General features: G+C 37.4%; 1 protein-coding gene across 1 annotated transcript; it reads right to left on the bottom strand.

The window, feature by feature from the left end:
• Positions 1-32,104: 32,104 nt before the first annotated feature.
• COL21A1 (collagen type XXI alpha 1 chain) lies at positions 32,105-120,696 on the bottom strand. The gene is made up of 29 exons (XM_087882456.1): positions 120,169-120,696; positions 99,676-99,801; positions 97,933-98,484; positions 87,596-87,764; positions 87,235-87,451; positions 85,135-85,308; positions 83,747-83,824; positions 81,625-81,708; positions 80,333-80,395; positions 72,877-72,921; positions 72,593-72,646; positions 69,304-69,357; positions 68,190-68,243; positions 66,547-66,600; positions 66,398-66,451; positions 62,618-62,671; positions 55,530-55,574; positions 55,351-55,404; positions 52,371-52,424; positions 51,615-51,668; positions 49,345-49,416; positions 46,991-47,026; positions 46,058-46,102; positions 44,572-44,604; positions 41,654-41,800; positions 41,493-41,547; positions 40,182-40,382; positions 34,799-34,876; positions 32,105-33,413 (listed from the first exon to the last, which is right to left on the bottom strand). Exons 2-29 carry the CDS (start codon positions 99,761-99,763, stop codon positions 33,226-33,228), a joined length of 2,856 nt encoding a protein of 951 aa, XP_087738582.1. The 5' UTR covers positions 99,764-99,801; positions 120,169-120,696; the 3' UTR covers positions 32,105-33,225.
• Between the last annotated feature and the right edge of the window lie 1,200 nt (positions 120,697-121,896).

Here is a 121,896-nt window from a genome sequence, read left to right on the forward strand (position 1 = left end):
GCAGAGACCAGCCAACTATTGTGTGTGTGTGAAGTAGTAGTAATACTAGTAGTGCCATTACAATATAGATTATCTGAAATATTTAATCAACTTTAGGATTTTTTTAAAAAGGAACTGGTGAAGAGGGTAAAATTGATAATTGCAAAAGTGTCCATTCATAATTTAAAATATTCATTTACTTCAGATAACAATTGGATCAATCATTATTATGGTCATATACTAGCACTAAAATACCAATCAAGATTTCTCAATGGATGAAAAATTGTGAACCAGACTATAAAACCATGTAGGAGTAGACACAACATTGGGCAACCACTGACATTCCTGATGGGGCTGGTTTTCCTTCCCACCAATGGCTGATGGTAAAAATTGCTGGAAATTATAGTCTCCTTAGATCTGGACCAGTGGTGGGTTGCCCCCGGTTCAGACCGGTTCTATAGAACCGGTAGTAAAACCGGCAGGAGGCTCCGCCCACCAATCCCGACATCATCAGGAAGCTTCTGCGCAGGTGCAGTAGCGCATGCACATGGCCCCGTTGCGAACCAGTAGTAAAAGTAAGTAAAACCCACCCCTGATCTGGACCCCCAGAGTGCCTATGCCCAATACTGAAGAAGGAATCCGATGCCTAGTTCTTCAGATTGTGCCACTCTCAGATGTATTCTGGCTTTATTTTCACAAACTGTTATTTTATATATAGAGAACATTATTTGAAATATTGGCTGCTTTTAAGAGACAACATGTCAGTTACAGAAAGCATTTACAGCCATGCCATAAACAAAGGAAAACTTCATCAAAGTGTGGCTAATTCTAATGGCAATAGAGGGCAATGTTTGACATTAAGCATAAGGAAGACATCGTCAATAAAAGAACAATTTTCTTTTTTAAAAAAGAAGAAGCACTGGCCTGGAAAACCATACAGTTTAAGTGCAAATTATTGCCTGTATTTTCTATCTGATTGTTTATCTACTGTTTACAATTACCGGAAGGATTAATTTATTTAAACATAGGGCTTTAGTGAAAATGTTACTTAATTTTCAGATCAGCTGAAATTTTATTTAATTGTGGAATTTACTTTTACTTTAAATCTGGGGCAACACATGTTCTTTGTTACTGAATTAAGACCCAAAGCTCTCATCCAGGCAAACCGGAGAAGAAACTGGACTTGTTAGCACAATTGTATGGAACATCTTCTCTGAAAACCCATTGAAAGAAATATAAGGTTGTGTAACAAGATACTTCTGGCTGTAATCCACCTGGAAAGTCTCTGCTCTTTGAAATTAATTGGAGGCAGTCAGGCACCAGTTCAATTAATTTTGTTGTTGTTGTTTCTAGGAAAATGCCTGATGGTTTTTGCCAATTTTTGCTCTTTGTTCCTTTCCATTCGGGGGATATAACAAATTGTGGTTCAAGACAGGGACAGACAACATGGTGCCTTCCAGACATTAAGATGGACTACAACTCCCACAATGATTTCCTATTGATCATGCTGGTGGGGCTGCTGGTAATGTAGAGGCAAGCCATTTGGAGAGCACTGGGTGGCCTATATTTGTATTATGTGAACAAAAAGAAGCCTTTCGCAAACACCTGTTTCCTTTATCTTAATGTTCTTTCTTCTTTCGATTTAATGATTAATCAGCTCCTACTTTACTATCACACCTAAACACACTTTCCAACATTTTCTTCAAATCAGGATTGCAACACAGTTTAATCCTCCTTGATAATCTTGATCTTAAAAGTACAGTGGTACCTTAGTACTTGATGGATTTGAAACTTGTCAAATTTGGTACTCAGTGCATTTTGACGTGAACATTTTGTTTCAGTGCTCGTTTGTTTGATACTTGATGCACAAGCTAGAATTTGTCATCAATAACTAATACATTATTTCCTATGGGAGAAATGTGTTTGGTACTCGTCATTTTTGGTACTCATCGCACCTCCCAAAAACAATTAACAACGAGTACTGAGGTACCATTGTACAAACAAACTATAACTTTCCAGTTCACATATCACAGCTAACTAAGATTTCATCAACCCAGAATTTAATTCAATAACTTAGGCCAAATGCAGAAAAGAGAACAAAGGAAAAGAGAGGAATTCACAAGCACAAAACTAGTTCCTGTTATTATTATTTTCCTTTTTGACTGAGAAATGTTATGTCTGAACCTTGTCATTTGGAAAAAAGAAATCCATCTGTTTATTTATAAATGGACAGAGAGATAATAAAGTGATGGCAGGTAAGGAACTTTGATGGCAGATAAGCAATTGGTAATAGGAAAGAGCAAAGTAGGTGTAAATAAGTAAGGTGCAAAGAGATTTGTCATCTTTTTCTAATGAACTCCAGCAAGCAGAGATACATTATGGTTGCTATTTAATCATCCGCATTAGCAGTACCCTCAGACATAACATCTTGTAGGGCATTCTTTCAAGAGATTACATTATTAATTTTGATCCAGGGAGAAACAGAAACAAGGGAAGGCGGGGATAAACAGGAAAAAAAAAGATACAGCTATTTCAGTTGTACATTTTTATGCCAGCTGAAGCCCTATCAAATATTATTCTCTTAGGTGAGTTTTGAGGATGGTTTTGAATGCTGTAAACAGTAAGTTGGCAGACATATGCAAATGTATCTGGAGATAGAGAAATTACTGTATTTTTTGGAGTATAAGACACACTTTTCCCATCCCAAAAAGTGGGTGGAAAAGTCTGTGAGTCTTATACAGCGAATATTGCGGTGGGTGTGGTACCGATCAGCTGTTCTAGAATGGGCCACGGCGACAACAGTGAATGGGCTGCGCCAAACGCGCTACACCAGCAAATGGACCACAGAGGTGAACCGGCCATGATGGTGAACAGGCCATGGCAGTGAATGGGCCATGGCAGCAAATGGGCCACCACAGCAAAGGCAAACGGGCGGCGGTGAACGGGATGCAGCTAATGGGCCAGATGAATACCGGATGGATGCTGGGAGGCAGAGGCAGATTTTGTTTTCTTGTTTTCCTCCCCAAAAGCTAGGTGTGTCTTATAGTCCAGAGCATTTTATAGTCCGAAAAGTACAGTATACTCTCTCTTTTTTAAGATACACATCAACATCAATGCATGAACAGTGTGGCATCTGGGTATCATTCATTTTCATACAAATAACAATAATGATATTAATATTTGTTATGTTAATCAAGCTTTTGTAATCTTAGTATTGATGCACATATTTGTATTAAGATATAATCCTTCAATATTTAGTTGTTCAATGTTTCAGTATGCCATTCTAATGCCAATCACAATATTAGTTGAACATATATAGTAATACCATCTTTCAACCTCTGGTCTTCCCATCCTAGTTATTATTTTTATTCTATTATATAAAAAATGTGTATACTAATAGCCCACCTCTTTCTTGTTTCTAAGACAGTTCTTTTCTATCCATCATCTCTTCCCATTTTAATACTAAATACTTTAATATTTGCCTCTCATATTCCTCTCCTGGATCTTTATCTCTATCTAGTCTAAATATTTCTTCCATCTCTACCATCTTATGCTGCCAGTCTTCCAATGTATCAACCCAAGCCCCTACCTCCCTTTCAAAGGTATCTTCCTGCTTATCTGATTTCATTTTTAAATCTCTTAAGATAATTTTTTCCTTGATTTATTACATCAGTCATTATTATCTTTATTGTCCTCTCCTTCTTCTCTTCTTGTTTTATTTGCTAATTTATCTGTTCTATCTTTTCCTCCATTCTTTCTGTTGTCTTCTCCTTTCTCTGGACATTTTGATCTTTGTTCATTATCTCTTGTGAAACATTTTCTATTTTCCCATCTATACCATGTATTAAGTTCCTTATCTCCTTGTGGTTTTTTGTCATAGTACCATTAATATTCTGGAACATCAACACCATTTCTTGTAAAAGTCCACTCATTTCCCCCTGAAGGAGCATCTCGTTTTATTTTAACAAGTCCCACTCTTGCTCAATAGTCCATAAACCATATATTCAGTCCTAATTATACTCTTAAACTATACTCTTTTGAAAGAGCAGGAAATCAGTGTACTACTAAGGGTGTTGGAGAGAAGATCATCACCAACAGGGATATTTCAAGAGAACAATGAAGAATAAAGCAAGTATCTATTTTGTATTGTATATTCCACCTTTCCCAAAGTAGGTCAGAAAAAAAATTTCTGCTATTACATCTGTAACATATATCATGTACATTATCTCACCATGCAATCTATGTCACGGAGAAAATCTATGTGGTCTCTAAGAACTGACAATGACCTGATGACACATAATCAATTATTACTTCTTTCCCATTCTATTGCTAAAGAAAATTGTTTTGGGTAGCCATATCTGAATCCTAATGATTCAGTTGCCAGGTTGAGCCTTGAGGTTACAAAATTGCCAGCTGGTACACTACAACTTTCTTTAAATTAACCTTTGATGCAGGAAAGCTACCAAATCTTCAACAGCTATTTGCCTGCAACAATAGTGCAGTTGTGCTTGGCAACATTAATCACTGCGAAGAAGCCTATTTGCATATAGGAAGCATCTGCAAACTATACTTCATTAGAATTGTGAGAATACTGTAAAGATTAAATTGGTTTAGAATGTTGTTTTCTCATCAGCCACACACAGTAAGTAAAAGTGTTAAATCATCCTAAATATTAGAGAACAGCAGGTACAGTCCTAATTTTTTTTTAAGTACTTGAAACAAGTAATTAAACCTTGCAAACATGAGGTACTCCCTTTTTATGGATCAAAATGCAGTACTTAGTTAAACCATTTTATCCATCTCTTCCATGATATTCTATTTACTTTATTTTCCATTGTGGCACTCTTCTTCCATTTTTATTCATTGCTCATCCATTCATGGATATTAAACATCTATTATTTTCTGTAGATGCACTCAAGAATGCAGGAGATTTATTTATTTATTTATTTATTTATCTATTTATTTATTTATTTATTTATTTATTTATTTTATCAAATTGATATGCCGCCCTTCTCTCGTAGGACTCGGGGCAGCTCACAGAATAGAAACAACATAACAATAAAATAGTGCTAAAACAAGCCAATTTAAAATCCCCAGACAATTAAAACCTTGTGGCAGATCAGGGAATTTGCTGAAAAAGTCATGTCTTCAGGTCGGCGCGGAAAGTGCGGAGGTCGGGGGCCGTCCGGAGCCCGGTGGGTAACCCATTCCAGAAGGTCGGTGCGACCACAGAGAATGCCAGGAGATGCCAGAAATATACCTTTTAAAGATATGTACATATTATTATACTGTTGTCCATTTCCTAAAATAACAGAATTGTGGATCCTTAAAATATACCTCCTAGAAAAATAGGAATATAGAGTTTAATTATTTAAATTAGCATTATATCTTCTTCACAGTACAGATTTATCTAGGCAAACATTCCAATTCCATTCTACCTAAAATTCTGAAGTGAATCTCAAATTTTAGCCATAAATAGTACATTTTGATTTCCCTGAAATTATGGAACCCTTCACATATTAGTCTGATCTTCCAGGATGTACCCAAATGATGTCTATCATGAAAAGATATTTCTGTACCAGATACAGCTGATTAGAAATGGTTAATTGCAAGAAAACATCTCAATGTTTTCCTCAATGCAGGTAGTCCTTAAGAAATGACAGGCCATTTAACGACGTTCAAAACATTTAACGACCAACACCCAAAAAGTAAATACGAACCCATTTCAAAGTTATGACAGTTATGACACTCCCACCGTCATTTGCAGGCAATGCTGCAATGTCATCACCTGGCAGTCTAAATACACACCCCATTTCTGTGCTGCATTTAGGTCTCCTCCCATGCCTCCTGGGAGCAGCCAGCATTTTCAGCACCCCAACAATTCCTTGCTAAAATGGTGGTGGCTTGCAGACCTTTCTAACCCTAATAAGCTATCTTCCCATCAGTTGTTCATGGGGACCCTGCAAAGCTCTCCTGCCTCTCTAGGCTTTGAGAAAAAAGCCCTTGCACAAAAGGCAGCTTCAGATCAAGCTCCCCCAAACCTTTCCCTTCCTTCCCTCAGAAAGCCATATTTCTTCAATTAAAAAAATAAAAGCTGAGAGGGACAGACTTGTTGGTCTTTCCTCCCCCTGACCTAATTAGGTGCTAAATTTAAAATGACGCAGTGGCTCAGTGGCTAAGACACTGAACTTGTTGATCAAAAGGTCAGCAGTTCAGCGGTTTGAATCCTTAGTGCCACATAACGGGGTGAGCTCCTGTTACTTGTCCCAGCTTCTGCCAGTCTAGCAGTTTGAAAGCACGTAAACAATGCAAGTAGAAAAATAGGGACCACCTTTGGTGGGAAGGTAATAGTGTTCTGTGCACTTTTGGTGTTTAGTCATGTCGGCTACATGACCACGGAGATGTCTTTGGACAGTGCTGGCTCTTCGGCTTTGAAACGGAGATGAGCACCACCCTCTAGAGTCAGGAACGACTAGCACATAGATATGAGGATAACCTTTATCTTTACCTTTATGGCCTCCAACCAATACCCGTTTTAAAAACCTTACCAGGCTGAAGAGCAGAGGAACAAAGCGAGCAAGGAGATAAAGTCTTTCTGCATTTTCCCCCCTGAAATTAAAAATATAAATTCCTAAAAGTTGTGCCAGAAAATGGAGGACGCTGGGTTTTTGCAACCTTTAGCTGTCCACCTGACTGCCTATAGAAGGCAATCCACAGTCTAGCCTTTAAATCCTAGCTGGACTCCATAGGCAGTCAGACACCATTAGGGTCATAACTTTGAGGAGTACTTGGAAAATAAAAACGAATGTTCACTTCTGTATTCAAAAGTTATGTTATCTTTTCCTTTGCAGGTGTTGAGCAGTTTTACAATCTAAACTATATCCATTTGGATGCAAAATTGAGATGGTGTTTATAGTGCTTAGAGAGATAGATGAAAATAGGATAGCAATACATATTCTTGAAGTCCATGCATTCATATCATGTGCTTGAAATTGAAAAATGATTCTGAAGCCAGAATTCAAATTTTTAAAACTCTATCAGTTTCCAAGATTTTGTGGTTTTGCATGTTACACCAAAACCTCAGGAGCAAGGCTCTTGTGGTTCGATTACCACTTCTTTCTCCACAGCAAAGAATATTAACACTAAGCATTATTGTGCTTTCCTGTTTTATTGAGAACTTGATAGGGAATCACCATATACCATTATTCAAGCACGGAGCTTAACATTTCCTAAGAGTCAAGTCTGTAAATTACCTTTAATTTGCCACGTTATTTTCTTAGCTGCCGGTTGTAGCAACAATACAATCTAATTAACAGGTCTTATCTAATTGATGTCCAACCAACATTTACCTTGATATAAAGCCTAAGATTACAATAATGGCTTATTAGCAAAGAGGTTTCCATTTTTACTTTCTTTGTTTATAGCAGAAACTGTCATGTTTTAACATTAAGCAGAAAAGTCAGTTTCCAAAAGCAAGGCCCACAGCAACAAGATGCCTTTTATTAGCCAAGACATATGGTGCTTCTATCAGTACACAGGTTATCCTTCAAGATCAGCTGCATCCAGAAGTTGCTTCGCTTTGTTTCAGCTGCTAGTCTTTTATTTTCAGTTTCATCCTTAGTGCAAATAATTTGGCAACCTATGAGATGATTCCGGGAATTTAATATTCCTGGAACAATATGTATTAAAGCATCTTTTTATCAATATGTTTGAACAATTAGGAAGGAAAGAAACCACAGAGAAAGTTAATATGTCAAAATGAAATTGAAGAGGGATGAACCCATCCAAGAGAAGTTTGCAGACTATTCCACAGAGGCAATTTACCATGAAATTTGGAGGCCTATGGTCTGACTGAACTCCATGCGGTTGCACATCATGAACTTAAACTTGTCCAAAGTCTTCTTTCTGCCTGGCATATACCAATAACCTACTCAGTTAACAAGGTTCAGACCCTTGGCACTGAAGGAATTCCTGGTCAGGATTTGACAAGCCTTGATTGTCACTCATACAGGGTGGTTTACACTGGGAATCTGCAAGTAGACTCAGAGGCTCCAAATGCCCACACATATGCAAAGCATGAATCAATTGGGTTACATACCCTTATGTAGAGTCACAAAGCCAATGGAGAAAAAGAATCTCCCTTCTACCAAAAAGTACACAGTTAAGCAATGGTCTTTGGAAGCATGGTCTTGGTACAGTTTTAACAAAATAAAAAGGAATTCTTCCCATCAACGCACATTGTAGAGGTTTGTCACATATATGCTTCTAGTGTTCCTAAAATTAGACAATAGAGGAATGATTTAAATACTTTAAATTAAAGTATTCTTCAATTCTCCTAACAATCATTCTATTAACTAAATTAGGTTGTAGCTGGGTTCTGTTAAAATTGAATCCATTTTCACTGTGCCACAACTTTCCCCAATAGTAGAATAATAATTTTAGTGGCCTAGTTCTCTTGTTCCTTTTGAGATAAGTCATTGGTATCACTAAAAATCGCTGAATTAGATTAACATATCTTGGACCAAGTTACCTCAGTCATTTAACTTTATTCATGTATGGCTTTGAATTAGGTAGTCCTCAACTTAGGCCCACAATTGAACCTAAAATTTCCATGGCTAAGCAATATATTTCAGTGAGTTTTGCCCCATTTTATGACCTTTGCCACAGTTGTTAAATGAATCGCTGCAGTTGTGAAGTTACTGACACAGTTGTTAAGTGAACCTGGCTTCCTCATTGACTTTGCTTGTCAGGAAATTTCAAAAGGTGATCACATGACCCCAGGACACTACTATGATAACTATCATAAATAGGTGCCAGTTACCAAGCATCTGAATTTTGATCACATGACCACTGCAATGTTTGTAAATGTGAAAAATAGTTATAAGTCACTTTTTTCAGTGCCATTGTAACTTTGAACGGTCACTAAAGAATAGCTTTAAGTGAAGAACTACCTTTGGCATATTCAACATAATCCATAACCCTCTGCTATAAATGGTTGCTTCACCATAATGTATTGCCAATCAGGTGCAAAAAATCTGGAGTCCGGGCAATTCAAATGAATATACAGTAGAACCTCTGGTCACGACCATAATTCGTTCCATAACTTTGGTCGCGAACTGATTTGGTCGTGACCCGAACCTAATTTTGGAAATTTGGCGCTTATAAAAAAATGGAGTAGAAGGGGAAATCGGCCACAAAAAACAAATTGGGAACTTTTTGGTCGGACCCCAATTTGGTCATGGTCAGAAGCGCTCGTGACCAGAGATTCTACTGTAAAGATCATTGCATGTTAATGTTCTCTACAAGAATCTCAACTACTAATGGTCAAGGCAAATTGGTGGTAGATAAGAGTCAATGGAATTCAAGGTGAGTTTGACTTAGACCTCTTGTAGGTGTGAAAGGACTCAAGACGGATGATCTGCTTGACTCCACCCTCAGGCTCAGCCTGGTCGTCTCCTACATAACTACATGAAGAAGCAAAGCACAAAAACTTACTATCCCAACTCATTGTTGTACTTATGAACCTTGCTTTGGCTAGAATGATGAGATGATATCAGGTTCTACCTAAGCACCAGAATGCGCAGCCCAGCCTATAAGGACATAGGCCTATTTACTAGACTATTTCATGAGGTGTGCTGATAGCATTTTCACTACATTGTCAATCTAAGCTTGAATATCTTTTATCTACTTGATCTCAAACTATTTTGTGAATTGGTGTGAGGAATAGGATAGAAACATGATATTGTATATATTAATTCTACTTACATAATGACTATAAAATCATTACCACAAGTAAATAGAATATCCTGTGTGATAATGGTTAAAAATTTTAATGTAATATAATAATTATAAATATAAATATTTCTTAACCATTCAGAAGCTATTATATTTAATTGCGGTAATACATTTTTTTGGAATGTGCTGCTCAAAGCTGCCAAGTTTGTGCCCCTCTTTTTCTTTGTTTTCACAAGGATGATTACAATAGTTAACTAAAATATTTGCAATTTTATATTTTTTAAAAATTCAATTATAGTTAACATGATTTTTTTGGCCCCGATTAATACGAAAAGAAATTTAACAGTCTGGGCAAAGATATCTTCCAAAACCTAATTAGTTAAGCATAATTATGCATAAAAATTATGTTTCCAAAGAAATATTTATGTGTGTTGTCTAACAAGTTGTGGATTTTATTCACATTTAGTCAGAATTTGGAGACCTCTTTGTTAGCCTAAGATATATTTATTCAGTATAATTCAGAGTTTACTGTTTTTATAGTATCTCTTATCTATGGTCAGCCTCTCCTAAAGTGTCTAGAACAGTGATGGTTAACTTTTTTGCTATCGCATGCCAAAAGCGGGGGGAGCACAGGGGGGTTGCGTGCGCGCATGCCCACACCCATAATTCAATGCACCCCGCCGCCCGTGCATTTGTGTGCAACCCCCTCCCCGCGCTCCCCCCAGCATTGGTACACGATGGCATGGTGGGACCGGAAGGCCCATTTTTTTCACCCTCCCCAGGCTCCAGAGCCTTTCTAGGAGCCTGGGGAGGGCAAAAACTGCCTTCCCCAGCCACCCCCAGAGACCCTCCTGAGGCCAGAAATGGCCCATTTCCCAACTTCCAGTGGGACCGGAAGGCCCGTTTTTCACTCTCCCCAGGCTCCAGAGGCCTTCTAGGAGCCTGGGGAGGGCAAAAATGGCCTGCCCCCCCACCAGAGGCCAGAAACAGCCCGTTTCTCAATGTCCAGTGGGCCTGGAAAGCTGGAAAATCAGCACATGCCAGCACATGCATGCGTGCTGGAGCTGAGCTAGGGCAATGGCTCGCGTGCCCCAAGATATGACTCGTGGTTCGCCATCACGGGTATAGAAGACTCAAGAATCAGAATCAGAATAGAGTTGGAAGGGAACTTTGAGATCTTCTAGTCTAGCACCATTCTCAAGCAGGAGATCTTATACCATTTCAACCAAGTAACGTCTAGTCTCTTCTTAAAAACCTCCAGTGATGAACTTCTGAAGGCAAGCTGTTCCACTGGTTAATTGTTCTCACTGTTAGGAAGTTCCTCCTTAATTCCAGGTTGCTTCTCTCCTTGATTAGTTTCCACCCATTGTTTCTTGTCCTACCTTCTGGTGCTTTGGAAAATAAATTGACCGCCTCTTTTTTGTGGCAGCCTCTCAAATACTGGAATACTGCTATCATGTCCCCCCCAGTCCTTCTTTTCTCTAGACTAGCCAAACCCAAATCCACCTAACGTTCTTCATATGTTTTAGTCTCCAGGCCTTTAATAAGGTGACCAGACGTCCCGCTTTTGGCGGGACAGTCCCGCTTTTTAGCAATTTGTCCCGCGTCCCGCGGCGTTTCAAAAAAGTCCCGATTTTTCATTCTGCCTCCTCAGTCCCGCTGCCTCTTGAGCCCCAGCTGATGGCTAGAAGAAAAAAAAACTGTTTAAACTCTTGCCCGGGGCTTCAAAGGGCCGCCCTACAGGCAATCAGTGTAAAGAGTTTTTTTTCCCCTAGCTAAGCTGCAGAAACGAAACCGAAACCAGGGTCTTTGGTGGAACGTGACAAAATGAGGCAGAGAGAGATTTATTTTTATTTTTATTTTTCCTCCCCAAAAAAGGTAGGTGAAAAGATTTTCAAGATTTTCAAGATTTTCAAGATTTTAAAACACAAAAGAAAAAAAAGCTGTATTTAACTAGGGAATTGTAATAATTGAATTGAGATACTATTAATTGTATACTGTGTTGAAAGCAGAAATGTTTAAGTTGTGGTTCAGAGGAATATATGGGGGAAATTATTTGGTTTATTATTATTGGTAAATATAATTAATTGATTTGTAAGAAATTGGATTGCATGGAAATAATTGGAATATTCATGTTCATATTGATTAATATACAAAAAAGGTAGTTTTATAACTAATTGATTTATATTAAAATGTTGAATTTGTATTAAACAACTGTATTACATAATTACATAATTAAACAATGAGGATGGATATAAAAATAGATGACAATAGAAAGGGGTATAATATAGAATAGAAGGGAAAAATTGAATTTGATTAAGATTAGAGATGAGGATGAAGGGTAATATTGGTTTTTTAAAAAAAATAGATGAGGAATAAATATGGCAAAAAGGAAATATAGAAATTGTAAATTTAATTGAAGTGACTAAACACTGTTTAAATTTGTGAACCGGCCAAATACTCTGTTCAAAGAAAATAAATTGTATGTTTGTATGTGTGTTTCTAATTACTGCTATTTATTCATATTTGTTCTCTTTTATTCTTTAAAGTTTAACCATTCATTCTTTATCTTAATATCTTTATATTTGTTTGGGGTTGGCTTTCTTCCCTTTCATCTTTTTTATTGTACAGCAATCTTTCTCCTCAAACCTACCACCTCTCTCTTTTCTTTCCTTCTTACTTTCTCTTCCCCCCCTCTTCTTCTCCTCCCTACTTCCTCTTCCTTTCTCCTTCTCCTCTCTTCCTCCCCCTCTTACCTTCACTCCTACTCTAATTTCCCTTCCCTTCCTTCATCCCTCTCTATTGCTGTATCCTTTTATGCATATGGACTACTCAGAGGGCTGAAAAAGTTATTTTTGATTGATCCTCGCACTTTTGTCCAGTCCTCAAACTTACGACTGTCCTCACATTTTACATTTTTGCCCTATCTTGTCACCATGGTGAAGAGAAGCAGTTGTGAAATGAGTGACATGGCTGTTAAGAATACTGCACGGGCATAAATGTGAGGATGGTCATAAGTGTGAGGACCAGTCAAAAGTGCGAGGACCTGTCAGAAATGACTTTTTTCAGCCCTCTGGTTAGTCCTTTTGTGCATATGGACTACTCAGAGGGCTGAAAAAGTTATTTTTGACTGGTCCTCACACTTTTGACCAGTCCTCGAACTTACGACTGTCCTCACATTTTACATTTTTGCCCTATCTTGTCACCATGGTGAAGAGAAGCAGTTGTGAAATGAGTGACATGGTTGTTAAGAATACTGCACGGGCATAAATGTGAGGATGGTCATAAGTGTGAGGACCAGTCAAAAGTGCGAGGACCTGTCAGAAATGACTTTTTTCAGCCCTCTGGTTAGTCCTTTTGTGCATTGACTGGTCCTCACACTTTTGACCAGTCCTTGAACTTATGACTGTCCTCACATTTTACATTTTTGCCCTATCTTGTCATCATGGTGAAGAGAAGCAGTTGTGAAATGAGTGACATGGTTGTTAAGAATGCTGCATGGGCATAAATATGAGGATGGTCATAAGTGTGAGGACCAGTCAAAAGTGTGAGGACCTGTCAGAAATGACTTTTTTCAGCCCTCTGGTTAGTCCTTTTGTGCATATGGACTACTCAGAGGGCTGAAAAAGTTATTTTTGACTGGTCCTCACACTTTTGACCAGTCCTCGAACTTACGACTGTCCTCACATTTTACATTTTTGCCCTATCTTGTCACCATGGTGAAGAGAAGCAGTTGTGAGATGAGTGACATGGTTGTTAAGAATACTGCACGGGCATAAATGTGAGGATGGTCATAAGTGTGAGGACCAGTCAAAAGTGTGAGGACCTGTCAGAAATGACTTTTCAGCCCTCTGAGTAGTCCCTATACACATAGCCACGCCCACCCAGTCACATGACCAGCTAGCCACGCCCACCCAGTCACATGACCAGATATCCACGCCCACAAAATAAGCCACGCCCACAATGTCCCTCTTTACCAATGTTAAAATCTGGTCACCTTACCTTTAATCATCAACTTTAATCAGTTGTTTTTCTTTGCACTTTTCCCAAAGTCTCAACATCTTTTTTGTAATGTGGTGACCAAAACTAGATGCAGTATTCCAGGTGTGGTCTTACTAAAGTATTAGTACTTTATAAAACAGTACTAATACTTCACATGATTTTGATTCTATGCCTCTGTTTATAGTACCAAGGACTGTATTAGTTTTTTTGGCTGCCGCTGCACCCTACTCACTCAGGTTTAAGGTCCATCTCATAATTACTGTTTTTAAGCCAGGTTTCACCTAATTTGTACTTGTACCTTTGGTTTATCCTGCCCAGGTGAAAAACCTTGCTTTTCTCCACGTTCAATTTCATTTTGTTGGATAGGGCCCATTGTTCAGGTCTGTCAAGATTTTTAGTATCCTCTGCAAATTCGATCAGTTCCCTTTCTAAGTCATTTATAAAGATATTAAAGAGTACTGGACCTTGTGGTACCCAACTGCTTACTTCCCTCCATGTAGATCTAGTAACATTAAGGACTATTTGTACTTGAGTATGGTTTGTCAGCCAGTTAGAAATCCATCTTGTGGTGATGCTGTCTATCTCACATTTTTTTATCTTACCAGGAAGAAGGTTATGGTCTACTTTGTCAAATGCCTTGCTGAAGTCTAAATATACTATGTCCACAGCATTTTGCTAGTCTACTAATATAGTCACTTTGTCAAAGAACGAAATAAGATTGGTTTGGCATGATCTGTTTTTAACAAACCCATGCTGGCTACTAGCTATAACTTGATTTGTTTCTAGATGTTCACAGATCTGTTTTTTTATTATTTTTTCCAGTATCTTCCCAGGTATTGATGTTAGGCTGATTGGTCTGTAGTTTTCTGGGTCTGTTTCCCCCACCCTTTTTTTTTTGAAGATGGGAACCCCATCAGCTCTTTTTCAATCCTCTGGTAGTTCCCCAGTGCTCCAAGATTTTTTAAAGATATTATACAATGGATGGTTCTGAGATAACATCTGCCAGCTCCTTCAGAACACTGGAATGTAAACCATCAGATCCTGGTGATTTATATTTGTCAAGATTAGATAGGTGTTTTTTAACCATTTTCTTGCTTATTTTAATTTTTATTTCTAGTCTGTCTTTTACAGTTAGGTTTTTGGTAGGTTGGGCTATAGTTTCTTTTTGTGTGAATGCAAAAACTCATGCAAACACTGAGTTAAGTAACTCTGCTTTCTCTCTACTGCCTGCTACTTCCTTGCCATCTTCTCTTTTTAGTGGACTGATTGTTTCCTAGACTCTTTTCTTGTTATTTATATGTTGAAATAAACTTTTTTTATTACCTTTGACTTTTGTTGCAAGTCTTTGTTCATTCTAAGCCTTTGCTTTCCTGATTTCATCTTTGCAGATTCAGACTATGTGCTGATATTCTGCCTTAGTTATGTGTCCCTCTTTCCGTATTTTGTACTTACCCTTTTTGTCTTTCAGTTTATCAGAGAGATCATTGTGGAACCATGCTGATTTCTTGTTTTTCATTTTTGTGTTGGACTGGGCTTTTATGATCATATTTTTCAGTGTTTCCCATGCTTCTTGAGTTGTTTTCCCCCTTTAGGATTTTTATCCATGAAATTTTGCTTAGGCTTTCTCTGAGTTTGTTTGTTGACTTTTTTGCCCATTGAAACCCATTGAAAAGGCTAAAAATCAGTTAAAATGTGAATCATGTTCATGTGACTGTAGAATGCTGCAACTGGCTGAACTAATTTCTAAATATGTATGAGTTATAAAAAGGATCTACTTATGCACCATATTTATGGTTCAGTATGTTTGAGTCCTTTATATTTGTCTGATCCTTATATCTGAGCAAGAAATTGTACTCACCTACCCCCCAATTGGAAATTCCTTTTTCACTGTCTCCCTTTAAGAGAAAATTAGGGGGGAGGATTTGGTAACAATCACTAAATTATTCTCTGCAAATTGCTTGCATACTTGATGCTATTAGTACAGCTATAAATAATAAATAGTATAATTATGATAACATTTTCACTAACCTATTTAGATTCCTAAAGGAAGCATAATTAGCATGAATTAGTCCACATAGAGTTTGGAAATGAAAAAAATTAAATCTTTATGGTGAATCAGTTTTTGGTTTGCTTCTATAAAGATAGTTCACATTATTTATTCTTCCTTGAATAATAGTTGCACCTGACCAAAGAGTCATTTCCTTCACAGGACACGTTCCCAAGACACTTGGAAGTTTCTATATTCTGAATATTCTGTATTCTGCAATACAGAATCAAGCATAAAATTCAGCCATATCCTCCACCTTACTCTTTAAAATCCTGAAGATAACATCTTTAAGCAATATGTTTATTCCCCCCGCATCATTGCAGTAGATAAATCTTTTCTAGCCAAAGCCTTAAGTAGTCTAGGTGCTGAAGCCACTTCACATTTTAGGCCTAAAAATCAGGAGCCAAAGTCTTGTCTACTTGCATAGGCACATCAAAGGGCATCATAGCATAGCATAGCATAGCAAGAAGTATACCTTCTCTTTTTTTTTAAGTTATTTAGACAAATGCACATCCAGTTATGAATTCCAGCTGTAATCAGATATGGCTTATATGTCCAAGAAGAAAGCCTGATTTGTAAATCCTATATTAACAAAAGAGAAATTCCTTTGCTTGCTGCTTCCTGGTCTCATTTTCCTTTAAAAGTGCCTTGTTCATAAGCACCCGCAGGAGCAGAAAGAGACAGCAAGTGACATAATCTACGGGGCAACATTGCAACACAAATGTCTTTCCGTTATGTATTTCTATATAATGTCACAATGTAGGTGTCGGGAGAACATACTGTATGTCGCAACATCACAATCGTTGTGGAAACAAGCCAGTTTGGTCTAGTGGTTAAGGCATCAGACTAGACACTAGGAGACTATGAGTTCTAGTTCTGCCTTTGGCATGAAAGCCAGCAGGGTGACCTTGGGACAGTCACTGTCTCTCAGCCCAACCCACCTCACAGGATTCTTTGTGGGGAAATAGGAAGAAGAAAGAGTATTGGATATCTTTGCTTCCTTGAGTTGTTTATAAAAAAAATAGTAAAGGTAGAATATAAAATAAACAAATGAAGTAATCTCTCCCAAGAAAACATCAAGCACTCCAGCAAGGGTTAAGCTGATTTTATTTTAACAAAGATCATATTTCTTCACAAGAGAAAAGGGCACTTGAGAAAAGACATGGAGAGAACATGTATGACTCCTGTATACATATTCGTTTTATTTCATTTAAATTACTTTTCCTATATATAAATTATTTTTCCTATATATAAGTAACTAAGCCAGGTTGTATCATCAGAGGTGGGTTTCAGCAGGTTTTGACCAGTTCTGGAGAAGCGGTAGCGGAAAGTTTGAGTAGTTAGGAGAACCAGTAGTAAAAATTCTGACTGGCCCCGCCCCCATCTATTCTCTGCCTCCTGAGTCCCAGCTGATCGGGAGGAAATGGGGATTTTGCAATAACTTTCCCCTGGAGTGGGGTGGGAATGGAGATTTTACAGTATCCTTCCCATACCACGCCCACCAAGCCATACCCACCAAGCCATGCCATGCCCACCAAGCCACACCCACAGAACCGGTAGTAAAAAAAATTTGAAACCCACCACTGTGCATCATGTCATGCACACATTATGTAGGAAATGCACCTGCTAGCTGTATGAACATTTTGACATTGAAAGGATAAGGACCAATTTTCATCACCTTGGACAATGGTAGTCATGCCAACTCTCTTGGTTCAGCTGGAGTTAACTTCAGGAGATCTTTTCAAGGCCATCTCACCTAGCAATCTCCTGCTACTTCTGCAGAATTTGCTTTCTTCATATTTTCCCTTTTGAGCCAAACCCTCTCCACATGGCGCAAATGTCATCTGTGGAATTTTTAAGAGTTATAAGTGGAAATGCATTTTGCAAATTTCAAACTGTTGCATAAACATTTTTCCTGTTTTCATAAAAACACAGTGAGAAATGGGGGAAAGGCAGTAGCAGTAGTACTTTAAATTAAGTAGAGTCTGCTTCACAACACCCTAATCAATTCACAATTGAAAACATCTTGTCTTTCAGATATATTGAAACTAATGTGTAAAATGCCTTTTAATTTTTCAACACCTTCTGCCTCAAAGCCCCAAAGTAATTCTAATTTGTTCAAAAGTTTGCTTTAAGTATTTTTATGGAAGGACATTCCATTACACATTCAAAATTTGGAAAGGATTCAAATATTTCTTTTGGCAACCTTCTCATTTCAATATTTTTTTACCTGACATACTGGCAATACAGCTGGAAGTCATATTTTGCTATCCACCTGGAAGAAAAATTATATTGCAGCTTTACTGGCTGGAGTTTTGTATAAGGAAAGGCTTACTTCTTTTAGTGTCAGCTTAGTATCAAAGACACTTACCCAAAACTCTATAAAAAATAATCAAAGACATGTTGCTAAAAACATGAGGAGGCTCACTCCCATTCTGGACGTATGTGAAGTCTCGAAACATGGCCATCTCTTTTTAGAACTCATGTAACTAAGGATGTTTCATTATTTGTTGTCCTACCTGCTTTGCAAGATGCTTTGCCTTAATGAAATGTTTGAATAAGAAAGACAAGATTGCTAGTTACTAAAAGATTATAATCTCTTTTTCTGTGTAAGATCCTTAGTGTGAAAAGAGATTGGTTTGTTGTCAATCTGGGTAAGTTTTTCTTTTTTTTTCTTTTTTCATTCAATTAAATCCTCCTTAATGTGTGACTAAGAAAACCTGCATGAAAATGTACATGTAAACGTATACTGAAATATGCATTTGTAAACAACATAGCAATTAAAAATATAATAACGTACAGGTAGTCCTTGACTTATAACCACAACTGAATCTAACACTTTCGTTGCTAACCTAGGCAGTTGTTAAGTGAGTTGTGCCTCATTTTACAACCTTTTTTGCCACAGGTGTTAAGCGAATCATGTAGTCATTAATTGCATCTGGTTCTCTCATTGACTTTGCTTGTTGAAAGCCAGTTGGGAAGATCGCAAAAGATGATCACATGACCCCAAGACACAGCATCCATCATAAATATGAACCAGTTGCCAAGCATCCAGATTTCGATCACGTGGCGATGCTCCAATGGTCTTAAGAGTGAAAAATGTTCATAAGTCCCTTTTTTCAGTGCTGTTGTAACTTCAAAAGGTCACTAAATGAATGGTTGTAAGTCGAGAACTACCTGTAATCAGATTGACCAGTCAAAACAATCAAGTTGGCAACTCATACCATGCCATTGTGGTTTCATCTTCATATATGTGCATCTCCATCTTCATTCTTTTGCCTGCCACCTTATGAATGCCAGTAAATATAGCCAGCTACAATCCCTGATACTGAAGCATTAAAAGTATCACCTCACTACAATTTCCTAACTCCCTCCTGTCCTGTGGCTCCTAGATATATTTGGCTATTTTATACTTATGCAGAAATGCTCTCTTCAAATTATCCTGCTCCATCTGTCCTACTGGAAGACTGGTGAATGGTCTGATGGTTTTTCTAGGTGTCAGATGTGTCACCCATTCCCCTTTGAGTCACTTACCTGCCATTGCCATCCTCCCAACAACTATAAATAATGAGGGGTGGGACCCATGGGGGCTGATGTCCAACCTCTGCAGAGTCAGAGATTTCCCACCCCAAGTCAAGTTAAAAGCAATCACCATACCTTTAAAGAAATGGAATGCAACAATAGGTAGACTGGTTGCGGGTTTAGTATCCAGTTTTGTAGCGCTTGGCCTTCACCGTGTATTAGATTGCCCTTGTATAATGCTTTTTAGGGCTCAACTAGAATTGCTGCCTTTTCTTTTAACTAGGAGGGCAGTCTTCTTATGTGTCCTCTCAATCAGAGACTGCCACTTATAGAGGCCATGAATACCAGCCTTTTCTGTCCTCTGAAATTCAGTTAGTCTATCCCACCCACCGACCCACACTTCTAATAGCCAGGAAATCAGGGAAGACTTGCATGTTTAAACAAATCTTGGGAGGCAGGGCTGTTATAACAATCCCTCTCTGTCTGAGCAATTTTTTAATGGTGTTTCGGAGGATGTTTGATTCCCAGTGCATATTAGGTTTATACTGCAATTTTTGGTTTTAATTCTCAACTATTATGTATTTGCTTTACCAAAAAATACAGATATGGGGATTTGCATGCCATTCAGAATCAATAAATTCCAACAGGCTATATGCAGTCTGTATTTGGTGTCAGTAAGCAAATAAATGTACTGTTCTGCTAGTGTGGATTTATTGATAATTCTTTTATTGCTGCTAACCGGTGGTGAAATCTGAACCGGTTTACTATCAGTTCGCTGGCACGCACCAAATGCGAGGTGCACGCACGCAGTACATGCCAAAAGGAGGCATGCGGTAAGTAGAACAGCACGCGAGGGGAGGGTGATCAGCTGTGGCATGCAATCTTTTTTTTTTCTTTTAAAAGAATTACTTTTAAAAAATAAATAAAAAGCCGCTGACGATCACACTGCTCAGCTGTGATCGTCAGAGGCTCTTTTTTTACCTTTTACCTTTTAAAAGCATTCGGCCAAAGAGGTTGTAGAAAAAAATGCTTTTAAAAGTAAAAAAAAAAGCCTCTGATGATCACGCAGTTCAGCTGGGCATGGGCAGGGGGCAGCAGGGATTTTTGCTACCCAGTTCTCCAAACCACCCACCGCCATCACTACTGGATCAGGCCATCTGGTCCGAACCGGGAGCATTTCACCCCTGCTGCCAACCATTTATGACCGAAATATCCTACCCCTGCCATTCATACAAATGAGGAAGCACATAATATAGTATACATAGTTCATCAAGCAAGCATAACAGCTTTAAATGATCAAGCTATGAATGATCTGTTTGCAGATTGTCATGGAAGGAATTGCATTTTAATAATGTACATAACTGCCATTAGTATTAAAAATATCTTGAAATTAGGTCATTTAAATGTTTTCCCCAAAGCTCAAAAATAATAGGCATAAACAGAATGTTAAATTGTCTTGCATTTATTCTGATTTATTTAAAAATATTTTATAATTAAAGAACACACAGAGTTTATAGGATTAAACATTCTGTGCAGACTGAAATCTACCAGCAATGGCAAAATAATAATAACTTGATGAAGTACAAAATGGAAAAATTCATTTAAAAGAAAAAGAAATAGAAAAGCTGGCCTCTTTGCTTCCCCTCTCCCCAAATGTTCCATTATCTGTCCTCCTGTAGAAGAATCTTACACAACAGGCTCTCTGTCAGGTAAAACAACAAATACCACAATGCAAAATCCTAAATGTGAAACAATAAAAGACTTACGTACTGTAGATGTATATTATTTCACATCACACAAAACTTGGTTTCGGAATTCATAATTACAATTTATAAGGACTAGAAATAAAACAAATTACATAGCAAGCTTTGCAACTGAACTCTTCTTTGTTAATTCGATTGTTAAAAATAGTTTCAGTGTACTTTGTTTTCAGATGATTACAGTAATGGTGGTGATGGAAGTAGAATGCATTTTTCTATGATTCTTCCTCATACCACTTTCTGCTTTTTTGTGTTCTTTTTGTAAAGTAACTCTTGCAATTAGGCTACACTCTAGTGGCCATAATTAGCTCATTGTTTTCCCAAGACCTCTTTCAGAATATGATTACTGCTTCCAGCCTCCATGAGTTTTTCTCAGATAAAAAAAACTTTGCTGATTATGAAAAACTGTAATCTGCTTTGGCCATTTGTTACTGATAATGACAAAAGCTGCTAAAAGCCAAATAACACATTGCACCCATCAAGCCTTTTAAACACATCAGCTTCAGCTGCTGTCACTTGTAGTGAGTACAGAAGGGAAACAGCTGGAGAACTCCATTGACTAAAATGAACTCGGATCCAACTCAGGAGAAGCATTCTGACTTAAAAGAGCCAATTTCTGCAATTTTTTTTAAAAAAATATCCTGATACATTATTTAAATATGCAGTTTAAAAATGTTTCGCAGTCTATTAAGATTGTAAAATTATTCTATGTGTGGACAGCACTGCTTCTATATACAGTGTTTATTCTCAAATCTTGTGGTTTTATCCTGAAATCTCATTTCTCCAGTGGTTCATCCTTTCAAGTGAACATACCAGCCATTTGCAGCATAAAAGAAGCCAAATGCTGATTCAAGACTGTCAAGATTTCTAACACTTCTAATCCATCAACTTCTCTCTCAAGAAACAGCAGCCAAGGAACCTACATATTAGCAGATGATATTTTTCTATTTAACAGATAATCTAGACATAACACTTTTTGTCACTGCCAAGGCATGCATTTTTTTTTATTTCTTATGATTTTTAAAATTAAAGAATTGTTATCAATGTTTTCATCTTCTTGAGTCATCCTTGTACGGCATTAAGAGAAACCAAAAAAAAAAAAAAACCCTTGGCATTCCAGGATCTTGGCCTTTATGCCCTGAAAGATGTCATTCATTCCCAGTTTCTAAAGTAGATGCCAGTTTATTTTGGGGAATGGGAATGAGAGTCATAAGTAATAATATCCACTTTACATGCTTCCTCTACTTAGAGTGAAAGAGAGTGGACCTTGGCCCAAGGTCACCAAGCTGGCTGATGTCCAGACATTGGCTCTGCATGTTCTCTTGTTGTCCTCCACTGAAAACAGAGCAGCCAGTTTGGCCTAGTGGTTAAGGCATCAGCCTAGAAAGCTGGAGACCATGAGTTCTAGTCCTGCCTTAGCCATGAAAGCCAGCTGACTGACCATAGACCAGTCATTCTCTCTCAGCCCAGCTTACTTCACAGGTTTGTTGTTGTGGGAAATAGGAGGAGGAAGGTACTGTATGTAAGATATGTTTATAATAAAATAAAGGTAAATACAAATAAATAAATGATACAAATGTAAACTGTGAGGGAACCAGCTATATATTTTTTCTTGGCAACCCTTCCCAAGTAGACCCTTTGTTTTGTGTTCTTCTTACAGTTATCATATCCTGTAGCTTGTTCTGTTGATTTACCTCTTTTAAAAATTACCCCTATATTGGTAACTGAGGTCAAATAATAGTTATTAATTTGCCAAAGGATATTAAGATTTTGAAGGAAGAGAAAGAATTTGAACTGGATTCAAAGTACTTTTGATTGCTGCTCTCTATTACAAACTATTTGGCCACTATTATTAGAAATGTTATCTCCCTGACTTATTTTCAAATTAACAAGAATTTCAGCTTTTCCAATATGAAATACAAAAGATATTTAAAGTTCTTTGCAAAGATGCAAAATTTCTTGTCAAAGTTTAATTCAACCTTCTTCCAATCAGGGCCAATAGTGTACATTGGATTGCAATTCTCATAATTTCAGGCCAAAAATCCACTCACACAATAAAGGTAGTCTAAATTCTGCAATTTTAAGAGGAATTACATTTCTTTGCTCTCTTGCCAAGGCAGGACTGGCCATTGTCTGCCTACAGATGTCCACTGGATTGGTTTAATAGGAAGAACAATGTGGTATTGTATAATACTAATCTTGAGCTGGTGTAGTTCCCATATTGAGCTGATGTAGTTCCCATATTGAAAAAAGGAAAAAAAATAGATCCAGGAAACTACGGACCCATCAGCCTGACCTCAATACCAGGGAAGATTCTGGAAAAGATAATCAAACAATGAATCAGTGAACACCTAGAAACAAACAAAGTAATAACCAAAAGCCAACATGGGTTTCTCAAAAACAGTTCATACCAGACAAATCGTATTGCATTCTTTGACAAAGTGACAAATTGCATTCTTTGACAAAGTGACAAAACTAGTGGACCAGAACAATGCTGTCGATATAATTTACTTGGAGTTCAGTAAGGCATTTGACAAAGTAGACCATAACCTACTACTTGATAAAATAGAAAAATGTGGGTTAGACAGCATCACCACCAGATGGATTCATAACTGACTGACCAACCGTACTCAATGTATAGTCCTCAATGGAACGGCATCTATATGGAGGGAGGTATGCAGTGGGGTACCCCAGGGCTCTATTTTAGGCCCAGTACTCTTCAATATATTCATCAATGATTTGGACAAGGGGATACATGGGGAACTCATCAAATTTGGCTTAGGGCCCCATGGCTTAGGGCCGGGGTACTTACGAGACCGCCTTCTGCCACCAATAGCCTCCCACCGGCCAGTACGCTCACACAGAGTGGGCCTCCTCAGGGTGCCGTCCGCCAGACAATGTCGGCTGGCGACCCCCAGGGGGACAGCCTTCTCTGTAGTGGCGCCCACCCTCTGGAACAACCTCCCCCCAGAGTTACGTACAATAACAGACCTCCGGATTTTTCGTCGGGCCCTGAAAACCCATTTATTTCAACTAGCTGGGCTGGCTTGAGTCAAATTTTAAACTGATTTTAAATTGGAATTGTTTTAATTACAGCCAAAATATTTAATTATTTTAATCAGTTTTTAGATTTTGTATGTTTTGTATGTATGTCTTATTTTTACTTTGGCTGTTCACCGCCCTGAGTCCTATATTGGAGAAGGGCGGTATAGAAATTTAAACAAACAAATAAATAAATAAATAAATTTGCAGATGACACCAAGCTAGCAGGAATAGCCAACACTCTGGAAGATAGCTTAAGATACAGAAGGATCCTGACAGACTTGAACATTGGGTGCTATCTAACAAAATGAAATTCAATGGTGAAAATAGGAAGGTTCTACATTTAGGCAAGAAAAACAAAATGCACAGGTCCAGTATATTTGGTACCTCACTCAATAGTGGTCACTGTGAGAGGGATCTTGGAGTCCTAGTGGACAATCACTTAAATATGAGCCAGCAGTATGCTGCAGCTGCCAAAAAAGCCAACACAGTTTTAGGCTGCACAAACAGAGGAATAAAATCTAGATCACATAAAGTGTTAATACCACTTTATAATGCCTTGGTAAGGCCATACTTTGAATATTTCATCGAATTTTGGTTGCCACGATATAAAAAAGATGTGGAGACTCTAGAAAGAATGCAGAGAAGAGCAACCAAGATGATTAGGGGACTCAAGAATAAAACATATAAAGAACAGTTGCTGGAACTGGATATGTCTAGTCTTATGAAAAGAAGGACTAGGGGAGACATGATAGCAGTGTTCCAATATCTCAGGGGCTGCCAAAAAGAATGGGGAGTCAAGCTATTCTCAAAAGCACCTGAGGGTAGAACAAGAAGCAATGGGTGGAAATTAATCAAGGAGAGAAGCAACTTAGAACTAAGGAGAAATTTCCTGACAGTTAGAACAATTAATCAGTGGAACAACTTGCCTCCAGAAGTTGTAAATGCTCCAACACTGGAAGTTTTAAAGAAGAGATTAGATAACCATTTGTCTGAAGTGCTGTAGAGTTTCCTGCCTAAGCAGGGGGTTAGACTAGAAGACCTCCAAAGTCCCTTTCAACTCTGTTATTCTATTCTATTCATGGTTTTATCAGAACAGGCTCTTAACATTATCAATTGCTAAATGGAAGGATCATTTCATTTTGTTTTGTGAATATTTAAGTATATTTTATAATTTTTAAAATATATTTTATAAATCAGATACAGCAAGAGATGAAAGGGTTCCTTTTTTATTTTGTGCAAAGATTTCACACCTTTATTTTTATTAATGTATTGGTTGTTTAGGGCACCTCTACATATATGCTCATATTATTATTTATGCTTCATGGAAAAAAAGGAATTAAAGAAAATCTGGGAGAGAAAAATTACATATCAGTTTAGTATACACAAGATAGTCTACACAAAATTATAGACAACTTTTACACATGCTAGAGAAGAATTTGATTTCCTTCATGCACTAAAAACAGAATATTCAAGGTGTATAGAAAACAAAGATTCTGAGAATAAAATAAAAGATCTGGCAATTTATTTGCAACCACATTGAAGCAATTACAAACACAGTAGAGCTATTAAAGGGGCTCAGAGTGAAATTTACAATACTTTTTATCCAATAAATCAACATTTTAATGGTTTTTCTCAACAGTACACACAAAAAATTAATGTTTGTATAATACAGAACTTAAAAAAATTATGTATGAGCAAGCTATGCAATTAGCTTCATTTTCATGTGTCTCAAAAAAAAAAACTTAATTAAATCTATAAAAACAGGCAAAGTTTCCAGTTTTGATATCCAAAATGTGTATTTCATTTTTGTGTTCCTGTACTGCTAGAGGTTTATAAATAAACACGGTCTACACAACTGTAATTCTGAAGACAGATGAAAACCCATCCAACTGTTTAAATTTTCTTTTAAGCTTTGATGCAAAAATATTAATAGCAACCTTGACGCACAGGGAACATATAATTTTACTTTGAATCAACCATTCCACATTATAAAGTTTTATAAAAACAAAGGCATCACACTTCTGATAATGTTAGAGTATTAAATGATATTCTGGATATACATTTAAAAATCAAAACAAACAGTAGAGCTTTCAGTTAATGTGAAAAGGGACTCTTATAAGGTTGACTAGATATTTCCAAAAGAAGTTTAATGTAAATAATCAGTTTTTACCTTTTTATCAGTTGCATGCCTAAAATTACTAATATATGATAGGAACTCTGGAACGAAATGTTTCTTAGTTTAGTAATATTATTTTGTATCCTGCTTAGCCCTGAGACTCAATTAGAATACCCTGTATTGATAAAATAATGGTTAAGGGATTTAAAGGGTAATATATTAAGTTTGTGTTATGAATTTAAAATGAAATTAAGTCAACAAAATATTCTTCACACTATGCACCTGTTTTTTTTTAAAAAAATACAATTAATTTCAGTATGTTGAAAACAAAAAATGGATGAGAGGACTACATATAGATGTCTTATTATTGCATAGTTTTATTCTGATATCCATAAATTTTATTATTACTAGATTTTTTTAAAATCCTGCCCTATATTTGGTAAATTCAAGGCAGTGGGCATATCTAAAACTTCTGCCTTCCATTTGCTCCACAACAACAACCCTGTGAGGTAGGTGGGGCTGAGAGAGAAAGAAAGCGATTGACCAGACTCACCCAGCCAACTTTCATTTTTCCAGGCTTGATGGAGAAAAATAGGGATTGTCCTTCCTTACCACAAAGATTCAAAATGGCCGAAGACCAGATAGATCTCTTAGTTAAATCTTTAGGAAGCTTGGCTCACCTATAGCACCTTCTTCTCTTTGCTTTGCTGTAATGATCCTGTGGCATACTATATAATGCACACATCCAAGAAGAGCAGTTAATATTATAGCCACTGAGTCTGCATTGACCACTGCAATCCAGTTGGCATGGATAAAAGCAATTTTGTGTGCAGACCAACAAGCAGATTAATCACAATGGCTTCTGTTCTCCTCTTACTGGTCATGTTTTTAAATATCTGGAAAAAAAACCTCTGCTGGTTGACTTTCAACTGGTGCAATAGTAGTTGAGAAAGAGTACTTCAAGTGGACCCAGCTTTGGTCAAATTTGCCTGAATTTTTGCTGCTGTAGCTGCAATAGTATCTAGGATAATCCCAACTCTTAGATAACTGAGTAGATATTGTTGCAACTTTCATTCTCATTTTCCTTAAGCATAAAGAAGTTAATTGTTGTATATTGGGAGAGTTTTTTCCTCTGATGTTTTTAAAGGCAATCAAGGATGACTTGATTCATCCTTGACATTTGGTTCATTCTGTCTTTAGCTCATGGTGACCTTTGGTTAAATAATATTGTGAGATCTACTAGAATACAGTAAGTTGTACATATTTGTAAATATCAATCCTTTATGAACTTATCTTGATAAAGGATTGTTTTCAAATTTCTAAAATGTGAGAACAACCCTTAAAATATATGGCCTCATGTTAATTTGCTACAAATTTTTCTGTAGTTTGACTTTTAATTTTTAATGTATGTTCTATGTGAGGGGTGTCAAAATCGTGGTCCACAGGCCGGATGTGTCACGCACTGACCATGCCCACCCCCGGTTTAGCAAAGGGGGGAAAGTCATGCTATGTCACATGATGACAACATGATGCCACGAGTTTGACACCCCTATTTTATATGAATAAAATTTATATATTCTAATGTAAAATGTAATTAGTTTTTTACATTTTTCTTATTTTCATTTTTGTTAGCCATTCCATCCACTTTGAGTAGAAAGACAATATTTATACTGTCAACATCCCTTCCTTCCTTCCTTCCTTCCTTCCTTCCTTCCTTCCTTCCTTCCTTCCTTCTTTCCTTCCTTCTTTTCCACTTCCACTTCCACTAATATATTTTTAGAACTTCTTTGCTAGTTGAGTTCAGATTTAGTAAGAAGAACTTGAAAGCTGGCTTTGCTAGAACAATTCCTGGCCTGAGCAGATTGGACTGGGAGTAGACCTCACTGATTACGAAAAAACACCTTGGTTCCAGTAGTGTCTTTTCCTTGACAGTTGACATGAAAACTAGGCAACCTGTGCCTATTCATTGATTTGGAAGTTCACTGAATTTTATTTCAGTGAAAATTATTTCCAAATAAGTCTGGCAGAATTGGAGCTTTCAAGCCAGCACCAACTTTCTCAGCTGTAAAGGCATATTTGCATCCTAGTGTTTCTTTAGACATTGCAATTGTCCATAAAGACAATCTGGTCATAAAACAATGGAGATGAGACTCACAGCATCTAATTATATTATAGACCTGCTTGATTTCTTCATCTTTCACCTTCTTTTTTTATGTTATGCCTTTTAAACGATAAGACAGGGACTTTCAATTTTTGTAGGTTGTTCCTGAATTTATGTAAATTTATTTATTTATTTATTTATTTATTTATTTATTTATTTATTTATTTTTCGTATTTCTATGCCACCCACTCTCCGAGGACTCTGGCCGGCTTACACCAAAGACAGTGTACTAAATAGCATATTGCCCCCAACAATCTGGGCCCTCATTTTACCCACCTCGGAAGGATGAAAGGCTGAGTCAACCTTGAGCCGGTGAGATTTGATCCGCTGATCTGCTGAACTAGCAGTCAGTTGAAGTAGCTGCAGTACTGCACTCTAACCACTGCGCCACCTCGGCTCTTGTGATTACTCTGGAAGGCCTACCATGTCTGAGCTGAAAATCCCAGATGGCCGCAAGAATGCAGAAAAGTGATCAAAATTTGAAGTAATATCCTCTAGGCCAGGGGCGTCAAACTTGAATTCATTGACAGCCGCATCAGAATTGTGTTTGACCTAGGGGGGCCAGGGTGGATGTGGCCAGGGTGGACATAGCCAGTTTAATGTCACTCGTGTTAGGGCACCTGTGGTGGCCCGAGCACTCTGCCAGTGAAAATGGGCTCCAGAGCTCTGTTTTTGGCTGCGACTGCCTCCTGCAACCCTCTGCCAGGTAAAATGGAGCTTGGGAGGGCCACAGCCTTCCTGAGCTCCATTTTACCTGGCAGAGGCACTGCAGGCTGGTCCTTCGCTGTTTGCAGGTTGGCCCTGTGGACCAGAACTAACTACCCTGCAGGCTAGATCTGGCCTGCAGGCCTTGAATTTGACACCCCTGCTCTAGGCCCTAGAGTCTGTGGGCCATCAGGAGTCATGCAGTCCAGACAATGATAGCTCTACTGAAGATCAGGATTTCAAAACATATGAAATGTACCGGTAACTAATTAACTCTCTCTCTCTCTCTCTCTCTCTCTCTCTCTCTCTCTCTCTCTCTCTCTCTCTCTCTCTCTCTTTCTCTCTCTCTCTGTGTGTGTGTGTGTGTGTGTGTATGCATGCATCTTTGAGTCACTTTCCTGGTGACTACTTGAAATAGAAAGTTTTATTTGCAAAATTTCCAAAATGGTTTGCCCTTGCATTCTTTTCTCTATGATTGACTGGTCCTAAATCATCCAGCTGGCTTCATGACCAGTGAGATTAGATCACACTGTCCCCCAGTTTCTAACCTGATTCCTGAATCAGGAACTAGGCCAAATTGGCCATAGCAGCCATATGCAAAGAAAAAAACAATACCAGGTATTATGTTTGCCTATTCAAGAACTTAATGTCATAAGTGCCTTTTGTGTTAAGTGTGAAAATATAATGATGGCATTTCAATTTTATTTTATCATCTGTTAATACAAGAGAGGTAATAAAAAAACTGATTTCAGGCTATAGCTGGTTTATGGGAGTAAATAACATAACTCATATTTCTAAATTACAACCAAGAGTATATTATCTAAATTAAGAGATGGCTCCATTCAGTGAGCATTATTAGTGCCAAAGTATTTTATTTTGCTGCCATCTACTGGCTATTACATATTAAAGAAAGGAAGACATTCATCTAGCACCTTTTCAAGCAACCATATTAGTGGGGGAGAAAAAGGAAAAATTGTCATTTTCTGACGGCAAAATGAAAGTTTCGGTTTTATTAAACTGATCCTGGAGATTTTACAAATTAAAGCTGCAGTCTACCATGTGGCCTTTGCTTCTTAAGTCTTAATCAAATACCTTAATCACTAAACCACATTGACTCTAAAGTTATATTTTACTTTTTTTTACTGTACACATTTAATTATAGACTGAAAGCCTAATCAAAAAGCAACTTGAATCCATAGAGATTCAGCCTCTTGCTATACACGATTATTTGGTTTTGCAATTCTTTTGCACCTGGTCTACCATTGACTCACAAAGAGATCTTTTCACCCAGCCTCTTTGAGAGCAAATCTGTTGCCTAATGGATTGATTTCGCCCCACAAGGGGCACCAAGACCCACTTTTGTTCTCAAGGAGACAGGGTGAAAAAATTCCCCCAGAAATCTAGGCAGATTAATTTTTTGGGGTAGCCGGCTGGGAAGATTGCACATGGCGATCACATGATCATCTAAGCCATAAGAGCAAATGAGTTGCCAACTGCCAAAATCACAATCAGATGACTGTGGAGGTAGAATGGCTGTAAGTTCAGGCATAGCTTTTAAGTCCCTTTGTTCAGTGCTGTCATAATTTTAAAAGATGGCTGAATGAATGGTCATTAAGTGAGGAATACCTGTCCTGAAAATCAGGAATCAGAGCACAGAAATCCTTCTGAAAATGTTTGGCAGGTAATAAGAGAGAATTAAAAATGATATTACTGTGAGATTTCAGATGAACTGGCAAAAGACACTGATGAGGCCTTTCTGGATCAGTGATCAATCTTTCAAAGAATCATAAAAAAAATAATGATAATCAGAGATTATTACAAAACTGAAAAAGTAACCAATCTTTCAAAAAGATTCAAAAAGCTGTAGATAGGCTTGAATAGTTTGCTGAAATAAATATTGTAGAATTGAATTTTACAAGAAGAAATGTTTTGCTCTGTATCTGGGTTAGAAAAAAGTAAGCCACAAATGTAGTATTGGACAGACTTGGCCTGGCATTAGTACATGTGAGAAGGATCTTCATACTCTCGTTGGTATGAAATTAAACATGAAGTATGATGCAGCTGCTAAGAAGGCAAATGCTATAGTCATGTGCATAACAGGTGCATAGAGTCCATAACACGAAATAATTATTTGACTCAAAGGAGAAATGGTCTGAAATCTGCTACCGGTTCGCTTTGCTACCAGTTCACTTTGCGTGCGCATGTGCGGTGTGTGCCAAACACGCATGTGTGGTGTGCGCCAAACGCACACTTCACGCACATGTGCACCGCAAGCACTACCACGCAGTGCTAAAAACGGAGGATTAATAAGCCTTTTCTGAGTTTGCAAAGGTAAGTAGAACAGCGAGGGAGGGAACAGCTGTGCCACGCGATTTAGATTTGTTAGAAAGCAGGATTTCCTACTTTCTAGCAAATATAAATTGCGCGGCACAGCTGATCATTGGAAATACTAGTTCGCCCAAACCGGTAGCATTTTTTTTACTACCGGTTCTGGCAAACTGGTCCGAACCAGTAGCATTTCACCCCTGATTTGACTCTACTCTGCCCTGCTGAGACCTTATTTGAAATACTGTATCCAGCACCATTTAAAAAATGGACAGTGCCAAATTGAAACAAGCTACCAAAATGAGAAGGGATCAGGAAACCTTGTGAAGAACAATGAAAGTGTATGGGTATGTTTAGCAGACAGAAAAGACTACTGTGGGGTGATAAGATAGTAGGTTACCAATAACTGGGGTATTGTTGCATAGAAGAGGGAGTGGGGTTATTTTCTATTGCCCCAGAAGGTAAATCAGAACCGATGAGTTAAAACCAAAAAGAGCAGGCTGAAAGAACAAGCTGTCAGTCAGTGGAAGACATTGCCACATGAAGTGGCATGTTCTGTTTCCTTGGAGATCTTCAGAATAGTGGTTGGATTGTCATCATGATCTAATAGATCCAACAATGAGTAAGGGTTGGATTACATTTCTCTATATCTCTCCCACCTCCCCAGTTCTATGAAATGGAAATAAGACCCAATAAAATCACTTTTGTTACCAGAAACTCAACAAAAATTTATTTAACCTTGAATGTCAAGCATATTACAAATGACAACAGAAAAACCAGCAACTGTAGCTAGTTAAATGCAGTTTACGCTTTTTGTAAATACAGTTTACATGAAATCTTTGCACTAATATTTAACACCGATTCAGATTCTGATGGAAACTGTACAACTGAGTTGATTACGATGCCAGCACATTTCTTGAATGCATCTCATTTTACAAAATGAACACTGAAAAAAAGCAGCATCGCAGAGACTGTAAATATGAAGAAGCATCAGAGGTCTCTTGTAAACTTTTGGTTTGACATTTGCAATTCTATAGGAAAAAAATGGTAACTTCACGTTCTGTAATCAGGATGAACAGATTAAATAAGGTTATGCTTTACTTTGTGAAGATTTGCTTTTCAACAATAGAAAACCTTTGCTAGACTATACTTTGGAACCAGCATTTTAAATGCACATTTTAGTCTATTTCAGAAGCTTCCAGAGATGTTTTTCTTGAGGATAGAAGCATATAATTGAATATTTTGCATAAATTCATTAAGGTCAGCATAGCTAAAAATACATTGCATCAAATTGCTCAATGATAAATTAAACATTGAGAAACAGATAATTTGTGTCTTTCTCAATATGAAAAACACAGAAATTGGGGGAATTCATCAACATGTGAAATAATAACCAGCAATGTTCCGTTAAAATTAAGATGTGTATATGCCGGCTGAATAGAAAAATCTTCACAGTGATTTACACTCGATTACCAAATGCAGAGAGCCCAATCCAGATTCCAGCATGTGCTGCTGGGCAAACATAATTCTCAAACTAAACTCATTGGAGAAAAGAACTGGAATACAGAGAGTGAGCCATACTGTATTTGACAAGCAGTCCTGATTTAAGGTAAGGAGAAGAAACTGCTGTCGCTATTTTCTGTGATAACTAAATTCAACTGGATCAGAGCCTTTAAATCCCATATGCCGAATATAGTAATTTTTTACCATATTACTTTACGCCATAAGAGGTACTTTAGTTCCTAGGATTTGGAATTATTGCCAGTTTTCTTCCTGAGTCTTGAAAGATCATCAAGGGCAAGCACCAAGGCTAGTTTGCCACCTCAGATTAATAATTTGGTCCCTTTCTAAATGGATCTCTTCCTACAATTGCACTGAAGCACAGAGATGGGTCACAAATTCCAGGCTGTCCAGTTTGCCCTGGGATTCCAGGATTTCCACGTTCTCCATCTTTCCCAGGCTCCCCACGTTGTCCAGGATGTCCTTCTTTACCTATCCCAGGTGGGCCTTCAGGACCTAGACAAAATATGGAATGTATAGAATGGTTAGCACCCGTACAATATTGTAGTTGAGTAAAGATCTGTAGCCTGAATTATCCCAGCTAGATAACTTACTCCCTACTGCTTAGTCCTGCTCTTCAGCTTCAGAGCAAAAAGACAAGTTATGAGGAAAATCATTCTTACAACTATACCATTACAATACCCTTTCTCAGCCATCAGATTCCACAAGATCATGTCCTAATTCTGTTCTTTTCAGTCTTTCAATCTAAAAAATATAATTGCCTTCCCTGAATAAAATAACTTTTCAAACCCTGCTCCCAATGGCAACTGCTACAGAAAGATGCCATTCAATACAATTAATCTTCAGGTAGTCCTCAAGTTATGATGGCAACTAGGACTGGAACTTTCATCACTAAGTAATGCGATTATTAGATCAAACATCATATGACCTTATCACTTAGTGACGGCAACCCCAGAGCTCCCTGTTGCTATCATTAACCAAATCATTAGGCTAGGACTCAGACTGGCCCAAGGCATTCTCAGCTTGGTCTCTCCCAAGCCTCAGTAAGGTAACAGACTACTTCCTCCACTTCCTCTTGAGCTCCCCTCAGACACCATTGTCCAGATGGTGCACCCTGTCATCACAATGCTTCAGAAAGTCTTTAAAAAGTTGCTGAGGCCTTCTGACACATCGGGAGACTAGTGCACCCACCATTCTCCAAATGGAGCATCCCATTCTCACAATACTTCAGAAAGCCTTTGGAAAACTGCTGAGTCCTTCCAAAGCATCACACAAATGGTGTGCATATTTGGAGAACAAAGCACAAATGGCTTTGGAAAGAAGGCCTGGTGGAGCCAGGGCCAGGCTGGGCATACCTCAGAAGCAGCGGGAGGAAGACAGCTAAGGTCAGCTGGACATGGCAGAGCCTGAAGAAAACAGAGTGATAAAGGCAGCCAGGGCTCTGTGCTGGGGCTCTGGGGTTGTGGGCTGAAGTATGGGACCTGAGGCAGCACTCTTCGGCAGGGTCTCTGGGGCAATGGCTTACAGCTTAGACTGCTTAAGCCTCCAGGTTTTTACCAATGCAGAGTGTCATTGTGCAGAGCAGCCAAAAGAGCAGAGATGGGTGTGTGTGTTGAGAGAGACAGGTGGGAGGATTTTAAGTGCCCTGTGATCATAAGTGCAGATGGATGCAAAGTGCCTGGATTTTGATCATTTGACCATTGCAATAATAATCATAACTTTGGAGATCAGGCATAAGTACCATTTTTTCACTGCTAATATAACTTTGAATGTTCAGTGAATAAAAGATTGTAACTTGAGAACTATCTGCATGCAGAAGTAAATTAATGGTTATATTCACTAGAAAAACCAACAGAAATGTCTGGCTTCCCAAACAATACCTGGAAGTCCCTGAGGGCCTTGAATCCCGGGGATTCCAATACCTTGGTTTCCTTTAGCTCCACTTTTTCCTGGTAGTCCTACAAGATAGGAAGTATGGGAGATCATTTATTCTCAAACAGTGTATATTAAGACATATTTCTACAGTAGGTTACTATACAGTGTCCTGGCTCTACCTCCTACTGAAAGTTAGCAGACGGAGCACATAATTCTCTATTTTTACAATATTATTTAATCATTCATCTGCAGCCTTAGAAGAAACAGCATCAGTAACTCTGAGCATCACGGTTTAATTGACTACATAGATCAGGGGTGTCAAACTCGCGGCCGTCATTTGCTGGCTCCACCCCTGCCCAGTTTAGCGAAGGGGGAAAACGTCCCGATACATTACGTGACACCACCGTGACGACACGAGTTTGACACCCCTGACATAGATGAATTAAAGATTTGCTTCAAATAATCTGATAGTTCATGGCTATATGACAAAAATCCATGTACCACAAAGGAAACCCTGTACTAGAAATGAACAGAAGAAAGGCAAGAAGAGTTATTACACAAGTCTTTGTTTCATGTAGCTAAAACTGGAAGATGGAAATTAACTTTTTCAATGATACAAGTAGTCCTTCACTTATGACCACAATTGGAACCAGAACTTCTGTCACTGAGGTGGTTGTTAAGAGAGTTATGCCAGATTCTACAGCTTCTCTTTCTCACTGTGGTTGTTAAATGAAACACTAAGGTGATTATGTGAATCAGGGGGTCATTGGGCACATCCAGCTTTCTTCATTGGCTTTGCTTGTCGGAAGCTGACTGGGAAGATGGAAAATAGTGGTCATGTGACTGTAGGATACTCCAAATGTCTTAAATACATACTGATTACCAACTGCCCCAATGTTGATCACATAACTGTAAGGCTGCTGCAACAATTGTAAGTGCAAGGACTGGTCACTTTTTGAGACCAGTTGTAACTTTGAACAGTCCCTAAACAAATGCTCATAAAGCGAGGTCGACCTATGCAGGTAGGTTATAAATTAGCATACCTCACAACAATTCATTTAGTGATCATTCGAAGTTACAATGGCACTGATAAAAGTGACATGATCATTTTTCACACGACCGTTGCAGCATCTCCATGATCACATGATCCGAATTCAGAAACTTAGCACGGTTGCAGGGTCCTGAGGTCATGTGGTCACTTTTTGTGATCTTCTGACAAGCGAAGTCAATGAGGAAGCCACATTTGCTTAAACAAATGTGTTTCTAGCTTAACAACTGCAGTGATTCACTTAACTGTGGCAAGAAAGGTCATAAAATGAGGCAAAATTAACAAATATCTCAGCAACAGAAACTTTGGGCTCAATTGTGGTCGTAAGTTGAGGACTACCCATATACAGTAGTAAATAAAATGGCAACAATCTGTTAGCTCTGCTTTAGTGATTAATCGTTGATATGCTTTAACTACTGTCAATGGGTAGCAGCTTATAGTAATGTTGGTTAAATGAATGAGAATGAGTTGGTTAAATGAATGAGAATGAGTGTCAGCCCTTTAAGATACTCAGAAAACACTTTTGGCACTTTTTATCTTCCCTATGAAAATTATTTTATTGCCTAGTTGTCTGCTATGAAGAGGCAAGCAACTAAAGCAGTGATGGGTTTCAAAAAATTTTAATACTCGTTCTGTGGGTGTGGCTTGGTGCGTGTGGCATGGCTTGGTGGGAGTGGCTTGGTGGGAGTGGCAAGAGAAGGATACTGTAAAATCTCCATTCCCTCCCCAATCCAGGGGAAGGTTACTGCAAAATTCCCATTTCCTCCCGATCAGCTGGGACTTGGGAGGCAGAGAATAGATGGGGGCAGGGCCAGTCAGAATTTTTACTACCGGTTCTCCGAACTACTCAAAATTTCCGCTACCGGTTCTCCAGAATTGGTCAGAACCTGCTGAAACCCGCCTCTGAACTAAAGGTATATAATGATGTCACCATGCAAATGCCACAACTCCCATTCTTGTATCAAATGTTGCACTTTTGGGAACTCATGTAGCTTTGAACAGTCTCTAAACAAATAGTCATAAGTTGAGAGCTACTTGTATATAGTTGTAACTAAAATGGCAATAACCTGAGAGCACTGCTTTAGTAATTAATTGCTGACGTGTTATTATTTTGGTTTGCTGTTTATTGCTGCAGGGCTTGGGGTGAGGTTTTTTTTTTTTTTTTGCTGCTAACTATTACAACTGGAGTTCAAAAAGCTTTATGCAGATTGCAAGCAGTTTTTCTAGTGCATTAGCCTTGTATTTATGACAGAAATTTTCCACATAATTGCTCTCTCTTGGCTCAGGACAACTCTCAAGGAAAAGTGGCAATTTTCCCAGTCTCCCAGTTTAAAGCACACAAGTGTTCACTCCATTTCTATAAGCAGGCAAAGAAACCGCTTTTTAAAGGGGGAGTTCATGAAACAACCCAATCCCCAGGCCTACATTTTGCCTTAGAAAACTACCGTTATGAACTTCTTATAATGTTAGTCAAACAATTAATTATGTACGATTGGACAATGGCTTTAGCAATGATTTATGAAAACAATTTTAAAAGCACAGGCTTATAGACGTGGGTATCACAAAGAAAACTCCCAAATGAAGGCAAAAGAAAACTCGATTGAGTCTGAACCCTTTGGGTCTGTGAACTATTTAGATGGTGGGTGGTTCTTAGGGGAATTTTGAGGGAAGAAAGATATCCTGAATCAATAATCAAGAAAAGCATACAAGAGCAGTTACTTCAGGACTGACCTAGTCCCATGTGACAAGGGCTGCGGCCTATTTATTTATTTTATGTACTTATTTATTAAATTTATTGGCCACCCACCTTGCTTTGAACTGAGTCTGAGGGGCTTACAGCATTAAAAAATATTAACAATATTATTCCTAACCCAATAAAATGACAGTTCCATCAAACTATTGTCAAAATACTTCAAAAAAGCATTTCTTTTTTTTATCAAAAAAGCTCAAAATTCTTGCAGGCTTTATCAACAGAGAATCTTAATTCTTGGATCCTTTTATCTCTCCTTGCTTAGTGTAGAACTTTCCTTGATTTTTTTTTCTAGGCACCTAATTACTTCTTCTGCATCCTCCCTGCACTTGCCCTCCCTGTTAAATAAAATCTTGCATTTGTCATTTTTGCGTATCCTATGACAACCCATGAGGTTTGAATGACACACCAGCATTCAACAAGACCTGAGAATGATTCTCAAAAGCGCAATCATTCTCACAATATTTTTGGAGGCTGTGGAGACCACACAAGAATGGTGTGTGCTTTTCTGCGCAGCCTCCGGGCCCTCTAAAAATTGTGTGAGGACAGGCTGTGCCTTTGAGAGGCTTTCTGAGGCTGCAGAGGCTGTGGAAGTGATAGTCTCAGGTTGGAATTAGGAAAGTTTGTTAAAGGAATTGCTGAGGCAGGATGTTGCAGCTGTGATGAGTGCAACAAATGGTGGGACACTACTGCCTAGCAACAAAACAGTTGCAAGTTAAAAGGACACGCTAGAAGCTAAGGTATGTAATATATAAACTCTGGTAACCTCTAGCTTATTATAATAGTAAAAGACACACCTCTTTAGATAAGAAAGCTTATTAACATAAACATGCGATGTATGAAGAAGGAGGGTAAAGTAGAAAAATCCAATCAAAAGAAACATGTGTCAAGGAACCCAATGTGTGATTCTTAGGATGTTAACTTCCTTAATCACAATGGTATAAAATTTATGCTTGTGCATTGTCCGAGGTCTCGGCTCCCTTGAGGCTGGGACCCTTTTGCTGAAGCTGAAAATGCCATTCCTCATGCCTTTATTGGCTTTGGTGCAGAGGTGGTATTCATCAGGTTCTGACCAGTTCTGGAGAATCGGTAGCGGAAATTTTGAGTAGTTCAGAGAACCGGTAAATACCACCTCTAACTGGCCCCACCCCTATCTATTCTCTGACTCCCGAGTCTCAACTGATCAGGAAGAAATGGGGATTTTACAGTAACATTCCCCTGGATTGGGGAAGGGACGGAGATTTTACAGTATCCTACCCCTGCCATGCCCACCAAGCCACGCCCACCAAGCCACACCCACAGAACCAGTAGTAAAAAATTTTGAATCCCACTACTGCTTTGGCACCAAGCTAGGACCCATTTTGGGTACAACAGAAGAGCATTTTCTGAAAACACTTCAAAAACAAAGGCCTTGGGCAAGCAGGAGCAGCCTCAGGTAGGCCGCAGGGCCTGTCAATAGAAAGAGAAGGCCGCCTGAAGGCAAGCAGCACTTGGCAGATCCTGGGGAGCGCTGAGTTGTGGGGGCAATTGCATCATTCCCCAAAGCAAGTGAGGCCCAGGCCTTTTGGAGTGGCAGCAGTGGCACCCAACAGGTGCTGAAGTCAAGGCCCAGGCCTTCACTTCAGGTCCAACCTCAGCGCTGCCACGGCCGCCCAGTGAGGCTATTCAGGGCGGTCTAGATGGAGGGAAGGGAGAGAGTAGAGAACTGTTTCTCTTTTGTTCAGGGAAGGGGAAAAGGGATACAAGCAGAGTCAAATTAGGCATTTTCTGAATTTCTGACACACCAAGCCCAAAAGGTCCTAAGCCAACTCTTTCTCATTATTTTATTTTATACCCCCTTTCAGGCAGCATGGTGCTGATGTTTGGTCACCTTATTTTTTAGCCCAGCATTTCTCTACCATGTCACTGACATAGTCAGAGAATCAAGCCAGGGATCTATTTTTGGGATTCAAAGAATGGAGGGAACCGCCAAGTAAGATTTCAGCTGTGGTACAGCTTAATCAGTGCTGTCTGTCTGTCTGTCTGTCTGTCTGTCTGTCTGTCTGTCTGTCTGTCTATCCATCCACCCACCCATATTTCTTTTAAGTCCCAACCAAATCTTTGCTTCTACACTCATTTGCATATGTGTAACCTGCTGTGATCCTTTAGCACAATCCTTTGTAAATAGTAATAAATATCACTTGGATTAATTTTTCAGATACATGCAAGTCTGGATCAGTTCCTATCCAGGAGAAGGAAATACGGTAAGTAATTTCATTTATCCCTTGTATTTTTAAGATTTCCCCTTACCTAAAACTACCAGCAGGCTCTGTGCCTCAGAAGAAGCAATTATCTTTTTTAACATTAAAATAGCTATTTCTCCTTTTAAAAAATATTCACACACGAAGGTGCATAGGACAAATAACTCTACTTTGGTGAGGAGGAATTTGGCCGCCTTCATCCATTTATAAAATATCAGGATGGAGTAGTGGTCTAATTGTTTGAGTCTGGACAGAATCTAGACAGCAATGAATTGGAGAAAGTTGCTCAAATTCCATTCCTATTCAAAACAGATTAGAAACAGAAATGGGTTTGTAATGCATACAATTACCTTTTGTGCCACGAGATCCAGGACGCCCAGGAACTCCTGCCAGACCTGGAGACCCATCACTTCCTGGCAAACCAGGAAAACCTCGAGGACCTTGTGGACCAGTTGGGCCTGGTGGACCAGGAGGTCCAGAGATGGCATCATGAGATTGGCAATGATCGCAATGCTGAAACCTTCTGTCCCTAAGTATAGTAGGCAACTGGGCTAAGAAGAATTCAGACAACAAATATTTAGATCAAACATAAACATCTCATTATCAAGGCATAACATCTATTGACCTCAACCTTTGGGGGTTAAATTTAGATCTAGATAAGCTAAACAATTTTAAGTTCCTCAACTTTGGCAAGAAAGCTTTATGCACAGCACATTTTCACTTCAAAATATATTTTCCACAATCCTTTTCTCGATGTTGAAAAACTAGGACTATTAAGCCATGAACCGGGAGCAAGAAACATTTCAGGCACGTCTATACCTGAAATCTGACATATCAATTTGGCCCTCTAAACTGTGCCATCACAAGAATTCTCAATAGTTCCCACTCAGTGGCTAGCACTTCTTCCAATAGGTAGGAAAAATATGTTTCATCTAGTTTTTTTGAACTTCATGAAGTTCAAAAGATCTAGATGGAACAATTTCATTTTTATCAATGTTTGTCCACAGCAAGATAGCAAACAAAAGAAATGTGGGGAAGCAGCAAAGTCATCACTTAAACCACATAAAATATCAGGGGACTGGGAGAAGGAACAGCCACTCTATACAAGTACTGTGCTTCAATAACAGCCCTAAGGATCCAGCATGATGGGACAACAGCATCCTTTATTTCAGATATTTGCTTTATAGTGGTGAGGCACTAAAAAAATTATGGTGATTGTGAACTGGTAAGCCATAAATAAAGTTATTCAAAGGTGGAAAAACAATTCATTTACAAATCGGAGATCCCTAAATCAGTTATTATTTTTTTCAAAAGAAGTATGCCAATTAGGGATATAATTCATCAGTTCAGACATGAGTAAATGAGTATCATAAGGCTGCATACTTATAGACAGGAAAGGAGAAATTTGATATTAGAGATGAGACATTTTTAAATTAAGTACCAGTAGTTAATTTTATTTGGGCATGCCTTGTTTTTTAAAGTGTGGAACAAACCATCCATTTGATTATGTGATTATGTTGTTCTTATGAATGGCCATGCCCAATGGCAACCGATTTCAGGGTGCCTTGACACTTCCTAAAATTCCAAGAGTGCCCTTGATCTCAAAACAGACTGCCTTGCCTGCCTCTACTGAAAATCAGTTCTGTTGACTGGGGACTCACTTCTCAGCACATCTGCACAAACTTGCCGAATAAATTCTTCTGAGAAACCTCTTCCCTGCATTGAACAAAGATATTTTAGAAGGTTTACACACATTGATTGTACCATGAAATGAACAGTAGTTGGTTTTTTTAAAAAAAAATCCATCAACTGATATACGCACGGGTTTTCCATCTGATCCAGGGATTCCTGGAAACCCCCTCTCTCCTTGCATTCCCCGTGATCCTGGAAAACCCATCAAGCCATTCACTCCTGGTTCTCCCTTCTGACCATGGATGCCATGGAAGCCGGGATTTCCTTTCTCACCTATCTGAAATCCACAAAAAAAGCAGTACTAAGCAACAGCAGAGTTTGCTACCAGCATATTGACATTCTCGGCATTGTGTGTCGCCATTTCACAAATAAAGAACAACACAACATACTGTTATGAGTCAGTCATGCTATTTAAGCTGCGGTCTTAATGTTAATATTTACCTATATAGTATTAAAACTCTTAATTTCTGTAACCTTTCATTGGATGAAATAGTGCAACATAGGGCAACAATTCTTGAACTAAGATACCATAAATGACCTGACTTAGAGATTCTGTACAAAATCTAGGACCCATGACTTGGGAGGGAATGAAATTTGGGAAGGTTATAGCTGCTTCAGTGTTGCTGGGCTGCTTCTGCTTTGGCTCTGCCAAGCTGCTGCTGTGGTCACATGATGCTCACTTTGAATACTCTGTGACAGCTTCCCAGCCATTCTTGCAATTACTTTCTCCCTCACCCAGCAGCAGCCATTTACATGCCTTCTGGAAAGAGAAGGAAGGATTTGGAAGAAAGGAACACATGCGTACCCTTCCCAGTCCATATCACCCCCTCAGGTCCCCCAACTGATCCTCCTTCCTGCACACCTTTCCCAATCATGGCACCTCTTATATACCCCCACACATCATCCCCTCTGAATTTTCTCCAACCTGTTGGCATATCTTCTGCATCCCTACATATCCTTCCTAAGCCACACCACTTTGCACATGCCTTATCTGACTCGCATGGCCCCTCTTGCACAGCCCTACCTACCATTCTTGATCTCGCACACCCTGTCACTCCCTCCCCTACCCGGCAGCAGTCACTTACCTGCCTGCTGGCCTTGGACTTGCAACTTTCTGCTGGCTTCCCCACTGATTTTCTCCTTGCAAGCTTCCCACAAGCAAAGTAAATGGAGAAGCTGGCAGGGAAGGGAAGGAGGAAGAAAGGAAAGGAAAGGAAAGGAAAGGAAAGGAAAGGAAAGGAAAGGAAAGGAAAGAAGGAAAGAAGGAAAGGAAAGGAAAGGAAAGAAGGAAAGGAAAGGAAAGGAAAGGAAAGGAAAGGAAAGGAAAAGAAAGGAAAGGAAAGGAAAGGAAAGGAAAGGAAAGGAAAGGAAAGGAAAGGAAAGGAAAGGAAAGGAAAGGAAAGGAAAGGAAAGGAAGATGTTTGATGCTCCCTGCCAGTTTCCCGCAAGGAAACTCAATGGAGAAGCTGGCAGAAACTCAGAAGTTGCTCCCATGCAACTTTTTTGCCCATACGTGATCATTCTGCTTCTCTGTTTAGGTAAGGAAATATCTCTGAAATGAAGACCCAATGGGGCATAGGTTGTCTAATGTTTTACACCAAAAGTTAAAGTCCAGTGCAAGAATAATCCTTTTCTCTGCCCCACACCCACCCACTTTCATGGTAAACATCTGAAATGCTGCTTAGATTGTTATTAAAACTGAAAAATATGAAATTCCAGAGTCATAGGTAATATAAAAAAAAAGAGAGGAGCAAAGTAAACTGTATTTTGTTTCAAGATAGTTAATATAACTGATATTAACTATTATCAGCCTGATTATAACTATTAAATCAGCCTTTCCCTATTTATTTCCTCCTCGATGTTTGAGAATTGGAGACTTGGTCGGAATTTGAGGGAAGAATGCACTGAATGATATGCAAGCATAGGAGTCAACATTTTGAAGCCTCAGCGCTTCTTCTTACAAGAGGTTACTGTGGGTGCAATCTAATGCAGCCCTTGAGTGCACTTCAGTTCATGAATTTCAATGGCTCCAAAATACAGTTAAGCCTATGTTGGAAAATCAGTCAGAACTATATATTTTTTCTAAATAGAAAGCCAAATCCACCTCAACCACAATGGAACAAACACTTGGGCAGACCGGTTTTCTTTTACTATTGTGACGGTGATTAGTAGCACATCCTAATCCCGTTTTAACTTCCTTGCAAAATGAAATAGTTTGAAAGCCACAGAGAAATCTGCAGATCTGAGATGGTACTTAACAAACTGAAATCATTTCTCTCATAAGATGTTCCTTCTTCTTGTCTTCTGCCAGAAAGAATAAGACTCAAAGTATAATAACTAAAGTTGAATGTAAATAGAGATTTTTTTAAAAAAATGAAAAAAAAATGATATCAAAACTAAAGAAGATAGCAAATCTTTTCTACAAAAATATATAAAATCAAAGGAAAAGAAATCTGCTTGTTAAATAAGTTTGCAATGTAGTTGAAACTAAAGAAAACCAGTTATTTAGCATTCTTCTTGCTTTTTGAGAATCATTAATGGGGATAGGTGGCCTTTTCTAAGCCTGAAAATTAAGTAGAATAGGGCTTGGCTAGTTCTTGCAAGGAAATACCAAATCTGTAGGCTAAATTGGGAAGTGAAAAAGCATCGCAGAAGACAAAGGTAAATCTCTTCTTTGTTAGCCAAGAAAATTACATGAATGTGTCCAAAAGGCTAATCAGGAATCAAGATCAAACTTAAGGGGACTAATAAATCGAAACCTTCTTGAAAGGCTGCAATTATAGTTCCCAGAATTCCCAGTAAGAATGTTGTTCACTGGTTGCACTAGTTGGGAATTCTAGGGTAAATTGTAGTAATTAAACACACCACACAACTAATGCTTGAAACTGACTGATATTTGAGTCTTTTAAGTTTAAGTTACGATTATACTAAGCAAAATCAAAATGAAAAATTTACATAATGCAACATAAAATCCATGCTCAAACTAGCAGTTGAAATACTCAGAACAACAAAAAAGAAATGAGTATGAAACAAAAAAACAGCACGTACCTCTCCTTTATCTCCTTTTAATCCCACTGATCCCTTTTGGAATCAAAATTGTAAAACACATAATGAGTTATTGTGAAAATGTACTATTTCTACTGACATATAGTTAAATTTACTTACATTAAAATGCACACTTTAAAAAAAAACACAAAGTTTCCAAGCAACTACAGTTGCAAACTATCTTTTTCATCTTGACATCTAATAGCTTGAAGTATTATTTTTTCCAGCAAGGAAAAATTCACTCTGCAAGATTAAGATGGGAAAAATATACTCTTTTAAAACTAAATGTATAGACTTGGATCCAAAACTCCAAAATTCAGCTAATAAAATAATCTCACTTTGTGGGTGCAAGTGAGAGGCAAGAAATTGTTAACTGAATCCTCCTCTCTGAAATCACACAACAGATGCTCCAGGTCAGAAAGAAATGGGACTGAGGTGTCCAATTTATTGTTGAATTAAATTGTTCACCTCAGTCCCATTTAGTTACCATGGAAAATGTGTCCATTGGTCCAGTCAGGCTCTCTGCTTTACCATCCTTTAAACAAAATCTTTTAATTAAAAATGAAACAATGGGGAGCCATGAAAAAAGGGCAGGCCTCCACCATCATTTTTTGTTTTAAAAATAAAAATAAAAATGGTAAACTTTGTTTACTTGGCAGCAAGCAAATGCACCCAGGTGCCCCAAAAGTAAGTTGGGTCTCTGGCACAGAACATCCTGAGGGAGGGAATGGGGTATAAGTGTTGCAGGAGAGGAGCACATCAGCTTGTTTTGTGATAAAAACAGGCATGTTGGGACTGATCACCTACACCATGACAGCTATTTATGAGAATCTATGTACACACTGACATTACAGGTAGTCCTCAAGTTACAACAATTCATTAGTGACCATTCAAAGTTATAATGGCACAGGAAAAAGTGACTTATGACCTTTTTTCACACTTATGACCGTTCAAGCATCCCCACGGCCACATGATCAAAATTTGGACACTTGGCAACTGGCTCATATTTATGACGATTGCATTATCAATATTGTCAATATTGCTTAGCGCATTGTAAGCCGCCCTGAGTCTCCGGAGAAGGGCGGCATATAAATCAAATTTAAAAAAATAAATAGGGAAACCAGATTCACTTAACAACCATGTCAGTAGCTGAACATCTGCAGTGATTCAGTTAACAACAGTGGCAAGAAGGGTGGTAAAATGTGGCAAAACTCACTTAACAATTTCTCATTTAGCAAAAGAAGTTTTGGGCTCGATTGTGGTCGTAAATCGAGGATTACTGGCATATTCCTAGTATGTCCATCAACCCAAAATATTTCTAGTGTCTGCTGTCAGAAATTAACCAGAGCCTTATGAGGCTTATGAGAATTGCCAAAACTGTGACAAGCTTTGTTTGAGGATAAAAAAATGGAAAAAACACATTACCAGCAAATATGTCCTGTAAAAAATTGTGGAATTCAGAAAGGACTTGATAATCTCTCCTTCTCACCTTATGGCCTGGAGTACCGGTTTTGCCTCCTTCACCCTTATGACCCTTAAGAAAAAACAAAACAAAACCAAATTGGTTACTGATGTGAAATGGAATATTCACACAACTACATATAGGCTGGATCCTAACAAGCCTATTCATTTATTTCAATATATCTACTTTCAGGAGGATTACATGTAGACTTCACAGATTGCTTGAATCATTAAGTTCCATTATTTACATTCCAACTGTGTAATTTATGTTGTCCAAATTTCAGTATATTGCTGTATATCACATTTATATTGATTCAAACAATACACACACCACATCTGATTTCTAAACCTGAAGCAAAACAATAGGAAATTTAATTTGGATCTTAATTTTAAAGAATATTTAAACCAAAGATGTAAAAATAGCTTAAGAAATGTCAAAAAAAGAAATCGGAAAAGATTCCACAGGTATAACATCAGATAGAACTTTCAATAAAACATATATATATTCACTGAAAAAACAATGGGGGGGTTCTTGACTCTTGAAAAAGAGTCTTAATTAGTTTGATATAGTCGGTAGTTCTGCCATGCTTTGATGTAACTTGTTCATATTTCATTGTGTTAAAACCTCAATAAAACGCATTGCTAATTTTTCATATTAACTTTAGATTGTGTCTTAAATAACAAAGGTGCCAATCTGTACCAATTGGATCCTCCAGATACTCTCAACAAGCCGACCAGCCTAATTAACTCTACAAGATCACATTTATGATCCTGGGATGGTAGTTTGTTCTGTCTAGCACAGGTCAGAGAATGAAACCTAAAAACAGTCTATGGCTTCTCTGATTGAACAATAAAGCACAGTCACAGGTAATGCAAAGTTTCACAGCTTATATTCTTTTCGTCAAGCAAGCATTATTCCTAGTTATATCATCACTTAAAAAAAAAGGAAAAAGCAGCATACCTGGATGCCTTTTTCACCCTGGTTTCCTTTTTCTCCCTGAAAAGTAAAATTTCTTGTTAAACTGTTATTTGTAACAGTAATGGTGAAATTAAACCAAAACAAATTAAAAACTATTACAGATAGTCCTTGACCTACAACCACAATTGAGCCAAAAATTCCCACTGCTAAGCAAGTTGTCAAATGAGTTTTGCCCCATTTTATGACCTTTCTTGCCACAATTATTAAGTGAATCACTGCAGTTATTAACTGAATCATGTGGTGGTTAAGCGAATCTGGCTTCGTCAATTGACTGCTTGTTGGAAGCCAGCTAGGAAAGTTACAAAAGGTGTTCACATGAACCTGGGACAGTGCAACTGTCATAAATACATGCCAGTGCCAAGCACCTAAATTTTGATCAAATAACTATGGAGATGCTGCAACAGTTGTAAGTGGGAAAACTGGTTACAAGTCACTTTTTCAATGCCGTTGTAATTTAAAATGATCACTAAATGAATGATTGTAAATCAAGGACTATCTGCAGTTGTATTTGTAGACATGCCTTGTACATATGAAATGGTTTTTCCATGACATCATGAAATATATTTATACAAGGCAATGTGCAATCTCTTGAACAATAGTTTGCACAACTTAGAGCCATGCTAGTACATGGCATTACACAATTTCCATTTTTAATTTCACATCTCCAGTCATTCTTGGCATGCCAGTTTATTAGACCACATCATTGTTCGAATTTCTTTTGCACCCACATTTCTGGATCCTACTTATTTGTTTAAACAATTTTGAACAAAGATTCTCAATGCAGTAACAAGTGTATCAGTGTATATTTCTGCTTTGATTAAAGAGCCCATGATATAAGAAGAAAAACTGATGTTAAGGAAGGGTATTGCAAATGTTTAAAGTCTTCAGAAACTGAAAGATCTTCAAGAAGACACTCATCTTCAGCTGCAAATAGGATTTTACTGTTGCATTCAGGTAAATTCTTGCCCAGTTTCCCTAAAAGCCAGTAAAAGTCCTTTTAAACAAAGATGTCCAGTGATGTGTAATTTTAATACTCCATTTGAGATAACTTATTTTCCCAAATGTAAATTTATAATATTGAAAAGAAAATAAGTTGATCTTAAAAAATTATTTCAGAATATTGTAAAGCTTGTGTTCTTTGGATAAATGTGTCTATTGTGATACTGAATTAATGACTAGGAAGAAAATTGTAGATGTGATAAAAGCAATATTTTACTTCTTAATATTACATAATATATTCATGGACTTTGGATTGATGGAAATGAAAAGAAATGTGATAGAGGGGTAAAAATTAGAACTCATAATAGAAAGGTATAATTTCACCCTCCACTCATCTTTTTTGTATCCATATCTCCACCAGCCATGTATCATATGGCCTTATGGAGAGGTTGATATGACAAGCCATGCAATATCTTTCTCTCCAAGTTATTATACCATGCAAGCTGGACTCTTTCAAATGTAATTTTCCTATGTTAAGCTTTCAGTGGCCTTCAATATCATTCAAAATCCTAACCTTAACCCTAGCCCATGGCATTCTTCTCAGCCGCTTAAGAAGACTGGGGATCAGAGGTATTGTTTGGTCCTGTCTAACCCTAAAGTGAGGGTCTATTTGATGGTGATGAGATAAGAGAAATATATAACCCTATTGAAAAAGCACTTTTGGAATTACCATGATCTGGATAACTGAGAATCTCCATAGACATGATCACATATGTAGGATATGGCAACCATTGTAAGTGCAAGACTGTTGCTAGCACCCAGATCACAATCACAAGACTGCAGGGATGCTGGAATAACTAGAACTTCAAGGACCTGTCTTTAAGTACCATTAGTATACCTTCAAACACAAAATTATCGGTTGGGTTTTTTCTTACGTTTTGTGGCATTTCACACATGAGAACTCCCAAAGTACTATAACTATATGGGCACAAAAGCCGTCTAAATTAAACAAATAAATATTAACTAAAGTTTCTTCTCTTCTAAGACAGGCCTTAGTGGAATTTAATCCACTAATCTCTATGTACTGATATCACATGGACAAAACAAATTATTCCAGTTAAATATTCATATCTTCGGAGGTTAAGGGAATTGTCTGAAGTAGATGCACTTTTCATTGATAAAAGTCAGCAGCGCAATCATATATTCTGAGAAGAGTCTTGCAATTTCTGGTTCTGATTGGGAAAATTGTAACTACAAAGTTAACTTTTTGTCGAATGGTCTTAAGTATTACATTTGTAAGAGTAATTCACAACTAAAGGCTCACTGATTCTTTGGGCTTTGTTATAAAAGGAAATAAAGGTCCATGATAATATTTTTTTTAAAAAAAACAGGCATACCTTCAAACCGGGAGGACCAGGCATCCCGGGATAGCCTGGTTCACCTGAATCACCTTGTCTTCCTTGTTCTCCCTAAGAAACCAAAAAGAACTCCATAAATAGGAAACTACACATTCTGAAAATGCATTGTTCTTGTGAAGCTGTGGACAGAATTCTGCAAATACCTGATTTGAAAGCACATGGATGGTAATGACTTTGCACTTCTTTTTTCTTGGGCCTTCACATTACAGTTGTGCAAAATCTTAAGAAGAGGTTCTTCACAATATGAGGGTGCATGAATGAAATGGATCTTTAAACTCTTTACATAGTGTTAAAGTTGCCATATTGTTTATAGGGCATACAGTATGCAGCTGTCCCACTTCCCCAGAAAAGTATTTCTTTCATATCCTTATTTCCCAGCACTTGTTGGAGAAGAAAACTTCTTGGCCAATATAGAATTCTATTCTATATCTTTCAGGGGGGTTTTTCCCTGAATATTTCCAGCACAGAGTAAATCCCTGTGATATTTTGTCATCAAATGAGCTGTAAACATAACAAACTTGATAAAAATTCATAAGCACATTCATTATTCTTGGCTTTGCTCAGAATACTGAAAATATCCATCAACATGAAGAAAATTGAACTATTTACATAAAAGCACAGCTCTTCTATCACAATCCTGATAAAATGATTTCAGAACTTGATTTATGCAAACATTTAAAAGAACTGCAGTGGTAAATCATTTTTTTTAAAAATCACCTCATTTCTAATTGCTACAAGCATTTAGCCAACAAGTTCCCCACCAGTCCATGTTCAAATTGGGAATCGAGCTCTAGGTACAGGTAGTCCTCAATTTATAACCACAATTGGGATTGAAATTTCCATTGGTAAGTGAGGCAGTTGTTAAGTGAGTCATTTCCAATTTTGTGACCTTTTCTGCTGTGGTGGATAAGCAAATCACAAGAGTTGCTAAGTTAACCATACTGTTTTTAAGTGAATCTGTCTTTCCTCCATTGACTTTGCTTATCAGAAGCTGCCTGGGGAAGTTGCAAACAGCGGTCATGGGACCCTGGGATAGTACAACAATCATAAATATAGTTGCCAAGCACTGTTGTGGCTCCGTTACCGGAGCCTGTGTCATCGTCAGGAGAGGACTCCGAGAGTGAAGGGGAGGAGTTGGCAAGGCCTCCCTCTCCAGGACCCTCCTCTCTGGCAATGCCTTCGGTGTCCGCCGAAGGGCAAGAGATAGGGCCAGGGCCAAGCACGTCCACGCAGCCACAGATGGACAGTGATGAGGGTAATGAGTCTTGGCTGGACCCACGCCAGCGTTGCAGAGATAAGCGCATGCAACAGAAGAAAGGGCGTGCCCGAGATTAGGCTGAGTCACTGGACCACACCCCACAGGATATAAAAGGGAGCGTGGTGGCCAGTCAAACCTTGTGACGAACAAAGCTGAAAGCTTCCATGCCATTCTGCATTGCCGGACTTTTGCTTTAAGACTGGATTATCTGTGGACTTGATTATAATTATTGAGCTGCTTTCCTTTGATGTATCAGAAGTGGGGAGAAGTTATCTCTCCTCTTTGTAAATAATAAACTCTTGGCAGGCAGCCACTAGGTTGTTGCCAAGTTCCGTTATCATAAGGAAAAGGATTTTGCTGGCTGGTTTGGTCTTTAACTCCTGAACGTCTGTTGGTGTGTGTGCATGGGGTTGGGGACAGAACAAGCACCCAGATTTTGACCATGGAACCACAGAGATGCTACAACAGTCATAAGTGTGACAATTGGTGATAAGTCATTTTTTCAGCACCAATATATCTTTCAATGGTCACTAAACAAATGACCATAAGTCAAGGACTATCTGTACTTTCAACAATTGTTATCTTTCACAAATGTTAGATGTAAAGGGCCCTGGTTAAACTTTGTGCAGATGTCAACATGAGCCACGGTTAAAAGTGACAAAAATTAACATGAGAAAGGAGGTACGAGACCTGAGTAACCATGCGTGGATACTGGCCCCCAATTCCAGAACATATACATCCCTGGAGCTTCTGCAAAAGGGAACTCCATCCATAAACATAGCTCATATATTTTTATTTTAATAAGGAGTAGCTAATATAGGCAGTTTGTCCTTTAATTATCAGGAGAAGCTAAGTTTTTTTTTCAGTAATCACAAGTTCATTTCAGGAAGAGAAAAATGTACACTGAACACAAAGCAAGCATAGTTTTTAGGTTAACCAAAGAATGTAGTTCCTTGCCTCACACGACACACTGAAACTTAGCCAAATTTACCTTGGTACCTGGAATTCCTGATTTCCCTTGAGGTCCTTGTTCACCCTTGTTGCCCTGTGAATATGAGACTTTAATTAGTTAATGGTTTTACTAAAACAAATTGTACAAAATGTTTAGCCAGACAAATTAAATGAATACGCCAGGTTGTATCACTGCAACTCTTCCTCTCGGGAGCTACCCCTTTTCTGAAATTCCCCTATTGTAATGTATACAGAGTGATTTAGAATAGTATCATGAATTGTGGCTGTATCTGAGTGAGTGTGCTGGTGCGTGTAAGAGAATAGAGGAACATATTAGAGAATGAAGGGGGAATTGTTACAGTTCAGTTTACAAGCTCTTCTGTTTTCATTTCTTACATACATGAAGGAGATGCATTGAAAGACTGCAGCACTGGGTTTATGGGAGTTACAAAATCCCACAAAATGAGCATGGATATAGAAGCTTCAATGCACAGACTTTTATGTTCCAAGATTTCTACAAGAAGCACGTAGACTTCATCTACTCAGATGTGCAAGATCTTGCTCCCCCTTCCAATTTAAGGAAAGGACTGTTATTTCAACTTTGGACAGAATGAAACAATCTTAAAAAGCCCTGTATTTCCTGCACGTATTGAGCTTCCTGTGCTCCCAAATATTGACTTCACTATGCTAGAGTTCAGAAGAGTTTTCATATATTTGATTTTTCTCTTGTTTATTTATAATTTGGATAATGTTTTTTTAAGATTTCCTTTTTTACAAGTCAAAGCAGAAAATATACCTTAGGACCAGACCCTCCAGGTAAACCTGATGATCCCTCAGGTCCAGGAAGACCCTGAGAAATAGAAACAAAAACAGATATACATAAACAATCCCCAAGATTTCTTTTTAAAAATGAGAAAGATGGAACATAACTAATACAGATTGTTACAATTTCTTCTAACATGAACCCTTTCATTTCTTACATTTGAATAATACAAATGGAAAATGTGGATATATTGCACTGTTACTGCATTCTGCCTCTTTTTGCCTTATATTTTTATACTTGCAATTGAACATTTAACATTAATTCCTTCCAAATACAAATAAATATAAGGGTTACATGTTTATTATTTAGAGAATATAATCTGTTTTCCTAATAGCCTTTCCAAAATAGGAAGTGCTCTATAAGAGACAATATGCTTGCTTTAAAAATCAGGCATTTCTACTACACCATGACTCCATATTCATCTGAATCCATTCTGCCTTATATGCATACAATTTCAATTTATTCAATACAGTGGAAAAATTTCCTCACAATGGAAAAGAAAAATAAGAGAGGGATGAGGAGTTGAGTAAACAGCATTGTCATCGATATTAAACTAAAAACCTGACACTGAAACCAAATTAAACAACAAAGGGCAGAGAGTGATCCAAAAATATATTGTGTGAAGTACTTGACCAGGAAAAATGCTGAGAGGCTTCTCCAAGATAAGCAGCAACAGTGAGATCCTGCTTGGACTCTGGCAACCGCAAGAGAAACTTGGGCTTAACTCCACTAAGGCATTATTAATTTTCTCTCTCCTCCTCTGCAAGTGCCAATTAAAGCTACATAGTTGTTAGTGCCTCCTAAGTGCAATGATCCATTAATTAAGGAAGGTTAGAACATAAATATTTGATATTACCAACAGTTATAAAATATACAAATGATAAACTAGCACATGGGATACACACTCGCTCCTTCCCTTCCTTCCTTTCCCATAATCAGTGTTTACATTATATTTGCCCAAGCATTAAGTACAATGAATTCAAATTGGCTTCCTGCCAGTCAAGGTTTGCAAACCTATTTCAAACCTCTGCTTGCAAATCCTCTGTTTATAATTGATCAAGTGTGCATGTAACTGGTACTTTATGTATGGCTCAGGTTCAAACCAGACGTAATACTAAACAGATTATCAAAAGTACATTCTTAAATTTAACTGCGAGCAAGAAGTGCTCAAATAATTCTGTTTTCATTGGAATCACAGGGCGATTTAACCTTTTTTGGCCTAGCCATAATGCCTGTGAAACATGCCACTCTAGGATAATTTTTTTGTTCATTTGAAAAGCCTGATACTAAATGTATAAATATCTTGTAATATGGCTTATCATAAACCAAGAAGCACTTAGTTTGACATAAACCTCAGGCAAAGCCAACAAAAGAAAGAAAGAATTAAAGCAGGAAATAGAACAAGAATTTTTCCAAGCTTGGTTTCATTGATAGCCATGACTAAAAAGCCTGCCCCCCCCACCCAAAAACCCCCCAAATCTTGCAGAATCCATAAAACTAACAGAAGAATCTCTACATGTTCCCTACAAAATCAAAAGGGCCAATCCCATATTCTGCATCTAAGTTTAAGGACAGTCTTTTTTCGGGTTATAAATTCTTTGCAAATAGGTTTTTCTTACACAGTATGGAGCACTGACATGAAGAGCCTGTACCCTTTAAATGCTATTAAATCGCAACTCCCATCAACCCTAGCCAGCACTGCAAAACACAAGAGATGCTAGGAGATATAATGCAGCAACATCTGAAAGTCCCCTGGCTCCCCACTCATAATATAGCAGTTTTACAAAATTAGCCAAAAATGATGCAACAAGAAAGAAGCAAGTTTTTAAAATACAGTATAGCAAACTATTGCTGCTTCTTTCTCCAAAACTGGAGTTACTAATGGCAAATATAACAATAAATTATTGAAGCTGGCAACTATAATAGGAATAATTTTTCCTTATTCTTGATGAAATTTCCCTCAGGTATTACATATGAATTGTCAACAAGATTTTCATCCATTCTCTTCTGGAACAACTACTGTAACTAACAGCAACTAAATTTCACTTTATATTCTGGCTGGTTTCTCTTCAGCCATTCTAAATATTTAAATCTTCCATGCATTTGAAAGTAAATGGAACCTATCAGGGAAGAAGAGAATGTAACATACCGGTAATCACAATAAATGATCTGGAAAATGTACTATCCAAACTGATACTGTGCTTCCTGTACATGCAGAAACCATCTTGGAGAAACCATAACCAGCATGCTGCAAAGCAACTCTCCTTGAAGTACTGTAGTACTTTTTAAGATTAAACCTATAGCTGAAACATGAAGCCTCTTCCAAAATCCTTCCCTATTAAAATGGAGCTATGTCTACACGAAGAATTCCCATCGCTTTGAATTTACATTGGTGACAGTTGCCATCTGTTCAAAATTAGCGTACCATCCATTCTGGAAAGAGAATAATTTTGTGGAAGCTATTAACAGGTCAGAACAGAGGCGCCTCCTTGTTATAAAACAGTTCAATGTGATGGAAAGAATCATAATTTTCAAGTTCCCTACTAAGTGCATGACACGACACGTGTCCTGTTAAGAGCTCATGCAGAACATTTGAAAGCATCCTTAAGGCAGCGAATGGTCTCCAAAACCGTTTAACTTCAATTTCCATGCCGCATTCAGTATGCATTAATTCAGGACAGCGCATCTGCAGCATAATTAATTTGTTTTCATGAAGTTATACTGGTTTTCTTCTCTGTTTTAAAACTAGCATCTTTGTTTTTTCAAGCTCAGACATTGACAAAGGAATTCATTTCGAAATTATTTCATTCAGACATATTGACTTCTGGATTTTACATTTGCTGTCAAAGTATAATACAGAACCGGATAGCATGATTTTCTTCAGTCCATGATTCCTATAACCATGGCATTTTGCCACACCCACTTCCAAAAAAATGGAATAACAAAAACATACAGGTAATCCTGGTGATCCTTTTCCTCCTTCTTGTCCTGGCAGCCCACTTTCACCCTATGATAAATTTAAAAAACAAAACAAAACATTATTTAATTGATTATAGAATGCACTGTGGCAGCAGTACTTTAAAGCAAAAAAAAGGAAATGTCTCTATATTAAATCTACATCCTGATAAATACCTTGTCTCCTTTTATTCCTTGAACTCCAGGGATCCCAGGAATTCCCTTGGGAAAAATAAATTTGAAAATATTAAATAGAAACACCGCTGTGATTCTCACTTGAAGTTCTTTATTCATTCTCCAATTATCCTTGGAGATAATTATGCATTCATATCCCACTGTGATCTCAGACTTGAAACAGAAGTTGTAAATTCATGTTTATGTGTGAACGACTACCCATGATGAGGAAACACAATCATGAACATTGGTTAGAAATAGCTGCATGTTGGCAGATTCACCTATTATATTTATATGTGTGTCCACGTCTCCATCCCAGATTGCATGGTCTATAATCTTTGAGCTGTGAATCAATAGAGGAAATGAGTCAACATTAGAATTCTTGACTGATTCTTGAGCATGACTCAACAATGCACAGAGGGAGGCATCTGAAATATCTTGATCTGGATCTTTAACTACATACACAATTGTTCTTATGAAGAATTAAACTTACATAGCTGTTTCTATCCTGGGCTTCTAGCTCATTAAAAAAACTATGGAATCACTGTGCATAATGCATCTTCAAAACTATTTTTGAACTGGTTTTAATTATTTTCTCTCACTGTAACAATGTCCCTTGTGTCTGCAAGAGACTGACCTTTGTTTCAAGAGAATGTTTTTGCATGAAACTTTCTCTGCTTTCTTTTTTTCTGTTTTATTTTGGGGATATTGTAAAATATTAAGAAAAATATGTTTCATCTCAAAAACAGCTGGATTATCTTTTATTTTTGGATTGAGATATTTTCTGAGAAACTAACAAAAAACAATGAGGTCTTTATTTTAAAAAAAGAAAATCTAATTTCCATCCTCATTGTAGCAAGGTTTGGGTTGTGACCCTTTCCTCCTACACCATAAAAAGCATTGGCAAGAAAACACTTCAGAAAAGTACTTGGTGTCTCTGCTGGAAAACCCTGACTATCTAAATACAGTTGTGCTTTTTGGCTTGGTTTGGCTTGAGTCTATAGAACTCCCCACGTTCACAGTGGCTGTGACTCATTTAATGACCACCAAGGCTCATGGCACCCACAATCATTTAACCCTAGCAGAAGTGACTTCATCACACAACTTGCATACCACAAACAGAAGCTGCCAGTTTTCTTTGCTACTGGAAGCCACAGGGTAAAAAAACCAACAGTTTTTGCCAGTTTTGAATGAATCATATGATTTACTTGCTAGGAGCAATAACAGCCATATGATGAATTTTACAAGGGGACCTCCAATTTAGACCTCACCTATCACATTGTGATGATGATAAGAAGCTAAGGAAATACATTTGTGCACAAGCACACTTTGCCTCCAAAGGTCTAACACAGAGTAATTAAATTCTGAAGGCAATATTTTTAAAAGGACAGCACAGAATTAATTTTAATTAAAATGTATAGTATACTTGGATATAATAAAAGTGACACCCCTACTTTCAATTGAACCATTCGGGAACAAAGACCATATATCAAAATTATCTGGTGTAATTTTTGCTTGTACACATATATTTCAAATGCTGTATAGCTAAATATATTGATATCTTATGAGACTGCTGTTGGAGAAGCCCACACTACATTGAAAACAACTAGATTTGCAATAGAAATCACAGAAGGAAAGAATGTGACTGATGGGCATTCTTTCATGTATGGGGTCCCAAGACTTCTCCAACCATTTTGCTTGGAGTGATAGGAGTCGTAGCCTGGAGGGCTTCTCTTTATTTATTGAAATGGACTGATTTATAAATTAATAAATAGAAAACTAGCACAAATTGATCACTATTAGAATTAAATGGTCTAGTCTGATCTAGAAGGTTTATTTATGTGGCCTGTAAGATTTGAAACAGGCTTGATCAATCACTCCATTGATCAAAAGTCCTATTGAAATAGCAATCTGGCAATCATATTTACCTAAAAAAAAATTCTGCCACCACTACAAAGAAAAGCTATGCACAGTCTCAAACATGCAGACTTCTAATATTGTTTTTCATGAAGGCACTTTTAGATTTTTTTAAATTCTTTCTGAGTTTACAAAAAACTGTATCTTTGTTTCCTGCAATATTTTTTGTGTTAACAATGACTGATTTTAGTTCATGTTTAGTTAGAGATATGTCAAAGCAGGCAAAGCCCATATTATATATTTATTATTTATACATATATAAAGTAGAATTCTGCCATACAAAGACAGTTTTTCCCCCATGCTATCACTTCGTTAAACAACTAATTTCCACAACGCTGTCTATGCCACGGGTGTCAAACTCACCACGTCATGATGCCGTCACAAGATGTATTAGGACGTTTTTTCCCTTTGTGGAGCTGGGGTGGGCATGGCCTGCATGTGATGCATCTGGCCCATGGGCTGCCAGTTTGACACCCCAGGGATGCCTGGGACGTCAAACCACCCAGTAGGCCTGTATTACTTATTATCCTTCTCATCTGTCCTATTTCCTAATTCCTTAGTTTCTTCTGACTATAACTTGTTGTATCTCATGATTTATGTTGGTTGCTTTTATTTAGTATTTTATTATGATTTATGTTGATTGCTTGAGTAGCCTATCAGTATCACTGAGTGTTGTATCTATGATTTATGATGATTGTCTTTTAGGATTATGATTTATCACTTGTTGCTTGTATGAACACTAAGAACTTATGCACCAGAGACCAATTCCTTGTATGTGTCCAATCACACTTGGCCAATAAAAAATTCTATTTCTATTTCTAATAGGTTTTGTTAGACTTCAAATTGGCAGATAATTCCTGTTATTGCTATTTTTTAAACCTGCCTCAGGATAGCTGAAGAATTATTAGCAATCATGTTCAGTTTCATCTTAAATATAATATATTTCCACCAAAACTGTGCTCAGAAGTAGCCTTCACTTTGATTCTTCTTATGGCATCTCCACATGGGAGTTCACCAAGTTTACACCTACATTTTTATGAGCAAAAATTGAAGAGGGAAGAATCACTCCGCATCTGGCTGGATCTTATTAACAGGAAAACCCATTTATTTTCTGCTCAAACTTAAATTTCCTTGTTACATAACATATATTCCTTGATACACAGAAAGCTGCCAGGAGAACAACTAGAGCACAGAGCATTTGGCAAAGATTATAGCTGAAAATTTTAAACAGACAACGCTCTGCAAGTCAGAGAGTAGAAAGGCATAGAATTCCAGGAAGAAAGGTTATTCTAAAGTATGTAGTATTTTCTTTCTCTAGTCTGTCTAAAATCATGTGATGTAAAAGGTCCCTGGCAAAGGCTGGGTAGTTGGTCAAATACTGGCAAACGAGTCTCATGTTTTTTTAATTCTTTTTTTAGAATAGCAAATACAAAATACTTCAGCAGAGCTATGAAATTGTTGCTTAATTTCAAAAGTTAAATAACCTTTTCATATGAATGAATTAACAAGGTATGTAGCAACCCGAGTGAACTTTTTCACTGTTCTAAAGCAGATTAAAAGAATTTGTGGAGTGGTTAGGTATATCTGCTTTGTGATATATCCAGATGTCTATGGAGATTCTCAGTCATTCAGGTCATGGTTGTCCCAAAAGTACTTTTTCAAAATGCAACAGGACTTTGTCCTTGAGGATGTTTCGCTTCTCATCCAAGAAGGTTCTTCAGCTTTGACCGAATGGTGGAGGATGGAAGGAAAACTAGGGGTGAAATTCAGCAGGTTCTGACCAGTTCTGGAGAACCGGTAGCAGAAATTTTGAGTAGTTCAGAGAACCGGCAAATACCACCTCTGGCTGGCCCGAGAGTGGGGTGGGAATGGAGATTTTGCAATATCTTCCCCCAGGAATGGGGAGGGAATGGGGATTTTGCAGTATCCTTACCCTGGAGTGGGGTGGGAATGGAGATTTTGCAATATCCTTCCCCCTGGAGTGGGGTGGGAATGGAGATTTTGCAGTATCTTTCCCCTGCCATGCCCACCAAGCCACGCTCACAGAACCGATAGTAAAAAAATTTGAATTTCACCACTGCTTCAAACCCAAAAGTACACTAAGGCAGAAGCTTGTCCAGCCCAAGGGTAAAACACCCAGACACAAGCTGAGCAACATGATATATGCAGCACAATGCAGTGAGAAATATACTTAGATCTGTACATTGGAGAAACCTTCACAAAGGCATGGCACAACATAGGAGAGCAAAACCCATCAAGACAAGAGTCAGCCATCCATTTGCATTTGTAAGACAAAGGTCACTCTTTTGAAGACAGCAAAGTCCACATTCTGGACAGGGGACCACTGGTTTGCAAAAGGGGTCAAAGTGGCCATCAAAGCCCTCTCTTAACAGAGGGGGAGGGATATGACACCACCTATCTTCTGTTTATTATACAATCATTTCAGCAGTTCCACGAAAGTTCCATCCCTATTTCAGGTGACCCTATTGACACAGATAAACCTTCAAGTGGCTTCAACAACTCTCAGAAAGAGTGCTAACAATATAACTGCAAGGAATATAAATCCTTCCATCCTCCACCATTCGGTCAGAGCTGAAGAAGTTTCTTGGATGAGAAGCAAAACGTCCTCAAGGAAAAACAAAGTCCAGTTGCCTTTGAAAAGTACTTTTGGGATATACAACCCAGAGTTTCATCATTGAAACAGTTTTGAATATTCTAAATGAATAAACTAAATGAATAATAAGGAATGCTTGTAGTGACATTAGAAATATATTGGTAGCAGGTATTAATATTCATGTACTTTTTGTTTTGTTTTGCTTATGATGTTGTGCTATTGGCTGACAACCCAAGTGAGGTATATGGTGATTTTTAAACTCTATAGCTGTTCCATGAAAAGAATCAATCTGAAAATCAGTGTGTCAAAGACCAAGATGGTTATTGTCCCTAATATTTTGTTGTGGGTGTAAGTAATATCTTCAGTACTACCTAGCTCAGTGGTGGGTTGCCCCCGGTTCGCACTGGTTCTATAGAACCGGTAGTAAAACCAGCAGGAGGCTCCACCCACTGACCCTGATGTCATCAAAACGCTTCTGCTCATGCTCAGAAGCTTCTGCGCTTGCGCAGAAGAGCGCACATGGCCCTGCTGCGAACCGGTAATAAAGGTAAGTAGAATCCACCCCTGACCTAACTACAATGCTAACACTGATGATGTTGCCTAGTTAGGTAATAAAAGGTGTGCAAGAAAACAACCAAGCTCCGAGAGCACCAAGGACCCCCCAACTGTATATCTGTCCAAATGATATGATCAAGAAACAATGGGTGGTAAATTAAACAATTGCACAATAAATACAGATAGGAAATTAAACATGAAGTATAAGTTTCAATATAATGTTTCTAAATAACGAAAACTGCTGGCTTTATTCAATTTAATCTGTACCATATAAACATCTAGTTTTTGTGAGCATTACATTAACTGAGATGATAAAGAATGTCTGTCTCTGATCAAACACTAACTCAAAGCAGATTATCCATACAATGGTTAAATAACCAAGGGAAACAGAATGTTTGGATGCTGTACAAATGGGAAAAGTGCCACTCTCTGGGAGTATTATAAAAGTTGTATGGAGCATTTCATGAATCATTGGCTGTAGGAAAGGCAATCTTGGGGGAAGTCCTTTGTGGAATTAACAGGGTATATCCTCCATTGGCATATGAGTGAAGAATTTTAATTTGCAATCTCCAATTCTCTCTCCTGCTCTAGAAAAATTGTTTTCTGTAAAACATGCTTTCTGCTATATGGTAAAATGATCATCAAAGCAGTGTAGGCTAGAAATACAAATAGTTCCCGGACTATGGCTGTAATTGAGCTTGGCAAATATGGTCATAAGTTGCGACAGTTGTAAAGTGGGTGACTAAACCAATTTTATGACCTTTTTGCAGTAATCATTAAGTAAACAGTACAGTCATTACACCAACACTGCAATCATTAAGTGAACCCATTGTTTACTATGAGACGGTTTTTGCCAGAAATGGGAAGTAAATGCCTATTTCTTGCAAAACCATTGTAAATTGAGGTCATGCCATAAATGGCCATAAATGCAGGTAAGTTGCTAAGCACCCAAAATGTGGCCTCTTGACCATGGCAGAGGCAACATTGGAACTTTGAAACCAGGTCATAAGTACCATAGATTTTGGAGGTCTAGCATGACTACATGCACTAAAAAGGGTATTGAAGAATCAGAGACTGAAGTAATTGATAAAATGTTGACAGTCCCTCCAAGAAGGAAAAAATGGAAATGTAGAGCAGAAAAATGGAAAGGTTTAGGAAATTCTGGATCATGGGCTCAGCAGGCAGAATTTAGGAGGAAGAATACTGGCAACTTAGAATTTTGAAGAACTTGGAATTATGATAAAAGATAATATGCACCTCAAAGGCTCAGGGATGTTTGGGTCAAAAATATCTATTTATCTATTTATCTATCTATCTATCTATCTATCTATCTATCTATCTACTGTACAGTATCTGTCTGTCTGTCTGTCTGTCTGTCTGTCTATCTATCTATTTATCTATCTATCATATCTCACCACTCACTTTTGGAAATAGATGGAGATGCAGATATTACTGCTGGTTACTGATACTTACCGGGATAAGGGAGGGTGGAAATGATAAAAGCAGCATTGTGAAAGCTCTGTTCCTTTAATATATGTGCTAAGATGTCACAATGTGTGTGAAAGGGTTGTAACTTGCTTTAACGAAAGTGCTGGGTCCTGCAGATACCTATCCCAGCTTCCATTCCTTAGCATTCTGACTTCAGAACGCCTCCAAATATTAATCGTAAACCACTTTGAGACTTTTTTATGGAAGCAGTAGAAAGTAATATTAAATAAATAAACAATATGAAATATTATGTCAAGAAGCTCCCTATGAAAGCACTATTTTTCTAAGATGGAAAGAAAGAGTCATGTTGATGAATGTCAGTAATTGCTCACCAAAAAGAAAAGTACAGTAGTAACGCAAAGAAGAAAATCCACCTTAATCTCTTAAAAAAACATTAAAAGATCAGTTGCCAGGATTCAGTATGTGGTTGTGTTTGTTTAACACCCAACTTTTAAAAATAGATTTTAACAAGGAAAAGTGAATGTCAGTAAAACAACGTCAAAACTGAAAAACTTACCGGATTCCCCCGTCTTCCTTCTGGTCCTAGAGAACCCTGTTGTCCAACTTCTCCCTTAATGTTGATGACAGAGAAATAATCAAGAAACTATTAAATTTCCAGTAGCACACTGGGAACTATAACAGCCTGAACTTAACTCCACCAATATCTGGGTGGAGATGGGAAATACCTTAAATCTGACAGTAAAATACACAAAGCTAAACCTTGCTGTTACACATCATGTTTCTTCAAGCCGTTTTTTTCCCCCACTTGCATTTAGGTTATAGACCTTGCCTATGATGCAAAATCTATATTCAGGCCCTTTCCCCTATGAAATAAATCTCTGGAAAGCACCAAGAGCTTATCCACATTCTGATTTAGCAGAACATGAAAACTGTGCTGGTGTGTGCTGCTCTATTGGTTTCTGCTTCCAGAGGGCACAGCTAACAGAATATGGATACCTTTCCAAAAGAGTCAGGGGTAGTTGATTTGGCTGCATTTGTCAGCTAACAATGACCCACTGATGTAGACCTTGCTGATTTATGGCTCTATTATCTGCATTAAAAGCAACTGGAACAAGGTTCATGTTGGAAAGCACTAGGAGCACATACATTTAGTTAAGAAAATATATAGAAATTTGCCTGGCTATTTTGTCAGAGAATTCAGGAAAATAGTACAAAAATGGTCGCTGTGTTTGAAATTTTGAAATGACAATTTTTACAAGAGGGTCCGAGCATATTTTTTTCCCCAATGCTATCATTCTGAGGTGCTCCATAATGCTTGTAATTCCATACACATGTGTGGGAGAATGCATGCCCAGACACACACTCAAAATAGAGGTTGCAAGCCATTACTGCCCTAAAATAGCTAGTAGTAGCTAACAACCATGACTGACCTCATCCTTCCAAAGCTCATAGGGCAGCTCTAATTCAGACTTCAATGAGAGATGAACAACAAAATCCAAGAAATGTAACCTACATGTAAGGTTTAGTATGGAGACGGCATTAGTCATGCTTGTTCATGATCTGTGGTGGAGACAGGAGGTGGGTAATATGTTCATCTTTGTGCTCCTTGATCTGCCTATGGCTTTTGAACTGGGGATGGGAGGCACTATTTATCAGTGGTTTTCCTACTTTCTTCGTGGCTAGTTTCAACCACTGTTGTCAGACTGGGAGAGATTTCACTGGGAGTCCCTCAAATATAGATGCAGTACAGTTCAACAGTCCCTCCCTGTCCATTTAACATCCACATGAAACCATTGTCTCAATGTCATCCAGGAATGATTGTAGATTTAGCTTAGGAAGGTCACAACACATGGTGCAATCATTGTAAGTATATGCCGGTTGCCAACTCCTAAACTTTGAACATGTGACCCTGGGGATGCTGCAATTGTTGTAAGTGCAAGGACCAGTTGTAACTCCCTTTTTTTTCAGTCCCATTGTAACTTCAAACAGTCACTAAACAAATGGTTGTTAAGTCGACCGGTAGACGTCGACTTACAACAGTTTGTTCAGTGACTGTTCAAAGTTACAATGGCACTTAAAGAGTGAATGACCCTTTTTCACACTTACGACCATTGCAGCATCCCCATGGTCACATGATCAAAATTCAGAAGTCTGGTTCATATTTATGACGATCACAGTGTCCCAGGGTCATGTGCGACTTTCTGATAAGCAAAGTCAATGGGGAAGCCAGATTCACTTAATAACCGTGTTACTAACTTAAGAGCTGCAGTGATTCACTTAACAACTGTGGCAGGAAAGGTCATAAAATGGCGCAAAACTCCCTTAACAAATATCTCGCTTAGGAACAGAAATTTTGGGCACAATTGTGATTGTAAGTCCAGGACTACTTATATTCTTTTAAGGACCCATTCTGGCTGAGAATTTAAAAACTGGTGTAAGCTGTGCATATGAGCCACGGTGGCGCAGTGGTTGGAGTACAGTACTGCAGGCTACTTCTGCTGACTGCCGGCTGCTGGTAGTCGGTAAAATGAGGACCCAAATTGTTGGGGGCAATATGCTGACTCTGTAAATCACTTAGAAAGGGCTGTAAAGCATTGTGAAGTGGTATATAAATCTAAGTGCTATTGCTATTGCTATATGATAAATACATAATCTCCATTCCCTACATTTTGAAGAATACCAGGTTGCAGAAACTGCATCTTTAATAAAGTCTAACTTTGAAATACTCATGTTCTGAGTTTCTTAGAGTGGGGGGTTATGAATAGTGGGAAAATTGGTAAATATAACTTTTTCCATCCAATGGAAAGAGTTCCCAATGACAAAGAAAACTCTTCCAGAAAGAAGGGTGGGGCCTTGATTATTCCACAGCAAAAAGTTTGCAAATGTATGGATTTACAGAGGCCAATTTATAGAGCTCATGATTTTGATGGGTAGCATATGGGCAGAATATTTACTGTTTCGCGGGGGGGGCTATTTCTGAATTTTTGGGAAGAAACTGAAGAAGATTCCAGAAGAATGTTCAAAGACACTTCTCTTGTTAAAATATTCTGACTTTGATTACAATAAAATCCAAGTGAAGTGATGTTTTATAGACAGCAGATGTTAAAAGGCAAAATGGGAACATTTTAATCCAGCAGAAACAAGAGGCCATTGTTTTTTTAATTTCAAACTATTCAGAAATAAATGCTATACTTCTTCCTCTTCCTCTGTATTATAATCTAAGAATGAAAGAATGCAGTGTATTTAAACAAAAGCATATATTAAAAGTTAGATTTTTTAAAAAATCAGATAGTAATGCACTTGCATTGTTCTTCAAAATTTCCTATACTCTATTTATTGCTGCCAGAACAACACTACATGCCAGAAAGAGCAATTTAACTTGATTAGGGAATTCCCAAGGTATGTAGCAAGGGAAGGGATGGAAAAAGTTGCAGCAAAAACTTCCTAAGTATTCCATATGCAATAAATATCACATGGAAGAGAGCAAAACCATGTAGTTGATCAAGGGACTGCAAGAGTCTCACTTCTTATACTTTATCTGCATGCCAATAAGCATGGTTCAGCTTTGGTGTATGGAACAGTCCTAATTAGGTCAGGTCCTCCCTTCCATGAAGCAAACCTAGGAGCACATACGCATGTCTGGAACCCTTATAGGGTGCTATTAAACGGTCAAGAACATGAGTAGTGGAAGTACGAGGTGGTTGTCTGATTCTCCTTTTTATGTTATGAATTGTTTCCTTGTTCCCTGTGCCAGATGGACTCCCAGTCCATTGAGTCTCATTTAATTATTCATAGCTACTCTTAAACAACACATTTGTTTAAAAGAAATACAAGCATACGAGAATAAGATTAATAAAATTAAAATCCATTAATAAAATAGAAAGAAGTATATGCATACAGGTAAAGTAATCCTCGACTTATGATCACAATTGAGCCCAAAGTTTCTGTTGCTAAGCAGAAGAAGCTTAGCAACAGAAAGTTGTTAAGTGACTTTTGCCCCATTTTACAACCTTTCTTGCTACCGTTGTTAAGTGATAATCACTCCAGTTGTTAAGTTAATAATGCAGTTGTGAAGCGAATTTGGCTTACTCTGAAAAGCTGCAACAGTCATAAATTCATGTCAGTTGCCAAGCGTCCTAATTTAGATCACATGACCATGGGGATGTTGCAACGATCGTGTGAAAAATGGTCATAAGTCCCTTTTTTCAGTGCCACTGCAACGTTGAACGAATGGTTGTAAGCCGAGAACTACTTTTATACGTCATGCATATACATGAAGTTAATCTGAATTCCAGTTATGAACACAATATTTGAACAAAATCAATACATTGGATACCTTAAAACCTGGAATTCCAGGTACGCCATCCTTCCCATTTCTCCCAGGTTCTCCCTGTTTTTATAAATAAAGTTAGAGTTACTCACCTGTTATAATAGCACAGAAAAAGGAAAAATAAAGAAAATCCCCCAAATTTGTCAGAAACTTACAACCCGCCCAGGTATTCCAGGAAGTCCAACAGAACCTTTTTCTCCTTTTGCGCCCTGGTAAGAGAATAGGACAAAGCTAAATAAGAGCAGCAGTAAATCAAACTGTCAGCACCCTCTAAAGGCTGATAGAATATATGGTGAGTTGACTCATTAGTCTTCTCATGAAGTGCTAAATATGCTTGACTAGCTGTGGAAAAACAGCACTGGGAAGAAAAATTTTCCCTTATGTTTTTCTTCTTTTAGTACTTATTCAAGGTGATAACATTCTTATGGGTGAAGTGTAGTGTTCTTGCTCTTGTTTTAAGATATAAGTTGGCCAAGAGATTTGTAAAAATGTTTTATCTTTCATTATGCATTACACAATAATTTCTCCCAGGACTGAACTAAAATTGCAAAGGAAGGTTCCCTAAGGGAACTCTTCCCATTGGATTTTTTAAATCTCTAAATAAATCTTATTAAAAGTTTTAAAAAGAACATGAAAACTACAAATATTCTTTTGTATTCTATAAACTAGCATTGAATTTAAAAAAAATGAAAAACAGAGAAAAATTAAAAAAGAAATAGAAAGAAAAAGCAATCAATTTCCTTTGCAACAAATATAAGCATGATTACAAAATTAACTCTTACTCTATGGTTACAAAAGAAAGCTCACTTTTTTCTATTATTTACTTTTTTCCACCCTAATCATCAAAACCACATGTGATAAATTCATTTTTCTGTGTCATGCAATACATATATAAGGGGTTTCCAGTCAGCCATAAATATAGATACTGTCTTTTCCCTAATCAAGGAAATCAATTTGGTCATCTGTGAAATTCCATCATCTTCACCACCATTCCTCTGTTGTGGGTGGTGTTTTTGATTTTTGAATATATAGTAATCCAGTTGCTTATCTATTAATTCCAAAAGAAAGTCTATGTTTTAATAGTATATTAGTCTTTAAAATCTTCTGAATTAGTGTATTTATTTTTACACCACCATCACACCTTCCTTTTTTTTTTTTTTTTTTTTTTTTTGCTTTTTCACAGATCTACGATAACAGGATAAATTCTCCATTTTGTTCACATTTCCAACATAAATTTGTAGTACCTATATGCATTCTATAAATTTCTTTGGTGATAAATATCAAAGATATATCATTTTATAAAAATTCTCTTTAAGTCCAGAAAATAATGTAAATTTAAATTCTTTCAACCGCATATTTTCCCGTTGAACCATTTGAATATTGTAGCCAATATACATTTAACCCATTTTATCATACATTTGTTTCACTTATTCTCTCTAATATTTCAACAAAAATTTATATATTTTAGCAATAACATGTTCATCGTTTGTATATAATTTTATTTCAAACTCAGTCTTGTATTGTTCAAAATCATAAAATATTTTATCCATTTTAAACCTTTTTGAGATTTGTGTACAAGAAAATTATTGACAAGTATATCCTTTTGTTGACAAATCTTCCCTTGATTTTGTTTTACAATCCCTTTGAGAAAAATCTAAGCTCACCATTTGTGTTAACTTTTATTTCTTGCCTATAACAACCTAGATTTATATTTAGTCTTTACTCTAAGAATGGCCCACCTGACATAATGTTTTTTGTCAAACTAAATCATTTGATCTTATATTAAGCTTTAACTTGCCTTTTTTCCATCAATTCCTGGTATGCCTTGATCTCCTTTAGGTCCTCTATCCCCCTTAATAAAATAAATAGATAACTTTATTTTTCTATGCAAAGAGGCAAATTAAATAGTTCAGAATAAAGCAAGAAAACATTAGCTCACGATATCTATGGTGATAGTAGCCATACCTTTTAACATAGTGCAAATGTGGTTTAAAATTAATACTTATTTACACACCAGAAATAAAATGTCTTCATAACTGTGTATTCAGACCACCTGCCTGTCTTGGCTTCTTGCAGCCAGTATCAGACGCAAAAGATCAATGCCATGTGTTAAGTTCCAATTAAACTGATTTATTGCTTATGGCTATGTACAGGAATCTAGTCAACTAACTAACAGTTAGCACCACTTTGGCACTAGATAAGAGTTAGACTTCAAGATGGATTGGACTTAGATTGCTTGTGGGAACGTAGAGATGCTAGGCTGATTCCTCTTTGACTCCACCCCCAGGCTCCTTCTCCTACACAGTGCTATAAAACATATAATAATAACATAAAAACATATAAAAACAACAATGTGAAAGAATAACAACTCTAATTTACCTCTATTATAGTTCAAATTTACAATATTTTAGGAGGTCTATTGTGTAAAATAATGAATTAAAAATTCAAAAACAAATCCATCTATTAGGAGGTAGTATTAATGGAAGGATGAGCAATAGTTCATCTAAGACAAACTTTACACTAATGTTGAGGTGATAAATAGACTAAATATTCCAGACCTTCAGAGCAGGCTAGTTTCAATTATCAGGAAAGAGGAGGTGATAATATTGAAAAATACTTCCCCTAGCATCACAGTCTTATTAGAAAACTATTTAAAACTGGATAAACAAGTCAGCCTATGTGATATCACCACTTCTAGAAATATGTATATCTACAACTACTTATTTGACAATATTCTGAACTAAAAGTTGTGTTCTTGAAAACAGAAAAGAAAACATGGAATAATAACTCCTATGGGTTTTTTTTTTTTACTCTGAATGAGATAAAAAAGACAGGATTTTTATTATTTTGACATCCCTTGATTTTTTTTTTTAACATCCTACCCATTGTTACAAGAAGCATTTGGTTTGAACCTTAGATGCTGGAATTCCGTGTAATCCAGGGAAGCCTGGAACTCCACGTTCACCCTAGAAGGGGAAAAATGTAAATCACTGTGAAGCATGTTAAGTAAATAAATAAGTATCAAAAGGCATCACTTCATAAATGAGACAAAGATATTTACTCCACAGGACTTGCTTTCTAAATAAGAATTATACCACTGCTTTCTTCAATAGCAGCCATGAATTCTTTGGTCTGGTCAGGATGCCAAGGCATCCTTGAGCTAACATTTAGCCACTGAATCTTAGGATATGAAGAAATGATGTACAAAAACAAATGCAAAGGGCACTGCTTTGGCTAGGAAAAAGAAACTAGGGAATAATTAGCCATCAGCCAGAAGCTCCCAGCATCTGCATTTTGAAATAATTAAGAAATGAACTATCTGGAATGCACAAAACATAGAATCTATGGTGTTCTTCCTAGAACCAGCCCCCACCAACATTCTTGTTGAGAAATATCTTCTTACAACAGATACTCCACACAGAAACATTAAGAACATATTTACTATGTAGAATTACGGATAGTAAAAACATTTCATTATTTCAGAGAATTCAGTCAATATGTATCTATATGGCTTTATTCATGAAGTTAATTTAGCAGGTAACTTTATTTATGACTTGATACTCTGCTGTTCTTTATCACTGCCAGATATGACCTTTCCCTCCTTGTTTTATATTTAACTACCAATGATTTATTTGCAAGCTCATCTTAACCTATTCCAATAAGACAACTGAATGGTATATTGCCAGTGTGTGGAACAGTAAATCTGTACCAGCACATATAAATCAGCATCTGGACAATAAATTAAAGTCCTGGTTATTCCCAACTTTTGAAACACTTCAAAATAATCTCTACCTCAAACAACTGAACATGAGCAATAGTCATCAAGTTTGTTTTGAAGAAGTAGCAAAATGTTCTTAAATGTCTGAAACTGACATTTTGCAAAACCATTATTTTGCGTAAAGACAAACCCAAACAGCTTGACCTCAAGTGACTTTAACTCAAATTTCAGTTCAGATATACATTTTGAGGTAGCTTTGATCACTAAATCACAATGGCATCTAATCTAGGTTTCTATAACTCAGTATATTCTGTAATCTTTTTCTCCTTTCTTTCCTCCACCACCCGATTTTCCATTTATTTACTTATAATAATCTATATGGCTGCCCAACTCACTCAGTGACTCCAGATGGCTTACACAGATAAAAAAATCAATATAAAAACAATAAAAAGCAATACACTCATCCTGGCAACAATAATCAAATCAACCATTACATTCTTTCTTGTCTTTTGCTTTGTCCATGTTGAAATTGGATTGGATCATAACTGTCTTAATCTCCACAATCTTTAGTAGGTATCGACAAGTATTAGAATAGAATAGAATAATGGAGTTGGAAAGGACCTTGGAGGTCTTCTAGTCCAACCCCCTGCTTAGGTAGGACTGCTTCAGACAAATGGTTATCTAATCTCTTCTTTTTTTAAAAAAATTTTTTTTTTATTATTAAAATATAAACACAGATATAAAGACAATACAATACAATACAAAGACAAACAAAAAACCCACCACCTACAAACCCACCTAACATTTTACATTTACGCTTTTGTCATCAACAGAATATATGTCATTGAGCTTATATAGTTTAATAAAGAGTAATTATTAAATGTCTAATTCTAATGTTATAACTTTTCACTACAAATTTACATTTCTTATGGGTTCATCTCCTTGTGAAAGTCTTTACCCTAATTTCTGTCCTCTACATTTTTGCTGATTTTCCTTTCCAGCCATTGATACCATTGGTGCCATATCTAATCTCTTCTTAACAACTTCCAGTGTTGGAGCATTTACAACTTCTGGAGGCAAGTTGTTCCACTGATTAATAGTTCTAACTGTCAGGAAATTTCTCCTTAGTTCTAAATTGCTTCTCTCCTTGATTAGTTTCCACCCATTGCTTCTTGTCCTGCCCTCAGGTGCTCTGGAGAATAACTTGAGTCTCTCTTCTTTGTGCAGCCCCTGAGATATTGGAACATTGCTATTATGTCTCCCCTAGTCCTTTCCATTAAACTAGACATACCCAGTTCCTGCAACCGTTCTTCTTATGTTTTAGCCTCCAGTTCCCTAATCATCTTTGTTGCTCTTCTCTGTACTCTTTCTAGAGGCTCCACATCTTTTTTACATCGTGGTGACCAAAACTGAATGCAGGTTCAATAGAGGTTAGCTTTACATTTTCACAGTGTTTTATAAATCCTAATACTTCTTTTATCTTTATCTACAGTTATTTAAATTAGTTATATATAGCATTCCAACTGTAACTGTATAGGTCTTTTATAGGAATCAAGGATTTGATTCCCTTGAAATTTTACATTAATATTTTTTATTTTTACTTCTATTTTAGAGTGCTTGTTATATTATTAGTTTTATAGTGATCCACAAGCAAAATAAACAATAACTAATCTTACAAGAAATGAAGATATTAAACATGTGGCCCAAATGCTTACTGCATACCTTAGAGAATTAACACTCATTAAGGGGCCACAGTGAACATTTCATTATTCATTATTACTCTTGGGCTCATTGCCAAATTCATTCTTAACCACAGCTGACTTTGATATTATAAAGAATGGAAAATCATTGCTCACTGGGAGCTTTCTGAATACTACACAGAATATAAAGTAATTTGGTCAAGATGAATTTTCACATAATTATATGAGAGTGTTGGCTATAGAGAAGCTATGACATATACAGTGTAAGTATACTATATCCCATAAAAACCATTCAATACAATTCTAAATTTTTGGATTTTTCATATGTGCAGAATGATTTCCAAACTAAGACAGAAGACTTGGATTATCACATATAAGATTATGTTATTGTGAATCTTTCAAAAATCCTGGTGTCTTATACAGTAGGATCATAAACATATGCAAAGCCTAACTTCCAAATACATTGTACTTAAACTTGCAAAAATTGCACAGGTGCACACAAATGAACCCATCTTTTGTATTTGGTTTGACATCGGACTTGTTGGGAAAATTTCAAATGTAGGAGAAAAAACAGCAAATAAAGAGCAAATCATGGCAGAAGATATCACTAAACCAAGAAGTATTCAGGAGCAATTTAAAATAAACCAAAAAATTTGTACAGGCAATCAAATATATTTTAAATGGATAATGTATACATTAGTAACTATATTTCAAATATTTTGAGTATTATGTGATGCCGCATTTATTGATTGAAATGAATTATAGGCATTAAATTATCCTTACCTTTGCCCCATCTGTCCCAGGTTCGCCTTTCACACCTGGAAGGCCACGTGGACCCTTGTAAAAAAAATAATAATCTAGATTAGGAAACTTGTTGAATTTTATGGATTTTATTTATAATTATAATAACCATGATGTAAAATGTTGTCTCACAGAGGTTCTTAGAACAGCTTTTCCCAATGTTGGCCATGCCGGTTAAGAATTTTGCAATTCCCCCCAAAAACATGAAGGCATCTAAAGAAGCATTTTCTAGTGTTAAAAAAAAAAAAAAGACATGGTGAGCTTACTTGAATCCCTGGTGATCCTGGAGTACCTGCTACTCCTTGATAACCCTAAGAAGAAAAACCCAAAAGTAATACTATTATGTGTTTGAGCACTTTGCTTTAAATGATTTACAACAACATTTTCATGGCTCAGCCTTGAGAGTTGTGGAACTTCTGTCAGGTGCACAGAACTGGGAATATCGCTGTGCCAATAGAACTTTGGGGGGAAAAAATACATTTCAGGCCAGCTTCTGTAGCAGAACAGCAAAGTAGTCATTAAGGATTGTTTCACTATTTTCCAAATAGATTGAAGTAGATGTATTTGAGTGGTGGCACAGTGGTTAGAATGCAGTACAGCAGGCTACTTCTGATGATTGCCAGCTACCTGCAATTTGGCAGATCAAATCTCACCAGGCTCAAGGTTGACTCAGCCTTCCATGCTTCTGAGGTGGGTAAAATGAGGACCCAGATTGTTGGGGGCAATAGGCTGACTCTGTAAATCACTTAGAGAGGGCTGTAAAAACACTGTGAAGCGGTATATAAGTCTAAATGCTATTGTTATTCCATCCATTAATTTCAGATGACAAAGAGATTGAACCTTACAGAGTTTAGCCCATTTTAAATCAGAACTACATGGAAGGCAACCTCTTGTGAGGAATTCCCACATACATTCATATCAGTGAACTTATTGGTACATTTTTCATGGATGGTTGATAGAAGAGGAACAGAAATCTGGTTCCTAATAAACAGATATGTTTATGTTCTATGTTCCTTCTGCAAGTCTAAAAGCTATTTTATAGAATAACAACATGACACATCATAGAATATACCAACTCACATATGCCCCTTTGAGCAATTCCGATTTTAAAAGTGCCACAATGATTATGTGGCTATATACGGTAAATCAGTTCTGTATCTCAGTGGAGGAAATAGGTTGAATGTCTCCTTTATCTTCATTAACAAAACCAACTATTATGAATGACATACGGTTCATTTTCACATGGAATCATAAAGTACATTCCATAAAAATTAATTCAAATTTGAAAGTTCTTGGCAATAAGTAATAAATACTAGTTAATAGCATTTTGTCCAAAAAAACAAAAAGGTCAGGAAAAGAGATGAGCTGCCAGGGAAAAAAATCCCCATAATTGCATGGCATTCAGGAAATGTAAAATTTTGCTGACTGAGTTGTGGTCCAAAGACATCCAGCCAGCTTTCCTGCCTAGGGCAGGCCTAGAACTCACAGTCTCCTGGTTTCAAACTCCAACTCTTCAATACTTTACTGTATCCCGGTTTCAACTATATTGGATGACAACTAGATGGCAGCCAAGAGATTTTAAAAAAATACTTTCTTGCAACCTAGTGGTCAACTGATCAACCCAGAAATAAAGGGGGGGGGGAGAAAGTTCAATTAGCAAGTGGTATAATGAGAAAGACAAAGATTTTTTTAAAATGCAGTGTGCAGAATTACAAGAGTGTGGTCATGCCAATTGGTGAACATATTTTTGCACGGTGGATGACATTGGGCAGGGCTGGAATTTCTGCCAAAGAAACTACCAATCACAGTCCTTTATATAGTGCACATTAAAGCTGCAGTAGCCCAGGGCAAGCCCATTTTGTGTACACAGTAAAGATTTGCTGTGGGGAGACCGAGATGTAGGGTGGCATGCTTTCCTACTAGTTATTGGTTGGCAAGGGAGGTCAGCAAAGCAGCTGTGGGAATATGGCTATAGAGGAAGCTACTACCTCTACTACCATTCATCTTTACAGGTGGTCCACAGGTTACAACAGCAATTTCCATTGCTAAGTGATGTGGCTATAAAGCACAACATCACAGGACTGTGGTCCCCATTGCCATCATAAATTGTGCAGGTTGTTAGGCAGGGAAGAGCTGGGAGTCCCTGGCAAGTAGGCTGGTGGATGTGCAGGTGCCATGGGGGTGGGTGGGTGTTGCTGCTGAAAGCTGCTCCAGAGCACAGGCAAGTATCTGGGTGCCACAGGGAGGTAGGGGATGGGAACCAGAGTAACTTTGGACTCCCTGCTGGCTTCCTCATTGATTTTGCTTGTGGGAACCTGGCAGAGAACAGTAAAAAATGCACAACAGTAAAATGTTCAATCATGAGACTGCCGCTTGCTGTGACATAGTAACTGTGAGCCAGGCCCTAAGTGCCCAAATTGCAAACACATGACCATAGGGACACAGTGACAGCAAGAACTCTGAGGACCAGTCGTAAATCTCCTTCATTCAGCACAATTATAACTGAATGGTTGCTTGAATGAATGGTTGTAACTCGAGGACAGAAATCTACCTATTATCTTTATTGCATATATTTGGAGGCTAAATTGGGATCATTTGACAGATACCATTGTTCTTTTTAAATCATGGTTCTTGGTTTTACTATCATATATCTTGTTCTGAATGCTTTTCCCAGTTGGGCAGCTTAAATATTATTACTATTACTCCAGCAAAATATCTTTCTATTTCAGTTATATTTATTTGTGAATTAAAGCAATGTGGTTCAGGCGATTAGCTATCAATACATTCCAAGCAATCTTCAGTAGGCATTCTAAGACTTTATTCTAAATCAACATTCTTCAGTTTCATTTTCTTGATACATTTCATATTTGTTCATTTTCCTCATAAGACCAAGGAAGATTTCAGTGGAAATTTGGATTAGGAAAGTTCTCTCATTCCATGGCAATATTTATCTTTAAAGGGTTTTTTTTTTTTTGAAAAATCAAGATATTGAGGGTCAGTTTGGTCTACTGGTGAAGGCTAGAAACTAGGAGACTGATTTAGTCCCATTTTAGGTATGAAAACCAGCTGGTGACCTTGGGCCAGTAACTCTCTCTCACACCCCAGCCCACCTGACAAGGTTTTGCTGTGCAGAAATAGGAGGAACAACAAGTACTGTGTATATATACTGGCTTGATTTGTTCATAAAATAATAAAAGTGAAATATAAATAAATAGATAAGACATCCAATAACACACATTCTGATGTTCCATCTGCTACTTATGTAAGAATTCAAAATTCATTAGAAAAATAGTATATAATTCTATCCAGTTATGATTTATTTCAAAAGTAAGCAAACATTCCCAATCTTTTCTGTATAAACAGTCTCAGAATTACCGCTGACTACACTTATAATCCAGCAGTTCATGTGTCCCAAGGATCATGAATGCCTGTGGAAAGTTGGGTTTGTATGCAATGAAGGAATATGGCTCTAACTCAAACTATCCATGATATTTAAAGCTTTATTAGGAGCAGCCTCTATGCCTTAATAGACCTACCCACAGAGCAAATTTTCATTAAAAGAAGCATATGTCTTTGGGATGCAAGGTTTTGTATTATTACTTTCCAGACCATTTTACTCTATAGTAATTCCCACTATGGCTAAGGAATATTCAAAGATTGTTTCATTTATAGCTCAATTACTAACTGAAAGACAACAAAAATAGTTAGGAATACATTCCAATGAGTTTAAGAAGTATTATATAGGACTGCCATTTAGGCAGACCAAGAGCTGCATCATGATTTTAATACTCCTTCTTAATAGCCCCCTCAATTCCTAAAATAACTTTTCAAAAAATTTCCATACTGTGAAAAATGTTCAACTTGAAAAACTGACTCATCTGAGGAAAACATGTAGAACTGCCAGATTATAAATCTACAAGAATGGTTGATTTTTTTTTCTTGCATGGTCCATTATAATGTTATTTATATCATTACTAAGAAGCTTTGTCCGCAGCTAGAATAAAAGCTACAACAAAGATGTGGCTCTCTCTTCTAAAAATACTAGCAGTATAACTTCCCACTTACTATTGATAGCAAAAAGTCTTTTTTATCACTAATCCAGAGGCTATACTACATTATGGAGACTTTATGAGCAGCAAGGTATCTACCTTTACATGAAATCATGATAAATTATATTACGTTTCTGTATTTCTTATAACCAAAGTGCACATGGCATCTATTTCCTCAGGCATGAATCTGATTCTTCTAAAAGTTATAAAAAGTCTGCTCTCAGGATATATCAGAATAATAGAGTTGGAAGGGATCCTGGAGGTCTTCTAGTCCAACCCCCTGCTCAAGCAGGACATCCTATACCATTTCAGACAAATGGATGTCGAAACACTTCTTAAAAACCTCTAGTGATGGCACACCCACAAGTTCAAAGTTCAGCTTCAAAGCAAGGTGAGAACTGATTAATTCTTCTCACTGTCAGGAAATTATTTCTTATTTCTATGTTGGTTCTCTCCTTGATTAGTTTCCATCCATTGCTTCTCCTCCTGCCTTCAGCTGCTTTGGAGAATAGGTTGGCCCCCCTTTTCTTTGTGGCAGCCCCTCAAATATTGGAATACTGCTATCATATCACTCCAGCCTTCTTTTCATTAGACTAGACATACCCAATTCTTGCAACCATTCTTCATGTGTCCAGGCCTTTAATCGTCTTAGTTGCTCTTCTCTGCACTCTTTCCAGAGTCTCAACATCTTTTTATATTGTAGCGACCAAAACTCGATACAATATTCCAAGTGTGGTCTTATCAAGGCATTATTACTTATTTAGTAGAGAATTCCTCCACTAAATAAAGTATATCCTTATTTGTGTTGCACCAGGAAAATACATTTCCTTCCTGACAAGGATAGAAACTGGAAAAGCAGCCCTAACACTCCTTCATTAATAAATTCATGCCCCTGTCAAGAAAAAGTTGTCCATCCTAGTTATGACTAATGAACCAGTCAACACATCCCTGCTTGCTAGGCAGAGGAGACCCATAAGATCCCTGATGCAAAAATGTAAGAGATACATTACTGCTGTAGAATCTGTTTTGATCTCCTGGATGTAAAAGCATGAACTGTCACTGTTTAATTTTTTAAGATGCCCTTCTGGAAACAGCTAGCTAACATCTGCTAAGCACATACAGCTATACGTATGGAGCAATTTCACATAGGAAGAATTCCTCCAATAGCAAGTAAGACTCTGAACATGGAAAAATATTACATGTTAAACATTATGCCCATAAAAGGCTCTTTCTCCCATGTTCATCAAAATATTCAAACATGCCATTTAGCAAAGTTGTAAAGCCCCATTCATGTTTAGGGAGAGTGCATGCAGAATTTCTAGTCTTTAGAATTTTTCCGCATTAATCTCAGAACTGTTCAAAATACAGGTAGTCCTCAACTTACAACCATCTGTTTAGCGACCATTCAAAGTTACAATGGTAGTGAAAACAGTGACGTATGCCTGTTTTTCACATTTACAATTGTTGCAGCATCCCCATGACCACATGATCAAAATGGGCATGTATTTTTTGCCGGCTGCAGTTGCACCTTTTGCAGCCTTCTGATGAGCAAAATCATTGGTAAAGCCAGATTCACTTAGCAATTGTATTACTAACATAATAATTGCAGATATTCACTTAGCAACCATGGCAAGAAAGGTTGTCAATTTGGGCAAAACCCATTTAATTGTATTTTGGGTTCAAATTGTGGTTGTAAGTCGAGGACTACTGTATACTGTCTCTACTGTGAATACTGATATGAGAAAATCTAGGCTCAGGTTGCTAGTCAATCACAGAGTTTATTGGGAATATTGACAAAGGGTTACTCTGGGGAAGATGAACTATGGGATGACATCATGTAATCTACTACAGTTCCTTGTAGTAAGCTTTGCCAACCTGTGCCCTCCTGTTGCTCTTCAGACAAGAGAGTTAAATAAAATCTGTATGAAGTTCTTTCCTTTTTCTGTTGAAGAGTTCAGCATTTGAGCAAAATCATAGCTTTATAATTAACTGAACTATTCAAGTAAATCCTCCCTCATAAAAAAAACCAACCATTTTCTTAAAGATCTTGATTCTACTAGCTGTTGGTCCTCTCTGAACCTTATACTAGGATTTCTTTATTCTTGGACTCTCTCCCATTATAATCTTCAATACATGGAAATGTGTATTTTTGGTACTGCTATTCATAACAGTACAGTGTCGGCATCCAAAGGGAACCACCATAATAATTTCAACCATCTGTTCTACCTATGAGCATGGCCAAAATGTAACTAAGAAACCAAAATAAGAAAATTTGGACATCTTATAACATGGAACTCTTCAAGCAACTGGCAATATCCCTAAAATTTATAGTTTCCAGCAAGCATTTATCTCAGATTTTCCATGTAGAACTTATACAGAAATCAAATATACTCTGACCACCACAAAGAGACAACAGCCTTACAGAAATATAGAAGTATCAACAAATCAGGGGGAAAACATATTGTGAGCAAGAAAAGGGCACCCAAAATAGCATTAAAAATAATAGACCATACTGTTTTATTATTATTTATTAAAGGTAAAGGTAAAGGTTTCCCCTCGCATATATGTACTAGTCGTTCCTGACTCTAAGGGTTGGTGCTCATCTCCATTTCAAAGCCGAAGAGCCAGCGTTGTCCAAAGACATCTCCATGGTCATGTGGCCGGCATGACTAAACACCAAAGGCGCACGGAACGCTGTTACTTTCCCACCAAAGGTGGACCCTATTTTTCTACTTGCGTTTTTTACGTGCTTTCGAACTGCTAGGTTGGCAGAAGCTGGGACAAGTAATGGGAGCTCATCCCATTATGCGGCACTAGGGATTCGAACCGCTGAACTGCCTTTCGATTGACAAACTCAGTGTCTTAGCCACTGAGCCACCGCATCCCTTTTATTATTTATTAATTAAGACTAATTTCATTGAATATATTATAAAGAATTGAATATTCTGGAGAAAGATATGAACTTTGAAGACATTCTATTTCACTATTTCATTTGCCCTACTTTAATTGTTCGGAAAGAGATTAAACTAATCTGAATTTTTAGATATCTTCTGTAATAAGCCTTAATCAAAGAGCATCTTTACTGGATTGGCACACAGAAGGTTCTGTAGTATATCTTATAATGCTATTATGCAGGTAGCATTTCTAAATTAAGTCAACATAGCATCCAAAACATTTTTATTGCAACTGCAAGACTTCTACACCTTCCTTTGGTAATCTGATGTTTTTGAGGGTTTTTTTATTTCACAATTTAAGATAGTTTGAGGGCACCAAACTGAGCAAGATTTTATGTACACTGAGAGCATATGCACCAAGACAAATTCCTTGTGTGTCCAATCACACTTGGCCAATAAAAAATTCTATTCTATTCATTTTATGGGGGTGGGGGGTTTGCTACACTGCAAGTGTCTTTAATAACAGTAGAGGTAGAGAGCTACAAAACATAGAATTAACTTTGGGAAATTATACAAAAAGCAGAACTAAATTTTAAGGAAAATATTAATACTTATTTTTTGGCATACCAAACTTTTCAATGCAAAGTAGGAATCTTAATTCTTTGTATTGAAGAGTAGGTCTAGGCTGAATTATTATTTTTTTATTCACAATAACATTCTGAACCATTATCAGTTTTGCATTAAAAACTACTGAAGATGACTAAGTTTTTAGTACTCACAGGCTTACCATCTGGACCAGGTTCTCCAGGGAAGCCATGATTCCCAGGTTGTCCTGGATCACCCTAGAAATAAGACAAAGTAAAGATAAGGTGAGACTCACAAAACATTTATCCGGTCTCTAGAAGGGATCCTTCACTGCAAACTGAAACTACCCTGCAGTGCTTACAGGATGAAGGGAAAGTTCAATGTTTGAGTTTTTTTAGATGAGGGTTGTCCTCCCCTCATCCTAAACATTCCCTCCTCATCCTATAAAATTATAAAATGGTTGAGATTGGAGCTATTTAGGGAACTGTTTTCTTTCTCTGTTATGTGGAGTTATGTTAAAGAAAATTTAAGAAAAATACAACATATTCTAATATATTCTTAAAACTAAAATTTTGGAAGTAAACCAAAGATGTTTTATGCAGAACTTGTCTTTACAATCCAGCCCTTAACTTTTCCGTGGGAAACATTTTCATCAATTGCTCTTACTTTCACAGGAGGTGGCCTTATTCTTGATATTTAAGCTGTTACAAACTTTCCTAATATCCATAATTAAATAAAAACTTTTGTAAGTATTATATTAAAACAGCATAATAGTTGGCTGAGGCTTCAGAGAGTTGGCCAGATTATTATAGTTTTTTAATATGCTGATATATATAAGATTATAAGAACATTATAGGGGAACATTCAGCATTTAGCTGCCATGTCTTAACTGACAGTAATATGAATCAAACCCTGGGAAAGCTATAGGGAAACTTAAACATGTTAAGTAAGCATTAAAATTGTGGGACTTTGCTATATTTCTAACAAATAATATAGTAATGGATCAGTTCACTAAAGAAACCTCATTTACAATGTCAGTCTTACTACATATCACAGAATCAATAATTCATTTTTTACTGCAGCAAAGCTTTTCATATGAGAATTTGTAATGTTGACATTTCACTGATTTTTCTGCAATTTAGTCTTCTAAAGGAGGATTGCTAAATTCTGAACTTACTATTTAAGCATAAATCTGTGAAGCATCTTATCTATTATTTCAACTATCTGATTAATTCCATTGTAAACTCAAGTCCTACTTAGTGGCCATTAAGACTTCCATGAAGACATGGATGGTTAAAATGTGAGGAAAATGGCCAATATGAAGGACAAAATGGTCGAAGTGTGGTTTTTGAATGAAGTTCGTAGTACTGAAAAAGTTCAGTTCTTGACAACTTGATTAGCCAGTGGTGCATTAATCCACAAACACTTCTTTTATCTCAACCATATATGTAAAATACCACCTATATTAGATCCAAAGTCCACTCACTTTGGGGCCTGGAGGTCCTTGTTTTCCTGGAGGACAAATGCAAGGAGGTGGGGTAGATCCTACATCGCTAGGTCCATTCTTGCACTATTAAAGAAAAAATATTTTCAAATACCAACTCCAATATAGTTTTTACACTTGTTCCACTAAAATCCCCAAAGATAATCAAACCAGCTTTGATGATCAATAGCAATTTCATAATCCCAACACAAACTTCACTGTAGAAATCAGAGGGCAGCTTCAGTTTCTTAGGAAATAACTTAATTATTCCTACAGAGATTCTATGAAAAAATTATAATTTAATTTTAAATTATTATTTAAATTTAGGTGCCTTTCGCAGAATGTTGCAAGCCTCTCTTCTCCCATCTGGGAGAGATGGATAATTCTGAAGAATCCATGAATCAGATATAGAAAAATTATACAGAAATACAAAATGAGGCAATCGCTGGCAAAACATTTTCTTTATATTCAAAAGTTCCCAGGCTTAAACTCTGGCATTGCCTAACGAAATTTAAAAGTTCAACTACCCCCTGGTGATTAGCTGCAATTCAGTGTAGACTCTATTGACTGGAACAAGGTTACATAAGGTGCACCCCTGAGTGGAAGCCTCTTGGACCATAACTGCTGAAACCTGAAGGCATGGTTTCTTCTAATCTTGAGGAAGGGGGTAATTGATTTCTATACTATAAGTATTAAACAGGCACATCACAATTGAAAAATGAAGACTCTCTCCAAATGTAATCCTTCCCAGCTATGTAAAATGTCCCCACCTACATAGTAGCCCTCTCAGCCCATTCCTGGGTCAGATGGAGAAACAGGCTGGGTTCACCTGACAAAGAATTCTGATTTGATCTGAACAAAAAAATTATCAAGAACACTAAATCATACAGACTGCCCAGGGGATGGTCTTCTCTGAGACAAACAATTCTTGCTTGCACTGTCTATAAAAATAAATCTTTTTAGCCCTCACAGTAACATCTGTATTAGGGGGGGCAAGTACCCCTGCTTTCAGAATGTTTCCCATAGAAGTGCTCAAATATTATCTGTTTATTGCAAAGAACAAAGTAACAAGTTCACACTTTTTTAAATGTAAGAATTATCTATCACAGATTTTCTCCTGGGCCTGTAATTAGAGAAATTTCCACTGAATCATCCCATATATTTTCCAAATTCTAGATATTTTCTCCTTTCATGTATACCAGTAATTGAAATAAGTCAATTACTTATTTCAATTAACTTATAACGGCCAAAAACTGAATACTTTCCAGCACTTTATTTGCCTTAAAAGTAGAATATATCCTTCTATATTGTATGTGTATTTATGTACATACGCATTTGCAAAGAATATAAATATGAATTAAATATGCATATGTATATTCTACATACATAGTATATTTCATCAATGTCAGCACTGAATGTTCCTAGTAATATAAAAATAGCTTAGTAATGAGTAATGGAAGATAGTCTGTATACCAAATAAAAATCAAGATAACATAAAAATTGAAACAAACGTCAATTGAATTATTTACTTAAAGAAGAATTCCTCAGCATGGAGGTAAAAAAAAGTTTTGCAAACAGTAAAAATCCACATTTCCTTCTATCCCATATTCCAAACACACAAAACATTCCTACCTCACCTGGTTAATAGTAAGTTTACTAGAAATGTAAGAGAGGAAAGGCAAATGTTACCTTACATTTGTACGAATGTGCATTGTTTGGCCTACCTCTCCATTCTGAAATGAAAAGGGGGGAAAAAAACAATGGAATTAAAACTTCTTTTAAAACCTGCACACACAAGCAAGCCTTTCTTTAAAACTGCCAAAAAACACAAAGCTAATTTCTGACCATGGTCTCTCTGGATCTCCAACAGCTCAGCAAAGAGATCTGTAAATACTCATCTTAGTCAAGGGCAATCACACACATTTTGGGAGAAAAAAAAAATCCCTGTGGAATTTTAGACAAGTTGTCTGATGGAGAGCAGCCTAAATTCCTAGATTATTGCTTATGTTAACATAATTTTAGCACAAGCACAAACCCATTCTTAGAATCTCTTTCCTCAGCTCTTTCCCCCAGCTTTTTATTGAGAAATATCCAACAGTTCTTAGTAATCTTCTATAATACTCACAACGCCAGGTATCTCACAGGCTGTTTCACGGCTGTTTTGTTCTGGGCTGCAATAAATCCTTAGCTTTTGGACATCAAACTGTAAAGCAGAAATTAACACATTCCTTAGACAAGTATTTCTTATGGCATCTTATTAAGAGGTCTTTGTGCAGCCAAAAAGTTCATCATTATCTGGTCCTCCCCCAGAGTCAGTGACAGTGACAGAATACACTGTTGGGGTTTCAATGGGCTTCATGGGGAGGTGATGGACATCAACTGAGATGATGTGATCCCATTCCTGGTGATCACTTCCCAAGTGCTACCCAACAATGTCAGTTTTAAGAACTGCTTTGGATAAATGGGAAGAGGAGGGAACAAATAAAAAAGTCCCACAAAAATGTCTGTTTGGTGTAATAGTTAAGACACCAGGCCAAAACGTGAGAGACTGTGGGTTCTAGTCCCACCTTAGGCACTAAGCCAGCTGAGTGACCGTGGACCAGTCACTCTCTCTCCACCCTTGGAAGGAGGGAACCGCTTTTGAAAAACTTTTCTTTGCCAAGAAAACTGCATGGACTTGTCTCCAAGAATCACACATGATCGAATAGAAAGAGAAAATAAACATAGAAAGCCATACACTTTTAGAAATGATGGGGTTGCACTATTTGTTTTGACCAAACAATGCTTAGTAGAAGATACAATTTAACAGCAAATTAAAAGATGCCTTTTAAAACAGGTTGATTTGCTGGGACAAGCAGCAGCCTATTGATTGAACCCGATTAACAATGACCAGCCTGAAAATTACTGAACAAAAACAGATCAATGAATACATTGTTAAAGAGGCCCATTCGGCAGATCTCTACATTCTACCACCTCTACCACTTTCCCAAATTCTTTGCAGAAGCACTTTAGTTAATTTTCTTCTAAGCGGATTAAAAGGGGTGCTTGCAGACTTCACCTATTTTGCTGCTGAATTTTATATGTCTAATCCCAGGAAACTAGAAGGCCATAAATGGGGTTGAGGTCACATAGCACACAGGCCTTGAGCTGTGTTCCTCTTCACTCACAGAAGTCACTCCTAATTTCTTTAGCAAAAGTACCTGATTACTGTTAAGCCCCCCTAGGCATAGTACATTCTGGATCAGAAGACCTACCAGCCCTCTGGAAAAGCTTTCATAGATAGCAGGGTCTTAAACAGGTTAAAAAAAAAAACCAGCAGCAAATAGATACTGGTATTAACTTGAATAAAAGTGCCCTTTACTAAGTCAAAGCCACCAATGAAAGTAACTCATTCACTGCAGAGTCTGTTAATTTTACCTGGCCTAATTTTAAGCTATGAGATCAGGTTATTATACTAATGTGCATAGATTTATCTCTGTTTCATAAAACACTGCAATCTGAACCAGTGTATACCTGCACAGTCTCTTCTTTTCCTGTATATTTTCCTATTTGAGTCACTCCACTAATATAGATTCCTGCAACAGGATGCAATGGCTTCGTTTCGGTTTCTTGACCATCTATGTACAACGTTACATCAGCTTCAGTTACTAAAAGACGAATTTGATGCCAGCCTTGATCAAACAATGTCTAGAATAGAGAATAGTAAATGTATGTATGACTCTTTGTCTGTATAGAACAGTCATTTTCCTATACCTTAACTGATTTACATGCTTTCGAGACATACACGGTCATTCATCTAACCTTGAAGCATTATCAATTGCTACAATTTAATATTATAGCCCAATATTCATGGTAAAACCCCACAGAGGGACTCAAAATATTTTTTTCTAAAAAATACATCCTTAATATTGACAATCAATATATTGCAGTTGTGCCAAGTGGTGCCTATGTGGAAAAGAGAATAGGCAGACCATAACATATCCATCTTCTTTAGAAAATGTTTGTACATTGGTTTTGAAAGAGTAGCCTGACATTCTTTGCTAAAGGCCTTCAGGGACCATAGAATGAATCTATAATAGTAATAAGGGTGAGAATTTAACACTCTCCAAATGTTACAATAGTACCCCTCTCAGTATTCCAAGTCAGGACAAGCAATAGTGAGGGGGTGCTAGGAAATGTGATTCAATACTATCTGAAGGATGCTGTCCACGCCCATTCAGAGGTCGTCTTCCAAAAAGCACCACCTTTTTATGACCTATCGCACAGAAACTTGAATCTAGGTCCTAGTCCAATATGTAAAACCAAAGTTAAACTATGTTACCAAAATGCCTGGGTAAAGGCTGCTGCATAAGCCTGGAATGAAAAGACATCTATGTCACATCAAGCATGCCACCAATTACAAGTGGCACTGACCTATCTTTGTTTAGCCAATAAATAAAAGTGTTCTAAAGATGGACAATGCTCCCAACCTTGAGACAGCATTCATTTATATACTTTAGCCTCAAACCATTAAGGCTTTTAGATCAGTATGAATAGTTATGATTTGGGTCTGGAAATGGACATTTGGACAAAATAAAAGTAAATTTTGGACAAAGTAAAATTTCCAATTCCCCTTCAAAAATAGCTGTTGCATAAATTCCAATTGAGAATTATTAATGCAGTCAATACAACAGATGTTACAAATTAGCCATCTGACCATATCAAAGTGCTATTTAAAAACTACAGAAAAACATGGGACCTTTTCATAATAAATTGCTACTCCCCATTGCCATTTAGTCAGCCCCATTCTGTTCTAGGTAGCCTCTTCTCTTCAGAATAGTCTCTGATTGTAAACCAATCTATATTTAGCTAGTGCTAAAGTATCATCTTAACACTCTTCAGATAGGTTGAATACTAAATCTATATAGCAATCCTAAATCAAAGAGATGTTTTAGGCAGTCATTGAGGTCACCTGTGCCTTTAATAAAAATGATGCCTCCCAGAAAATATCCTTACGCTTTACCTGATCCCATAAGATTGAACAATATCTTCCAGAATGCAATTGCAAACATGGGCCTAAATTTAGGTTGAATTGGATCTGAAATATTGAATCTCCTGGCATTTAAACACATAATATGGATCAGGTTATCTGAGGGATCATCTCCTGCTGGTCACATCTACCTGACCCACTAGAGCAGGGAGGCAAGAATGCTGCGGGTCCCATCCCCTAGGGACATACACCTGGTGGGATCCAGAAGAAGGACCTTCTCTGTGGTGGCTCCCTCTCTCTGGAACATCATTCCCCAGAGATTAGAATGGCCCCCACTCTAACACTCTTCCAGAAGGCACTGAAGACCTGGTTTTGCCAGCGGGCCTGGGGAACCCAGAGCAGAATGGAGCCCATTAAATGGCTTGTGTGATGTGTTATCACCGGGGTGATGGGGGGGGAGTTATTATATTATTTTATTATGTGATTATTCTCTTTTGTTAGTTTTACTGTTTTATATATGAGGTTTTATATTCCTGTAAATCGTTTGAGTCGCCATGTGCAAATAGACGGCAATATAAATTTCCTAAAATAAATAAATAGTATAGTTGTAGATTTTTCCAATTGATACATGATGTGCTCTTTACCTTTACACGGGGTGCAGTAAAAGTAACAACCTGATTGCCATTGGCTAGGTTTGTTGTAGTAAAGGATAATGTTTTCTTTTCTCCGATTACAGTAACAGCTATTTGCGGTGTTCCATCTTGGCTTAGAATCCTCCACAAATCCCATGTTTTTTTTACTTTAAATCGCTGTGTAGATACAAATACATATGATGGAGGAAGGCCTTCTGGAAATACATTTCTGAAAAACATTTTTTTCAAAAATTAAAACATGAAATAATTTTAGAATTACAAAAAAATGTATAATAAATACACACACACACACACACGAAATGAAAAAGTGGCAAACTTTGATAAGAACTTTCAGCTCAGAAGAAAGAAGTACCTTGTCAATCCTGTCAAATCAATCCGGGAAGTGATTTCATAAGCTTTTACATTAGTGCTTGGAATCTGAATTCTTTTCTTCACCTTTTTTTTAACATCTAAACCTAAAAGGATATCAAATCCTTTTTCATCCCGAGATGCCACTGGAATTCTTGTTGGGCAAACTGATTCTATAAAGAATACACAGAACAAATCACTCGCAAATGAAGTAATAAAGTAGTATATAACATTAAACACAAAATAGGAAAACTTTTTGTCTTGCATCATGGTAAATAATTGCATTTTTTGGACTGGATGGCTGGGAAATGACCTAAAAAACCTTTTTTAAACATGAAAAGTTCATTAATGATAATCATGTTCTTATATTACTTTTTTTTTCCCCTAGTGGTAAATTCTCTTGAATTCTTTTTTTTTTTTTTTTTTTATTGAAAAGGTTTTCAAATACAAATTTTTCCCCCTTTTTCCCCCCCCTCCCCCCCTCCCTAACCCCCCCTCCCCACCCTTCCCCCCCTGTGACTTCTTCGTAACAAAAAAAAACCCTAATTCATAACAGATTACTTACTCCCTCCTCAAAATACTGACCTTTACTTACTAAAAGTATTATAAATCCCCCTTTATCCATACATTTCAGAAAAGAAGAAGAGAAAAAAAACAAAAAAAAAACAAACACATTATACTATAACTATTATAAAATAACTTCTAATTTAGCATAATAGTGTTTTATATCTATACATTATTGCAACAATTCAAAACCACCTTCCACTTTAAAACTATACGATAAGTCCTACTTTAATAACATTTCAAAGCGGGCTCCCCATAAAATCTAATTTAACATTTATTCCACTCTATCCATTTCCTCCACTCCCCTAAATGTATCACTTAAAAATCCCTTTTCTTAAACTAATCAGTCTGTAGCTAGCTTATTCACCCACTGTCTTACAAATTTACCATACACAACAATTCTTGATATCTTTAATTCACTGCCCACACTACTTAAAAATATATATATATATATATTCCATTGTATCTAAATAAAAAAAGAAAAGACAATAACTTTAAATTTATAGTCCATATAATATCTTCTTGAAGTCTTTCCACTGGATTGTTAAAACCAACATCCATAATAGGGTAACATAGCTTGCTGATGCAACAGTTTATTCAAGATCTCCAATCATATCTGCCCCCATCAGTAGTAAACATCTTCTTATATATATAAAAGTAAAAACAACCACCCGAGTGACATTATAATTATATTCCATATAATAATAATTGTGGGTTTCATCAGGATTATTAATTTCCATCATCGTATTGGGTAACAACCCGATCTTCTGCATGTCCCAATGTGATTCTCTTGCCTTATAATTCAAGATAATTATAATATATTTATCAACACAAAAAGAAGTTTCAAAGTAGATAATTCAAAACCATCAATTTGAGGCTCTTTCCATGTCCCAAAATTACGGCAATGCAGAGATCTGCCACTATCCTCAGGATGATATTAACCAATATGTCGCCTCCTCTATGTTTTCACATAATCATTCATATTTTAAAATCACTGGCTTCACTGTTGCTTGGGTTAGAAATTTCTATTTTTGTACAACCTATTTCTTTTTTTGTTTTCTTTTTGTGGGTTTGACTTCCATCCTAATTTTTTGTGTCTCACATTTCTTTTTTATCCCTTGTATATCCTCTAATTGGTTTCCATGCTTGTCCTTGCCTTGATAAGTCATCACATTAAAATCAGATGGCACTTCTCTCAAATTTGTAGATAATCCAGCTGGGGTATCCGATAAATCCAAAGGCAATTTATCTGGTACAGTCTCTATCTTTAGTTCCAGCTCCTTCTGCTTATCCTGTATTATATCTGAAGACGTTAAATTCATTTTCAACCTATTTTGATAAAATTCTTCCGCTCTTTCAACAGTATTTAACTGGTATCTTTCTCCTTGATATCTCAATATAATACCAACTGGGACGTCCCACCGGAATTGAATATTTCTCCTTTTTAACTCAGACACCAGAAAGCCAAATTTCTTCCTTTCCATTAATATCTTAGGTGGGAGTTCCTTGTAAATCCAAATCTTTCTTCCATACAATTGCAAATTAGAATTGAAGGAATTTTGCACAATTTTATTCCTAATTTCTTTATCTGAAAAATAGATTACCACATCTCTAGGCAATTGCCTTTGCTTGGCAGTCCAGGAGTTTATTCGATAAGCTCTGTCAATCCTACAAAACACTTCCTCAGGTTGAATCTTTAAAATCCCAGCTAGAAATTCAGAAGATATTTTCCTTAAGTCATCTCTGTTATTTTCCTGCAGACCTCTAAGTCTTATTGCATATTCTGTGAAATTATATTGTATCTTTAGAACCTCTTTTTCAATCCTCTGTTGCAGATTTTCTACATTACCAGACTTTTGGTCAGCATCCATTTTAAATTTTTCTTCTGAACTATAATCCTGAATATTTAACAAATCATTTTCAAATTCTCTTGAATTCTTGATACTACTCTGCTGTGTTCAGTATCAGTCAACACTTTCGGATAGTGCACTATATATCAAAATATATTTATATTTTCACATAAGTGGCAGAGACATGTACCATAATTACTATGGAGTAGAGTGGGCATGGAGTGTGTGTACATGTGTGTGTGTAAGCCAGCCATTTGATGTGAAATATTTTTCAATCTAGTCCAGCAGCTCCCCGCGCTGGATTTTATTTGCATTAGTGGTGTTAAGCACAAAATTGACTTAAATTATGAGGAAGTTGCACACAATATTCTATTAGGTGCAACTTCCATAGTTTTCTGTATTGGGACAGTGAAAGCACTAAACAGAATAATCTGACATCAGCTACAGTTTGTTAAAAACTAGGGGCTTACGTTTTCCCTCCACCCTTTTCACAGAAAGGCGAAGACATGAGCCTGGAGTTAGCACTGGTGACTAAACATTGATCTTCTTTAGATCTGAATATTACCATTGTTTGCACATTCCTTATCTGGATGTATTCCTAAGTGAAGAAAGGGGAAACTTAGAGCTAGACTATTATTTTCTCTTCCTCCAACCTTAACAAACCTTTCTAACTGTAAATATCCTTTCCTTTATAGAACTTGGAAGAAGATAATCCTCTGCAGATCCCATAATGTAGATCTTCAATAAATTTAAAGGCAAGGAAATTATAATACCAGCAAGTAAGTCCACCTGCATTATATGAATTGTGGCTTGACATCTTTGCATCTCCTGAGCGTGCTTTGGGCCTGAAACTACTTTCATTCCGAAGAAGCATGACATGCTTGTTAAAATATTCAAAGTTGGCAGACTACTGTTCAAAAAATTAAAATATTTTTTTTAAAAAGCACAATAATGGGCATTGAAACAGAATATTAAAGAGTTCTTAAAAAGAATGTGCCAATATTTCTTTTTACTGGTATAAATATATAACAAATGCCCATTTTAGCTTAGAGAAGGGGAAAGGAAATGGTTTCAATAGGAGAAGCAAAGGGAAGAGGTTAGAAAAATCTCATTCTGGGATATTATAAGACAGTTTCTCCCCTAAGATACAGCAACAGAATATTAAGGATTCAAAAGCTCCGTTTAAAAAAAAAAAAAGCAAATCAAAATTGAAGGATGTTCCACAGGAAAAGCTCAGAGTGCACAACAATTTGTTAGTTCTGCAGAACTATACATGTTATAGGATACAGAATTTATGCAGCACTTAACAGAATATAAACTTTCACCTTGGCACAAGAGATTACATTCAGCAGAATGCAAAATCAGACCAACCAACTCTTTTCATTTCTTCCTATTGTGAACGGATCAAGGGACAATTTCTACAATCAGTTCCAATAGCCATTTATTCATATAGCCGAAACACAATGAGTAGAAGCAATCACTTGAGAGCTAGAAGTGCACATAAGCTATTTGTGATGCAATCAATTTTAGTAAAGTATGTCATATCTGACAGCAATTTAAAAAATTATCCTGCAATATCAACCATCATCCAAATCCTCTAATCAAGGCAATGACGGTTAGATCAGAATATATTCAAAGAGGGATTGCTAATTCAAAGCAAGCAAGCTGATAATCAGAAGACTATGGCTACCATGGATGAGTTTCAGTATTAAGGACCAGTTCAATAACATCCAACAGCCTTGAAGGAACTTAGTAACATCATCACAGAGGTCCTTTCTATGATCTTTGAGAGATCGTGGAGGACAAGCGTAGTGATAGAAGGCCATCAAAGGGTAAATGTTCTTTCAATTTCCAAAAATATTAACTATAAACAACCAGAGATTATATGGACTGGATAGTATTAAAATTATTTAATAATTACATTTATTAAATCAATCACTTGAGAGCTAGAAGCATACATACATTATTTGTGATGCAATGAATTTTAGTCAAGCATGTCATATCTATAAGCAATTTTTAAAATATTCTGCAAATCAACCATCATCCAAATCCTCTAATGATCTATATAATCAAATTTATACAGCTGCCCATCTCACAAACCATGACTCTGGACAGTGTATAGCAATTGATTAACAATAAAATATATTTAATAAAGAAATAAGTGCAAATGCTTGCTATCAATATTAGATTATTAAGATGTTTGTAAACAAAGGGAAGGTATTGCTTAGCCATAACCAGCATTATTTTATCTACAATAAGTCATATCAAACCAACCTGTTCTTTTTTAATAGCATGATCAATGTAGTTAACTGTAAGAGTATGATAGACAAGTACATTGTGACCTTAAGGCTTTCAAAAAAGTGTGATACAGTATAAGGTACTAATAAAGAAGAAAGGAAAATATGGTTTGGACTTCACTACCATTGGATGGATAAAGAACTGATTGAATAATTGCATCTAACAATTGTATACCAACTGTTTTTCAACAAGTGAAAGTGTCATATGGTACACTGCAGTGCTCTAGTCTAGGCAATGTGCTGTTCAGTATACAATGATTTGGATGAGGGTTTAGAAAATATTTTTCAGATTTGCACTGATTTATACATATTTGCAAAAACACTGATCAGATTTGTAGAAGGCTCATAGATGGATGAAGACAGTAACATGACTCAGAAGGATCTTATAAACCAGAAACCATTCGTGTGAGTTTCAGCATGGACAAATTGCAAAGTCCTTCATTTGATTCAAAAAAAATCAAAGGCATGACTGTAGGATTGGGGTGATCATCTCAGGCAACAGTACAGGCAAAAATTATCTATGTGTCTTGGTGGAACACAAAATGAGTATAAGCCAAGAGAGTTGTGTAGCTGCAAGAAAAAGCAAATGCAGATCAACTCTATATCAAGCGAATCAAGATAAAAAGAAGATATTATATCTCTTCTGTATTATTCAGAAAACATGCAGTACATAAGATATCTAGTAGACCACTTAAATTGTTTGGCCCAATTACCCATTTTCCCAGACTCAAATAAGGTAATTAACCCCACGCTCACCCACACAAAACAAACTGTCTCTATTGAAGGCCTCATCAATGGCAATCCCAACTGAATCTTTGACTCAATACAAGCAATTATAAATAGCTCCATTATCTTCAAGATACGCCCAAATTATCCCCAGTTTAAGAGCCATTGATCTATAATACGGTGTTTAATTCTGGGCACTACAGTTTTGGAATAAAATGGAGTTTATTCCAAGGAAAGGAACCAAGAAAAGGAGATTGAAAGAAAAAATTGAGGTAGAAACTCTGGATATACAGTATGTCAGCTGGAGAAGAAAAGACTGCAAGAAGATATGCTAGGTGTTTTCAGAAAGCAAATAGATTTGCTTAGTGTTCTTCCAGAAGGCAAGAAACAATGACTTTACAATTGCAAGGTAGGAAATTTTATTGGAGAGCAAGAATTCCCTAACAATAAAAACTATTCAACAAAGAAGCCAATTGCTTTAGCAAGTGGTGCCCTCTCCTTCATAGCAGCTGTTTAAATAGAATCTGGATGGCCATCTCCAGTAGATGCTGGCACTGGAAAGAGGGGTGGACCAAAGCCCCTTCCAATGCTTACCTTTTATGTTTTATGAACTTTCTGTAATTAGCTTGGAAAATGAGTTCTCCATCCAATATTGGTTACGAGTTATGTACAGTTATAGATCATAGAACACAATTGCATGAAACAAATAAAAAAACCTTAACACAGAAACAACCACATAATAAAATAAAAATGAACTGTATCCAGTTAGGAATTAATCAAATAATAAACATTTTCATTAATAAACCTCATTCTTTCTTGTAACAATTACAATTGCACACATTTGGCAACTCCCTCAGTATTTCTAGAGACTGATCCAGAGCAAAAAAGAGGGAAAAATCTCAATCTAAAAGAAACATAAACATCATTTATACTGTAATATGTAAACCAATACTAGCTGAAACTTAAATGTGAATTCAAAGTACAATAAGACATTTTACAAACTAAATGTCACTATTACTTGTATGATATAAAGCATTTTTAATCTCAGAAGCAAAACTTTGTTTTTAGATCTAATATCTACATTAGATAAATATTTTTTAATATTTGACTTTGTTCATATAAATATTTTAAAACAATAGAATAAACAAGAAGATTTTGTTTCCATTAAATCTTCTTTTTTTTTAAAGAGAAAACTGGAAACAGTTTCTACATACAAACAGAATGGTACTAGCAAACTATATGCATGTTATTCATGGACTGTCTCTCAAGAATAAATCATAACAATAATAATTAAATACCATCTACATCCATATCACTTTGCAGAGGAATGTAAGCCATAACAAAAGAGTTGGAGGAAAGATTCTGCTCTAAATGGCTATCATCACAGCCCTCCAAGAAATACAAAATAGAACTTCACAATTACATCCTCTATGGTTTCTTAAAAGCATAAATGTGTTGGCAAGAAATAGACAGTTGTATTAGTACTATAGAATATTGTACTTAAAACTAATCACCAGGGAACATTCTCTTAAGGAATAATACAGGAGAGAACAGAATTTACTTTGACCAAAATTTAAGTTGATCATATGGTTTCGTAACTTCCGTTTATCTATTTTTTTAATATATACAAGAGCCGAGGTGGCGCAGTGGTTAGAGTGCAGCACTGCAGGCTACTTCAGCTGACTTCTGGCTGCAGTTCAGCAGTTCAAATCTCACCGGCTCAAGGTTGACTCAGCCTTCCATCCTTCCAAGGTGGGTAAAATGAGGAGCCAGATTGTTGGGAGCAATATGCTGACTCTGTAAACTACTTAGAGAGGGCTGTAAAGCACTATGAAGCGGTATATAAATCTAAGTGCTATTGCTATTGCTATATGCAAGCTGTAAATACTGAGCACCAGTGGTGGGTTTCAATTTCTACTACCGGTTCTGTGGGTGTGGCTTGGTGGGCGTGGCTTGGTAGAATACTATAAAATCTCCATTCCCTCCCCAATCCAGGGGAAGGTTACTGCAAAATCCCCATTTCCTCCTGATCAGCTGGGACTTTGAGGCAGATAACAGATGAGGGCAGGGCCAGTTAGAATTTTTACTACTGGTTCTCCAAACTACTCAAAATTTCCGCTACCGGTTCTCCAGAACTGGTCAGAACCTGCTGAAACCCACCTCTGCTGAGCACCTTTCATGTTGACTTTTACATCTTAAATTCATTTCTGTACATTTGAGATTATTTTTGCCAATAGCACTGCTCCAGAATCATTTGAAAAGATGTCAAGCGAACCCCTAAAGACTTCTAATATGCCATGTACAATTCAGAAAGGGTTTCTTTCATGAACAGAATGGAATCTCTGAGTCCCACCCAGCATGTATTGTTTTTGACAAATAAGATAAATAAATAAGCATAAATTTTGAATGCTAGGGATTAAGTTTAATTTCACAATGATCCAGAACAATTGCTATATCATTTAATTCACTGAAATTAGTCTCTGCAGCACCAGAAATGGATGCAGAGCCCAGAGTGAATCATATTTTGCATATCTCTACCCCAGGCTTCAGCATGCTTTCATCAGTTGGACTGTACAGCAGAAAGAACAAAAAAGAGGTATGGCATGAAAGATTATGAGAATTTTTTTCAGGTCCAGAAGCTCATCTAAGATCACAATACCTTCCCGGTCACCTTCTCAGATTAGGATAACCCATTCTTTGTTGGCATTCAGTTCAGTATTTAAGATCATTCTTTTCTGAAGATTCTTTGGGAAGGAGGCTGTTACACAAGGCTGACAGCACCAGTGGTGGGTTGCCCCCGGTTCAGACCAGTTCGCAAGAACCGGTAGTAAAACCGGCGGGAGGCTCCGCCTACTGCCCCGGATGTCATCATCGGCGATCTGCGCATGCACAGAAGCGCGATCCCATTGCAAACCGGTAGTAAAGGTAAGTAGAACCCACCTCTGGACAGTACCTATTTGAGACCACTGTACCCAATACCATGCTGTTTAACTACAGCTTATAATTGTGGCTTCATGCATAATTTTGTTCTTGTAGGGGTATAAGATACCTGTAATCTATAGAGCAGGCATACAAATGTCTATATAACACGGACAATGTAATTTGGGAATTGCTGTTTGTTTTTTGCAAAAATCACAAACCAAGTAATGCGATTAGCTTCCATCGGGCTTAATCCCTTGACATCTCTTTTCAAAGCTACTGAAGAAGCAAAATAATTGTCAAAGGATAACTGAATACAACCATCTCTGCTTATGTCACTGAGATGCCATAGCACTGGTCCTCCAGAGAAGATATCACTATATTCCCCTTTGGAAATAACTTTGGAGGAATCAAATAAATTCCTTCCTTTGGAATTTCCTTTTATTGTAACATCCACTTTTCTCCCTCAGTCCTTCTCCTGATGAGCAGGTCAATGTTTGATGAATTTTACACACACTTGATTGGCAAATCAAAGACATAAACTTCTCTCAACATGGTAACAATCTTGACTGCTGCCTAAACAGTTAGACAAAGGTGTCAGTATATTCATGGACTGGAATAGGTATAGCAACAGGTCAGCCAATGGGGGACTGTTTGGTAACTGAAACATAGTATTTGTTGTATGGGGCCATAAGAGACAGTTTGGAGCCTGGGTGTGGCTTAACTGTTCTGTATATAAGCTTGAGGGCACTACTTCTCCCTCTTCCATTTTGTCTTCTTCATTTTGCTGCTTCCATTTGCTTGCCTCCTTTTGCTGGCCTCCATTTTGTGTTTCCATTTTGTGCTGTGTTTGTACTTACTATTTCTTTTCTCTACAACGTGGAAAAACCTACAAGGATATTGTATATTTGCCTTATGTGTTGTTATATATATAAAGAAGTTTTGAATCCTGCTGAATTGTCTGAGTGTAGCAACAAACTCTAACAAAATGTTGCCCCAAAGGTTTGATTACAAATAATACTCAACTTACAATGTTTGTTTAGTGACCATTTAAAGTTACAATGACACCCAAAAAAGTGACTTATGACTATTTTTCACGCTTATGACTTTTGCAGCATCCTCATGGTCACATGACTAAAATTCAGATGCTTGGCAACTGGCTCATATTTATGATGGTCGCAGTGTCCCAGGGTTGTGTGATCCTCTTTTGTGACCTTTTGACAAGCAAAGTCAACGGGGAAGGCGTATTCACTAAACAACTGTATTACTAATTTAATAACTACAGTGATTCACTCAACAACCCAACAACCTGGTTATTTATGTCCCCTGGTCTGGACTGATGGGGTAGTATATTTTAATTTTTAAAAAAACATTTTTTTGATATTTTTTATGTATATTGTTTTTTAACAGTCGCTTGGTCGATTGTCATTGTGAGCCGCCCTGAGTCCTTGGAGATAGGGTGGCATACAAATGTTATAAAATAAATAAATAAATAAATAAATAAATAAATAAATAAATAAATAAATAAATAAATAAACTGTGACAAGAAAGGTCGTAAAATGGGGCAAAACTCACTTAACAACTGTCTCACAATTTTGGGCTCAATTGTGGAGGATTACCTATACCATTAATTCATTGCTTTAAAGAATGGTGATATCTGACACAGAGCACACACTGGGTGCTCTTGATAATTACATGCCAGCCAACCCAATTTCATATTACTATGTTCAATACATACATCACTGCAGCTGAACATGATGATTGGTTTTTTTTATCGATTTGTGATATGTCTTTATATTGTTGTTGCTGAAAAACTGAAATCAACATTTATGTCACTGAAATACCAGGTTGTTTTAGTATAACTTAAAGAGACCAATCCCTATTAGATATCTCCTGTCACCCCACCTAAGCATAATTCTTAAAACGTTATATTATCACACAACAGCACCTCATACATTTAAAAAAGAAGAATGATTAATTTTTACCTTCACAGAGTTTCTGCTTTATTACTTCCCTTATTCTGGATATTGCCATATAATCTTCAACATGGAACACATATGTGGAAGAAGGTTTGTTGGCAATTGCTTTCAGTTCATCCTCTTCGGTTTCAGAACCAACGCCAATGGCAAACAGCGTGATCTTATATCTCCTGGCTTCAGCTGCTACCTCTTTGACTTCGTCTTGGGACTTACCATCAGTTAGAACAATTGCAATTCTTGTAAGGAATCTTTCTGATTTAGCAAATAGATGGTCCATTGCAAACTGAATGGCTTTGCCTGTTCTTGTATTTCCACCCAAATACTGTACATATGACATTTCTCTGATTAGATTCTCATTGGAATCATAAAAACCCAAAGGAATTTCAAGTACAGGATAATCACTGTACTGTACTACTCCAACCTGAATAAATTTTGGTCCTATGTTAAAATTGTTTGTAATATTGAACAGCCATCTTTTGATTATTTCAAAGTTTTCTGGGCCAACGCTGTAGGAGCCATCCAAGATGAAAACTAAATCTGCTGGGGCTGTTCGGCAACCTAAAACAAACAGAGAGAAAAATCTTTTACTTGTATTTTTATCATCATAATCCAAGATAGTTAGCACCCTCTAGACTGTAAACTAGGATGGAAACCTCATCAAATATAACTGTACTTATTTCTACATAAAAATGATATTGGGGTTGTTGTTGTCATTTTTCATCTCATGTCTAAATAAACTAAGCTACAATCTAACCAAGTTAGTTAATCACAAGTGACTAGAAGACTTAGTCATTTCAATCCCTATTGTGGATTTAGACTTAAAATGTGATAAAAATGGCAGAAACCTGTACTCTATTCTCAACTTCTTTTGCGTAGAATGGCCTCAGTTCATGGAGTTAACTTTTAAACAAACTTACAGTAAATATGGGATTAGAAGAATAACCCCATATCAGTAAAATAAATAGAAAGGAACTTACAATTCATTATTTTTGTACTTCATATATAAGAGTATAATTTTAAATGATGTTTATGAGCTTGGTGTTTGAGGAAAAGCTCCATACTTGTCAATTTCTATAGCTATAGTCGTACTCTATGCCACACACCAGTCACAAATTGTTTTATTTTCTCAGGGGAAAAAAGGGATATTTTTACTAGATTTATTAGTTAACTAAACTAATAGAATCATGTTTTATCCATGTTTTAAACTTTTCTTTAAAAAATTACTAAAAAAGATAGGGACTTAAATAATAATACTTCAATTAACAAGTATGTGAATGCTTAATGGGCATATATTGTTGAGAGAGGAAAAATATGAAGATAGAAATGGAATGAAATGGTAAGGCCTGAATCCAGGCTTCCTTCCATACTGTAGTATTTTATTGTAGCTTTAATTCATGTATATCACTCATTTGCAGCTTCACATTATGAAACCTATTAGAATAATTTACTGTGAATGAAAGATTATTGGCTTAGAGAGAACTAATATGCTATGTTCCTACAGCTCACCTAATCATAATTTTTTCAACAGGTGACTTGATATTCCTAGTGAATCAAATAGAAAAAAACAGACAGAACAGACTCTTGAAAGTTTTCTAGTTTGGATCTAAATACCAATGAGATCATACAGAAATATAAAATTCTAGAGACTTCTGTTTCACTTAGGACTATGCCAAACGTTATAATCAGACAACTGCAAAAACTTAAACTTTCTGTATTTTTTTAAGTAGCTCTGATGAGCAAAACTCTTACTTGCTCTTGTATCACCGCCTTCAGCCAATATGCAACCATGCAGTAAGAACATTAAAACTGTCTGAAGAAACGTTATGGTCATTGCCATGTATACAGTATTTTGTATCCTTCAAATCCTAAAATAGACTGGAGAAAACACAAAATATTTTAAAACAGTATTACAACAATATGAAAACAATGATATAAGAAAATAGGAAAGCAATGTCTATAAATGGTTATGTAAGATTAATCAGTGTAACAGATTGGTTCAGCTACTTGTATTATATAACTAAATTAATTCCAATTAGTTAGGACTGATGATAGATCTAAAATACTAGTTTTTAATCTGAAGAGCCTTAATCATAAGAAACTAATGTCAACAGGGTCCTCTACCACTAAGTGCCATAACAGTCAAACCTTCAACACAGTAAGACCTCCGTATATACTGGGATACTATTTCAGTGGCTTGCCTTGAGCCCACCTGCCAAAATTCCCAGGTATATTAAACATTTAGTGACCACACAATGAACTGCATGGAATAAAAGCCTGGATATATACAAGGAGCTGTGGAATTATTGCACATTCTTCCTGTATTAAATACTTATTATTAGAAATCAGTATCACAAAGGCCAGCATTCCAAAACTTAAAATAGACCAGAATACAAAAATTGCCTCGGGTATACAGAAATATGTGCACATTTTATCCTGCTGTGTAGTAGAATTTCTACATGAGATAAAATCATATGAAGAATCCAGTAGAGGTTGAGGTCCAAGACATTCTTTCAACAAGCTGGTACCTTCTAGAAATTTTGGATTTCAGTTCATATGTTATTAAGTGTAGGATAAGTAGGAAGGCTAATCCAACACAGTCCCACAAAGAATGTAAAAAATACAAAACGGCCTTCTGCAATTCACCAGAACCAGGCTTACATTGACTAGTTCAAAAGATTAGATAAATCAAATAATTATAGTATTTTTCAAGGCAAAACAAGCGCTATATAAATCCTATTTACAGTAGAGGTGTGCAGAACATTTCAAATTAGGAATAGTTCTTTGAAGTATGAAATTGTTTTATTGACTATTGTAGAACTGCTTTCAATATAAAAGTTCTTTTCTAGCTCAAATCTGATATGGTTTGAGCGTGACATACTTCTGAACAATTTGAAACTAGTGTTATGAATTCAAAACATTTTGTATATCTGCATTTATATGCAGCTCCCAGGTGCAGAAAATCAGGACCATCCGCACAGACTGCAGCATAAACATTTATTGAAGCATATACACATGAATCAGGTCAACTGACAGCATCAAATTGACACTAGATAAGGATCAAAAGAATTCAAGGGGCGGGGGTTGGACTTGGATTTCTTGTAGCAATGCAAAAACTCTAAACTGATAATGCATTTTACTCCACACTCCACCTCTACCTGATGTTCTCCTATAGTAACTACCATGAAGCATTTTTCCCACTTTATATGCTAAGCCAATTTAAAATTTATGATTAGGGCATGACCAGATTACAAAGAATTATTTTGCCAATCAGTGCTAGCTTCAGAATTCTGCAAGAGCTAGGATAAGATACTCTAGGTGAATTGTTCAGGCTTGCATACTAGAAAGGTATTCCAAAACCACTGATGCTACTTCAGTTTGATATGGTTTATCACTCTTTAATCTGTTCATTTTCTCATAAGGGCCAAAGATCTCAATTTAGCCGAGCCTAATCAAATCAGCCATCAACAGGCACATAGAGATAAACGACAACTAGATATCGTTCAAAGGAGAAAATCAAAAAACCAAAAAGGAAACAAACGGACCAAAGCACTTCCTTCCCAACAATCAACATCCAAATAAGCAGAGATTAATACTAAACCAACAATCAAGCAGTAAACAATACTCCAATTAAGGAACCACCACTCAGACAAACAATCGAACAGTAAACAATAGCCCAATCAAACAACCACCAAGACCACTCCCACCAACACTGATAGGACAAGCCACTTGTATATAAGCAGAGAGTTACCCCACTCCCTTCTAGCACTGATGATGTTACTTAGTTGGGAAATGAAAGCAAACAGCCAAGCTCAGAGAGCAGCACAGACCCCACCAGGCTCAATTTAAATGGCAGTGGTATGGGCCTTTGAGTCTACATTTGATCCCATTTGGAAACCTGACACCACTTCTAAGCTGCAGTTTTATGAATCTACTAAAAATCACTCTATACAATTACAGAAATACTTATTGAATTTTGATTCAGATCAAAAGGTTAATGTATTTTATATTTGTTTTGAAGAATGTCAGAAATTATGCTTTTTTAATTTTCTTTTTCCCTTGCGCTTCTCCCCTCCCTAATATTTTTCAACATTTTTGTTTTTTCATTTTTTGTAGAATTTTAATAAAATATATTTTTTTAAAAAATAGTTGTACAATGACAAACTAAATAAATATAGCTGTATAAGCTTATCTATTTTTTTTCCCTTTCGTCAACATCAATGCTATGAAAGTTAGTTTCTTGAAACCCATAGCCACCTGTAAAGTGCCAAGTCCAACAATGGCTCACCAAAATATTCTTCAGTATTTGTGGCATTTGACCTAAATACAGAAAATAAACATTTATCCAAATCTACAAAACAGAAATGTAACACAAGATATTTCTGGAAAGGTGTCACTATTTATCCAGGACCTGGTACCAATAACTCTGCCAATGATCTGTTACGAAACTTCTCAAGCACTATAAAAATGTGCAGACCTGCTTTCCAATATGCCAAATTTTAATCTAGCATACATAAATTTCCTGAGGGATGTAGTTCTATGTAACTAAATAGTCATTTCCTTTCTTTTACAAAGAGCAGCCAAGGGAACACAAAGGATAAGAGCAATCAGCCATTATATACTATACCGTCATCTAGCAGAGTATGCATGTTATAGTAACAAAGATTATAACACAACAAAAAAGCCACTTTTGACAAGCTTTTGATTTCACAAACAGCAAGCCAAGTATTCAGAGTTTGATAATGAGTGGATAAGATGGTTTGAGGAAAGAGAGAGTGATGGAAGATGCAAATATACTTAATAGTCCTTAACTTACACCCATTCATTTAACAAAGGTTCAAAGTTACAATAGTCTTTGAAAAAGTTATTTATAACCTGTCCTTGAAGTTAGGACCTTGTCAGTACCCCAGTGGTCACATCACAATTCAGGGACTTGGCAACCAGCTTGCATTTACAATAATTGCAGCTTTGTGTGGTCACATGATCACAATTTGTGACCTTCCCAATTGGCTTCCAACAAACAAAGTAAATTCACGAAGCTGGATTCACTTAACAGCCACGTGATCCGTTTAATGACCATTGTGAATTGCTTAATGACCGTGGCAAAAATGATGGTAAAATCAGATCTGGTCATGTGAGGCTTTGTTTTATGATCATACTGATTTACAATGCAAATTCCAATCCCAATTGTGGTTGTAAATCAAAGATTACCTGTAACAGCTGTAATGTGTGAGTTTAACGTGCAAGTTGGTGAGTTTAAACAACCCAGCTATATGCAAAAACATAAAGGGGGCATGATCGATGTCATTTACTTGCATATTTATACTAAAATACTGCTTAGAGTTTATGCTCATAAATCAGTGAAATGCTGTATCTTGGATTTTCTCAAAAAACAAACAAACACAGTAATAATGATTGAGTGAATGCAGACTGATCACAATCCAATGGCCATGCACGCTTACCCATTTTTTTTAACTTCTCCATGAATTAAGATTTGATCATTTTAGACCTGAACTGGCTTCGCTAGAGATAAGGAAGTATAGACCTAAGGTCAATATTAGCTAAAGTGTAAATGGAACATCGGTTTCTGATATCAAAACAAAAAATTGCCACTAATTTTTAGGCAGAAGTTAAAATAAATTATAACCAAGGGTGGGCGCCATAACAGACATGGTGAGGGGGAAGAGGTTCCTCTAGGATCAGAAGGGTTTGCCCTTATTATGCTCCCTGCCCACCTCAATAGCTCTAATGAAGAGCCATACTTCAGATCTATCATATTTTTCTTATTATTTAGACAATATGTAGGAGTTTCTAATTTGTAATCTTAGCAAATGATATTAGACTAGACTAGACTAGACTAGACTAGACTAGACTAGAATAGACTAGACTAGACTAGAATAGACTAGAATAGAATAGAATAGAATAGAATAGAATAGAATAGAATAGAATAGAATAGAATAGAATAGAATAGAATAGAATAGGAGTTGGAAGGGACCTTGGAGGTCTTCTAGTCCAACCTTCTGCCCAGGCAGGAAACCCTACACCACTTCAGACAAATGGTTATCCAACATCTTCTTAAAAATTTCCAGTGTTGGAGCATTCACAACTTCTGCAGGCAAGTTGTTCCACTTATTAATTGTTCTAACTGTCAGGAAATTTCTCCTTAGTTCTAAGTTGCTTCTCTCCTTGATTAGTTTCCACCCATTGCTTTTTGTTCTACCCTCAGGTGCTTTGGAGAATAGTTTGACTCCCTCTTCTTTGTGGCAACCCCTGAGATATTGGAACACCATGATAACAGGGACAATATTCAGGCTCTATTTGCTTGCTATTTTTCTGATTAATATTAATAATATACAGTACAATAATGAAAATATTCTTTTTATCATTTGTTTGTGTCGATGATAGAGTGGAGAGAGAGAATAGTGTAATGTTCTCCTGGGGGGAAAGAAATGCCATTTTTTTACTATTTCAGTCCTAGTATAACTAATCCATTCAGATGAAGTGCTAGAATTCAGTTAAGAAATACCTACAGAAGAAAGAGTCGGTCATCCACTTTCCCATAAGCCAGTGTCCCAATCAAAACTCATGCCAGTTCAGTAATAATAATGCAGTCTAATAATCTAATCTAATAATGCAGTCTATGAAATTTTGCAAACAATCTTGTTATGGCCCCTCAAGTTTTAAACTAGGAACCGTTAAGGGCTATAGCAGCAGAAGCTAGCAAATACTTGGCATCAAAAATATTATTCAGCAAGTTTCACAAACTGGTAGACTCCTAGGCATCTGGGAGGATTTAAACTCTAATTCTTATATTAACTTGAGGGAAGTAAGAATGAATTATGAAAGACATCTGCCCTTTGCTTTCCTGTTATTTCAGCAACATGCTTTCTACTTTATTCCAGGTTATGTTATCTTGAATATAATTAAAGCCCCAGCATGAAGGAATAAAAAATTCCATACTGTATTCATAGACAAAAAATAATTATTATTAACAGTGGATAAACCCTTAAATGCAAGTGAAATTCTGAAATTCAGTCAATTCCAAGGACCCAGCCCACTTCACCCATTAGGATTCCAGATAAAGCTCAAAATCCTGTGCCACAGAGGATACTTATTTGTCAACTGCAGTTAAGAAATTCTGAATCCTCCACAGATTCAAAATCCACTTGCTATTTATGAATTTTGACAAAATAAATCACAGAACCTAATTCTTTATTGCTGCCCTAAGAGGCAGTGTCAGTGACATGTGTCACCTGAGAATCATCGAGTTGTTAAATTCAATTCCCCCCTTCCAGTCAACAAAAGGGGACCTATCTTCAGGACCCAAAGAAATGTTCAGATATAGTTGAGGACAAACAAGCCCAAGAAACAAGATACTCACTGTACAAGTTGTTCATCTGGTTGTACAGTTCACAGCAATCAGTGGTTTCTTCAATTAATCTTAAGGGACTTTCTCCTTATATATCTAGAAGGTTTCCTGAACACAAAGTGCATGTGTACCGAATCTCACTGAACATATAGTGAGGGAAGAAACAGCAAATTTCTTTCAATTGCACATTTCAGCAAGATTGTGACATTAAGTCATTCTGGCAGGAGCTTTAGTCTCAATGAGAAAAGACTCTCCAAGAGTATTTATGTAAAGGAACTGTAAGCAGCTCTCATCCCAAAGCCCAACACATTTATTTGCAGTTTAGAAGAAACTTCTAGGGTTATTCCTATGGATGCCCTAGCCCACAAATATCTCCAAAACAAAAAGCAAAACATTCTTCTCAATTGTGAACAGTGCAAAAATCAAACAGCTCACACACAGCCAGTCCACACAGGTACCAAATGGCAGTTTCTTCTTAGCTTCCTCTTTGCATCTAATTCTCCTTTTCCAGCCCAAGAGTTGTATTTGGTGGATCAGCAAGCCCCAAAACGGCACTGAGTTTGCTCAGTAAACTGTCCTTTTGCTAGCCTGCTTTCTTATTTTTAAAACCAAAGCCGAATGATTTCAGCCTTTTTTTTCAGTCTTCCAGAAAATAAGTTAAAGGTCATCCAGAGCAGCCTGCGTCCCAAGAGAACATTAACACTTCTCTCATGTTGCACTGTGATGTGGAGAGCTTTCAAAAACCGAGCCATTACATTGCACTTGGCAGACTTGTGGGAACCTATTTAAAAAAGCACTGAGACAGTTGATGAAAAGGCATACAAGATCTAGAGGACCAGCCCTCAGTAATACTTCATTTATTTCTTTGCACAAAATGAAGTGATGTACGCTAAGAAAAGCACTCCTTCTTTCTATTTTTCCCACTACAACAGCCCTGTGATCACTCAGCTGGCTTTCACACCTAAGGCCGGACTAGAACACACAATCTCCTGGTTTCTAGGCTAGCACTTAACCATCCAGAGCAGGGGTCTCCAACCTTGGCATCATGAAGCCTGGAGGACTTCAACTCCCAGAATTCTGGGAGTTGAAGTCCACCAGGCTTCAAGTTGCTAAGGGTGGAGAACCCTGACCCAGAGGATACTGAAGGCAGATAAAAGTAAGATAAATAAACAGTTAACCTCTAATAAAAAATCACCCTTCAGCATAATCAAACTAGGGGTGAAAAACTAGCAGAAATAAAGGACTCCTTTCCTAAATCTAGGAAATTCCAGGAAGAAAGCATATCATAGATTAAGCACAACACAAGGCAAGGTTTCTATCCAATGGATCCCAGAAGATGAGGGCATCTTTAAGAGGGTACTCCTTCCCTCAACTTAATTATCAGGAAGCTTCCTATTGACAGGCATATATTAGTTTGAAGCCTTTTAAGGCTTTGAAGATCCAAGCCATCAACTTAAAATTGTTCCCATACAACCGTGATTGTATGGGAACAACACACGTGCCAGAGGTGGCATGCAGAACCCTCTCTGTGGGCACATGCACCATCGCCAGCTGCTCTTCTGGTTTCCAGCATGCACATGCGCGCCAGCTAACTGGTCTTTGCACGCGCCAGAGTGCCGCAAACCCGAAGACCAGCTGACCAGTGTGCATGGCTGGCCAGCTGGTCTTTGGATTTCCAGCGTTCAGGCGCGCACACGTGCATGCATTCCGGTTTGGGCACTTGGTGCTGAGAAGGTTCGCCATCACTGCCATACAACCACTGGCAACCAATGCATATTTTCAGCAGTGAAGTAACAGTCGCCCAGTATGATGTACCTCTTAGCAGTCCGGCTGCTGCATTTTACATCAATGGAAGCTTCTGAGTGTTCCTCAAAGACAGAGCCCCACATGGAGCACACTGAAGTAGTCAAGGCATGACATAACTAAGGAAGAAATAACTGCTGTCAAATCTGAACTACTCTCAGACAGACCTACCCAGCTGCTGTACAAGAAGTAGTTGTTGCAGACTTATTCTTTAATACTACTGCCCATCCCTAAATCCAAAGGAAAGTCAAAGACCACTCCTAAGCTGTAAACTTGTTATTTCAGAGGAACTGAAATTTCATCCAGAAGAGATTGAATTTCAAACTCTAGGGCAGGTTGTTTTTTTGTTTTGTTTTTTTGGTTTAACTATATAGTTAATATATATATAAATATACAGTAAATATAAATATAAATTATAATATACAGTCAATATATACATACACCTAATTTTGATTCCAAACTCTGGCAATAGAAAAGAAAGAAGGAAGGAAAGTTCATGGTGTGTTTAAGACAATGAATATATAAATAAACCCAGGAGTGGCTTCTACTTACCTCACTACCGGTTCGCAATGGAAGCACACACGTGCGCATGCACAGAAGCTTCTGCACATGCACAGATCGTTCATGATTACATCCAGGCGGGTGGGCGGAGCCTCCCTTGACTGTTACTATTGGTTCGCAAGAACCGGATCAAACCGGGAGCAACCCACCACTGAATAAACCACACTGCATTTGAAAATCTGAAGGGGAACAAATATGCAAGCCACATATTGTGAAAGATGGAAGAATCTCTGTCCAAAATGATTCTTCTCAGTGGAATGGCTTTAAAAATATAGATTGCTTCCTTTTTATTTCCTTTTATCAAGATTAGAAGCAATGACTTGGGGGGAAAAGCATTCAGGGAGGGTCTCAAAAACTTAATTGATGTTTATTTCAGGAATGCTATTTATTTTCGTATGAATTATCCTCAACATACAACCGTTCATTTAGTAACTCTTCAAAGTTTCACTGAAAAAGTCACATGTGACCATTTTCACACTTACAACCATTGCAGCGTCCTCATGGCCATGTGATCAACATTTGGATGCTTGGCAACTGGAATGTATTTATGAAGATCCCAGTGTCAGGTGGTCATGTGATCATCTTTTGCAACTGTCTGACGAGCAAAGTCAATGGGGAAGCCAGATTCACTTAACAACTGTATTACTAATTTAACAACTGCAATGATTCATTTATCAACTATGGCAAGAAAGGCTCCTGCTTAGCAAGAACTGTCCTGCTTAGAACAGAAATGTTGGGTTCAATTGTGGTCATAAGTCGAGGACTACCTATATTTCATTACAGGTTGACTATTCTGACTTTGTAAATATTTTTCACAACTTTTGACTTGATTCAAAATTTTACTTTGCTGCATTTTGCTGAAATCAAACTATTTGAAAATGAACTATTTGAACTGAGCCTAAGAGCTCCTTGTCAATAATTTTCATTTGTAGCTTCAAGTTTATTCTGGGAATACAAAAAAGTCAAATGTATTGCTTTGGATATATAACAAATAAATTCCTTTGTTTTAAGAAAAAGAGGATGGATGACTAATAGCATTTTAAACTGAAGGGCACATAAAGTTATTAAAACACTGAAGACTTTCTCTCAAAGATGGAACTTAGGGATATACAGATCCATCTAAATTCAGTCCATTTCATTTTCATATGAACTCCATCATGCTTCTGTTTCTTCAAATGTCTACATTATTCTACAATTCCTTTTTTAAAAAAAAGAGAAACAGTTCTATGTGTTTGCTTGCATAGATAATCTTCCTAAACATATGCATGCTGATGTAACTTTCCTAATGTATTCAATTTGGTCTACAAATGTTGTTGCCGAAAACTGCATCGCAAAATTTGGCAAAGTGCAAAATCCAGACGAAAGTTATGTTCCAATGTACACAGTAGTCTGGAAAGTGTAAATTAGGCTCGTTTACATAAAAATAGGATCTGAATGAAGTTCTCCGACATCTCTAGTGGAGCCAAAAGAACCACAATAAAGTTTTTAAAAAGTTGGGAACAACTCAATTTCAATTTTTGTTATGACTCAACAGAGGCCCTTGAACCTACAGACTCCTTGTCTACAACAGAGGAAGTTCCTGTTGCGTGCTCCAGGATTTGATGCAAGGCAGAAGGACTGTGCCGCTAAATGCAATTTGTTCTGGCAAGCTGTACTGAACTGCTGAATTTGACCCATTTTAAGATTACGCTATGCCAGATAACATGAAGAATAAACCATTAAGAAGCAAGTGGGGAGAAACTTTGACCACAGCCCAAAACGCTTCTGACTTGATATGCGCGATTTGTTGGAAACCATGTGTAAGATAGGGTAAACAGATTGTGTGGCATCCCAGGCTGGCTCATTTAAAATGTTGAACATAAGAACTAGCTAGATCAATGGCTTATGGAAACCTAGAATCTCATACTGTCTATGAAAAAAACTTATTTTTTTAATCCAATGCTAAGAGATTCTACAGGACTTTCCTGAATGTAAGAAAAATAAGGCAAGCTCATCAATAAATGGGAAAGAAGGCATTTAGCTCTTCCAAGAGATCTGAATGCTGGCTTGACAAATTAACAGAAGTATTTACTGTAATCTAAACCTGTTCTGCCCCAGCTACGGACCCCAAAGAACGCAGCACACACAAACTCTATACAAAGCTTATTTTACTCAAATAACTTAGTCTTGATCATTCAAAGGCTGTTAATGAACTGTCTTAACAGCCTACCAGAATTCTAAGATAAGGTAATCACATTCTTACTAGAGTTGGCAGGAAGCCCAGAAGCAATTTTGCAGACACGAAAGAGAGTGAACTAAAGTTGTTCTCTACAGCTTGTTGCAAGTGGCATTCCTTCTTAAATAGGCTAAGGGAGTGGCCAATTAGCCCCAAGCCTTACTGTCGAGGAGACCTCCTCCTGAGGAGCCATTCCTGCCTTTTGGCAGCTCTGCGTGCCCGTGCATCGAGAAGAGGCTCCTCCTCTTTGTCCTCTTCACTTAAAGGAGCTTTTAGAGGTTCTGAAGGCCCTGGCTGAATCCCTGCCTCTGGTACCACATCTTCTCCAGCCTCCTCACTGTCCGACTCGAGCACCAGCTGCACAGGCTGCTGACGCAGCACCACACCAGTCTCCTCGTTGTTGGAATCAGCTACAATCTGCACAGGCCGCTGATGGGCCACAACAAAACCAATATATTCAGTATATACAGTATACAGTCAACAATGTTTTCATTGAGCTGAAAAATCTCACTGTGTCAGTAGAGCTAAACCTTTGGATCCATCCTCATCTCACAAAAACATATTTATAGGTAGCCCTCAATTTATAACCATTCGTTTAGTGAACATTTAAAGTTACAAGGGCACTGAAAAAAAATGACTTATGATCATTTTTCACACTTATGACCATTGCAGCTTCCGTGTGGTCATGTGATCAAAATTTGGACGCTTGGCAACTGGCTCATATTTATGACGGTTGCAGTGTCCCGAAGTCATACGATCACCTTTTGTGACCTCCTGTCAAAATGAATGGGGAAGGCAGATTACCATGTTAGTAACTTAACAACTGCAGTGATTCACTTAACAATTGTGGCAGATAAGATTGTAAAATGGGGCAAAACTCACTTAATAACTATTTCACTTAGCAACAGAAATTTTGGACTCAATTATGGTGGTAAATTGAGGACTACCTGCATTTAAAAGTATTTGATCCACTTGTAATAAACGTCTACATGGAAATTGCTCTTTAGAACATTAAAGCTAAATTCAAATGTAATGTGTTGAGACATCACAGAATAAGTGTCATAAAGAATGCAATGTTTGTCCTATGAGAGCTAGAAGTTCTCTTATACAGAGGCCATGGGGAAATTTTCTTGGTAAGTTTTAAATGTCAAAACATTACATATGTAAAAAGCCCCAATCCAACTGCTAAAGGTGAGAAATTACAACTGAACTTCAGTTGCCAAAGAGGTTCTTCCTGAAACAGCATATGCCCAGTCAGAGGATAATCTATTCTAATGCATCATTTAAAAATAATGACTTGTTTTTATAATATCCATTAATCAATCTGGAATGCTTCTTCTACTCCCCTCCCCCCATCCCCCAATACCAAACAGCTCTTTTCATGAATTTGTTGATCTCACAGCAGTGGTGGGTTTCAAAACTTTTTACTACCGGTTCTGTGGGTGTGGTTTGGTGGGCGTGGCATGGCATGGCATGGCATGGCATGGCATGGCATGGCTTGGTGGGTGTGGCTTGCTGGGCATGGCAGTGGAAGGATACTGCAAAATCTCCATTCCCACCCCACTCCAGGTGAAGGATATTGCAAAATCACCATTCCCACCCCAATCCAGAGAATGTTTACTGCAAAATCCCCATTTCCTCCCGATCAGCTGGGACTTGGGAGGCAGAGAATAGACTTTTCACTACCGGTTTTCTGAACTACTCAAAATTTCCACTACCGGTTCTCCAGAAGTGGTCAGAACCTGCTGAAACCCACCTCTGGTACAAAGATAGCATAATTTGGTACTCTGCTTGCAACAAGAATGAGAGCCTCAAGAAGAAACAAAAAATTCTTTTCTGCAAGCCATATCTCGTAGCGCTGTACAATATGAAATCATTCACTAATAAGATAATTTCTACTCACCTTCAAAATAGAACTGCACAATGCATAGTTCTATTTTTATATTCAGCACTTTGTGTCTAAGTACACATAATATTCATCATATTATTTACATGGACACCAGGGAATTTGCCACTTACAATTCTCCAAAAGGTTGAGATGGATAGAATTTATTTATTTATTTTTAAATTCATTTGCCGCCCATCTCGCCATGGGCTATTCTGAATTTATAACAGTAGAATGTAAAATTCTAAAAAATGTAAAACTAACAATAGTAAAACAATGAAACAATAAACAATGAAAACACAGCAATAATAAAAAAATAAATAATGAAAATGCAGCTGTATGAATGTATTATAGCAATAAGGAGTTAGAGACACTCCAACATCTTCTCTACCCTTGCATCCAATTTGAATTTATGAATGAACAAATGACCTTAAAGTAAGAACAAGGGAGAGCAAAAGTTGCTAGCAGAATATCATTATCAAGGGCTTTCTGGAGAGGAACCAAGCAGTCCCTCCTATCCTGTCTCAAAGCAAAAGCAACACTAAACATCTTATCTCAATAAATATTTACCCTGACCCCAAAGATGATCATTTGTCAGAAAGAAGCAGTAAGGAAAATGTTGGAGCTGGAAGTGTCTAAGACTGGGAATCCGATCTGAGCAATGATTAGGGGAAGCTGGTTTGACAACACTAATGGAAGTAGATTTATTTACAGAAAATACAATTTACGGATAAGCAAAACGTAGCTCAACCTATCAGAAGGAAAACGAAAGACCATATGCTGGGTTGTGTCTAATTGGGAAGAAAAGGACCCCAGATTAGCAATCTCTTCGTGTTTTTCAAACTTGGAAACTTTTAAAATGTGTGGATTTCAACTCCTGGCTGGGGAATTCTGGGAATTGAAATCCATATATCTTAAAGTTGCCAAGTTTGAAAAACACTGTCTCAAAGCCAGCGGAAGAGTATAAACCAAGAGAGGATACATAATAAATCCTTAACTCTCTATCTATACCCCATTGTCCCCTTGTGGTCATGAAGAATCAGTGCCATTTGAGCCACCTCCACCAAAAAATCATGACTTAACTCAAGTGACAACAGCTTTTATGCCGGAGCATATTTATATTCTGCAGATATATTAAGACACCTGGACTACAAAAAGACACACAGATTGAGTCTTAGTGCAAGAGACAATAATTTAACAGTTGCTGTGCTGTTTTAAACTGGACTGGTTCCAATGCATTGTGGTAGTTCTATTTTCCAGCAATTTGCTTCCACTTTTCATTTCACATCTTTTTTCCAACTTTCTTTGCTCTTTTTTACCCTATCTTAAAGCAGGGGTGAAAGCCAGCAAGTTCTGACAGGTTCTGGAGAACCGGTAGTGGAAATTTTGAGCAGTTTGGAAAACCGGCAAATACCACCTCTGGCTGGCCCCAGAGTGGGGTGGGAATGGAGATTTTGCAGTATCCTTCCTCTGCCATGCCCACCAAGCCACGCCCACCAAGCCACACCACGCCCATCAAGCCACGCCCACAGAACCAGTAGTTAAAAAAATTGGATTTCACCACTGTCTTAAAGCAATAGGAATTCACCAATATTGAGGACAATCAATATAATTCAGCCAAGATTTTCTAAGGGATAAATTGACTTTTTACTAATCTTGGTTTTACAAGTCATGGTTCAGCTTCTATGTCACTTACTGCTTAAAAAAACATTTTAGTATAAATTTTCCTGAAATGCCTTTCACTGTTTCTTCCATACACAGACATATTCTTTTATTGAGCATCCAACCTTAAGGTGGGGACATTAAATTTCCCTCCAATTTATCTACATTAGCTATAGAAGAAAACTTTCCTACTTTGGGAATGTGAGATTGGGCTCAACACTAAAGAAGTTATTTATCACAAACTGGGGGAGTGGAACTTAGTATGACTAATATATTCAAAATATATACATTATTTGTACTGAGAAAATCATAACCCAAATTTATTTTCATAAATATAAGTTACATTGGAAGCACATAAAACATATGATGTTTCAACCAAGTCCAAATATCAGCAAACCTCCAGGCATTGAACAATGCCTACAAAAATTTGTATTATTTATTTTTAATCTGTCTTTATTATTTTTACAAATAACTCAAGGCGGTGAACATATCTAACACACCTTTCTGCTCCTATTTTCCCCACAACAACCCTGATGTGAGTTGGGCTGAGAGAGAATGACTGGCCGAAAAGTCATCCAGCTGGATTTCATGGCTAAGGTGGGACTAGAACTCACTATCTCCCAGTTTCTAGCCTGGTGTCTTAACCATTAGATCAAACTGGCTCCTTGAAACTTCCCACATCTTTCCACGGAGTCTAGTTGTTTGAATCAAGCTTTTTAAAAAAAGCTTTTCTAAGATATTGAGGCATATAAGTTGTCAAATATTTCTCTTATTTGTGTTGAACAAGCGACTTCAAAGACTTGACATATCTAAGTGCTAACTTGGGCAGCCACATCCATAACTCCTTGCTTGAAAACTTTCTTGATTTTTGGATCTGATCAGACTGGGAATTGGATGGAGAAGTCATATTGAGGGATGACATTTGAATTTGGGTGGCCCAAGTGTGAGTTGCATGTTGTTCAATTGCTCTTCGAAAGACAGCTTTTAAAATAGGGTTTCAATTTAAAAATAGGAAGCCATTACACATAATGACTCTGAACTTGTGTTATTAATTTCAGTTCTATTGTTACATCACAGCAGGAACTAGATTGGGAAGGGTATAGGAAATTACTGCAAAGTAAAATCTTTAGCTATAGCAAATGTGAGGCAGATAATATTTTAATAGTATATAAAGTGCTGAGGTTTTCATTAATCAGCAGTACTGTAAGATTGCTTTGTTTCCACTTTTAAGCATCTGGCAATCCAATATCTAGGAATAATTTCAAAAGTAACTGCTTACCTATGACTGTGCCAAAATAACTTTTCTCACAGTGTTGTTTCAATAAATATCCTGCTTAGCCCTATTTCAAATGTTAGGTGACTATAGGATTCCTTATGCTTTCTTACTCATATTCTAGGTTGCCAGGGGCCCTCCACCAACCAAGACTGGCCAAATTCTGCACAACTATTTTATTGGGCCAACTTAACTCTCCAGTTTATTCCAGTCTTGTGTATTTATGGTATTTTTACAGCTGTGGTTAAAACCTTTGGGTATCAGATTAAAATCTCCAAGAACTAAACCCACAAAGCCAATTCTAATGCCATAAGAGTCAAAGTATCATAATTATCATACTGCAGCAATATTAGGAAGATCATCATCACCAACAATCTACAATTCCTACTTCCAGCTAACTGTTACGCTTTATCAGAAATTTTTTTTTAATAAAAAATACATATAGCTATTCCTCAAATACAGTTCCACCTCTTTGCTAATTTAGTGGCAAAAACATTTTGCTAAGCGACACACTAGCATTTATCTGGTTTTATCCAAGCATGTTGTGTAAAGCCATCTATTATGGGTTGTAAACTATAAATTAAGATGTACTGTTAGGAAGCCCACTCCATCATGTCATGTTTGATAAACATGACTGGATAAAAGATTATTTCAGAATAATGTGTGAATCTAGTCTTAAACTAGCCTTCAAGGCAGATTACAGATTGTTTTCCATAACAACTCATTTAAATTGCTTTTTATTGCGGAAGTGAGGTGGGGGACACGGAGTTCCCAGAGGATGCCAGGAAAGTGTCATGAACTTTTTAGCACGCTGTGGTGTACGAATCTATGTAATTGTGAAGTAACAATCATTAGCACAATGAGTGAAACAGTTCATAGCTCCAACACGGAGAAATTTACCAAAGACCTAAACTTTAAGACCTACAAACTCAAGATTTTTACAATTACACATTAGCTCCTGGTATGGGACCAAGAGTCAGTAGAGTTTTTATATGGGCCAACATTTGTTCTTCCCAACCCCCTTAAGCTGCAGGTTTAGCTGGCCCCAAGAGTGAACTTTCAAACAAAAATGTCCTATGTTGCATTGGAAGAATGCCGTATAAGACATTCCAGGACACTGAGGAAAGCTTTAATTAACAGCTCATAGCAGCTCAGTAGCCAATATCAGCACCGATGTGCCCAAGCAAGAGTCAGTCAAGTACATTAGCAGTTGCTCAAGAGTGAGCATGGCTAATACGAATGAATGAAGCAATGCAGATAAATAAAGCATGAATTCCTTCCTTCCCACTATCATTTCTTAAGAATTGGGGAAGGGGTCATTCTACATTTGCAAAGAATAAAAGATTTTGCACAGGTGGGAAATCCTGATATAGATACCTATAGATACACTGCTTAAAAGTGCAGATCCCTTTGAAGATTAGCCATTGGCTGGAAGGCACTATCTGCCTGTTGAATTTTAATCCTTTTTATACTGTCTAAGCAGAGCATCTCTCTCATCTCTCTCCTTCCCTGTCCAATTACTTCTACTTATTCAATACCATCACCATCACTGGTCTTGTTCCTCCCTGTCTCTTAGCCCTTCTTCTCAGAGCAGCTATCTCATCTCCTTATCCCAGCTCCATCCTGGTGAAAAAAGGAAGGAAAAAGAAGGTACCTGGGACAAAAAAGGGATGGGATACGCACAATGAGGAATCATTTAAATGGAAACCTTACTTTATAGGCAAATAGTTTGGATTAGTAATTCATTCAACTAATGTAACTTTTTTTTTTACCTGATCCTTTGACATATTCAGCAATCCCCAGACATCAGCAGGGCTCCAACCCTTCTAGACTTCCATAAGGCATTGAAGACCTAGATCTTATTAGAGCCAGTAGGTTAAACCAGCCATGTTGGTGAAACGATGTGGGTCTGTACGTATTAATGCTGGAATTTTAGGTTCACACAAACTATTATTTCTTTAATTTTCTGGGTGCTACCCAGCATCACTGCCACGACCAGATATTCCAAAGGTGCTTTTTTTTTTCCCTTAAAAAGGCAACTGAACTTTCTTGGTTTGTTTTTCTTTGAAAATATTTTGCTTCTCATCCAAGTTCTGAAGAACTGAAGAAGTTTCTTGGATGAGAAGTCAAACATTTTCAAAGAAAAAACAAAGAAAATCCAGTTGCCTTTTGGGAGCGGGGGGGAAGCACCTTTGAGACAACCATGACCTAGATGATTATCTCCATACACATATACCATGACAATGGCTTTCAATAAAAATGATTCATGAACAATGCTTAATACATGCAGTACAAATAAATACAATAAAAGTGTTTCACATATACACATACGTTTCATTGGGGTAAATTACAGGATTGATTTTAGTTAAAATTAGCAACCTTACTTGGCAAAATACAAAACCTGAGCACACCACAGTTCATTTAGTTTTAACTGTGAGGGATTTTTTTTCAATCCTTTAGAATTGGAGATCATTATTAAATTCAGGGCTATGCTCCTTTGAGATAACAATGATGCATTTGTGACAGATGCATTTGTCCAATACTCGTCTTTCCTTAGGCATGGGTTACCCACACGCCAATGATATTATAGAAGTACATAATTAAGTTTGATGAGTTATCTGAATTCCACAATAAGCATCACTCTTGTAATTATCAATGAACAAGATTGCCCATTTAAAACCAACAGAGTAGCCAAATATAAGTTTGAATGGTTTAGGACACTGGTGGCGAACCTTTTACTCACCGAGTGCCAAACAGGTACACGCTTTGCGTGCTTTGCGCATGCGTGTGCTATCCATGCTAACATGTGGCTCCTCTCCATGCGCTATGCATGCAACCTCACCATCTGCGCATGTGCACAGCTTTCACGCATGTCCCCGTGCACTGCACCTGCAATCGCACCATCTGCGCATGAATGCAGGTTGCGCATGGTTTCCCCCATGAGGTTTTTGTGCATGCGATGCATGCACGCAAATGTCGTCTACACATGCGCATGGTGCACACAAGTACTCTCACATGTATGTGCAAATGCACACGCATGCGCAGGAGAGCTCCGAATACCAGCTGGGTCCTCTGATTTGCACGCATGCGCACCGGGGGCCCGAACAGCGACAGTTTGCATGCCCAGAAAGATGGCTCTGCATGCCACCTTGGGCACGCATGCCATAGGTTCGCCATCATTGTCTTAGGACCTATAAATAATGAAAAAAGAGACTGTTTGGGAAGTCATCACTTAGTTAGAAGAATGCCAAAAAAAAGGACAATCAAAATGTTTAATAGGCTAAAACAATTTCATATGAACAGGATTGCAGCATTTCAATTTTTTTTCTTTTAGATAAGACAGGGGACCTCCATTTATAGTAGTAATAAGGTGTAAGAAGACATGCTATATGCATTATGATCTATATGTGTGTCAGTGCACAAATGTATCTAAAACCTAAAGTAATCCAATGAAACTTAATATCTATCAAGATAGATCAAATAAAATATTGCTCCACAAAGTAATGGCTCAGCTATGGAATTCTCTGCAAGACTTAATGTTAGGTGTAAATGTAAGCAGAATAAGGCAAATTCATAAACAATGTAAAAGCAATCTTTACTTGCAAGGTGTACAAACGTTTCCTTTTGATTCAGAAACGGGTTCTGGAAAATAATTCATCATCTCACATTGTTCATGAAAAACACATTTCCAAAGTTGATGACAATAAAGCAATCAAATATTATAAACAAAACATAAAAACATAGATTAAAATCTAGTTAGGAAATAAACCAGTTCTAGATTAATCCTATTTTACCACAGCAAATTAAATTCTCAAAATGAGCCTGAATGAACATAGTATACCCTACCAACAGAAGGCCAACAGAGGTGGAACTAATCTGACTTGATTTAGAAGAGAGCTCCAGAAACTAGGAATAGATACCTCACTTATTTAAATCCAAGCTTATTTTAATGTGTTCACCAAACAGGTCACTAAAGGCAGGGGAAGGACTTCTCTCAAGGACCTGTCAGAATGGTGCTGGTATCTATAATCTGTTCTTCCTCGAAATTTCAGAGCACAGAGATACAAATGTTATACTACCCAGCTGTTATACCTCATGTGCAGGGCTTTACACAACTTACACTACCTCTACTCTCTTCCTAGAAGAAAAGAGTGTAGTCTAGGACCTGAACATATTCAGCATTGGGACAATACAGTTGCATGAGGTTGTACAGTCACAACCAACATCTTGACTTGCAAACAGAAACAGAGAGCTATGAAGTGCAAATATTGGAGAAAAGGATTTGCCTGTTCTCTGGAGCCAACCAACTGACAAGAGTGCTGGACTGGCTGAAGCTTCTGAAGACTTTTCCAAGAAAGTTTCCATGTGGAGTGTGTTAAAACAGCCCAAATGAGATAGAGCATTTGGTGTTACAGCCTGATATGAAATCCCTAAGAACTGGCAATGCTGCCAAACTAACCTTAGTTAAGACAAAGCTCTTCTGGTCACTGCCAAAATCTGGTCATTCAGTTTCAGGGCTGAATCCACAAGTACATTCAAGCTATGGGTCTGGATGTCTAAGAAAGCTTGAATCCTTACTCCTTGGATTGCCTTTCCATTAAGCAGAAGTACTTCTGTCCTGCTTGAATTAAGTTTTAATAAAAGCAGTAGTGCACTGTCCCCAAGTCCTGTCTGTGACCATAAGCATCTGAGAATCGAACAGGTTTCCAGGCCTGTTAGAATAAAAATTGTGCTTAACGCAACATCCCCTTACTTTCAATAGCTTCGGTTCTGGATGCACAATGACTAGAAAGGCACTTAGCAGAAAATATTAAGGACCTCAAAGTCACCAAAGTTACACTGATTTCAGAGCGAGGGTTTTTTTTTTTTCCCCTCCTTCTTGCTTTTTGCTCTTAATCTTTCTAGCTGAACCATCAATGCTGTTATCACCCTCCTGGTTCATATTAGCCTTAATAGCAACATGCTGAACTAAAAGAAAAAAGAAAATTCATTATTGTTAACATGCCAAACACAAAGCCTCCCCCCCCAAAAAAAAAAACCGAAGCCAATAGACACAAATTCAACCAGCGTTACCGGTATATTCCTGGTTCTTTGGAATAAACCTTGCCAATCTCAAGGAGATTTACTGGTTCAGGCACCAGGAATAGGATTAGATGATGAAATCAGCACCCCGGCTCCAGTGGACAGGAGGATGGCCCCAAATCACTCCCACAGGTGCTTCCTCAGAAAAACCAACAAGATTCCAAGAAAGAAATAAGACACAAAGCACTTCTAGCAAGACCATCAGGTTTGCTCCTTTTCTTCACCCACTCACCTGCTTACCTAGCGCTCCAACTGCAACACCTCAATCCCAGGAAAGAAAAGGAGAGAGAGAGAGAGAGAGAGAGAGAGAGAGAGAGAGAGAGAGAGAGAGAGAGAGAGAGATGACTACACCTCATTTTACATCCTGCAAATGTGAGTTTCATTGGGTCTCCTACCTGCTGCAGTTGCCCAGAAAGAAAAAAAGATCCTAATGCTGCTTCAGACTGACAGCCTTCGCTCTTAAAATCCAAGTTCTGTGAAACAGCGAGATGATGGGCAAAAAGACCACGGGGGTGGGGGAAAAAAAAACCGGCTTCAAACAGGCAAGACTCTGGAGTGAGCACTGGTAAGCGTTCTTTTCCAGATTCCCAAACACTGGCACGTGAATCTCCCTTGGTAATTCAAACGCTACAGCTGGTGAAAGGGGGGGGGGAATAAAACCCAGCCTCTCTCCAGATCCTCCCGAAACTTGCTTTAACCAGGCGCTTTGCTGGGGGGCGGGACCTGGAGAGGAGCCCTGGCGAGGAGGGGGCGGGCAAGGAGGGATTCCCCGTCCGCGCTGCGCCTCCGCGTGGATAAACTTTTGCCGAGGGAGCCGCCTGAGAAGGAGGGGCGGAGGGTGGAGGGGGGGCCAAATAACGGGGGGGGGGGAAGTGGGAGGTTTGTCATATTATGCCTGGAACGGCGCGATCTTGTCTTTCAACAAACGAGCGTCGAGAAAAGTTAAATCCTGTATAAGAATATTGGTGACCAATATTGTACGCTTCGATCATTCCCGAGTCTGTATAAGCTTGCTAAGTAACCTTTAAATATCAGCCATCTATCTTGGTATACCTTGCGCCAGCTGAATGTTGTGTTTTAAGATTCTTTTTTTTTTCCCCCTTTAAAAACTGGACATTGATTATGAAATGATGAGCTAGCAGCCTCCAGCATCGATCACTCCAGTGGTGGGTTTCAAATTTTTTTTACTACCGGTTCTGTGGGTGTGGCTTGGTGGGCGGGGCGTGGCTTGGTGGGCGGGGCAGGGGAAGGATACTATAAAATCTCCATTCCCACCCCACTCCAGGGGAAGTTTACTGCAAAATCCTCATTTTCTCCCGATCAGCTGGGACTTGGGAGGCAGAGAATAGATGGGGGCAGGGACAGTCAGAATTTTTACTACCGGTTCTCCAAACCACTCAAAATTTCCGCTACCGGTTCTCCAGAACTGGTCGGAACCTGCTGAAACCCACCTCTGAATCACTCTGACTTCCAAGCACGCCTGTCTAGGCTACCAGGGAGCATCCCTGTCTGGCTTAGGAAATAAAAAGGATCTGGTGGGTTTATAGGTGATATTTGCACATTTGTGGGGAATCTGGATGTTAGCAACATCATTGGTAGATTCTCTTCTGTAAACTGACACTTTGTGATCAGTCTGTCTGCACCACGGTGGGTATTTTATTAATGCTATTTCTCCAGTAGCAGCTGTTTGAGGGGAAGTCACCTTCCAGATGTGTCCACTACGCCAAGTGAGGACGTACCTCATGGATGTTAGGGAGTGGCAGGGAGAGCAACTAAGCAGCTACGTCATGGCAGAAATGAATTGACCAAGAAGGTTTCTGGAAAAGGGGATGGAAGGCCACTCCCAGCTATTATCCCAGTTAAATTGATTCCATGGAGTCTGATGGGCTCAATTACTGGAGGGTTTGGCAGCTCAGAAACTACTCCTGGAATACTTAAATGTAGTTTATTGCAGGGGTGAAATGCTCCCGATTCGGACCGTATCGCCGGATCCAGTAGCGATGGAGGCGGGTGGATCGGAGAACCGGTAGCAAAAATCCCTGCCCCCCCGCATGCCCAGCTGAGCCACACGATCATCAGAGGCTTTTTTTCTTTTAAATGCCTCTGACGATCCAAGCTGAGTT

This window comes from Pantherophis guttatus, chromosome 1 (assembly GCF_059756535.1).
Source record: "Pantherophis guttatus breed Tessera chromosome 1, ASM5975653v1, whole genome shotgun sequence".
NCBI lineage: Eukaryota > Metazoa > Chordata > Lepidosauria > Squamata > Colubridae > Pantherophis > Pantherophis guttatus.

Excerpts from the sequence above, each read along its gene's own strand:
- COL21A1 (XM_087882456.1), bottom strand. The coding sequence starts at position 99,763 with ATGGCAATGACCATAACGTTTCTTCAGACAGTTTTAATGTTCTTACTG. Across the intron at positions 85,309-87,234 it reads TTACTGCACCCCGTGTAAAG|ACATTGTTTGATCAAGGCTG; the intron begins GTAAAGAGCACA and ends TCTCTATTCTAG. Across the intron at positions 68,244-69,303 it reads ACGGAATTCCAGCATCTAAG|GGGGATAGAGGACCTAAAGG; the intron begins GTTCAAACCAAA and ends TATTTTATTAAG.